At 40.7% G+C, this 123,595-nt stretch overlaps 4 protein-coding genes and 1 long non-coding RNA gene across 14 annotated transcripts; 3 read left to right on the forward strand and 2 right to left on the reverse strand.

The window, feature by feature from the left end:
- The first annotated feature begins 56,887 nt into the window (after window positions 1-56,887).
- On the forward strand, window positions 56,888-67,331 carry LOC120901130 (cyclin-dependent kinase inhibitor 1B-like). Its single transcript, XM_040308838.1, has 3 exons — window positions 56,888-58,152; window positions 58,246-58,589; window positions 67,168-67,331. The coding sequence occupies exons 1-3, from the start codon at window positions 57,998-58,000 to the stop codon at window positions 67,329-67,331; spliced, it is 663 nt and encodes a 220-aa protein (XP_040164772.1). The 5' UTR covers window positions 56,888-57,997.
- Window positions 67,332-70,281: 2,950 nt separating this feature from the next.
- LOC120900272 (transient-receptor-potential-like protein) lies at window positions 70,282-79,275 on the reverse strand. Of its 6 annotated transcripts, none has more exons than XM_040307047.1 (9): window positions 78,993-79,275; window positions 75,156-75,239; window positions 74,549-75,044; window positions 74,333-74,475; window positions 73,649-74,256; window positions 72,906-73,572; window positions 72,451-72,814; window positions 72,157-72,379; window positions 70,282-72,092 (listed from the first exon to the last, which is right to left on the reverse strand). In XM_040307047.1, exons 3-9 carry the CDS (start codon window positions 74,975-74,977, stop codon window positions 70,570-70,572), a joined length of 3,957 nt encoding a protein of 1,318 aa, XP_040162981.1. In that variant the 5' UTR covers window positions 74,978-75,044; window positions 75,156-75,239; window positions 78,993-79,275; the 3' UTR covers window positions 70,282-70,569. The 6 variants fall into 6 exon arrangements, with proteins under 6 accessions (XP_040162981.1, XP_040162980.1, XP_040162982.1 ...); XM_040307046.1 differs by having other exon boundaries at window positions 70,570-72,092; window positions 79,005-79,275; XM_040307048.1 differs by having other exon boundaries at window positions 70,570-72,092; window positions 74,549-75,077; window positions 79,005-79,275.
- A 780-nt stretch (window positions 79,276-80,055) lies between these two features.
- LOC120900909 (caM kinase-like vesicle-associated protein) lies at window positions 80,056-99,267 on the forward strand. Of its 5 annotated transcripts, XM_040308506.1 has the most exons (10): window positions 80,056-80,912; window positions 84,098-84,287; window positions 91,972-92,062; window positions 93,642-93,845; window positions 93,952-94,293; window positions 94,356-94,508; window positions 94,569-94,713; window positions 94,808-95,018; window positions 96,889-97,691; window positions 97,752-99,267. In XM_040308506.1, the coding sequence occupies exons 2-10, from the start codon at window positions 84,254-84,256 to the stop codon at window positions 98,808-98,810; spliced, it is 3,042 nt and encodes a 1,013-aa protein (XP_040164440.1). In that variant the 5' UTR covers window positions 80,056-80,912; window positions 84,098-84,253; the 3' UTR covers window positions 98,811-99,267. The 5 variants fall into 5 exon arrangements, with proteins under 5 accessions (XP_040164440.1, XP_040164438.1, XP_040164443.1 ...); XM_040308504.1 differs by having other exon boundaries at window positions 96,889-99,267; XM_040308509.1 differs by having other exon boundaries at window positions 97,510-99,267.
- Window positions 89,685-90,465, reverse strand: LOC120900910. The gene is made up of 3 exons (XR_005739260.1): window positions 90,173-90,465; window positions 89,863-90,109; window positions 89,685-89,797 (listed from the first exon to the last, which is right to left on the reverse strand). It is a non-coding gene; the product is annotated as an uncharacterized LOC120900910 (long non-coding RNA).
- A 3,789-nt stretch (window positions 99,268-103,056) lies between the features above and the next one.
- Window positions 103,057-109,863, forward strand: LOC120904187 (protein toll-like). Its single transcript, XM_040314007.1, has 4 exons — window positions 103,057-103,284; window positions 103,724-104,126; window positions 104,577-105,104; window positions 105,161-109,863. The coding sequence occupies exons 3-4, from the start codon at window positions 104,949-104,951 to the stop codon at window positions 105,560-105,562; spliced, it is 558 nt and encodes a 185-aa protein (XP_040169941.1). The 5' UTR covers window positions 103,057-103,284; window positions 103,724-104,126; window positions 104,577-104,948; the 3' UTR covers window positions 105,563-109,863.
- Window positions 109,864-123,595: the final 13,732 nt, after the last annotated feature.

Raw genomic sequence — 123,595 nt, forward strand, 5'->3', positions numbered from 1 at the left:
CAGTCAGAATTGAATAATTGAACTTTTTTCCGTGGTCTTTTTCTATGCATGGGCTTAATTTTTGGTTTAAGCAAAGCTAAAGAATGTCTTCTACTACATGTAAGTAAAATGTTCTAATCAGTGGTCCAAAGAACTGGATCCGGATGTATGAAAACGTTGCGAAAACATTTATACGAAAAAGTAACTGAAACAAATAACCTTCTAAAGTAACAGGACATGCCGGTCTATACAGGCTTTCGATACTTAGTACCACTTAGCCGGATAGTTAATCCTTGATTAGGGCGACGGTCCATGGGACGGTCCATGGGACGGGCATGTTATTAAAATGTCCGAGTTGACGATAGTACCGCGGGACCCCTCGATGCAACAAGAGATAAAAATAGGAAAATTGGACTGGGTGGTTCGATTAGTGAATCAGATTCAGGTACTATTCAGGTCCCGAAATATATAAGGAAGCAGTATCTGGGCTAGGAATCAGGATCTGTTCCATGACAGACATGGAATCTTAATCATTTCAAGGATCAGTAGGGGGTTCTGTTCCAGTACCGAAATGTATATGTTGCAAGATCTGCATGGAGTCAGGATCAGTTCCAGGACCGTTATGGGTTCAGTGTAGGTTCTGGTGTGGGTTTGGGATCAATTCCAAGGCCGGTACGGTTTTTGGAGCTGTTATACCGATATATATACAATTTAAGTACCGGTAGGGTAAAAATATCAATGTAAGGGTACAAATGTACTTTAATAGATTTAAAGTGTCAGGAAGGTAAATTTATGAATATTTTAACAGAAAACAATAGGAATATGTTTTATCTTCGCAATCACAAGCATTTTAACCATCAAACACAACAAATTTACGAAAAAAAGTATATTTTTGTGACTGCTTCGTTGTACCTATAATGGTGGTATGGTTCCTATAGTCGTCGTATTGTGTTACTATCGTGTTGGTAAACAAAGATACCTAAAAACTGTGTATAATACACACGGAACTTAGTTTGAAGCTGTTTTCAAATGAATAGTAAGAATCACATCCATAATATTGTTTTCTTACATAATTTGATCGTAAAAAGCTATTAAGTGTGATTAGTGATTGAAATATTAACTAAAAAACTTTATAACTGTAGTCTTTAAAAACCAGTAAGTGTAAGAATTTTTGACTTTTTTGGTAAATTACTTACAGGAAACTCATTTCCGTTGCTTACTTTAGTGTAAACAATACGAAATGTTAACAATATCGCGGAAAAAAATCTAAAATGTTCGGTTTTTACTAATTTTATAATTATGACCACTATAGCAACATGGCTGTTTTTTGTACCTATAATGGCACTATGGTAAAAAAAAAACAAATAAAAATGCGAAAATATGGTCAAAAGGCAATAAATATTAGTAAATAATAACATTTCACGAAAGTTGTGTTAAAAAATAATAATTGCATTGTTATGTGGTCATATAAAATGTTAGCAAAAATATGAGTTTTGAAATCCTAAGGATTTTGGAAGAATGTTGACACATTTCACAAAATATGTTGTGTTTCTATCACTGCAATGGAATGGCCAAATTTAACTTTTATAGCCTTTTTTAAAAGAACAGAGAACATTAAACAATGAAATAAATAAGTTAATTGTTCTTAATAATCTTATTATCACATTTTGGAGCCATACTACCACTATTATTACTACACCACTATAGGTACGTTTACCCTATAGGGTCAAGATATTTTTCAGATCCGGTATGGGAATGGGATCAACTTCCCGACCGGAATGGATCAGGATCAGTAAAAAGGATCAGTAAGGGGTTAGGATCAGTAAGGGGTTAGGATCAGTTCCACGATCAGGTTCATGACTAATTATAATACCTATACGGGAATGGAATCAGTTCCAGCACCAGAATAAGTTCTATAAAATTTCAGGATTACATGGGTTCGGGATTAATGCATCACTGGGAATTAAAAACCACATGGAATTTGCGTTGTATTTTAAGAAATCCGTTGCTGCAGGTTATTATATACCCCAGAAATTATCTTGCATAACCCTGTAACCGGGCCAAATTAACTAGTCCTATAACAAATTGTACAAAAAGGTTCTCATTTTCAATCTCTCACTATAGAGCGTTACTTTTTCACTCCTATAGTGAGACGATGTTGGTTAGTGAGTTGATGTTAGGTGCGGATAGCTTGGATGATTTTTGTACCGTGTTGGTTTTCTTGCACACTTTGCACCGACATAGCGATTCATCGATGTAGGCGTTGGACGAAAGACGACAAGGATGTTTTCGTCAAACGAACAGACGAATATCGCCCTCACGTATGTGAAATTGTGTAATATTTATGAAGTGATCTAAACAGCATAACGATTCAAAAAGTACAGTTAAGCTTAAAATTAATTGCAGCAGCTTCCGTGGTATGTTGGTACGGATAACCAGTGGATCGCGGGCCACCGCCAGACTTATTGGCTGATCGTTATTGGCCGCATAGTGTACTGTTAAAGTCTGGATTGCTGCAGGACGACACCAAAATATTCAGGACTCTACAGGCATCAATCTCATTTCAAATGTTCAATTATCTGCGTCACCTGTTTGCCCTCATATTGGTGGAGGAAATGTCGCATTATCCTCTCTTATTGTGAACGTGAAACGTGAACCACTTTTGTGAAGATTTACACTTGCAAAATCAAGATCAGTACACCGTCGAAGACTCCGAACAGAATCAGATACTGCGAGCTTTCGAGAACCTCAAAGCGCTGGGAATCATTGATAAGTATCTGTGAGAAATGAAGCCGCGGTAGGCGCTACGATATTTCCGACCATGCTGCATTTAGACGACTTTGTGCAGATATTGCCAGACTTTCTACAATGCGCCTTATCCGCAGCCGAAATATTTTCCCTAGTGGATGCGGAACACTCTTTTGCTATCGATGAGCTGGACAACATATTAGTAAACGTGAACCGATTGAACAACGAACAATGAACGGGGTGCGATGAAATTACCGCAGCAGTGGACAGCTACGATTTGACAGAACAATCCAGAGGAGACACACAATGGACAGGTTTTTTCCTTGATTGACCTGGTGGCATCGGAAATCCGTTTATGCTCGAAACTATTCTTTCATTTAATCGAAAATTACAATCGCAGTGGCTTCGAGTGGAATTGCTACTCTGCTGCTGACCATGGAAAGCACGCTACACTCTACATTCAAGCTATCGCTCATCCTGGACGCTCACAGTTCCTATAATATCCGTGTACAGTAAAGGTCTGAAGCAGTGTATTCGGCGGAGCATGATTTGGGGCAAATTTAGGGTATTGCATTTGCGGGAAAACATGCTTGTGCAGAAAGCTAGACTATTCGAGATGCTGAAGAGCGGAAAGAGTTCGTAGAATTTCTGCTTTGCATCGGCGAGAGTCATACGACATACGGCATGAGACATTCCCGGGGTACGGTAAGGCATATGCCAAGATACCACGGAACTTTATATTACCTGGAACATCTGATCCGAAAGGTTACGTAAATTTATCGCAAACAATGTGAATTTTGATACATAAATTATCTATTTCAAGGGGTACACGCAGTGGCGTATTTAACGGTAAGCAAAGTAAGCAATTGCGGGGGGCCCCGGAATCTTTAGTCCATTATCCATAACAGTTGATAGAATATGGCACTGTATTAGCAAGGAGGGCCCCGTGGGTGATGGACGTTGGGGCCCCACGCTAGACGAACCCTAAGCACCCCCCCCCCCCCCCCCCGGTAGCAACCAAATTTAAGTTGAAATGTTACATAATCAAAGACAGATGCCGAGTACCCCCCAGTAATCATGTAAGGGGCCTCAACACTTCTTACTGCCCCCAACACTGTAAACCTGCTGCTGGGTACACGATCCACAATTTATTAGTTAAGTTTAATTTTCTTTTACTTAATAAAATATTAAGTAAAAGAAAATTAAAAATCATGCATCCATATACTGCAATATATGTTATAAATAATATAAGCACACAGAAAAAAATCTTTCACAAAGGATCCAAAAACAAAATGGTTAATTGAAGTGCAATTTTTATATGCCTTCCGATAAACGTTGCATAGCCCTGTAACTGGGCCATTTTAACTAGTTTAATGAAAATAAATAAATTTTTCAATGAACTCGTTAGCGATTGTTGAATTTATTAATCTGATATGATTCTTTCAGGTGCTTTGTGCCAATCTGTTAAAGTTTTGATTAAAAAAAAACCATGAACACATACATTTTCTAAACAAATCAATTTTGGAACAATATTCGTCTAGTTGGTAGTTTTTACCAAACTTACGTTTTTACTTATAACCCAGGTTGGACGCAATTCTTAAAATGCATGCAAAATGACTGAAATATCGCCTCGGTTGGGTCTAAAGTACGATGAAAACAAAATTAGTTTAAAGTTTAAACGGTTAAACAAAATGTTTAACGTTATTCGTGGTCAAATCCTGTGACTACGAGATTGGGGCGAGATTTTCATCCATTTTTCATACAAGTTTGGCAATTGTGTGTTACCTGTACTGTTGTAATGAGTTTTTCACTATTGTAATTGTAATTGTAATGAAGCTTGAGTTGAGGAAAGGAAAGTAGGATTCTTCGGTCCCTGATTTTACCTACCAAAAACCTCATTTGATCCAACGATTTTAACATTTGCGATGCTTATATTATCATCCATCCACAAACCGCCAGGTACAACAGTTCTTTGTATGCTAAAATAAAAGTGACAAAATGGGCATTTGAATTTGAAACAGTTAATACAAAATTATACTCTTACTTGACATTTGCTGCAAGCATCAATAATCCAACATCATAATATTTTGTACGTGCATTGTAAAAACTGTGAATAATTCGTATAAAGTCATCAATTTTTTCTCCATGGACTGCTAAACAAATGCTGTAAAAATATTTCAAGTGTATTTCAAACGATATTTTAATTAAAATAGTGTTTTTTTCTTCAATAAATTATTATTATAATCAATCGCAGATTAACACAAGTGGAGGCCCTAAGCGATCACACAAATGCAGGACTGTTTGAAGTATAGAGTGAGAAGTTGTAGGATGTTTTTTAATCCAGAAAAGGATTGAAAGGCCAATATACTTGTGAGCGGGGGATAGGTTTCTTTTCTCGGAGTCCCTCTAGACCTTGGGCCCCTCGCAGCTGATTAATTTGCTTACTGCTTTTTCTGTCTCCGATGATAATTGACTTGGATATTTTTTTACATAAATTATTCTATTAAATTACCTGGAGCGTAGACAGTGAGCTGATCTGCCGACAAAGTTTTCAGTAAGCAATACCCCTAGGCAACCACGTCCTTCAGGAGTAGTTGTTACTGCAACTATATGTGAAAACTCTTGTAGAAATCCATCTTTGTCGCCCTCAGCTGCATGAGAATCTCCTTGCCTCTTGTGTCGTTTTACAGTGTTTTTTTCTTAAATTCTGTAAAGCAATATAAATAATGATTGAAAATAAGTTGTAATTACGCAATATTCCAGCAACTGTAACGAGTGCCAGGGTTACTTTTTTCGAGTACGGCGTTATAATGTGCTAACAATAATACTTACGCCCGGGCTAACCTACTAATACTAAGCTTACACGAAGCGAAAAGTAAGAAAGGAAAACAATCAACTTATCGACTCACAATCGAATGAACCGTTCTGCTTACACATTCGTTTCTTTTATATGCTGATGATGTGAACATTTATTCCGTGATAAAAAGCGTTAGAGAATGTGTATCGTTGCAAAATTCGCTAAATATCTTCTGTAATTGGTGCAAGGTCAATTGTTATGAGTGTAATAGTGTTGTGAGCTTCCATCGTAAAAAAGACCCAGTGCAACATTCGTATAGTCTACATAACCACATGCTAGTACGTTTAACCACCATTCCTGACCTTGGCACCCTACTTAATAGTAAATTAATTTTCAATGACCACTACTTAGCAGTTATAGACAAGGCCAATGGAATGTTAGGTTTTATTACGCGAAATATGTCAGACTTTAAGGGGCCAGTGTGCATGAAAGTTATCTATTGTTCGCTGGTTCGTTCTATATTAGAATTCAACTCTGTATCTTGGGCAATTCTAGAGTTGTTTGGATCAATAAACTAGAGTCTATCCAGCGTAGATTTGCTAGATTAGTTCTCCGTAACCTACCATGGTTGTGCCTTAATTATTCGCCTAGTAACCACGAGCGTTGTTTCCTATTGGGTTTACAACCACTGGCTTTTAAAGGACAAGTTTCACAGGAAACATTTGTATTGTAAAATCCTTGCCAATGAGATTGATGCCCATATCTCCTGGAAAATTTAAATGTATATGCTGAAAGACCGGAGAGAGACCTTCGTGCTCGTGACACATTACGTCTTTCCAACTTGAACAATGTTTATGCGAGCAATGCCCCGCAAACAGTCATGGGCAAAATGTTTAATAAGTTCAGCTCCTTTCACGATTATCACTTCAGCACTTTGGCATTTAGAGACAAAATTGTATTGGCATGGACTAATCTGGCGAACTAACACTAAGTTTTAAGTTTAGATATAAGAATTTATTGTTAAATTAGCTATGCAGGGTGTTCGAGATAAATTTGACAGTTTCTGAGGGAATAGGAAAGGATTTCTTATCAAATTTATGTTAAATATTAAAAAAAACATTCTACAAAGTTTAGCTTACCATGTTTGCCGCATTTTTTATTCGAAGAACCCCCCCCCCTCCACGTCAATGGCCGCCTGCACCCGCTTCCGGAACCGCGCGCAAGCCCGGACAACCATGTCTCTGGGGATGGCCGCAAACACGGCCAGCTCCGCTTTGGTATTGCAGGACGCCCTGTTGGTGTCCTGCTCAACTGTGCCTCACACAAAGTAATCCATAGGATTAAGGTCAGGGGAGCTGAGTGGCCAAACGTCGGTGCTGGTGTATCGGTCGAAATTGGCAGTGAGCCATTGGCGTGTTTTTACGGTCGTATGGCATGGTGCAGAATCCTGCTGCCAAACGTACGGCCGCCCATTGGCCACCGTATTGTTTTTACGGTGTTCAGCGAACACATCGCCGCCTTCCGAATTTCGGCATTCGTATTACCGGCACGAACCATCATAACACACGTTATGCGCTTGCACAATTCGGACGGGTTCCACATATTTACAGAGCTAGACATTTTTTACACTTGTTCGCACAACTTTTAGCAATCGAATGACATATCAATCATTTCGATACGTCAACTCAACCCTGAGATATAAACCCAAAGGCCAGGTGTCAAATTTAGCGCGCACACCCTGTAAGTCCGTTGAATAAATACCAATACCAATTACAATCGAATGAACCGATAGATAGCTCTCATTTTAATCTTTATTTAGACTAAACCATCGCTTTTATCATTGCGTAGAAACGAACCGAAAGAAAGTACTAAATAAGTTGTAAGCTTACCTTTAATAGTTTCATTTTTAAAATCACTAAGCAAGGAAGTGTCAGAGCCTAACAAAAAAGCAATATGTACGAGTTGTAAGAATCGCCATTTGTAATATTCATAAACCTGAAACTCACAGTGAATTGTTGTCACTAAAACCAGAACACTTAGAAGGACAGAAATTAACGCTGTCATTTTCAAGACGAGGCACAACCAAGACTGATTGATAATCCAATGCGTTCGTTAAGTTATAAGTGTTTTATTTAGTTAAGCGTACCAAGAATCTGATAGTGAAACTGATTTTAAACGCGCTCATATGAACTGTGATTACTTTTAAATAAGAGATGGTATCATTGTGTAAGATCTATTCCACACAACAGCTGGGTGTTCCGCACGAGTATGGATCTAGCTAGAGTGAATTCCGAGAAAGATTCACTAAACACCGTTGCCTGAACTGAGCGAAAAACAACACATCTGTTTCTAGCGTGGACAGCAACATTGTTTTCCAACATCCGCATTAACAGAACTAGCGTGAATAGCATTTTTTTAACTTATAACTCATTTCAAGTACATAATTTCAATTAAACATTCAGCATTATATGTTTCAAAAAGTCAATTCGCCGATGCCAATCCTCCGTTGACGACCGCCAATGCAGCCACTGACATTTTATGCCGAATGCGCACGCGTTCAGTCCACTTTACTGTACGAACAATACCACGAGTGATCACTGGAATGAAGCAAACCACTTTGAAGTATTCCGGGTTTGTTGCTGTTGTGTGATCTGATTTGATGAGTGTGTTATAATGGTGTAATATGGTTTTCCTAGAATTGATTGAGTCGAATGTACCAACTTTTTACAATCATTGGCATTCCATAGAAAATCTTTCTAAACATCGATATATCGAAAAACCCACAATTCGAAGTCAAACGGTCGTTGGTATACGTATGATTAAATTATCAAAAAATATCACATTTGAGGTGGTTATTTATTCTTTAAAATTTTTATGTCAGCCTAGATTATTATTTCAGCATGAAAAATATGAAAACAAACGCTGATTCATCACAAGCTCGATCATGTTATCTTATGATTGACTGGTTTTTTGTAAAAACATTTTTTTTTTAATTTTGAAAACCTGTTTCGATTGATTAATGAAAAGTTTCTAAAAGTACTACAATGAATTTCAAATAGAAAAAAGACAACAAAACGATTTTCAAAAGTATCTATATTCGTACACAAATGTTGAAATCCAATATGGCGGAATGGATTGTCAAATGGATTAAATCCAATATATGATTGTGATCAATCTTACGATTTCGGATAATGTTCTTTCGCGTTTCGGTGTAACTTTTTCTAGCGTTTTATAATTACCGGGTGTTGTTCCTTGTATTGCACAATTAGAAGAGAGTTTATTTCACGCAATTCACCTATACTTATTAACTAATCGATCGTGCCCGAACGCTCCGAACTCAACGAATGATCTTCGTGTTTCGTTAAACACGAATCAACTGGCAGGGCTTCCGTGCCTAAGCCTGAACAGATTGAAATATGATATTTCAACGTGTTGGCTGGAAACAGAAAATCAAATGGGTCATTTGGAGCATTTCAAGCTGCTTTCATTTGTTTAGCATTGTTTCCTTAAAATATGACAAAATTCATACTCAAACACCTCGTTTATATTTAGTGAATCTTTAACAAATTAATAAGGCAACAGAAAAATAAAATGGTCACATATAGGACAAGGTAAGTCAAACCTATTAAATTTGACAGACATAACAAGAAAATTTTATGCCGAAGGTACTGACCTTCGATTAAGTGAGCCACGGTATATTTGATATTGTGTGTTCTGATAATTTCTGTACAATATGAATAGCAGATCTTTTTTTCTTATTCGTGAAACGACCTACGCGGTAATGTCGGCCTTTACAGGCTTTCTAGACTTATTGCCTGCGTCCACACGTGAGGCCCAAAACAGCCGAGTTCATACAAAATCATGAAAAATTCTGCTCCTTAAGCTCCTTAAATTAATGTATGCCTTTTCCGATCAGTTCGGCTCCTATTGGTTCGGGTTTTTGGCTTATCTTCGGATACCTTCTGTTTATTACAAGTCGTTGGACACTTTCATGGGTTCGAGCCTAGAATGGACCGTCCCCCCGTAGCAAGGATTGACTATCCGACTACGTGGTAATGAATTAAGTCTCGAAAGCCTGTATAGGCCGGTATGTCCGCGTAAGACGTTACGCCAAATAGAAGGACACCTTACTACCAAAAGATCTCAACAACTTGTTAATTTGCCAATAATTTAGCTGTCCATTTTACCTCACAGAACCATTTTGCCCCACATTCCCCTATATTTTTGGTTGGTTCAAGGTTGGCAACGCACAACAAATCGTGGTATAAATCGTGATAAAAACATATAGAAGCATTTTTTTTTAGAAACAACCCATACCCATGGGATACCTTGTCAGCAGTATTTCGATTTTATTTTAAGTTTTGTCATATTCAATTGTACGAGTTTGACTACGCCCGATAGAAAGCAAAAGAAATATCGTCCTGAAAGAAAGAAAAGAACAACATTAGTATGGCATGTTTAGTGTTAAAACGGTATACTTAGCGATTGAAATACATTTTCAACTCCCAGTTGCATTTCGGTATCAGGTGGACAACAAACGAATTCTCTGGTCTGGCAATAAAATATTGGTAAATTGGTTTCTATACGATGTCGCAATTTGGAACAACTCGTTGGGCTAATGCATGTACCATTCGTACCATCTGGATACCAGCAATTGTCGGATGGTTTTAAGAACGGAGCGACGAACGTAATTGACTCTTTTGCTTTTTCTATAACCGATCGTATCCAGGTATAGTGTGAATTTACATAAAGTACTATTATTGGTTCTCCGAAGCCACAGTTTTCTCCATTCATATATAACCCTAATAAGTATTTTGATGCATTCCAATATTCCACAGGTGATCCTAGAACTAACGCGCAGCTCCCTGGAACGATGGAATTCTCGTTTCGAAGACATAAATGCTCTAGTTGCAATCCTTTTGAAAGTCGGGCACGTTGCTCCTCAGTCGGATTAAACTGAATATTTAAAAGTACTGTCAGTCCTCTGATAAGTAAGTACTCAACATCTGCGAAAACATAAAATTAATTTGATGGCTTTTTGTGTTATAATTGAGAAAAAAAAATTGTTGACCTTTAGTTTCATTATCGGTGATATTTGTACCAGCGTACAATATGACCTCTCCGTCATTTTTGAAAACATTCAAAATGTTTGCCGGAATAAAAGATGCTTCGGACACAAGCTTTAAGACTGCGATATTATTGTACAGGGAATTCTCCGTGTAGTTAGGATGTATAATGATATCCCGAATGGTAATGGAAGATCGATCGACAAAAACCACTCTGGAATAATAAGACCTGTACAAACATGATCGAAATGGCATTATTACTTGAAGGTATTGTAGATGAAAATCCAACTTTATTGTTACTCACATTAAATTGCTTGCACACTGTGCCAATGTGACCACAATATCCTTTTCTAGCAAAATTCCAGCGCATTTCTTTGGTTGATGTCCATCCGGACTGGGTTGAATAGATACTGCATAACGAATTGATTTGTTAGGCACATTTAGTTCCGTGCTATTAATTTGACGACGATTTTGTAAATGACGTTTGGCACACATCAATGGATCAAACGATATGTCTTCGCCTTCATCGCGCATGGTTTTGGTTATCCAGTCACCAAATTTAGATATTTGTAAGAATACATCAGGTTTATGGCTTTTATTTACTTTAATTGAATCAATTCCAATAATGTATGGAACAAAACGGTTAGAGTATATTAAATCCACGTGCAATAGTCCACCGTTCCATAACTAAAACGAAAATAGCAAAATCATGGTAGAATGCAGAAACATCATGTGACATGTTTTGAATCAAATCACAGACAGTGTTGACAGGCGACACACATGCTGGTTTTGACGTAAAGTGTATAGAAAAGGGCCACTAAAAAGGTGGTAAATTTAGTCATGCTTACCCATGGCTGATTGGGTTCGTGAAAGATGCACAAATGATGGTCAGCAATGTTTGATACATTCAGGTTTGTTAGAAAAGGTTTGCAATTTGAAATATTCATCGCTGTCGCCGGGGTGCTCTTTGATAAATATGGAGTTGCTGGCATGAAAAAAATAAATAAATCCGTTTTGTTGTTAAAAGCAGACAATTCATTTTTTTTAATTAAAAGATTACATACTTTGCCGAAGCTCGTATCCAGTCACAATTTCCTTAGAGAAACTAAATTTATCTTCCATCCATAGACACGCCGGTAAAACATTGATTAGTATTCTAAAATAAAATAAACATTCACTAATCGTATCAGTTTTGTTCTCATTTGGTTAGAGCCTCATTTAGACTGTACTCAATAAATATCGAAATCGGCCGGCATGGCCACTTAAGTCGTTGAGCCTAAAAATAAAAACTCTTTGTTGTTTGAACTATTGGTATAACGCTCTTTATCTCTCTGTCTCTCTATTTATCTCTTTCTCTCTCACATTGGCCTGCTCACAATATCGCATGTTGTCGTGAAATGGTCTCGCTCGTACGGTGGCTTAAGTCTCACCAAATGAATTGCCCATACGTCGTCAAAATTAATCTAAATTAGTCTAAAGAAATAGTCAGCAGCTCGGGTGTGCCACCAGGATGCAATATTATCCCGCTCTTCATCTTATTCGTCAACGATGTTACCCTCGCTTTACCTCCCGACAGTGTCAGTCTGTTTGCCGACGATGCCACAATTTTCGCGCCTATACACTACACAGGTGACTTCATGTTTCTGTAAGACTGAGTCGATACCTTCTCCTCGAGAAATGCTTCTGTGTGTCCTTTTGTGGAAGCAGGAGCCCAATTACTGGTACCTACTTCATAGACGGCACTGCAGTTAATAGACAAAATGCCAAGGACCTGGGTATTCTTCTAGACTCGAGTCTGAATTTAGTTAATTAATCAGCATTATGATGACGTTGTAGCCAGTGGTTATCCGGATAACTAATGAATTCCGCAACCCCATGTGCATCAAAGTTGTGTACAACTGTATCGTTCGTTCGGTTCTGGAATATTCATGCGTAGTATGGAACCCGACTACTGCTTCTTCGATTGCTCGACTTGAAGCGATTCAACGTAAGCTCACGCGATACGCCCTACGCCTACTTCCCTGGCAGGATCGCAATAATCTTCCTCCGTATGCTGCGCGGTGCCATCTTCTAGGCCTTGAGCCTCTCATGGTTAGAAGACGCAATGTACAGTGCATGGTTATCTCTGGTCTGCTAAATGGCTATATCGACTCATCGCCTTTGATGCATCGCATCGATATCTATGCACCATCCCGACCACTTAGGTTTGGAGAGACTCTATGAGCCGTTCATCCTCGCTCTAGTGCTGGTCGGTCTTACTCTATGTTCCGCATGTCGGCTGTATTCAACACTGTTTCGAATTAATGTGATTTTAACCCATTGCTTCAAAGAATGTCTCCGGCTTCTGCTGTGGCTGCACTGAACTGTGATAAAAAGATTCTTAATGGCGGAAAGAACGTCCGAATCGGAAGTGTCCGATTTTGAATACCCACCACTGTAGTTCTTTCATTTTATAAAACCGAACGTGAACGGCAGTTGCCATCTCTATATTGCACACCTTCTTGGAGGGGTTTGAGTCCGGCAATTTCATTAAATGCCTCAGCCTTTGACTTTGGGTCGCTGTACAACTCGCCGAATAAGTTCGTGGTGCGTCCTTTGCCTCCATAGTTCATGCTCGTTCAAACTGTCAAGCATGGTCCGGTAGATGGTTGCTCAAAAACGCTGAGAGTGTGTTCATCCTCTCCGCGGATGTTCTAAGACTCGTGTTTATCGAGGACCACCGTGCGAATCAATGTGCGATATATCTCACATTTCGGACGGTCTCATTATGGATCTCAGCAGATATGTGAAATCTGCACTATTTCCCTGCACAATGTATCTCAGAATTTCGCTGCTGATGTCGTTGTCCGAAGTAAAGATCGTCCCAGGATAGCAGGACTGTTCTACCAACACGAGGTAATCGCCAACTACTAACCTGTTGCTTTCACAACTCGTGTTCGGCCCTCTCAGGCAAGCAGACATTTGGTTCTTTTCACATTGATTATGAGTACGATTTTCCGCGTTTCTTATGACACCTTCCAAGGCGATGTTAAAGAGCAGACAGGAAAGTTCGTCACATTGCCTCACACCGATGTGAGTTTCAAAAGATTCTTAGATCAAGTTCGATTCTCTCGCCTTTATTCAGAATATTTTTTTTTCGGAATCGATTCCGGGTAGGTCCGAAGTTAGATAGTAGGTCCGGAATTAGCTTTCAACTATTTCATTTATTTTTTATCCGTTTTGGTTTGCAAAAAAGTCCAAAAATGTTTATGCAACAAATAAACACGAAACAAATCGATTTGTTTCTCTTGCAACAAAAATTTTCCCGCAACATGACTTTGAAAGTTCGTCCATACGATTTGGCAACAAATGTTCCCGTCACATTTTCATAGATCCGGGCCTAGGCATTTGGGTCCATGATGATCCGTATGATCCGTGATGGTCCGTATTGATAGCCGCAAAGAATCAAAATTTACTTGTGAACGATCCATTCTCATGGATATTCCGGGACTGATTTTGCTTCTGAATTTTCACATTTCAATTCAAGAACTGATTCTCATTCTGGAGCTAATTCTATTTCTGGAGTCAATCCTGATTCCGTTACCAGGGCAGATTGCAATTCCCAGCTCTATTCCCGAGCCGATTCTGATACGAAAGCCGATTCCGATCGCGGATTACCACTAGTCCAGACATCACTAACCGCTCAGAGCGCTGCGTCGATCGATTTCAATCAATGGATTTTGTTTCTTTTTCTTCTCTGTACTTCGAAACAGTAAACAACAAACAGAACAAATAGCAGCAGGAGGAGAAAGAGCTAAACTAATGCTGAAACTGTATTGTCTCAGAGGATCAGCAGAGAAAGGACGATCGTAAGCAAATGTAACAATCTCTGTTATCTTGTATTTTGTATTCCGCAGAAAGTAAGCTTAGAATGTCAGCATATCAGTGTAAAATAGGATACGGCTACTTCCATCTGATGCCATCACAGTTTTACGTTTCGAGCCTCCGATTAAATTTCAACAAATACATTAGACCCCTTATAGAAAGAACTTACATTAACGAGTTCTCAGCATTCCAGCGTTTATGTTATTTTGTGCAAAATTTATAAAAAAATCTAAGTATGCCGTTTGTTTACTACATGTCATAGCTAACTGTATGACCGTATCAATCAAAGTCCATATAATACAGAGGTCGATGCATAGCTCGATTTTGGTCCACCATTTTGAAAGCTTATTTTTGACAGTTAGATGAAAAAGCGTTCACAAACGATTCCAAACAACCATACACTTTTTAGGGCTAATTGTGCATTTTGTGCTCAAAACTTAGTTTAACTATACATTTCTTTCTCATGAACGTGGCATGGGGTAGTTTTTTCAGTAATTCATCACTTAAAAATGACCACAATCAGAAATCTGGCCTCTTAGCTTTGACCCTCTTGAGCTGCACAAGATTTCGTCGTAATTTCGGGCACTGATCTTGTTGTAATTGATAATTTCACTATAATTCTATCTTTTCTTGATATTCGTCAACTTTTTAAAGTACAATATTACAAACAAACGATGTAAAAATGGCCGAAAATGCTTTCAGACCACTGCATGCACAACAACTAAAACCTCAATGTATGCTACGATGAAACTATTGAAGCTTTTTCATCCAGCTGTCAAAACTTTCCCACGCAGAGAGGACGACTCGACCTCTGTATTATATAGACTTTCGTATCAATAAACGATGCGCAATCTCAAATTGCGCATAAATTCGTTTTGTCAAAAAATATATCGTTTCGCGTAGCCAACCCTGAGCTATAATCGTCATTTCCATACAATTTCAGATTGCGCCAAGATTGCGCATAAATTTTCAAGATTATATGTCCGATATGTATTAATTTTTTTTGACAGATAAATATATCAAACCGATCCATTTGACAGATCTGAGATTGCGCATCGTTTATTGATACGATGACGTTTCGAATTGGCCAACTAGCTTTACAAAAAACCTGTTCTTAACAACAGTGAATACTTAGCTACGTACCGAATTGATCAACTACAGATTAAATGATATTCTTTAGCTTGGTACAGTGAAATCTCTGTAAGATGTAGTCTGTTCCAGATGAATTGTTTCTTAAGGATTGACAATTTAAGAATTGCTGTCATGGATACTCTATGGATTTCAAAAGACCTTTTGTCAGATAAGAAATCCACCAAATTAATAAAAGTAAGAGTGAAATGTATTTAACACTTTAAGCGCCGCTTCATATGAAAGCGTATGACGGCTTTGCTCACCGCCTAGCTTTGTATCTGACGCTCAGTAATTCTCTTTAGAATTAATGAGGTAGGAAAGAGAGAACGAGAATGACATGTACTACGCCGCTTATCGCAATGAAACAAAAGAGTGATTACAATCAGTGCTGCAAAATGTCACTATCAATGTCATAAAAAAATCTGACTGAAACAAAATCCATATCAGCGTCACATACTCAATTGCGACAATCAAAGGTGATACTCAGAACGATTGGTGGTACTAATACATGCTCATGACATGTTTGCGACCATCGCTTGGTCAGTCACTATATCACGACTATTTTTTGCTGTGATCAATTTTGCAAAATGTCACTGACATAGCCATGACAAATTCTGACTGAAACAAAATCATCTCAGCGTCACGAGCTCTACTGCGAAGATCAGAGGCGAGCCTCAAACAGTTGGTGCGACCATTGCATGCTTGGTGACATTGTGTGCAACCAACTCGTGTTCAATCACTTGGTCGCGACATTTGCAGTCGGTGATCATCGCGATGGTCACGGGAGATATGCATTGCGTGCGAGTGGTTCCAAGAAACAAAATGAGCATGTTTTCTCGCTATGTTTGACCCGACAGATAATCAAAACAGATAGAGGGAGAAAGCGTGCTCATTTTGTTGCTAGAACCCACGTGCCAAGTATATTCCAAGAATGTCGCGATTATCGCTGACAACAATGTCGTGACCAAGTGAGTGACCAAAAGTTGGGTGCTAAACTAAAAGTCACCAAGCATGCGATTGATGCTCCAACTGTTTGAGTATAGTCACTGATCATCTCAGTTGTGCACGTAATCTGATTTGAGCTTCGTTTCAGTCATGAGTGTTGATGATTGAAACAGTGGCATTTGGCAGCACTGTTCACAGCCAGAAAAAAAATCATGATAATGCTTGCGCCGGCATTAAGCTAAACTTGTCAGTCAGAGTATCGCGTTGGACTCAAGAATTCACATGTCGTGTTCAGCATGTCATGACGCACTTTTATTGACTATCAGCAATGAGCATAAAGCTACCACGAATATGTTCATCGTTTTCGTTGGTGAAAATCTCGTGATACTCATGACATTTTGCAGCACTGATTACAATTACAATTATATTATCTCAATAAAGGACACCATTGTTAGGCAAAATAATTTTTACGTACAATGGAAATTTTCTTATAATCTTACGCAGCTGTGTCCTCAATGTAGAGGGCCACTGTAAATTTATAATATTTCGCCATATTCAACAATAGTTGATCCTCCAAACGTATTAAAACAACTATAATCCATAAAATAATTATTAATAGAAGGTGTTGTAATAAGTACCAATAAAAATACATTTAATATCATGTAAAATTAATTGAATATTTGGTTTATTGGAATATGTTACTTACTTGACGTTTTTTTGCAGCTTCAATAATGCAATATTATAATTTTGAACATCCTCATTATTTGCCGGCGATCTGTACTCAGGGTGAATGATCTCATTAACGACTTTAAACTTCTCTCCACGGACCATTACGTACACAATGCCACTGTAATTGTAATTTTGTGCAGAAATCGCATTTAAAATAATAATACAACGATAAAATAAAAGCCACAATATTACCCAAATGGTTTGTAGTTGGCAGTTGTAATAACATAATTAAGCGAAATTAGAGCACCAAGACTGACTGCTTTTTCTTCTTCCCAAACATACACTACGTGTGGATTCTCTATTAATAAGTCACGGTCTGGAGCAAACAGATCTATCCATGACACTTCCTGTCTCTTGTGTCGTTTGATTACATTTTCTTGCAAACCTAACAAAAATATTATTTATAAAATAGACATATCTTTCACAACAAACACGTGTATTATAATGTTCAGTTTACCATAAATTGATTCACTTTCCAAACTAGTACACCATGCAGTATCGGTACCTATCACAGAAAATGTGTATGAATTTTTTTATCATTTAATCAAGATAACAGCTTACAGTAACTCACAGTATACAGTTAAAACTAAAATAAAAGCACTAATAACCACAGAAAAGTACGCAGACATCTTCAAGGAAAGGTAAAACCAAGACTGACTGAATTGTCTAACGTTTTGTTGAATAGGAGTGTTATTTTGTGCGATATTTAAACCGGTTTTGTGCATGATGATATAAGCTTGATAACATTTGAATATTTGAAATTTTGGCAGACGATGGTTTTACGGAGATGAGTTTCATAATGCTCTATCATCACTTTCTTTTTTCGTATCTTCACTTTCAGCGTAGCTCTCGCCGCTACGAACGAAGCGTTAATTAAGATTTGCTTCGATTATAGAAACAGATTGTCATAAGTTAAATTAAGAAACGTTCGTAGCATTCCTGCTTAGTGGAATCCGTGAGTGTGTGTAAATTCGCCAGCTTTATTTAGTATGAATAATGCTCCCAAAACAGTAGCTTACATTAATTCATTTAAGTCCCTTCAATTCATTTAGTGATAACGCTTCACCAAACATCTCTCACGCAATCAGCTCGGTTGACAGCCGGGGCACCACCGCATCGTTCACATTTCGAGGTCAATTTACGACCCACTTACACTTTACTCATAAAACGGCATACATTTAGGCGGAAAGTTCAAAAGGGTAAAGGCGCCATAGTAGCAGATATGTTACAAATGGTTTCGTGGATATTCCTGTAAATATTTTTATTTCAGTAGGAATGGTCAAATACATTGAAAGTTGCGTGTGGACTACGGAGCCGGCAACGGAGTTGCTGGAGCTGAGTTAGCTTCGCATCCGTGGATGCGGAGCCGGCTCCGTTGGGTTGGAGTGGAGCTGGCTTCGAAATTGTCTGGAGCCGGTTGGAGCCGATTTATAATAAAACATGATAAGCATATTTTATAGATCATCAACATATATTTTTATACAACAAGCAAAACAATTGAGATATTTATATAACTTTTGAAAGAAACGTAAGTAAAACTTAGAAAAAGACTTAATCATCCTCTCAAAACATGCGGCAAGGCCGGTTGGGGTGTTGAAGTTACAGCACATTAAAAAAAAAAAATATTAACAGGATTTTTAAAATTCTTATTTTAATACGATATGTTATAAAACAATATTATGAACCTATAAGACTGCTTTCATTCAAATCTAACAAGTAATTCAAAATACATACGCTTTAAACCACGAAAAATATCATTCTTCCATACAAAATGTATGGCCTAGATGTGCAAAATGTAGGCGGTTGTACATGTGAAGGGTTTATAAACTTAAATAATTTAAAAATATAATTAAACATTTTTGATATTTTTCTTTCTTTGCACACGGTTAGAAAACATCTTTTCTGAGGCATTTTAATCCAAAGTTATTTTGGAATAAAGATTCGAAACTTACCCGGGTAGGCGGTCGTACACATGACGGTTAATAGGGAGTTTTTGCCGTTCAAATATGAGTTTCAACAAACTTCTACAAGTTTTTTTCGATTCTTACTTTCGAAAACATAAATAATCAGATATAATCAATGGCATTTTGTGAAATTTTGATCGAAAATTCACCCCCAACAAAGTAAAATATACCCCCTTGAGGAGAATTCCCCTCGGTTGAAAGCCACTGCTCTAGAACTTGCCCTACAGGGGATGCCCTCGCAAATATAAATGTAGGGGATATTTGTATTTAATACAAATAAAGACCCGCATAAAAAACAAAAATCATATTGGTCATCAACAACGGGACACAATTTACCAGCGAAGCCTTCAGGAGCTGTGAGGTGCTAATGGCATCACGACTGCACCGTTTCATCTCCAATCGAAAGGCCAGGCCGAGCTTGAGGTAGATTCGAGTCCAGAAGGCATCGCATGATGAGGCTCAGAATCTGCTCCAACAAACGTACAGATCCACCTCGAATCCAGAGCTGGGCCCCCGCACGCCTGTCCAAGTAATGTTCAATCGGGCGACAAAGACGCTTCGTTATCTGATGCGGCCTTCATCACCGTTGGAGTCTTCAGCGAAGAACGACTACCCCAAATGACGTTCTGGAGGTTTGTTTTACCCCAAAATATTTCGCGGCAATTAATGGAGTTGAATTGCAGGGGAGATCTTCCACAGCATCCGCACCGTTATGTACGGAGTCATCCCAGCGGGATAACGAATGCTTTGGCGCCATGTGCATCTGCTGCGACGTTGTGTTACAGCTTCTGGGGAGCAAGGAGAACGGGACCATAATCAGCTACCGCTACAGATTATGTTAGATCAGCACCTGTGATGTGGACACATCGCAATCGGATGTCTTAGCATCTTAGTTAAAATGTTTAAAATTTAACAATGGTAATAGAATCTATGGTAATAGAATATCGTTGTTTTCAATTTTTATTTGTCCATTGAACTTAAATTATAAAAATTGGAAAAAAACATATATTTTCCCGAAAATGTAAAAAATACGATTGAGCATATGTTATGTTATTCAAAGGACAAAAAACGACGTTTCTCTGTTGTTGTTCAAAATCGGCCAGTCGCTTTTCATTCGTCTGCGCATCACCTCGTTTGTCTAACGCATGTACCCATCGTACCGTCTGCACACAAACATTCTATCTGGAGTTAATAACCGAGTCGATCCAATTCATGTGAGCATATACATAAATAATGATGGCTTGTTCTCCGATGGCACAATTTTCGCCATTCATATACAACCCCAGCAAATTATTTGTATCGCCATTAACCCAATATATCGGTGAACCAGGCTTTGTCACGCAGCTATTCGTATCAATTGTTTGTTCGTTGCGCATGCACATATGTTCCGGCAATAACCCTTTTGAAAGTCGAATACGTTGCTCCACAGATGGGTTACATTCGTAACTGAACAGCACGGAAAGTTCATTTACGGAAAAGTAATAAAAGGCTGTAAAAAAGGTATGATTATAAATTGTTTGTAAATTTACTGACTAATAGCATTTCCTTACAGCTGAAATCATTGTATTCGACGTTTTTACGGCAGTTCAAAAATACGTTATGATCCTTAAAATAATACGGTTCTAATTGTGCATGAATAAACGGTGCCTCAGATTCGAGCTTTAAAATTGCGATATTATTGTAGAGGGAATTTTCCATGTAGTCGGGATGTATAATGATATCTCGGATAGCAATGGTCTTCCTTGAGAAGAACATGACCCTAGAAGAATGTAAGCTGGAAAGAGACAACCACATTGGAATTATTACGTGAAAACCGTTGTAGATGAATGATTGTAATCCATTACTTACTTCAAATTGCTTGCACACTGTGCCAACGTGATTACGATATCTTTTGCTATCAATGCTCCTGCACATTCCTTGGATTTATCCGGACTTTCGTAAATCATTACCATGAAATCGCGAGTATTGCCTGGTATGAATTTCGTCATACCATTAATTTTACGACGCTCATTTGAATGCCGTTTGATGCATTCCGTTAGCTCAAATGAAACTTCTTCACCTTCTCCACGCATTGTTTCCGTAATCCATTCGCCGAATTTGGACAGTTTGACGAAAACATCAAATTTTTGTGAATCGCCTATTACAAAAAACGATGGAATTCCAATCACAAAAGGAACAATGAAGTTATCGGAAATTAAATCCATGTAGATTATCTTTATTCTCCACTTCTGAAATAAATGAGGAACGAGTAGTACTATTTGATAAGAAATGTCTATTGTAGCATTACTATTGCAACGTATGCATTAAAAAGCGAATTAGTTGAATGAATGATAAACAAAACGGTAAAGATAAAAAGCCAAAATTTAAAGCATAAATCTAACCATGATCAATATATCATATCACTATACAAATTCTACTAAATTGCCTACGCTAATTCCTACGCTAATTCCTGTGCTAATTCCTACAATAAATCCTACGCTGAATTCATACATTAAATTCTTATGCTACACATTTACTACCGGGTATGGGTTTTCGACTGGATCTTAAATTGTATCGGTTCCAGACCTGAACCTAGTCCAAATATCGTTTCGAATCCGAATCCAAAACAGTTCTTGGTACTATTCCTGAAAACAACTGCAATCGGAAGCTATTTCTGGATCAACATGGGTTCATGATCGGTTCCAGGACCGGTATGTGTCCAGTGTTAGTTACAGGTGTTCGAATCGTCTCTATAGTGTGAGTGTTAATCGCGGTAGTTAATTCTGCTCAATTTTATTTCCGATGTTCTCTTCTTGAAGTTCTCCTACGTTGTGTGTTTATTCTAATAACTATAGAACCGGTATGAACAAACCGGTTCTAACGCTAACGGTTTACCGCTAACGTTCACCATTCCCCGATCAACAAATTCAATATGATCTAAAACCGAACAACAGGTATTTTATGGGTTTACTTTCAGTTCCAGAAATGATTTGAATTCATGAGTAGCTTCTGAACCAGTATGGGTTCATGATAGGTTCCCAGACCAGTATAGATTCATGATCGTTTCCAGGACCAGTATGGATTCATGATCGTTTCCAGGACCAGTTTGCGTTCATGATAGGTACCAATACTAGTATGTGTTCATCATCGTATCAAGAACCAGTATGAGTTCTTTGTCGGTTCTATAGCTGGTATAGGTTCATGATTGGTTTCAAGACTGTATTAGGTTCATGGTAGGTTCCAGGGCTATCATGGGTTCATGATAGGTTATAAAGCCGGTATAGGTTCAGTTACAGTTCCAGTACCGATATGGGTTCGTGATTGGTTCCAGGCCAGGTATGGGTTCATAATCATTAGCTTCTGGACCTGTATAAGCAGTATTATTTGCTTAACAGGTTTGGGTTCAGTAGCGGTTCCTGAACCTGCATAGTTCCAGTAAGCAAGTTCAGGACCGGTATTAAGTCATGGCCAGCTTTAGAACTGGAAAACGTAATGTATTTATGTCAGGACCAGTATGGGTTTGATTTTGGTTTTACTTCTCTTAAGGGGTCGTCATAAATACCTAATTTCAATTGAGTTTGGGACTAACGTTTTCAGTGTACTATTTGCAGTAAAGGGGTTATTTTAAATTTAGTTGCGTAGCCCTGTAACTTTGCAAAATTAACTAGTTTCTATTAAAACCACTTACCCGGTTTAAACCCAGTACTTGAAAAAATAAATGTATCTTTTTTTCATTTTTCATTTTTTATGCTAACAATGGGGTCCTTTCCGCGAAGGTTGTGAAGTCACCAAGAAGAATCTTCGTTACGTTCAAACTCATTTGTTATTCAAAAAAATATCAAAACTTTTATTTTGCGTTACGTAACAAAAGTTCAATTCCCTCTTCCCCTTATCAGCGTTTCATTATTTATGGATGACGCCTTGTGTGTAATTTTGTGGAAAAAATACATAGTTTTCCATGCATTTTTAAATTTCAATATGATCTTATTGTTCAATAAAACTGTATTCTGAATATTAATGAGCAAAACATTGTCGGGTGAGTGGTTAGCTGAATTATGATAACGAAATTAATTACATATTAATTAGTATATTGCACTAGTTTAGCCGTTGTTTCTGCAGTGATGTTGATTGTACGACGTATTTTCACAGGGGGATATCCATTCTGATAATAGATAATACCAACGTCTCAACGAAACGCAAGGAATGAAGTATTTACCGGATAGAACCAAGCTTTCAGGCTCAATTTTCTTCTGCTCTTATTCAGAGTTAGCAGAATCGTAAAAAGTATTTTATTTGGCCGTCACGATGTGTGCCACAATGGCGTACATTTTCGTGAATACGAAGAACTACATAATTAGGATCATTCACTATTCTACCCATAGCTTTCGTAAATAAACTGAAAACTATCATTGTACTTTTTATGATACAACTGTGGTAATAGCCCTAAATTTTCGAACATTGAGTTGTTTTTTAAATGCACACGTTATGTAAAATTTGAATGAAATGTTATGCTTTTGAGCATAGTGTTACTTACCCAGTGTTCTTCGAAGTCATAGAAAACACACATCTGATGATCTACAAGAGACTGTCCTTGAGAAGAGAAAGCATAATCGTAGTATGGTTTACAAGTTTCGGCATTCTGTACATTAATACTCGCTGTCTGCTTTAAAGGCCCTGATGCTAGTATCAACGAAAGAACAAAATTGTTAAAAAAAAATGTGAATGTAGTTTAAAGGATATTTACATTGACATACCACGTGCTCCAACTAAAGTTATCTTAGAGAAGCTTAATTTATCTTCCAGCCATAGACATGCCGGTTGAATGTTACTTTTTATGCTGAAAAATTAAAGTGAAATTTATTATCACTATCAGTAGTTTCTACAACAACGGAAAGATTTAACAGTTCTTACTCATCATTTATGTCGATCTTCAACAAACCAATATCATACAACGTGCTGCGAGAACTGTACATATGGTGCACAATTTTCTTCGAGATGTTCAATCGTTCTCCGTTGATTATTACAAACAATTGGTTGCTGTATCAATACGAATGGAAAATATAAAACATTTAACACATATAGGCTTACACTAAGTGATAACTTACTTTTGTGAATAAAGACAATTTGCAGGAGCAAATACAAAACTTACTGAAATCAACACGCCTAGACATAAAGTTCGCCCCATTTCAGGAACAATCGAAACAATGTGCGGAAACTCGGGCAATAATCCATCTTTGCCGTTTTCAAACGGTGGTGTGTTCTGTGCTGTCGCTTCTTTCTTGTATCGTAATCCCTTTGTGTCTTGTATTTCTTGTAAAAGTTTAAACATATTTATTAATTTATCTTTTTTCTTTTCTTTTTTCAAACACAATCGAATATTATGATAATCAAATTACCATGAATGTCTCCAATGTGTTCTCTTGTAAACCATGAATTGTTGTTGCCTGTCAAATAATGTATGCATATTTAGTAAGACATCTCCGAGACACATTCTACACAACTTACAGTGCACTGTTGCCAAAAACAACACACTAACCAGCACAAAAATATACGCAAACATCTTCCAGAAGAAGCAAAACGATCACTGACTGTAACGTTCGTTTAACACTTTAATCGTCTGATATCACAGTATTTCAGCTGAGCAGGTAGTGCGGTGGCACGAGAGTGATGAGAATGATATCTTTTCATGAAATTGTTATTTCTTTTTTGTTTCAGTTCAATTTTTGCTGTAGCCCATGCCGTTCTCATTTTTTTCTCATTCATTCCTTCTACATTAAAAATCTCTGAGTAACAGATGCAAAGCGGGAGAGTGAAAAAAAAAACCGTCAAACCGGATCGCCACAACGTGGTGATAAAAATGTTAACGTGCACCGTTTTGTAAAAACTAGACTTATAAACCATCTGAAAGATAAACTAGTTTTCGGCTAACATGCTGATGCCCTTGCTTAGACGTAACATGTTTTCGCAGGGTTTCAACAATTTGATGTCAAATGAGCTATTTAGGTTTTTGAGTATTTTAGCTTTCAGAAACATACTTATTTTAAGCCTTGTACTGTAATTCGCAAATATATTAAACCACTTCCATGGAATGTTGCTATGGAAACTGTAAATTTATTGTTAAAAGAGTGTTATTATGGTAACGGTATCTATAAATATTAAATTAAAACGCTGAGAAACCCTGTGAAGTGCGTGTTGCCTAGAACCTCATTTTTATTTGCTATAATGACTATTGACGGCAGACCTCAGGTCTGGCCACGCGAAGGAAAGGCCTGCAGATTCATTAAACTCAACCTAAAACAAGTTTTAGAAAAAAGGTGTTTTTTCTATACAAAAGGAGCTCAATCCAACGCATTTCTAAATCGATCCTCAACATTCTTGAGATTCTACGATATTCGCACCTTAGGTTAGTAAATGAAAGGATGTGCCCTGTCTTCCAGCGTGCACTGGTCAGGACGACCTTCGATCACAGTTAGAGAAATTCATTGTCGACTTAGGCTGACCTTACAAAACATTTTACGAACAGGACTGTATTAACGATTGCCTACGTTTAGGCGATGATTAAAAGCTGTAATAGACGTTCCTTACTGTAAACGTTGGATAAAATATCCTTACCTTGGGTAGAAGAACTCTCCATAGTCATGAATTAAGACGAACAGATTTGTACAAAGGGTATAATCCTATCCTAACAGTCCCAACGAATCTTCCTTGGAGATGATTCAATTTATACTAAGCTGATGTTGTGGGCTTCGTACACTTTTTTTAATTTATTTTTGTTCCAATTAAAGTTTAATGATATGGGATGCTATGTATATATAAACTGATCTGCTGTGACATGTTTGTGGATCTTTGCTTATGCTGCCCTTCAATTTTTTTGTGTGAAAGAAGGTTTCAGTTGTTCTGGTAAAGGAATGAATGTATTCGACGAGCGTTCGCGGTTTACCTACTTTGTCCTGCTGTGATTATGTTTTTTCTTGACGTTTTTTTCAATAAGTAGTGGAATTTGGAGCAAGAGTACCATAGGGGCAAGAGTGCCACCAAGCATTTTTTCCAGAAAAAACTTTAGTTAAATGACCAATAGAGTATACTGATGGTTTCGTTTCAATGATTAGATATATTGTGCCAAATTTCATATAGATAAATCGATGTTTCTCATTGTTTTTAACTGTTTATGTAGGGTTTTCAAATTGGGCAGAAAATTATAATTTTTAAACCACACCAAATAAGCTTTGAAAAAAGGAACAATGAACCGAGGCAATATTTATACCACCGTAAAGCTTAGAAAAAAATATATTTTTTGGTTGGAATTTGGATTTTTTTTTAAAAAGATTTTTTTTATCACTGAAAAATCCGATTTCAAAAAAATTACAACTTTTGGGGCAAGAGAGCCTCCTCTATTCGGGACAATTGTGTCACTATACATCATAGGCGCGTACTGTCAAAAATGTAAACATTGTTGTATTGCGGGGGTCTCCAAACTTTTCAGTTCGCGGACCGCATTGCCTCACATATAATGGTGTTGAGGGCCATTTTTCCGTTGATTGTATTTGATGTGGACGTTTAAATTTCGTCTTTATAAGAAAATGTTAACATAACATACAAAACTTCTATAGCTTTCTATTATTTAAGCTTGGTATACGTCTCTCAAAAGCAACAATTACATTTTCTTTTCCAAATAGTCAATAATTAACTATTAATTTAAACATTTACAAAGTCGCCTCGGGCAGCATAAAAGGCTCTCGAGGGACGTATGCGGTCCGCGGGCCGTTGTTTGGAGACCCCTGTTGTAGCGTGCAGCGCTATGGTTTGTTTGTTTGAATAGTTTATAGAGGCTTTGGCTCCAACGGAGTTCTTTCGCCTTAAACAGCGCTATGGTGCTCAATTATGTGCGGATTCCCGGAAAAACTGGTCAGTAGCTAAGATAGTGCAGTACACTTTGTGGCCAAAAAGGGTACATTGGTGACACAAGATATGCAGGAACTAGTGCACGTAAAAAAATCAACTATCCAAGAAATTCAATTATTTTGCACATGTCAATTCAATTATTGAGATTCAATTATCTTGCCCGATACGGGAGGCACTGTTGCCCCATAGCCCAAAAAGCACTTCTTTTTCGACCTTTTTTAAAATGCGCCAAAAACAGTTTTGTTTGCTCTTATATCCACGGAAACTCAGCTATAAGGGAAAAAATTGATGTAAAACGGTTATGAGATGTAAATCGATTTTTGATAAACGGATTATAATGAATTATAACACAAAATGCTTAAGGTGACACACTTGTCCCAAATTCTGTTAAGTTTCAATTGTATTCATATGTTTTGTTGCATGAACTCTTGAACCACGTGTATTGATCTAATTCTTTTATTTTTTGACTTATACCAAAGTATGGCATATACCAACAAATTAGAGACAGAAGACCTTCCTTCCAATTAGAGTTGTACCTCAAGTAATAGAACTGTATGATTCATTCAATTCATCCTAAAGGACGAACGAGCTACGTTCATCTAATAAACGTTCATCGATTTTTATAAATCATAATGTATTGAGTTGGTCATCAAAATAACGTCCTATCCGCCGAAATAACGAACGTCTTAGTACGCTAGGTCGTTCATTCCTCCCATACAAATATGAACGTGAACCGTAATACCAGGACGTTTATGAAAAGAAGGTTCTACCAATTGTAATAAGGATATTCCTGGTCTGCCTAATAATTTTCAAGGTCCAATACACTAATTATGTTATTTTTGCAAAATAATACAATTTTCCGTATTTTCTTCAACTGAAATGAACGAATGAATCGTGTTTCACGTTCAGTTCATATGAATGAAAGAACTAGTACGTTCACGTTCATGGAAACGAACTGAATTGCCCAAGCCTACTTCAAACGACGTTCTTGGGAAGAAGGATTCAGACAGTCGGACGGACATTGACTGCATAAGGAAACAGCTATAGCAAAACCAGAACGATGAACGGTCATACTCTACGAGCGTAGGAAGCTCTGACAACTCACAACACTGCGAAACTGCAAGAACAGCTAATAACCGAGTAAGCCTGGGATAAGTTTATACCGATCGAGGAAACTCCTTCGGTGATACACTTCTACATAAGTTAACTATACGACCGGGTTGTAATCATTAATTAATTTTAAATTTAAACGTTGACGATAAATACGAAAATTACCTTTTATTCAATCTAGATTTTTACATAGTGTAAACTTAGCAGTACATAATATGAGCTTGTAGCATAAGTATTATTTTATTAAGTTTAATATATTTTCAGATACATACGTGGTATACATCCGTGGTCTTTACGGAACTCGACAAGATGGGTGGGTTGATTACATTTCATTAATTTAGTTTAGTTGAAACATTTTTTTCTACACAAGTATTTGAAGGAGTGAAAAAAACAATAAACTACACATTAGCTTAAAAAAATGTTGATGACTGTAATAGCTAAAGATGTCTCTAACAAAATTGCGTATCAACTGATTCCTAGTGTTTTCGAAACTAACGCCATCGGTCGGACATCGGACATCGGTCAAAATGTGGCCTCGAAAAGATGTTTAGCAAGATTAATTAGCATTGTGCTAATATATTTCTATGGAAACCAAAACTTGTTAAACCATTCATAATTGTCTTTAAATTGATTTTTCATGTTTTTAACCACTTTAAATACTTTTTTATCTACCCGTCAAATTGATGGATGTTCCTAGAGATAGGTGTATTGGAGACACCCGTAAACCTAATGTTAAATAATGAAACAAAAAATTAAAATGTATGCTATGGTTTATTACAGCGTCTAACACAACTATATAGACAGTCGTTTTTCGCGATTTACGGAAAATCCATAAGAGATAGATAAAAACAGTGAATGTATGAGTTGTGCAAAATACTATTTCACATCTTCGTATATTTTTTCAATTTTTTTAAAACGTTTTTATACGACTTATTATGAAGAAACAAATTTATGGTCGTATCATAATTATAAAGACATTTCGAAAAACAGGTTTTTGTGCTAACTATTGCAATTAAAAGTCGTTCAAAAATATAAATAACATACTCAAGAAATGCATTAAAAAAATATTTTCTTATCATGTTTAAAAAGTGTTTTTATATCTTGTTTGCTTAAGGTCAAGGTAATCGCGAAAAACGACTGTCCTTATAGTTGTAATAGGCGCTGTATTAAAAAAGGATATTCTTTAAATAAAACAAAGTTTTAAATAATTTCACCTTCTAATGGTGCGAGAAATACCACCAAAATGTACAAAAAAAAGTAAAACAATTGGTAAAGCCGTAATTCTTCGTAATTATATTAAAATTATTGTCTTTGATTTGGAAACATTACTTCAAATTCAATTCAGCAATGATAATACTTTACACACCACAGATTGATTCAGCAACCCTGCAACCGGGTTTCATTGTAGCTGTACGTTATATTTTTTGCTGATTTGTAAATTGCATAGCTTTAGGCGCAAACTCCTTCTAGTTTCAATTGCATTTAAAGGGACACATTCGAACGCACACAGTGTAGCTAGCAGCGGTGGGTCATACGATTCATTTCACGACCAGACCCGGAGTTGAGTGCCAGCCATCCGGAATCGATTCCAACCCGTGGGTGCAACGAGTTCGGGTCGACCCGAATGATCATTAGGAGCGGGAAAGCTTAAGCGACTCCGACCCGTTGGTGCAGCGTGCAGGACCGACCCCACCCGAACTCGCAACACCAATGGGTCGGAGTTGCTTTTGCTTACCTGCACCTACCGGAATCGTTGCACCTAATGAACCTACGTTTACATTTCGATTCGACCCGCATCACTACGAGCTGGTAGGTAAACATGAGAAAAACATAAACTTAAAAAAAACATTATAAATAGCCATTTGTCTTGAAACAACTGTAGATGTTTATTTAAAATTATATAATGTCTCGTTGCATAACTTTAGGCGCCTTCAGGCTAGCTGCGGAAAAATGTTTGCTGCTTGCTTTTCGGTGGTGCTGTTTGCATTATTAATCACTTGTGTAGTGTAAATGCAGCTCTTCGCTTGTAACGGCCATTTTTAAACTGTTTAGTATGAAAATAATCATGATTAATTTGTATTTGTAGTTGAATCTCGTTCAGGTAACTCCGAATACTAATGAACCAAAGCAACTCATCCGTCAAACTGTTGCAGGACATTTCTGCGTCCAGCACGCACTTATATCATTAATCAATAGTTATGTTCAATTTTAACGTAGAGAAAACCAAATTTTAGTATGGACAAATGGACCACAATTTGTCACGATTAAACCTTCCCAGCCTTCCCGAAAATTAACCTGCACTACGGCTACAGAAGATGACGTGACAAATCTCGATTTAATCCCGATTGCAAATACAGTAAGCTATCAAGGAACGAAAATCATTAGGTCATTGCATCAATGCAGCAAGCTTGAATAGAATCATTAATTAGCGTTACCTATGCTGCTTAGCTTACCTGTGATGCTGAGTGCGCATACCATCCCATTGGCCCATTTTCGTTGAAAGTTCACCAACGGTCACCGTTCGGTCGTGGTCCGTGTTGCTGTTTGGTTTGTCTTACAAAACCCTTTCCCTTGCTGTACAATCAGCTCAAAACAAAAGCGGTCCAAAGCGAAAAGTCATTTTCAAGAAGCGAGCGGAGAATGATTAATTGTTTGGAAAATGTTTCAATCGTTGCTACCCAACCGTTCTCGCCGGAACCGGTGGTCACTGTGCGCAATCTATGGGAAATGTAGCTTTGGTCATACGATTTATGTGCTGCTTTATAGGGAGCAACAACAAAAAATGGTAGCTTGCATATAGGTCAAAAGGCGAATATCCAAATCCTGCACGGGTAAAGTGAAAACCGGTTCTAAATAAAGGTCCTCTTGAGAGTTCGGGAAAAAGGGGTAGCCGATCAGATTACATAATGTTGCACGCATACGGGATGTACCGAGCTGTCCTGTAGAATGACCAGGGCGAGTACCTTCGGTGCGGTCCGCTCACAAAGTGAACCTAGTGTACCGCAACTGCTAGCAATGCAGCAGCAGCAGCCGTCATACTGGTCCAAGGTGGCGTTAATTTATTTGTTTTAAATTCGGTGCATCCGTTTTCTACACTGGGCTATCCTTCCAGGATCCTCAATCCACCCTGTCCAAAAGGATTGCTGCTCTACCCGCCTTTATGCCCTCATGAGCGACTCCCTAGCAACTGATTTCATCGTAGATTTTTTTTAGTATTCTAACATTTCAAAACGCAATGCCTCCTATGACGGTCTCAAACGGATCTTACAAACATTGAGGGACAGGCAGTGGTTCCGAGTTTGAATTGACGAAAGTCATGAAATAAAACAAACATAAACATTGGCACCCGGAGCTTTTGTAGGAATGGTGCCAAATGTTATGCTGGCGGCGAAAAGGGGAAATTTTTTTCTATTCCTACTTGTGCATCCACAGGGTTGACTGTATGAGCCGAATGCCTTTGCCCCTTCGAAGTTGTAGAGATTTTTTGGTGAATTCATATCAATGTTAAACGTTTGCATTGCTGCGTTGTTTGATTGATACATTTTCCCTTTCATCCATTCCTCTGTCTAACACACTGTTTGCTCTTTCCTCAAGAGCGCTATACGCGCCGGTTCCTGGTGGTATACGACAAATAGAATTCGTCGACGAACGTAACAATATTTGGCCCGATAAAACCTCGATACATTCATGCCCTAGTGTCCTCATGTCATCGCCGACGTCATAAAAAGTCAAAATTATAGCATTCACAGCTCTCACTTTCCAGCAATCCTTGAGCGCAGTATCCTTCTCTCCCTGCTGATTGGCTTTCTTTTGCTTTTGATTATTTATTTTGATTGCCTACCAGAAGAAACACATCCACAGCCCTCCTCTTCCAACCGATTTCCGAATGCATTTATGTCGGTTTCGGATGTTGTGCATCGTTTCCGCTTTCCCTTTTTCCCCATTTCTAACGCGCATCCTTGTCCACAGGGTCAACAACTCGTTCGCCGGCAGGCAAAGGGAAAGAAAGGCCCCCTAAGGCTGCAGTCCTTTCGCATCGCACCCAAAATGCTTTGCGTCACTTTCCGAACACCAAACGGCTCCGAATGGACGGGGAAAAGATTACATTAACACTTATGACAATTGTGTCATAAATTTTATGACTTTCACGATCGAAACAAAATCCTTGCTCAAGTAGTTGCTTTTTTTTTTGTTTGGTTTTGTCGACGCAACTCGCGGTACTTGAAAATTGTTTATATTTTATTCCACCCCGTTCGGTCGGAACACTAAGATGTTTCTTTTTTTCTGTTCGTAAAGCTTTGATGGCTGATGTGGATGTTTTTTTTCTTCTCTTGTTGTTTGCTTTTTTTACTGATTGTCTGTTTATGTTTACGATCGTGCACACTTTGTTTGCTGCATGTGCTCTCCGAGGTTTAATCCGTTAGAAGTGCGGGGTTACACCAGGTCCTGGGAATTGTAGCGATGAGGACGATATCATTTCTTCTTTTTTCGCGATTGATTTTTATGTCACTGTTGTGCAACTGCAACGGGGCTCGTAAATTATATAATTTTATGACTTGACGATTGATTTTCGATAAAAAAAAATTGAAGATAGAAATATAACTATCATTTTGGTAATTTTTATGTTACACAGAATCATCTAAGATTTTCTTTTATGATTATAGCTATTTTCCCCCGTAAGCGGAGAATGACACAAAAAAATGAGATAAATAAGGAATTTCTTATTGTAGGAAATTAAATTACCAAAGTGCTTGAGATTTTTTCAAAAGACACAACATCTAGTGGTTATGTTGATATGAGTCAATCCTATGCATGGGAGTCACGGTACATACAGTGCTTGATTCCATACTGGACATGTTGTTAAGTACCGGCTCCAAGTACCCAACGGTACTCAAGATTCTATAGATCCTTATTATTCTATTTTTTCATGTCTAATGGCGTTCATATTCATGTGAACCCTGATTAAAAAATAAGTTGATTTTATTGCTCGACAATATCCAGTAATATTATTTTAACATAGCCGGTCTCGTAGTACAGTCGTCAACTCGTACGACTTAACAACATGCCCGTCATGGGTTCAATCCCCAAATAGACCGCGCCGCCATACGTAGGACTGACTATCCTGCTATGGGGGGGATTCAATTAGTCACTGAAAGCCAAGGCCACTAGTGGGTACATGCAGGCCTTGACCGACATCGGTTGTTGAGCCAAAGAAGAAGATTATTTTAACAATCTTTCCTTTCAATATTGTTTCATCAAACCATACATAGAACTATTTGTGTAAAACTATATGAACTCAGATCTAAAAATAAAAAGAAAACATTTTCTGTGGATTTTACTTATTGAGTATTTGCAGATATGTTGCTCAATATTAGTGATAATACAGATAAACTCAAATAATATTGTTGGGTCTTTAAAGCATGTATAGGCCGGCAGGATGTTACGCCAAGCGATCCCCAATCGGATTACCCAAAGCATTTATATTCGATAAGGTCCTCTCAAATCGTTTGAATTAATGATTCCAAAGAATAACACACAGTATTAAAAACGTATTTTAACGTTAGTTTACATGTACATTTACATTTGTCATGTTAATTTTGGAGTGATGTTTCTATCTCCTTGTTTATATTTCAGTTGTTTTAAACCTTTTTGCATCTTTTACCTTCCCCATGGAGGGTTCATGTAGGATTTTATTGCACACTAATTAGTTCATGAGCAGGAGGAGAGCGTGGCAATCCATGGTATTAATTATCCATGGTTATTTTTTATAAAAAGTTCGCCCTCAAAAAAGTCAAAATTCAAAAATTGAATCAAAAATTGTTTGGTTTTCACCTGTTGAAAACCGCTGCTCTATTTATTATGCCTTATTTTTAATATATACTAATATTCTAGACATATTTTTGAAGGCATTCGAGATTTAATTCATTACCACGTAGCCAGATAGTTAATCCTTGCTACGAGAGGACGGTTGTAAGCTTGAACCTATGACGGGCATGCTTTTGAGTCGTTCGAATTGACGACTTTACCACGGGACTGCCTCCGACATTTTTTTGTTATTTTGCAATTTGGTTAAAATAATGTTGATGATTTGATAATTTTATTTATTTTATACTCGTCATATCAATTTAATCAAATTACATTCCCACATCATCAATGAGCTTTTTGCTATGTTTCCCCCCAAAAACTACACAGAATAAAATGTAATCATCTGTCCAGGGTGTAACGAATTGAGTATGTAAGCCATTTAAGAGGATTGATTCAATCAAGCAGGTTTTCTATGATTAAATAGATTTTTATTATTTTATGTTGGCTTGATCTGATGTAGCAAACATTTACGATATAAAGTACATAGCGTAGTGTTATTTATATCTCACAATTGTTGGAAGCGTTTAAATATTTTTTGAGCTCCGCTCTATGGATGATTTGCCCTTGACTGCGAATTTGACGCCGATCATGATAATTGAATGGATGACACACACAATCAGCCACTTTCCCAAACTCGATCGAAGAAGAACGATAGTGGCGATTGCCTAGATACAACGGTTGTTTTAATTTATTTCATGAGTATACTGTTCAGTTATACGTACAATATGGCAAAATGTTCAAAAAGCCTCCAAGGAAACCACCATGTTATGTCATTTGGATAATCGCTACGATCGTTCCCAAATACGAGTTTGGGAAAGTGGCTGAATATATTACATGTATTACATGTTTAACAAGGTTTTCATTTGCCATTTTCAATGTCTTAACAAACGGCCAAAAGGCATTTCCAAGCTCCAAAAACCAAGACGCATGAAAATCATAATAATTCATGCACAACTATAAAATGCCTTACTCATACGAAACAAATCACCTGTTGAACACATGCTATTGATGTGCAATTGATTTGTTAATGCTATTGAACGGTTTCATAAAAAGGATCTACCTTTCTCCCTGTTTCTTAGGAAAAGTATCCCGACACGTGTTTTCTCCGTAAGTGCGCCCGTTTCCTGTCGACTCAATTATCCTTCTTGTACTTGTAACACATTTCAAATGATCGGGGGTTTTGTTTTTTTGGTTTGCTTATCCTCTTTTTGATTTTCTTTTCTCGCACGGAAGAAGATCCGTAGGAGGTGGTCAGCTGTCACCGCTTACAATGGAGTAAACCGATCCGCAACCTAATGGCACGTGCTCGGAACCCAATCCAACAGACGGTCAGTAGCCAGTTCCCAAAAGGAAAGCATTGAATTGTGTTACTTTTTCGACCGTAAATATGTGTAACAAATATCCCTGCGCAAATGGATTCACTCGAGCCTTTTGCGTCGGTGTCGGTTGGGAGAGAAAAGGAAAGTGATATAAGTTTGCTATTTCTGTTCGGCCCGTTTTAAAGTGTTTCTTGCTGTTTGTTTTCAACCTTTCTTTCGTTTTCCATTCGTTAGCCCAAACACGGAAGGTCCTTGTTCGGTTTGTCTGCGGAATCTGGATGTAGTCATATTTTCGTTCATGTTTGCTTAAATCACTCTGTTTGGTTGGTCCGCCACCTCGCTGCACGCTTTTATCTGCGCCACAAGCTCTACTGCTCATCTGCTACTCGTCCTAACATGCAGCACGCACTACAAACACTGATAGACGACCATAGGGGATAGACACAGCCGGAACAGCGGCCGGCTGCAGCCAGCATAAATGTACACAGTTGAAACTCCCCCAAAATATTGCACGGAGCGCAACAACGTTTCGTGTGCTCCTGTTGTTGCGTTATGTTTTTGATGATGCTTACAGTGCCCAGCAAAATTATAGAACACGTCACTGATGGAGGTTTCTATTAGAGTAGTGATTTTATTATAAATCAGAAAATAAAATTAAACGAAATTTGGTAAATATGTATTGCCTAATGTAATATTTTTAACGTTGTTATTATTATTTTACCCTCCCCGTTGCTATTCTATTGCGAAGCACTGTTGCATGATCATATTGCTCCGTTCATCCCGACCCATCGGTGTTTGCGAGGGACGACGATAGCTTACCACACACAGAGAAAACACTGTGAAAGGGTCCAACGCGGTAGAAAAGGGCAACGGCTGACGCATCGGCAAGGGTCGCTGCCATATGGAAAAGGCAGATCATCAGCACAGATCAACAGCGGTAGCAGCGCAGGAGTAGCATCAGCAGGAGCAACAGTAACAGTAACAGCAAACAGTTGTCGCCCTTTGGGTGCGATCGTTCCAGCAGGGGTTACAGGCTATTTTTATCATCGAAAAATCTACGCCAACGCACAGCAAACCCTCCCGCAAAAGGCTACAGAATGCGACACCGTGCGGCATGGCATGATGGGTAAATTCAATTACTTGCCTCGGTACTTTGTCTTCTTTCCTCTGCGCACAGCTCGTATGCAGCTCGTGCGTTGGCTCGTGCTGCGATATCGCTCGAAGATCAAGCAAACATTTACGCTCGATGCGTCATCTGTCGCCATTACGATACGTTTGCTTGTGTGCCCCGTCTGTCTGATAACGAGGGTGAAAGAGGGCATATCGATGTTTGGCGGTGAGTCAAACCGCTCGCCTCAAGGATAAAAGATAGGGAAAAAGCCGTAAAACTGACCATTGTTTCAATAGGTGAGTTTTAAACAACGCGGACCTATGCCTTCTTGATCCATCCAGCGATTTAGGCTTTTACGCACGGGGTCGTAAAAAACTGTCCCGGCAGTGTAGATTCTATTAATTAGCCATAAAAATAAAACTCTCCCCACCCATCCACAGTTCACGATCGGTTGGCTACCTATTGTAATAGCATGTCTTTTGCTGATCTACACCATGTTCGGTGAGATAGTGGTCAAACAAGGGCATGTGTGTTCTCCGGTTTTGCGTGATTTATGGTTGATGGAGTTTCGATGGTTCGATCGCGCGGGTGCCTATCAAGATGTGCAACCAGTGGAACTGATGAAGAACAGGAGGGATTAAATTAAGATCGTTCTTTAAATGCAAAAGACATCACGGGAGTTGGTTGCGATGAGTTGGTTTTAATGAATGCCAATTTTTGTCAACTCATTCCGTGTTGTGGTAATGGAATTTTGATTGCCCAATGATGAAGCGTACGATTCGGCAAACTTTTCAACAAAAAGCATCGAGATTTTATTTTTTGATAAATTTTTTATTTTTGATTTTGCTCTTGATTGAATGATCTTGAAAATTTATGATGAGGCAGTGGAATTCTGTGAGCTAAAGTGATGTAAAAGTTGTGTTGGTTTATTCAGTATAAAAAGGCATAAAAATTGGGTGTGTTTTCTCTTCAAATACAATACGATTTCACAAATTATGTCCAGAAGAGATGTGAAAGATGTTATTATACAATGTTATCTATTTCTGAAAATGAGTTACAATTTAATGCGATAGGTGCTTTATAGACGCTGATCATTCGAAGGAAGCTAGGTCTACCTAGTATTTCTTCACGGGATGATTACCTGTGGCCAATGTTTGCCCAGAGCAAGATAGTCTGCATGGTATAAGACATGTACAAACTTGTAGACAGGCGTGTCTATTCGATGTTTCATTGCTAATGAGTTCAGAAGAATTTTTTGGACCGTTACTCCTGAATAAAAAAAAAAAGTTCAGAAGATCGTTTATTTTTATATAGTTTAAGCTTATTGAACTCTTTTGATCCCAACTTAAATCAAAGCTAAATAATTAAGCTCCTTATTTCATGATCTGTTACCTATTCCGTATATACTCGTTAATCTAAAAACTAAGCTTAAACATAAGGTTTGATGTTTATCCAAAATAGTAGCGTTTGTTTGACGAATGAATGGAGAAGCAATTTATTTAAAGAGATGATATGCAGCGATATGGAAACATTTAAACAGTTATGGTTGACAATTAGAGTCTTCTAAAAGCGTAATGTTAATACTGATGGACTATGAACGATAAAAAAAATCATTTTAAGTATAGTACATATCAGTTATTCAACTTTACTGCTTCAATTTTCATATCTGGATGCATGCCATTTGGTAAATGAGTCGTCGTACAATGTTTCCAGCTCCCGATTGCAGCCTTTCGCAACCTTTTTGCCTTCTCTAATCCCACTCCATCTGCCGTTCGATCAACGGTCCATCTACGGTTGCGTAGTTGGTTTTGACTTTTCACTCCACCTCAGTGAGATTTTCCCCGCAAATCCATACCAGAAACATATGTCCTTCGCATTGTAAACCACACAAAACAGCTAAACTCAAACAAAAAAGTGCTGCAACTCTCTAGCACACTGGATCATATCCCACAAGCTCGGTCTTTTCAAACGGGAGCCATTTCTATGCAGCTTCCAGCACGGGCCCGCCGAACTAAAGTAGCGCATTTGTCGTTTTTAAAAGCTGTAAATTTATTTATCACACGGCCTAAATCCTATTTTATTCGCGATGCAACGCACAAATGCAATATCCGCTTGCACGCGTTCCTTTATTTTTCGATCCGTTTTTTCCCTTTTCTTCCATTGCTCTCGTGGTGCTCTGAAATTTGATCGTTTTATTACATCGTTAAATCGTCCTCCCGTTGTTGTGTCGCACTGTGCCGTGTGCGATTGATCCACCAAAACCGCACCGGTGTACTGCTCACACTGCAATCGACTGAAATCTCCGAGGGACGGCTGTTTGATGCTTCCACCAGCTGACCCGTCGAGCCTGGCAGATTTGACGTGTTGGGATCGTATCGATCAAACAAGCGCTCGCTACGTTCGCCATCGATCCGTGGTGATCCGGGTTGATCCTGTGTTATTCCGCTTCAGCTTCCGTCCCGTTTATCGTCTCGCATAGATTCCCTTTTGCGTGAAGCATTTTTTTCTTCTGTTTCATCTTTGCCATTCGCATCATACAGCGGAGGCATTTGATTGATATCGGCATCTTTTAACGCCAGCAAAGAACCGACGGGTGGAAGCAAACTTCAAGAGGGATGGATCGCAATTTATTATGATTTTTATTAGATTCACAACTGTTTGGTGACTTTTTGTTGAGGGAATGTCGTGTAGATACGGCCTAGCAAACAGGGGGTTGCGCAATCGGAATTGGACAGACAATGCACTTTAGACACGGTGGTGCCTCTGCTTGTTTCCTTTTGGCGACATCTTCGCTAAGATTTCTTGTTAACTCCCAGCTTGGCGCGATGCACACAGCTTCTGCTTGTTCGATTTTTCCACATCAAGATTCAGCCGGTTCATCATTATTAGAGTTTATTTATGATTAGATATGGAGATTTGTTTTCCTTTGCGCCGCGTTTGGACAGACGGTAGTTAATAAAATACACCGCCAGGTAGGGATTGATATCGGCTTCGGCTGAAAATTGATGCTTTTCAAAAACGGATGGTGAAATCATCGAGGGAGAGCAGAAGTATTTTCCTGCGAGCGCTTGTATACTTCAAATTTGCCCATTAATCGTCCACAAACGGTCACTCATCGGTTTGCGCTCGGCACGGTGTATTGTGAACGTTATTAATATGTGCTCTTTTTGTGCGTTCAATGTATAGTAATTTGTGTGTTCCATGTCCTCTTATTTCGTGTAAGAGTTATGATGCTACCGGTCATCTAATCGCTTCCGTTGGGTCGAACGTTTTGTGGAACATTATTGGTTCTTGGCATAATGATGCACAAAACGATCTTCTCTAATGCACTGCTTTGAGTATCCTTCTTGCCATGCGGGATTTTTTTATGTTTGTTCCTTGCTTGCTACCATCTTTAGTTCATTTGCAATAACAAATTGCATGCGGAGTGATTGAAAAACGTAAAAAATAATGTACTTAACTTTCCGGCCGATCACGGCAGAAGCGACGACGGTGTCGAGAAGATGCAAAAGGTGCTACAAAGTCAGGGCTCTGGCTTTAATGTGCGATGCATTGTATGCACCAAGGGAAAAACATTTTTCAGTTATGCGATAAAGCCGATTGACTGCACTGTTTTTAGAGAAGACATAAAAATTGCAGCCATCCCTTTTTGCAACCCGAGCTGGCGTTTAATGACTTCTAATCCAATCAGCGTTTGCATCAACCGTGATAACATGTGATGCGGCAGGGAAGAGACGGACGATGGAACTGTTGACAAAATGATTTAAGTACTGCGTGTTTAATTTTTATCCTCTCTTTGGAACTTCGTTGCATAATGTTCCCTTAGTAAGCTGGATTTTTATGGCCGTATCCGAGCTAAAAATTAGAATTTAACGTATTATATAATAATATAACGTATTTTACGTGACATTTGACAGTAAAACTTGACATGACTTTTGCACCGTATAAATATTACTTACAATACTGGTTTTTACATAGTACATCTATGTCTGGGTCGTCGGAGTGTGTAATATTCCACCCAGCCGAGGACGGCTGGGACATCAACGACGACGTCAGCGCAGAGTGCCGTGGGGAGGTGATAAAAAGAGATACAGCAAAAGGTAAACGAACCTGCTGGGCTGGGTATCCTAATCCCGCTCTTGTTCTCTCTCTCTCTCTCTCTCTCTCTCTCTCTCTCTCTCTCTCTCTTTGATTTTGACTCTCTCTTTTCACACCTTCGTTTGGTCTAATGGTCGTGGCACTAGCGTGCATGCTAACTTTAAACTATCATTTTAAAGTTATCTGCTTTCTCGTTTAGTTTAAATATTTACGTTTTTTGTAGCTTTACATTTATCACAAAACAATGTCTTTAGAGTAACAATAAATATTAATGCTCATTTTACATTTTCTGTAATTTTTCTATGATTTGTCTTTCCTTGAGTTACGCTTTTTTTTTTTAATTTTGACAGTTTATATGTCAAATCAGTAAAATTTTCTCCAACAATTGTTAAATGCAAATTATATTAATTTATAGTTGAATGTTTTATGTTGCCAAAAAGACAGAAATAATATAATCGTTCATACGATTTATATTAATTATGTAATTTAGTGCGGGGCGGTCTCATGGTGCTGTCGTCAACTCGTACGGCTCAATAACATGCCCATCATGGGTTCAAACCTAATCATTGCTTGCTACGAGGAGAAGGTCTATTTATCCAGCTATGTGGTTATGAATTAAGTCTCGAATGACTGTATAGGCCGGTGTGTTCGCGTAGAACGTTACGCCAAATAGAAGAAGAAGAAGATGTAACTTAGTGCACAAAAGCACTAAATTTAATCAAAAATAATCATTTAACTACAATATTTTGGTTGAAAAACGTGATATTCGACTTACGTGAAAATACGAGTTACGCGGATGTCTCCGGGACGCAGTATTCGCGTAACTCGGGAAAGACTGTACATTAATTTCGTTTATTTCGTTTATTTCGTTTACTTAAAAAAATTAAAAAATAAAAGAAAAGGTCATTTGTTTAAAAACGACTTTAAAAGTACACTAGAATATTTTTACATACATTTGCTTCGGATACCCATGTCTTTGTGTAATTAAAGCTATATGTATATACGGATTGCTGTTAACTGCCAAGACCATAACCAAGTTAGGGGCTATGTCATGCGTTAACACCAAGTAGAAACAAACAGTTTAAAAATTCGATATGACCTAAAACATTAAGATATGTACCACAAAGGTTCATTGGAACTATATTGTCATCTATTTATATACTTAAGTTTGTTAATAAAATTATGCAAAAATATGTTTTTTCGGAAATAGTGCTTCAACACGATTTAGGATAAATTTGAAGCCCCAATTACTGCAAAAATTATTTCCACCGAAAAAACGATTCATTTCTCAGTACTTTAATTATATTGCAATTAATTGATCATTCTTTGCTGACTCGCCGATTTGATACAACTACCGCCCAACTAACTTACTGTTTTACAGAAAAGGGTGCAAAAGTGTCGCACGCTCGCTATTTGCATAGCTGATGCTAGCCCTACGCAAAACAGATTCGTGATAAATGAAACCAAGTTGGCAAACATGCCACCACCTAAGCGCTGACGACAATCAGCAATCGGTGCGAACATAAGTGTTTGTAAATTTCTCACACCGTTCTTCCGGGCTACGAAGTTAAAGTCGTGCATTTGCATACACGGTGTCATTTTCCCCCGTTGGTGTCGTATTAGAAATTCGTTAATCTTTAAAAAAAAAACTCCACCTTGGCGCTTACAGGATGGGTTAACGGATCTGAACGATGAAAGATAATATTTCAATATTTTCGAGCGACACTTTCACCCCTTTTTGTCGCGATAGCATAGAAGATCATAATTTTGTTTTCGACTTTTTTTAACACGACCAGCATACACTTCCGCATAGATCATATCGCGCGTTGTGCGATAATTTAGCATAAGTAAGATACAAACATGCTAACCCCTCGCGTTTTGTTTGTGTCGTTTTGCGATTATCGATATTGAATTACTGTTTTGCTATCAAGCGAAAGCATCTTCCAGGGGGAAAGGTCTTCGGTTTTGCATACAGAAAACATAAAAAAATCTGCCTAAACATGAAGAGGGAAATGATACATTGCTTCTGAAGTTTCAAAGAGTGTTATTCGTAGCGAGGTTCGGGATGCATATGCTTTAAGATGGGAGTAGCACATACTGATGTCTGTGTTTTTATTTTTAGAAGAAATCGTTTTAAATAATATGTTTTTTCCTATCTTTTTACTTTCCAGAAGCGTTGCTTGAATCATTTATGACTTTATTTATCTATGACTTACCATTTCATAATTAAAATATTCTAATGTCCACACCTTTTAATTCTTAGCGAAACTCATCCAGTCTGATCTCCCTACGGGATTACCTTTCTACAAATGTAATTGAAGTGTAATCCGTTCGAGTGCAACTGACATTCTACAAAACAAGACAGAAAAAAACCCCTAAACACAAGACAAAAACAGCAAAATAGGATCAAACGAGTTGAGCGTGTTGTAATGCGAGAAACCCCCGCTGAGACAGTTTTGTTATTCAGCGAGGGAAAACCGTTTTGTTTTGACTCTTTTGTTTGGCCACCGGGTTGACATACTTTTCGAGCCCCTTTTTTGCCTTCCTAAACCCTTTCACCGAAACGTATCGCATGCACTCGGATGCAGTACGGCATTAGAAGTGCAACCGGGACCGCACCGGAAAGGGAAATAATTTCTCCCAAACGATGAGCGCGGCCGCGTTCAGCAACGGTACGATCGCGTGGAATGCTTTCGATTTTCATAATATTGCCATAAATCTTTCCGATCTTGGTATGTTTGTGTGTGGATGCTCTTTTGCTGGTGCGCCCGATCGAACTCTCACTAGAAAGGTAGTGGAAATAATTTGTCTACGGCAACGTATTGTGTTCGGTGGATGTGTTTATGTTTGGCGGAAGAGGCAAGCCACTTGAAGGATCTTAATAAAATCTATTATCTATTCGGAGGGCTTAGATTTGAAGTGCCGTTTCCTAAGATGTCTTTGTTCGCAAGATTGTACAAGTTTTTTTAGCTTGTTAGAAGAACACGTAATGATTCGTGGGAATTAATAATTATTTTTTACCGTTGTAGTTTACGCTAAAAACATAAGTATACCTTTTTAAGGATAAGAAACGAAAGTCTGAGAAACGATTGTGATTCTTATAACAAGAATAAATCTCAAATAACATATAAATAATGCAAACATAATTTACGAAAATATATTATTAATATAAAATTAACCGTGTTTTTGAAATACAGCAAAAATAACAGAGAACAAAGCGAGGTGCAAAATGAAACATCGTATGATATCAAATGAAAATTAAGCAAATAGATAGAAAAAGAGTAGATAAAAACAAATAATAGCCTTCATAAGACAGGTTAATTTTTCTCTTACTAGAAGCAGGAAAGAGAAAAAATTTATAGCAATATAACTACAAATAAAGAATAGCAACTAGACATATTATAGATATAAACAATATAAAGCGTTTATAATATTGTATAAACTGATTAATCTTATTACCTATAATCAACTCAACAAAATTGGATTATACCATAATCTCTCAGGATCCCACCAAAAAAAGGAAACGATCGAGATGATTATCATTGACGTAAATAGAGTCAAACCTTATAGGTAAGAAGCACTTCCCTTCCATTATCCCTTTGAAAAGTTCATTATTCCATAAAGCGCCTTCTTTCTCCTCGACGTTTGCACCAAATTGTCACACTTTATTATTGTCCTGCTTATTTTTTCTCAATACAGTTTACACCATCCCATCCATCAAAACGTGCCATCTAAATTATCCAAAATCGGGACAACAAACCAAAATCCCTCCTCACACTAGCGTCTACGCTGAAGCTGCATCCTTTGTTGCTAGCAAGAGTTTGGGATAGTGAAATCCTTTTCGCCTTTACAGTTGGGTCGCTAGTTTTTCGAATGTACCAATCTCGCTACCTTGCGGACAGTGCTGTTTTCCCCGCTTTTTGTAGCTAGGGGTTGGACTTGATCGATTGCGATTTAATGATTGATTGTGCAAACGCGCGTCATTTAACACACTGTGCTCGGAGCATATCCTCCAAGCGCCACCTTTATGTAATAGAAATAAGGAATGAAATGAAGAGAGAAAAAACTGGATTTGTTACAATGGTTGCATTTTGTCCGTTTAGTCCAGTTTTTACGCTGGGCAATGCGAAGATAGTAAGGACAATGCGACTTACAAAGGGGAAACAACTACTGACGACCGTTGACGGGTGAAAATGTGCTATCAGAGAACACGATCTTCAATCATATTTTTGAGCATGCATCTTCTTGCTGTACAGAGAGGTTTGGAAGGATTCAACTCCCTCCTTCCGAATAAAAAATATAGAAAAAAAAACTCAGGAAACTTAAAATACACATTTCCCAACACATTCATCTAGCAAAGATCAATTTGTATTTGTTCTGCTCTTTTTTTAAACATAAAATGTATATATTATCACATTAAACAGTTGCCGATGTTACCTTCTAAAAATGATGCATTCATCTCACATTTAACCTAAAAAAAACGACACAGCGATATGCAGCTTCCACTACTGTAAACCGCTTTTCCAGCCATACCGTTGGCATTTTAGCTCGTTTTATCAGAATAACATCATGCAAGCTGGCATTGAGCCTATGTTTACGAGGGATAAATGTCAAACTGGAACGCTTGTAGGGTCTCTTCCCCGCTGCGTGCACATGTCCTCTATTTTATGCACAGATCTACTTTCCAAGGATGCATTTGAATTGTTGAACTGGCCGCTTCACGTTGCAAGAGCGGCAACACTTTCACTTTTCCATTTTATGTGTTATTAATGATACGATTATGCAACTGCATCGCACCAGCATCGTCACGGCTGTCCATCAAGTGTAACGGACGCTTCCATTCTCTATCGCATCGAATTGTCACAGAAGTGAAAGGCTTACACTCCCGATCATGATCGTCGTCAGGGCTGAGAAGCGTATCGAATTTGGTGCATGTTTCGAACATCGGATTCTAATTCGAGCCCTCGACGGATACCTCAAAATTGGAATAAAAGGGTTACTAGATAGCAACAAACCCCCTGCTCCGGAGTGGTGAATGTGTTTGCAATGCATTTTCCATTCGGGTGAATGGAAAAATCGATCCTGGGAAAACGAGTTACGAGAACCGCAGGCAAGCAGGGCGCTAGATGCGCTCTTGGGTTGGGATTTGTAGCGACTTACATGTAAACGAACAACTCGGATTGCGGACGGTAAGATGTATGCACACACTCGGGGGAGATTCTGTACCTTTGGAAGGTAAATCGATTACAGTGTGACGAACCATTTATCATTTCACTCGAGTGGACACTTTTGCTTCGGTTGGTCACTTCCAACTGCTGTTTAATTTATGTTCCGTCGTACCTTTCTGCGGTGGTTGGACATTTATCATTTAATGTAGTGTTTTCACGTTCATTCTTTTCAATTTGTTAACGGCCGGCGCTGCGACGAATAATTTGTGTCTTGGTAGAAGAATAAAGTTAATTTAATTTTATTTATAGATCAACCCAAACTTTATATTTATAACGATTTCCAGCACACAAAAGCAATGCTATTTTAAGGCTTTAAAATGGCATACATTTCTTTTACGTACCCTATCAGAGGAGATGCAGCATTAATCAACTGTGTGCTACCATTATGCTTTATGTTCATTATTTTAAGTACCACTTTGTAGGGTTTTATCACCCAGCAGCACTTCCCACTACTCTCAAGTGGAAAAGTGCACTTTAATTGAACTGCGCTACATACTGAACGGAACGGTTCCCACGCATAAAAATAATCTAAATGGTTCCAACCAGCGGCTATGCTGAGTGCGCACAGTAAGGGGATGATGCTAGCGTCTGTCTCCAATCTGTCAATATTAATCAACACAAGTTGGAGATGGATTAAATGTAGCTCAAAGGATCATTCATGTATAAGTGCATGTACGTTTGTCGAACGAATCAGAAATTTGTAAAACAATCTATTTTCGATAGAAAGCACGATGAACGATTATATATTATAATGTTTGTAAAACATTTAGTTAGTACGAAGAGCTTAATGCCATTTAACCCATTTAACCCATTGGATGAAATTGATGCACTGAGGTTCCACTGTATGGCAGATAACTTATCCATTGAGTTAAATAACGTACCCATAGCAATCTGAACCCTCCAAAAACTGTTTTTTTTTAATTTATTTTTTTGAGTGTGTATAATTTAAAAGAACATTAACATTTAAAATACAAACACAAACTCTCGATGCAACCGACTTTCAATTTAAAAAAAAAACAATTACAAACAATTGGACTAAAGTCAGTGTTTGCAATGTCGTTAATTAATGCTTGGCCTTTACAGTACTAGTGAACACGTTTTATTGATATTATGTTTTGGTTTATTTTTGTACAAATCTGATACAAATAATTGTTTTCTTCAATCTTGCTAAGATTATAATATGTTATAAATAAAATAGCACTATTGTTAATTCAATAAAATTACATAGAGTATTTAAAACTTAAAATTTGGAGCTTCGAATAACCACCCAATTTGCTTGAATTTGGATTTTTAGATTCTTACTAATGCATTTTTTATAATTTGTGTAATTTTCTTAATGAGACCTTCCAAAAAAGTTTTGAACATTTTAAACCTTTTTAACCTTTTAGTTTTGATAATACATAATGGATAATACAATGTAGCAGTTTAAAAAAAACAACGTTTAATTTAATGAGTATCTGATATCGAAGACATTTTTAGCTTCTCAAACAACCTCTCAAGATATTCCCTACTGAATAAAAAAAAAAACTCTCAAGATATCACATCTTCGTCTGCCAATGCGTTATTCATTTACACAAGTAGCCACAAATATAATTTAAAATCTAAAGCATAGTAAGTATAGCAGTTTTAATGAGGAATGATCGTTATAATACTGATTTGCGAGCTCAACGGAACTTGTGTTATGCTTGGTTTAGGCTGAACGCCTGATATGTTTTGATTTCAAAATTTGACACATACAAATACGGTGCACGGTTTATGGTTCGAAAAGAAGAAGGCAAACAGGCGCGAAATTTACAGAGTTTTCTGAAGGACAACATTGAAAACAGAAAATTAGGTCATAAGTAACAAATAGGTATAAACAATATGTTAATTTAAAGCCATGGTATGTTTTGAACTTTTTCAATTAAATTTAATTAAATTTAGTAAAATCATGGACATTTCTTTACTCTTAACACAACTTTAATCATTCTGATGAAAATAAGATAATAGTTGTTGTGTGTTTAAACCATGTTGATTTGGAATTAAATTAAAATGTCTTCATTAAATTGAATTCAATCGCCTTTTAAATTTCATACTAATTTGATCAAACTTTGCACATTGAACATTGGGTCATAAATCACCTCAGTTCCCTTAATATGTAATCTTTCTGCAACACTCATCACCATGCACGTTTTGACCACATTCACACCTTCTGCTCATTTTTAGTTCCCTTTTCACTGTTAGGCGTATTGGTGTCATTCACCGTAATGATAGCAATTGTCAGTCTAACTTGGCACCTCTCGTGCAACGCCTACCTTCACTTTCTTAATTTCGTCCATTCGTTCCCGCCCAGCAGAATCACGAACTCACCAAAGCCCACCGGATCCGGGTGAAGACTTACCCTTCGGAGCACCTTCCCCTTACCTACACCAAAACCCACACCGCAATTCACGAAGACAACAGAGACAACAAAAAGGGGATGCTCATTAACATTGTCCTTCACGCCGAACACCTCCTTCGCTTACTCGGTGACCGGATACGGCCGTTGGTGGGAAAAAAGTGTTCCCTTGAAGGAATTAAAAGGTGAAACAACTACACAAGCGCGCGTGTTGGTGTGTGAATATATACAAAGCTTTTTAACGGAAAGAATGTATGATAATAATTTGAGCGCACCCTTTAAAGACAATCTACACTTTCTTTCCCCGTTGGCGTGCTGTCCTTCATTGGACACCTTTTAGAGGTTCATTTGTTGAGGCTGCTTACCCATCGTGCGGTTGACGGGAAGCGAAAGAAGTTATCGTAAGGAGAGGCTCCAAATGGGTAATTTCCGGTTCACTCCCCCCCCCCCCCCTTCCATGCAAAGGAAGCAGTTCGATTGGTTGATCGTTTGGGCGATCCCTTTTTCTTGCCCATTGCTTGCGTGTGTACTTGGACGTGTAAAACGATATTGCCAAGCTGAAGTGGGTACGGACGGTTTAGAAAACCCCTCCGTTTGAAGATTTTACCAAACAATCCCCGGTCTGTTCTGGTCATGTTCTGGTCTGGATCGTTTCTTTTCCACAAAGAAAATTGCAACACCGAAAGGAGAATTGCAAATTTGTACCGTATAGGAAAGAGGAGGCTGATGAAGCCATGCATGTAGGGGTAGGGTAGAAAGGAAAGCGAAGATTATTTACACACCTTCCTCCGGCTTCTACGTCTGTCATTGTGCGCTTAGGCAATGACCCAAGAACTGTAAGTCATCCAGTCAGAGACAAGAGAAGGTTCAAGAACGGAGAACAGGGATGACTTTAATCACTTGTACGTTTCTTCATCCACCTACCGGCCTTTACGGTGCACATTAAACTGTAATCAAATCCCTCCGGAAAACCAAAAATCTCCATCTCAGCGCACCTGCGGTAAATCTTGAGCCGACAATCAAACCAACACACTCAGATACAAACGGGCAGCAACGTTTAGCATGCATCCAAAAAGAGGGAAAAGGGGATTCCATTCACACAACGCTCAGCTGAGCGTGACCACTTCCGCCTGGTAGAAGCCTTGTCTGCCTCATTTTCCCAGCCCCCCAGAAACAGGTGAAGCCCGGCTTTGCTGGTGGCGTTGATGATGGCACTTTGCAAAGCCCGGGAATGGGAATTCCCACCAGTATCTCGGCGTTGCATAAATGGCATGGATTTTTCTGCACCTTCCGACAGTCAAGGTTAGGACAGGCAGCGAACCAAAACAGAAAGCCCGGGGTTTCGGCACTGATCGTCACGACAAGCTCCCACAAAGACCGGTCTGGTGGAGCGCACCAGTTTTCTCATTCCACTTGCACCGGAGACAATGAGCGATCGTAGATAAGATCTTGATTTCCGCGGCTTCGCATCGCTGCTCCGCTGCGAATGAAGATGACGAGCATGATGAGCAGTTTGCCCACATTTTGTCCGTTAGGGATCACCTGGGGAAGATCACCGCTGTTTGGCGGGGTGCTTTTAGTTAAAGGTAGCTGAAATACACTTCCGGAGGTTGTTGTTGAAGATGTCAACGGTCAAGATTGTCAACAGAAGGGTATTTTTCTAACGAAGAAAGTTCGTTACACAAGTTCTACTTGGTTGGGTGGGAAGCAGCGCGAACTTGGTTCACGGGAACCTAGCACGTAACCTTGAACGAATGACTTCCGCCCGCTCGTTGTCATTTTTGACCGTTGGCAACGGTAATGGTTGGTGGGAATCCTGATGCATTTCGACATCCAACCCGCGTAAAAGTAGATCAAAGGGCAGTGGGAAATTCTGCTTCACGCTTCACAGAAAGGATGATGGTGTTCTCACCGTTACACCGTACAGTGTCTCGGAGACGTTATGCAAAACAGAACAGGTATTACAAGGGTAGTAAAGATAATGGTTGTTGCTATCAATAGCAAAGAGCTCGTTCAAGGTGTACACCATCCGGGACGCGAAGGACTTCCCCACCGATCCTCAGCACATAAAGCTGGAATAATAACAGTGAAGATACAGGAACACCTTCATTGACGGTGGACCCGCAGGCTATTCAGTAGCCTCGATTTCTTGGCATAATTTCACATGAACCTTTTCGATTCAACATGCCGCAGTGGCCAGTAATGATTATTTTAAGATGTCGGGCTTGTGTTAACTTCTCTTTATCTTTGCTTGTACTAGGTTCGCATGCAAATGTAGCTGCCATGCCTCGAATGATCGATTGATCAAGCATACGATCAAGCAAAACATTTCATAACATGATTGCTTCAACCCGTTTCAAGGACTACTTGTTCGTCAATAAATGTAGAAAAATGTCATAACACATTTAGAAAAAAAAACAGCTAAAAATACTTTAATCTTTTACAAATTACACGGAAATTTACTGTAACAACTGACATCTGTGGGAGTAAATTCCAAAAAACCGTTAAAGACACTCCTTCGGCCGAAGAAACTTTACTGTATGTGGTGCCCCACAACCGTCAAAGGGTTTTCCGCCTTTAAATTTCTGATCGCTTTCCAATAGTTCACACGCAACCAACATCAACCGGAAGCACGGTGCGGTGCGCAGTGGTGCTTGAAAATATTGTTTGATTTGTTTTCAATGTTCCCACAATACACACGGACATTTCACCCCATATTGTTCTTCCCCAGTTACTTGTCGTTCAGGGAGTGTCATATCCCCGGAGGTCACAGTTTTTGACCGTTGATTTAGACTGCAAAGCTAGTGGAACTGCAACAGCGTTAAAAAAGTCGTCTGGCCTGGTGGAAGCTCTCAACCGGTCAATTTCTTGCGGTGCTTTTTGAACCATGAATAAGTGCTGTCCCTTTTTTGCGCGCGCATACTGTCCCTTTTTACTTTCACGGTAAACAATTTGGACACAGTTCTAACGTTTTTTTTTCTTTCTTCGTCTTAGCGCTGCTTGCACAGGTTTTACAGGAGGAACAATGGTTAAAGGAACGATTTTTGCGTGCTGCAGCGGCGCTGCCTAGTAGTGCTTTAAGACTTTATTTAACTCTTTCACTCGGTGACTAATTTAGGGCCAGCACTAAAAGGATTGAAACGTATCGTCGCTATCATTTGCGGCACCGCATTAGATGATTGCGTCGTTTCCACCCATTATAATGCCAGCAAATCGCTTTAACTGCATCCAATTGCATTACGCGCGGCGGATTAAGCTGGCCCAGAAGATGTACCCTGGCATCCACGAACCGTGCGAATGCACTGGATGCTAATGGCAGTACCGAACGGAAAAGCATAAAATATGATTACGTATGTTTCGCATCTGCATATGGCCGTTTTGTGTGTGTTCTCTCCAGACACTCTTCCCTGTGCTTTTGGGGAACTCTCTCTTGAGCTGGCGTGATGAGATACGGCGGGTAATAAACGGGATAGTTTATTGATTTCTAGGTGGTTTAAATTCGGTAGAGGACTTAGGCCGCTTATGGTGGCAGTTGAATATTATCAGCTGCAGTTCTAGTGCTGCGCGAACAGATTGACTCCTAACAGAGCAATCGCAAAAGCACACACGCACTCGCACTCAGAGGATCGGAGCGTTTCTCGTTCGTCACTTTCGCCATGGTACATAAAATGTGTTATGCTACTCGATGGTACGAATGTTCCCTTCGGCGAGGGGAAATGCCTACCATCCTTGTCCCGTTTAAGCTGCCCTAGCTTCTATCACTCCACAAACCGTACCGTCCGCATGCGAGACTGCTGATTGATCCTTCGGTGGTCCTTTTTTCCACCGCTGCTCTATTCTTCCCCTGCCCGGGGCCCGCCGCCGCCGTCATGAGAACACAGTTTACGAACTGTGACAAACGTCCATTATCATCATCCACACGGCGCCGATGCATCCTTTTTTTCCATCCCGTGTAGCAACATTCCTTCCGGCAGCGATCCTTTCCGCGCCCAAATCTCTATCTCTGTACGCTGTGCGGGGATTTGGAAGGCTGAAGGGACAGCCAAAAATTCATCGCACGAAAGGCGCGACACGAATTTATGATAGCCACGGTGTGCAGCAGCTACAAGCCCTGGGTGGAACTGGCATCCAAGCACCGCAGAAACTGTCAACCGATCGATTGTGCTCGGGTGAAATTTATTCGCTGTTGATAGTGACGCTGGTAGGCGCTATTATCGAAACCAATCCAACTCCAATAACTTATGACGGTTTCGGGTTAGAGCCCCGATTGGCGATTGGAAGGTAATTTTCCTGTTCTCGATGCTTAATTGGTTTCGGCAGTGAAAGTTTGGTTCATAAATTTGACTATCACAATGAGCTCCATTGCAACGCTTTTAACGTTTGTGGTTAAATTTGCGGGACCAACACAGTGCATTAATTTTCAACGATAACAATGGGGAAATTATATAAACATGTTTTATTTTGTAAGCGCGAAGGTTTTTTTCCCACAGTTACAAATAAGTTAAATGAAGTATAAAGTCTCTTGACATAAATAGTTGCTAACATATCCAATGATACACATCACAACTTGTGAAACGTTTCTAACAAATACAAACGATCAGAGTCAGAATGTTACAAATGATACTTCGTTAAGGTGACCAAAACAGTTGCTTTAAATTGACATTAATCATCAGTTTAAAAACGATAGCTATTCAATAGGCGTGTGTCCGATAGGCTAGCAATCGAACGAACAACGACAACCCCAAAACAAACAGACAAACAAACAAGTTCGAGGATAATATTCGCAAATTATCACATCATCTTGTACTTTCCCCTTATATCCTTCAAAAAAAAGCAGTTCGAGTGTTTGCGCTCCGGAACGGTCGGAACTCCTTCCAGGCCCTGCAAGGTCCATCCAGCAAGATTAATTATCTTCCTATCGCCCATTCATCTTGCACCGGGAAACCATCGTCAATCGTCAATCGTCTTGGGATCATCGAACGAACGAACGAACGAGTGTTTTCCGTTCGTCCCAACCATCCCGAACCAATTACCCCGGAAGCTCCGGTTGGCTTTTCGGCCCAGAAACTCTACCCAAAACTATTTCGCCCGTTTTGTCGGGCCAGTAGTAGTTTGTTAATTGTACCAAATGACAGCATATTTGTCTTGAGCAAAAGTGCTACTTTCGAATCGACGCACAGTTTGTCCGTGTTGTCGGCGGCTTGATCCGAATGCATCGAATCCTTCGATATCTTCCGTGTTTTCGGTGGAATGCTCACGCAGTTCAATATCGTTGAGTCACAGCGAAGGAAGCAAAAAAAAAACTGGGGGGTACGGACCGACAGATCAATGGCTCTGCCTGCCCAGTCAATTTGCGAAACCCTTCCGCAAAAGTGCGCTCCCGTTTGCCTTCGCCCGAGGAATACCATTTTACCATTAATTACATCAATTGTCGCGAAACGATTAGCAAAAGTTCATTTCGTACTGTGATCGCGTTGTTTTTGTTGCGATCGTGTTGTAATATTTTCAGTTGACTGACCTGCTTCCGTTATATGGGTTTCAATGGCTTTGGCGAGGGTCTTTTCGCTGCCGCTCAGTTAACAATGATGGGAGTGCGCTGTGTAGTTAAGTTCTGCTGGTACAACGGAACTCCGAACGGGTGACAATTCTTCTTTCCCTTGGACCGGGCTACATTTATCTTGCTGCATAGTTGTGACAGCATCGCTCTCTCTCTCTCCGGTTTATGATATATTTCATTATTATTTGTACTCTGTGTACTAAGCGACGATAGACACGATGATGTACAGGGCATCATTTATCACAATCTAAACGAACGAAACTAAACGAATGGCACAGCTGGCTAATGGTACGATTTTCAAAGGGCGTTTATTTATTTTTTCAAGCAAACCTTTTTCTCTCGGCACAATTTGTAAAAATCGGTAAAGAGAGCGTCGAAAAAAGACACACAAACCGTCTTGTACAGCGTTCATCGAACCTTATGGCTAAAGGCTCAAGTATCAGTTTTCCAGTGTCCCCAAGGAAGTATGATCCAGAACGCACCCTTCGGATCCGCTCAGAGTCGTCTTCCCAGAAAAGGATGACGCGTTGGTGTCATCGCCGAAATGAAACGAGACGTACTCGATTCACCTTGTGGTAGTTGGATACATCAGTTTAACGTTTCGTACGAGGCAGTTGGCAAATAGGCCACCAAATGTTTGCATTTTGAGGGCTTCCGAAACCTCGGGATGGGTTTGTGGGACATCTTCGAGGGTTCACTCGATTCCCGGTGGTCCTATACGAACGAAACAGTTGTTTGATGGCAAGTGACGATTATCTTGATGCTAATAGCTCTTGAATGTGTTGGATCTGAGTTTCATGTATAAAATAAAACTAATAAGTTCAAATTGGGCTCAAACAAAGGGAACCACCAAATCACACTGATATCCCCAAAACCCAAAACCGATTTCAAATCGAATATCCCAAAACCGATTTCAAATCGAAAAACGTGCTCAAACGTGCTCCAACCATGTGCTGCATGGTTTGCTACATTCAAACCTGTCGCGTCCGTTCCAAACGGTCCATAAAAGCATCCGATATGCGTATGCGTCACCGGTAAACCATTCCTTTTCCACCACGTGATGCGCTCACACCGAGGCAAAGTAGGCGTTTGCGCAGGGCGTAAAGCGTGGAAACACAACCGTTTGAAATTCGTCCGTTTCATCGCATCCGTAGCGAAGGATTTAAAATACCCAGCCCCTGACGGAACCCAGCCCCCACTCCCTACGTCGTTCCCACGTCCGGATGGAAGGAGTTTTGGAATCAAGAAACAAAACAAGAATTAAAACCAAGCAACCGGGCAAAGCGATGATGAACGAGGAACAGGTATCTACGGATGAACCACGGGGACGGGCAGCACCAAAAAAGGGGAAAGAAACTCCGAAAACGACGGTTGTTTTGAAAATTTAAAAACGTTGAAAAGAAAAAGCAGAAAAAAGTCCCATCTTCTGCCCCGTGAACGCATGATAAGCACATGCGGGAGCAGAAACCACGAGACACAAAACTCCGGAGACAACGCACCACGCAGCATCGCTCAACAGCACGCAACTCCAGAACGGTTCACGCACACACGGCGAGGAAGAGACGGGCATCATTTTTAAATCTCCACCGACGACTACGACGCTACGACAACGATATGTGCGTGGTCTCGTGGTTGTGGCTTTGAATCCCAAGCCTGAATATAAAAAAAAACCCTGGAAGGAAACGAAAAGAACAGCACCCCGAGAGCAAGAAACCCCCCGCGACTACCGACCAAGCCTTTTATTCGATTGGAGGCGATTTAAAAGCCAGCCACGCAACGTGGTCGAACGACGCAATCAAAGCAAAAAGGGATGAGAAATAGACAGATAGAGCAGTGTGGAGCGAGATGCAGTGTGGCATACAAGCAAGAGATAGAGCAAAGCGTAAACTCCCTACACATCAAGGTTAGTTGGGGAGAAAAGAAGGACCGTGTAAGAAGGAACAAACTTTTTTGGTTAATGCTGTGTGGTGTGGAAAAAGAAAACATAATTCTTCTTTCAGCTATGCGCTAGCTTCGCTTTTTCTCCGTGCGCATGGCATCATGCGTTGCGCAAGCATAAAACCCCTAGAGGGTATGTCAACATAGCATAAACATGGTTGATTTTTAGTTTATATTATTTTATTTTTAAATGTTGAGTATGATGTATTTTTACTAAAACATTGTAACCACTTGTGCTAAAAATTTATATAATTTTCGAGGTGTTTCCACCCTGTTTTTGTGCCTTTAATTAAAAGAAATTCAAGGCATTACGAAAATAAACACCTTTTTTCTATGTTTTAAACTACTTTTTATGATTTATTCAATTTAATATATAATTGTATTGTATATAATGTTTGTTTGCCATCTCCATATAATTTTGTAATCTCGTACGACTTACCAACATGCCCGTCACGGGTTCAAGCCTCGAATGGACCGAGCCCCTATACGTAGGACTGACTATCCTGTTTTGGGTAAATCAAAAAGTCACTGAAAGCCAAGCTCATTGTGGTTCAGGCAGCCCTTGACCGACAACCAAATGTTGTGCCAAATGAAGAAGATATAGTTGTATTTGTTAAACTGATAAGGTAATAAAAGTAATTTACGATATTTATGCATCACAAATCCTGCAAAACTGCATTTAAAAATATATGTTTTATACATTTTTGTTTTGTCTGATTATCAACTTTATTTTATATGATGAATTTGTGAAAACAGTATCTGAACAGCTTACTAAACTATTAAATATCTCAGATTTCGGCTTTCGAAGAAAAAAATCATTTTATACACATCACTAAACGTTATGCCAAAATGTACTTTATATTCGTTCTACGAGTTATGTGTATGAAAGAAAAAACAATTAAAATAAACATCACGGAAAATATGATCAATATTCCAAACTATGGAAAAATTTCCCATAAATTCTAGATAAAAAAATATTTTTTTAGTAACGATATTTACCTGTGTGTGATACGCTCAATTTCAATACTTTTCTTCCCCATGGCTCTAATGTTTAAAACTCCCCTCTACCGTCACGCACACATACACACATGCGAGCATGTTCTTTCAATTGATACTGTGTGTGCGTGTGGACTGTGTACGAAAGCAAGCGAACCTCCGCTAGCATCGCATGTAACGCTTATAACGCACCGCATTACTGTTGAAAACTTCGGCGAGTACAGTTCGGTCTCGATCGAGCTCTCGCTGTTGTGCGTATTTCCCCCATCGCAATATCCGACCTGGTTGGTGTAAAATATCAGTGACTTGGTGGTAGTTCACTAGCAGCAAGCGAACATCGTTTTTGGTGAAGTGAAATTTACCGTGGTTTTAAAACGGCAAGGCAAAGGCCTTCCCGCTGGTGAAACCGACGCGTGTGTAAAATCTACCAAACAGGGTACGCTTCTTTGTGTGTGTTCGAAAGAGTTAATATACTGGCTCCGTTCTTGTTGTAAGTTGCTCGGCTATTTTGTGACGAAAATTGTTGCAAAAGGGCAAGATTTTCAACAAACAGCTTACACCACAAGTGAGTGAAAATACAACAACGCAAGCCATAAACGTCAGTGTCTACGCAAACTATAAACAGGTTACGCCCGTTACGAGGCTACCCATCATAACCTCAAAATTGAAGCTTGCTTGAAAAATAAAGAGACGACAAAACCCCGCACACACAAACACATGCCTGTGCGCTTGCGTGAGTAGCGTGGAAAGGGCCATCGAAAATCGCTGGTGTACGGTTGTGTGGTAGTAGTGGTGGCAACAAAGAACAGTGCGCACCCGTGTGTATGCGTGTATGAGTGCGATCGCCGCAGTGCGTGTGTCGAAAGCGAACGATAAAGGGAGCGATGCAATCGCGTGCTATTTTATACAAAAAGTATGAAAAGGGCGTGTTGAAAATTTGACGACCGTCTCGGAAGGGTGTTAGAAAGTACGGAAACTCTGCCGATTAAATTGTGCCGATCGAAAAGGGTGCAATCACGGGTGAATGACTGTGAACGACGCAGTGAAGGTTTTATTTGTGCCCCGAACGCACGACGCCATCTTAGCAAAAAACAAGGGATTCGCGACCCGTCTCGAATCGCTGTGCGGGGCTTGTCAGGTTGACAAGTGAAAGAAGCAGAAGCAGTGCGCGTGTGTATACAAACAGACCAGCAGCAGCAAGCCGAAAACATTTGCAAAACAAGCGTGAGTGCATTTTCATTGTGCCTCCCGTGGTGGTGTGTGCGCGAAGCAATATTCAAAAGCAATTAGTAAAATGGGTGCACAGGTGTACAACCAGACGATCGAGCGGCTGCACTATTCCCCGGTGCCGCCGATCAAAAACTACAAACGACTGTCGCCGGCCAAAAGCCTGCTGAACCGCACCAAGCGCAATTTGTTCGGTTCGGTCGAACCGAAAGCATTCATGGAGTAAGTGTACTTTACAACGGAATATGTTTGTTTAATCCCTTTCTACCATTGCTCATGTTGCTAAATACCCTTTTTGTTCCATCTTATCCGCAGTTACTACAAAAGTCAAATGCAAAAGGCGAGCGAGGAAAAGCGGAAGAAATGGAACTTCAACTTCAACCTCGAAAAGCCCCTGGACGGTCCGCTGCAGTGGGAACCGGTGGGAACGAACCGTGTTCCGGTGGTCACGTTGACGCAGGCCGCACACGTGATACCGGGCACTAGGCGACCGGCGGGACTGGAGCGTAGCAGTAGCAGCACCAGCAGCAGCTCGGCCGACATCCTTTCGTCGGACGAACTGATGGACCAGCGGGCGGAACGTGCAAATCGGGGCAGCAGTGTGGAGTCCCTCGATGGATCGCTCTCGTCACTGTCGTCACCTCGCCCAAGAAGAAGAGGTCAGGAGTCCCGTTTTCTTCCTTTGTATACTTGCCCATTTTCCGCTCTTATGTATGGGTGCATTGGTAACAATAATTAAAACAAAGCTAATTATTGGAACTTTCGCCCTGAAAAAAAAAATATACAAAATCAAAATCGTACCATCGGGAATGCATTCTGTTAACGTTACTTCACGCCTTATTGATTATTTTTAATGACCGCCAATTAACACTTGGTGTGCACGGTTGATGCTGACTGGTCGGGAATTGCTTTTTCCCCTTTTTATGATGGGAAGGTGAAAGAATTTGTATCTCTTTCTGTGTCAATAATTAGCAATAAGAGTATCAATTTGCTAAAGAGGTGAAATGGAACCTTCACTAAGCAATGGTTTTTTTACTTGTGGTAAGAATCGATCTGCTTTCTGTTGCCTGGTTTCACCGGAGTGAAGACAATTTGACCAAGTGTTTAATTTACTGCTTGAACGAACTAAAAAGCCCATATAAACGTTCTCAATTACACGCACACAGTATGGCACATTTACCCTAAATCGTGTGGGAATCTTCATCAATTCGCCCGGAATAAACAAAAAATACGTTTGTTCCAGAAAATCGATTATTCCTTCCCTAAAGCCTTAAGGTTACTGACACCCAGGTGTTTAAGATCTTCCCCTAAAAGAAACGAAGCAAAGTATACTTTCTCAGAGAAAGGATGAAAAAAATGAATCGTAACCGTTGAACTTATTAAAAACCAGAAAAATACATAATACGTTCCGCGGGGGTGCACAAAAATATATCCTTCGTGGCAAGGCAGCAATCTTAAGATTGTGTATCGCTACCCTTTTTATCCTTCTATCCTTCTCTCTTCCTGCGACGTAAAAGGTGCAGCGTGAAATAATGAATTCGTTTTACTGACCTCATCGAACATATGATCACTGTATGGAACCTCCAGAAGGGGTCAATACGCATGATATGTGTGTATGATCTCGTTCCGTGTTGTTTTGCTTTCCTGTTATCAAACCAACAAGCAGCGGCAACCTCCAATAAAAGCGCATGTGCGGAGCCTCGAGTGTGTTTTATGGTTCGTCGCTTTTTCCAACGGTTTTTTGGTTTGGCCACTCACACTGTTGTCTTTTGACCGGCCAGCCAGCCGTTCCAAAACACAAACCACCGACGAGACATGTATGTTCCGTTTTCATTTCCCTTACGATATTCTCGACATCTGCTCGGCAACGCAGCGCGTGTACGCCCGTGTCATGCTCCTCTGCGCGAACGGAAAGCAGAGAGAAAGAAAGGGGACACGGAAATGCATGGAACGATCGCGCACAGATCCCCATTGTTTCGGATCTATTTTCCATATTACACACCCTCGTTTAGCCTCAGCAGAGGGGTTCCTTCTCGAGTTTTTTTTTGTTAGCTCTTACTAAGACAGATAGAAGAAGCGGGGGGAGAAGAAAAGGTCGTTATTACTGTCTGCCTTTGTTCTGTTGGGCTTCTTCAAGAACCTCGCCTCACGCGTAGGATGTTTCTGCTCGCCTGCATGACAGTTATGCTGCTCTTTTGGATGATCTATGCTTCTTGATTTTTGAACAGAAACAGAAGAAATTGCTGCACCTTTCACGGTTAGCAGAAACATTCTTCGAATGCACTTAATTGAGCTCGTCTTACAGCTACAGCCGTCCTAAGAGTAATTCTTTTCTGTTTTTCGCGCTTCGTGCACTTGCGTTGAGGTGTAATTATACAATTGTAGCTTGTTCCAGTCGCGATTTTAATGCTTCATATGTTTCCCTCGTCGGAGAATGGGGGGCCGCCACCCTTTTGCCCCAGTGTTCTTGGTGTAATTAGTTTGCAGTTGCGATGGGAGATATTTCACGGGTTCTTCAACCAAAATAAAACGTACAATTGTGTGTTTGTTATGGTTGCATGAAGCTGAAGCGATCATTTTCAGCATGGCTTAATCGGTGGAACATTTTTTGTACCGATAATAACTTCAATTACTATTCACCAAGTTGATGGAAAGATTTTAATAAGCTAGGTTTCTGATGTAGCCCAAATGTCTAAGCATAATTCTTAGCATTTTTTCGTTGTTTTAAACTATTGCTGACCTTTTCAACCTGTGTTTCAACCAATGGTTGGAATTTATGTTTTTAAAACTCTCCTATCGCGACCGGATACGGGACATTCCGTTAGCTAATTGATGATGCACCAAACCCTAGCCTCTTATGGTAAACATGTTAAAAAAGATAGGATAAGCTATCCTTACCTTTTCTTCTCCTTATCGAGGTCATCCATGGTCAATGTTTCCGGTGGTTGTTTGGTATTTTTTTGCAAATTTGTTTTTACCTTCCCAACCGGAAGAAAGAAAGTGCTCGCACACGTGTTGCCCATTCCTCGTAATAGATGGCATGTGGTGTCCCTTCCGGGGTTTTCTCTTTTTTGCTTGTTTTCTACACCGAAACATGTTTGGTTAAATCGGGAGTAAAGTTTCCGGGGTTTTCTCCTGTTTCCCTACGGTTGCTGCAATTACGTCTAAATTGGAGAAATAATGCAAACCCATCATCCCTCTCTTGAAATCGATACTCGTTCTAGGATGTGTAAAGAATCATCGGTCGGAAAGGTCATTTTGCTGCCAGCAGGGGTCCCTGGCAGCTAAAGGTATATATTGAGTAAGAAAGGCACTGTACGGGGGCTGCGCCCGTTGTGTAGTACGGTATTCCAACCTCAAAATCCCGCAGCGTTGGGTGCTGCTGCATGGTGTGCGCTATTGTGGGACTAACGTTTCAAACACAGGCAAAATCAAAGAACGGTTTTTTTTTTATTGGGCGATCCCAGCCCCATTGTGCTTTGAACCGTGTGCAGTTCCGGATGTTATGTGCCTTCTATTTGAGGATATGCAACTCCAAAAAGGGTATTCATGTTCAACATTCCGTCTGTGCGTATTTTCATCAACAAAAAGAAAACGTTTTTAATCACACTGTTTAGGGTGATTTGCTCCACGTAATTGCAATGTGGAATAAAGGGCTTTTTGTATTGTTGGTCGGTATTTAATTGCTAGTAGTATGGTTTACCTATGGCGGATAATAATAGTTTTAAGGTATAATAGCTTAAAAGAAACCGCAAAACAACACAATTCATGTTCGTTGAATTCTCAAATTAAATTACTTTCGGCCTTTTGCTATGCAAAATAATCGAACAAAAAAAAAAAAATACCTGTAATAAAATAACGTTTCTTTGCTAATTTAAACGTAAAGCTTGATAAGCTTGGATAATTCCGTTCCATAATATGGAGGTCAACCGATCGTATGCATTTTATCACATCCCGTTTTATTCCCCCATTTGTTTTCGAATGATCGAACAAAACAAAGCGTCCGTTGCATTAATTCGTCAAGCAAAACCGCTACCGGATTGCCGCTGCCTTCCGCTGCTGGGCCGTGGTGGACACCTGGACAAAGGTTGTAGACCTGCCGTACGCTGAACGAAAGCACATCCTTTCGTCCGTCCTTATTTTGTCTTGTTTTTTTTTTTGGGTTTGCCATTCGATGTACAATTTATTTATCTTCTCTCGCGGGCTCACCCGTAAAGCGAGATTGTACGTGGTAGCAGCAATATGAAATTATTATTATTTTTCTGGCGTGTGTTTTTCCGCTTTTACTGCGTCCGTGCTGTGTGTGTGCCTGCTGCTGCTGCTCCACAGCGAACGATAGTGGGTCCATCCCGAGGGCACAATTTAACGATCGCGAGTGATCGTGGCGTCCGGGATGTAACGCTCTTGTACACGAACTACCGAATTTCGCCATCAGGCAGCAGCAGCCATGGAAAGATCTTTCCTCTTACCTTTGTAGCATCGTTTTTTAATGTCTTCCAACCAAAGATAAATCCTTCGCCCGGGATTGTCACGGTGGAAACCAGAAACACGGCGAGGAAGCGACGTTTGTTTTGTACTGCATTGAAACGAGTTCTTTCTTTTTTACAATTTTCGATCACTTGCGGCAGGAAGGGAAATAGGGGATTTTCTTCCTTCTCGATCGAGGTTCGTAGTACTGGTGCTGCTGTTTTTATGCTTTCATCATCATCCCTTCCCCATCGATCACCGCGGCAGTTGGCAGCAGAACATAAACCGACGAACGGGTTTTCTGCGGCCGCGACGCACTGCAGCGATGCACTTTTCGATGAAAGTTCAACTGAAGAAAATTGGTCTTATGCTGGTGCTGCTGCGCACAGTGCAATCAGGCTGTGTGATGATGGTGGTAGTTGTTGTTTTACCATTCGCTCTTGCGTGTTGCTAGTGTGTTTTGTTTTTGTGGAGTGATGTACAGTTTTTTTTTCTTATATTCTGTTTCTCGCTTGTGTTGCACGATTTGTTCTTTCACCTTTTTCGTTCCATTTTTGGTTGTTTTGGGAAGCTTATTTTTGTTTATTTTTCTGTTCTGATTTTGAAGAAAAAGATACATCACTCTTAACAGTAACTATTTTTAAACTATTTTTTATGATAAACTATTATTTTTGTGATGCTAAAAATCGATCAAAGTTGTTTGATCGATTAAAAAACATAAATGTTTTTTTTTAATTCTTAAATAATGGCACTGTGTACTGCTTACATTGAAGGATGGATTAAGAGATTTATAAATCAATGGATCGACTAATTTAGAACAATTTTTTTGCTTACCATTCACTTTGTTAATATTATTCTGGAACATTAAGTGTTTCATTTGCCCGATACTAGTCTTCATTCTCTTCCGCTGCTGCCGTGACCTGCTTTTTTGTGTGTATTCTTTATCTTTTGCACCCTTTTGGCAAGCTTTCTCTTCCTCACGCGGATCTGTTGTGTTGTTTACGTCGCGAGATGTTTGTACGAAATTTAAAAGTGCTTCGCAAAAGGTGTGCTGAGTAACGCGCCCGTAATGAAGAAGGAACACATACAATGGGCCAAAGACTGGGTCTTGAAGGGTCTCAACGGCGAGGGCTGTACCCGGAGTGTGGGTAAATAATCGAAGCAAAGGGTTTGCCTGTCGTCTGCCAGGTGGATTTTGGTCGATTTCATCATCATCTTTGTTGGTCGGGGCACTGGTTGGTTTGTTTGTTGCGACCTGTGTTTCGCTGCAAAACAACCCCTACGGGAGACGCCTACCCTGTGGTTGATTTCCTTTTTACCCGCCTACCGCTGCCTGATTCAAGAAAGACAGACTCCTATCGTTTCACTTGTTTTTACCCCTACTCACCCGGGCAGCATGGCTACCATCCTCTTTTGCTGCCCTTTGGGGTTGCTATTTTGGCTGAGTCAACGCGCGAACACAGTTACTTTACGCGACGCAAGCATAAACACGTTTCATCCTGTCTAACGGGAGGTTGCAAACATACACGTTTTGGCGTGTGCTCCACGGCGTGTCCGTACCGGCATCGTTGTGTCGTGCCTTGTGCGAGATAAGTGACGCCCGATGCACGACAATGGACCTGCCGGGAGAGTGGCGTTGCCAAAGGAATAAAAAATCATGTCCAAACGTGATCCTGGAACTGTGGAGCTTGGTTTTTGCTGCTCTTTTTGCAATCGCTTCCGACGGACGATCAAAAATCAGGATCAGTTCAACAAGCTCGTGTGATTATGCATAAAATAACTTTTATCTTAAACATTTATGAACATTGTAGTAATCCAATAACAAACTCTCTACCGGTTGGATCATTTTCATTAATAATATCCCTTCTAATGCCAATCAAAATAAACCACTTAGTGTCAACCAGACTGAGCATGTCAGGAATGACCTACTGTTGAGCTTCCAGCCGTTCGACGACGACGACGACGACGTACTCCTATGTTGTGCTGCGTCGCGGAAGAAATGCCTCTTGTTTGATGTGTGGCAATTAAATTCCTCCACACACAAACCACAAATGTGTTTGCGGGCGGAACATCTGCTTCATGCTGCTCGTGCTCATTGACGGTGAGACACCCCGACACACGCCACTCTGCCTCGTCGCGTTCTGTCGATTAGACCACGGCAGGCCTAGCGGGTGGCTATTTACCATTTTGAATACGATATGTATGCGCTGTGCTGCTTATCAGACAGTGTAAGGAAAAGAACGTGCTGTGATAAGAACAAGCTATCCCACAAAGCGTCTGCTAGAAGAAGAATCAAATTCATTGGACCGTACACGGCAGCATAAGATAGCAAAGGTTATGCTGTGATAGAAGGATCCAATCCTCTAAACACGTTGTTGATCGAGAGTTGGGAGGAACTGTTGCTGTCCTTGAAATTCCAGCTCTTGATTTCCCGCGCAAACTTCGCTACAATCATCGCCGCGCAACGCGCTTGTCTAGATGGTTTGTTTTGATTTCACAATGTTACCAATACTATTTCGCAGCCAGAGTTCGCATATAGCATAGGCAAAGTTAGGCGCCAACTATTAATGGAATTAGGATTTTGGTTCCAGTTTCTTTTCGACTGACTTTTTAATGACTAAACCCCACCTGACGGAGGTTACACAGGTTTGACACAAACGCACAGGTAGCACTGGCTCTGAGGATCAACAAGTCCGACCCAACACACACTTTCTCCTCTCGCTCTGTCTATGCTTGGACCGTGTCGTGTGAAAAGAAGAAACGGAAGCCTCTTACGAAGCATTTTTTAAAGGGAACAGATGTTTTTTTCTTCTTTCATTCCTCCAATCGTTCTGCTGTGCCATTTCAAAGCATGCGTACGAGAGTCACTCTGTTTCACTCGGCGATCAACAAAACCACCTCGTTTCGGCAATTACCTGGCTGGCCGTGTTTTGGTTGTGTTTTTCGTAACAGATGTGGTGCCGCTGAAGAGTTTTTTTTCTTGCGGCTTACAAGTCGAAAAATGGCACGCGCTTTCGGTGATCTTTGATATGTGTGTGGTTCAAGAGATAGAAGGACGTTTGCCCTTTCGAGCAAAAAAGGTTTGGCGTGTCTAACAGATGTGAGGTGAAATTGAATTTTTAGGGTGCTGGCGTTGCCGAGTTCCGGTAATGTTTTAAAAGTTTTTAAAAAAGAAATGTAGTGCATATATTTGAATAAATTACTCACACTACGCGCTGCTGGAAATGGCATGTGCCCATTATGCCGGGTTTAAAATTCCTTTTTTTGTGTGTGTCACGTCTAGAACCGGAACCGGTAGCGAATATTCCGCCTACAATCGTTTTACACACGGGCGCCATATGATCCGCAACGTACCATACCGTAGGCCACGTGCGTTGGGTGAGGTATCTTTTGTATCTTTCCTGTCGATCATGTGGTTTATCTGTTCTTGTTCATTCGTACACGGGCTAAAAATGAGCAATACATGAATAAAAGATGAGAGAAGTGCATCGAAGCTTTACCGTAACAGCGGTTTTTGGCCTTTACGCGCTGACGTTGTTGTGGTGATGTTGTCGTTGAAATTAGCTCGGCCAGCGCCTACATACGGTGCATAAATTATGTTTCGGTTCGGGTGGTTCCTGTCAAAAATGGTTCCGAAATGCACGCCAGATAAATGCTGCCCAGCCAGAGAGTGTTTTGTGGTGTGTTTCGACGGGGACGACGACAGGATAAGATGGTTAATCGAGCGTGCAGAGCCGACTTTACCATCTGTTTGCGCTCGGGAGCGGTGAATATGGGTTTTGTGCGGAACAGAAATTTTTCGAAACATTAGTAACGGTCACTTTGAAGCTCGTTAAGCTTTTGAGCGCGCGCGTTTTGATAGCGCTTTTGTGGTCCTGAAGGATGCATCTGCATTGTATTTTGCTTGCTTTCTATGCCGGACACAAACGATTCGTTGCGGTCAGTTATGGTCGAAACGCTGGTTGTCAAGTCCCTTTTCACTTTAATTGGGTTCTAAAAAGGCTCTTATATCTTCAAAAATAGCAAACATCGCTTTTGTCTCTAGTAGGGATTGAATTTGTTTGTTAGAGCGACGCTAATGCTTAGATAAATGTAGTCCGCACAGTATGAGACGCGAAGGTACGCTACATCAGAGAGGGAGAGATGAGAGAAGCTTTGTCTGCCACAGCGTGTGTAGTCAGTATGTCTGTCGTATGATTCATTTCAAGTTCGCCATGTACTCTAGTAAAGGCACAAAACGGCACAACCGAATCGCATTGAAAGGCCGTAGCAAATTGTTTATGGTCTTGATTGTCTCTATCGCTTTCTACAGCAACTTAGAATTAGAGTCCGCTCCCCTTACGCGAGCGATTGCCGACTACCGTGTCTTATCTGTTCAAACTGGCTTGTTTTCAAACGCTTCGCTCTCCCGGGATCGTTTCAATTTGATAAGCGTTCTTCGTGTGGTTGCTTGTCTTTTTGCTATTTTCGTCTACCTATTGACCGGTGGTGGTTTGACCGGCCCTCTGCAATCCGGCCAACACGATCCGACACGTAGCTAGATCGTCGTCGTTGGTGATCTTTTCGATGACCTTTTATTCTGCCCGTATTTGTTCTGCGGTCGTCAATCGTGTTCAGTTTTCATCCTAAGGATAGATCAAGGGGGAAATTGTTTATCATTCCATACCGAACCACTGCTTTATTCAAAAAATAATTTCTGTGTTCAAAAAAATGTGTTCTTTAATGTGTAGCCCGCATATCTAATGTATCATTGTGTTTGTCTCTTTTCAGAATTTTTGAAAGAACGCAAGCGTCGCCTGTCGTCTACTGTTGCGGTGGAGAAAATTTCCGCCAAAAAGGTACGCATGATGATGGGTGCTTCTTCCTCGTCGTCAGAGAATGGTGATGGTGCTGCCGGTGGTCCGCAGGAGGCTTCTGCATCGACAACAAACTAAAACACTTCAGTGTGCCATCTGACATGAGAGAAACCTCTGGACCATCGAAACACGTTACTTTCCTCCACAACAGCACCCAGCGGACACTATTGCACGACTGTACGGCGGCGACGTCAGTGTAATGCGACAGTGTCGGAATATAGGGTATATTTGCTTCACATTACTTTCTGGTTAAAGTGCGCCAGCGCTCGCGGAAACCGTACTGTCTGTCAATAGTCGTAACAGTTATCTTTTTTTACTCTTAGTAACTCTTCAAATGTGAGCTAGGAAACACTTTGTGTTCCGTGTTTGCAGCAACCAAGGACAGCAGCGGTACCTTTTATTTGGTATAGTTGTTTTTGGCTTTTCTTATATTTTTCGAACCATATTTACACCAGAATTTTGATATTTACGTTAGTTTGGGGTTAATTGCAATGTTCATATTGCATTCTTTCGAAATCCATAACTATAGTAATTCTTGTAAGTTAACCAGTTTGATCGTATAAACACACAACCCCCGCAATACTTCTCTTTTCGTTGGTCTGTGGTTACTTTTTATTGCAAGAAGTATCTCTCAGATTTTTTTATTTTTGTAATTGTATATTTATGTGTATGTACATATTATTAGTTTTATTTTTTGAATAAGTACTATATTTGAGTTCACAAACTATAAATAAATTAAACATTCATAAGAAATTTGAAAAAGCTGTAGGGAGGCAACAAGCATCGTACGCTGTTTTATTGAATTATTCAAGCTTTCAATGACCGATGGATCAATCCGTAGACACAGGAGATGGAAAACAACTTACAAAATAAATTGTTTTGCGTCTTCCGGTGTCTGATCTATCGCTTTAAGGAAGGTTGACAATGAAACAGTATACAAGGTTGTGCAATTGAATTGGAACACGAATGAATGACCTCAGAAGGGTGTTGTATTACATTGTTCTTTTACGTTGTAAAAAAATAAGCACGATTTATAATGCTATCTTAAGAGAAATCGTTTCCAGAGCTTAAACCATCATATTAACCATAAATGTGTTGATTGTTCGGTTTAGGCGGAAACGATTTTTTTTAAATATTAGTCTACAATACAGCACGGAACGTTCGAAAATATACTCTTAACATTAAAGTTAGACCAGATCTGCAACATTCGCATGTTGGAAAAGTGATCTCATACTAACGCATATGCAAGAAGTAACGTTGTTTTCACGGATACAGACAGACACACACACAAACACTTGTGATAATGCGTTAGTTAATGATAAATGTTTTTAGCACAGGCGTTTCTCTGCTTTCTTTACTTTCCTAGTCTTTTTCATTATTCTTTTATTTTCTCAACGAATGTGCTTCAAACTATGAAAAGAATCCCACATCGTCGAGCGGGTATTTTGTATGATATAATAATTCTTCGTCTAAACGCCTAAGTATGATTTAAGGAGGAGCAAGCTAACAGAACACTAGTATGTAACTTCTCGTGCCAAATCGAGAGTGGAAAATGGTGTAAAATTCGGAAAACATTTACGTTTATGATGCGAGGGTGCGCACAACAAAAGGCACGATTTGATTGATCTGAGTTACAGGATAAATCAAATCGTTCCTTTTTCTATCGAAGCCCAATGCATTGGAAAAGAGTATTCTGTCGGGAACCAACATAGGGTGAAACAACATTTATCGTTACCATAGTCGAATAGCAAGAGTGGGCAGTAATGGTAAGCGTTGAAAAGATCGTCTTGGAGAGCAAACTACAAAAAGAAGAAAACAATACAAAAAGTAACAACATATATCCGCAAACGACACAACAAAATAGCGAAAAATGCAATAGCAATATAAAGATAAACAGTAAACTCTCCTTTCCCTTCACTCTATCACACCTTGTGATTTCTTACCCAAAATTAATAATTTATACCGTAGAAGATATATTTTCTCAAAGAAAGTTCATAAAATTAGGAAACCTCCGATTTGCTTTAGGGAACACTAAACGATGTGTTTATACAAAGGAAGCAAACGATGTAAGGAACCCACGAATGTATAGAAGCGTAGCTAGTACGCCTTCTGAGCGAAACAAATTTGCGCGCTAAACTCAATGCTACAATGCCGAGCCTGATTTGTAAACAGTACCCACCCTTTCCTTATCCTTAATTTTGTTTTAGTGTATTGTTCTGTTGCGAGTATTGGTCCTTAGATGCGCGCGCGCGCGCGAGAGTCTAGGATTGCAAGCAAATCGGAACCGTTTGATCTCCTGTTAGATATGTGCTAAGAAACGTGTAAAGACAAGCGATAGAAAATATCTAACCCATTTGCCACGAGATAGAGGCGGTGCGATGTGCGATGAGAGAAAGCGAAAACAGCGAAATCAACATACAACAATCACAATTACAAAACCTACATATCCTGCATACATTATCCCCGCCCAACTTGAAACATTAAAATGATTTATAATATGAGCTAAACATAAAAGCTATCAATAGACAGGGTGACAGTTACAACTCGTACACAAACAATATACTTGCTCTTTATAAAAGAGACCTGCTTCATGTTAAAGATATAAAATCAGATACATTAATACTATTCCGCAAGCAACAGAGAGACGTCAGGATAGGAAGCTTAACCGTGGTGAATATTAGCGAGAATGGGGATAAACGTTGGCGAAGGAACCACGATCCGCAACCAGGCAATGTGCAATATGATAGGGCAACAGTGAAAGAGGTTTCAATTTTTCGCCGAGCCGTATACTCATTGTACCCTTGGTTCAGTTGGTGGTCCTTCCAAAGGCAAAGCGGCGGCAGTGCGGGAAATCACTAATCTAAATCTATTTGTATCTAGTGGAACAAATCGGCACCGATGCACGATGTCCAACCGAAAACAGAAATAAAAATATATACATCCCATATTGGAAACAAAAGAACATAAATACGGTGCTTTCGGTGTGTTGGAAGCTCATGATGACGTTTGCTAGAGAAAAGTTCGATTGTTTGGTTGGCGGCCCTCTCTCATTGCAAAAGGATGCCTTTAGTCAGTTTTTTGTTTTATTCATTTGGTAAATTTCAAATACAACAAACATAGGTTTCACGTGGAAAAGCTTTTTCTTGTCTGCAGATGCTAAGCCTTTTTCGTTTAGTTAGTTGGAATTGTTAAGTGCATCTGCTGATTCAAATTCTATTTGTATTTTTTTTTTAGGTTATCATTATCACCACCACCTCATGCGAGTATCACACAACGAAGCTGCCTTCCACGCCCCCAGGTCATCGGCCTGATTCGTTTACAGCCAACCACTCTTCGGCTGACGCTTGATGGTGGTCACATCGTCCACCTTGCGGTACGGACGAAGACAGACCGGCGAGGAGGCGGCCCGGGCCGCATCGGCCGACGCGTCGCCACCGCCAACGATCAGGCTCTCCTTGCTGCCGGTCGAGCAACTCTTGCCCGCTTCCGATGGTTCACCGTCGGCCATTAGTTCGGTTTTGATGAGCGGCACCAGCGGTGGGCTCGCGACGGTTGGTGGCGGCGAAGCTACCTTTGGAGGCGCTGACGGTGACGGTGGTCTGGGAGCAGCAACGGCCTTGTGGGAGGGAAGCGGCGTTGCCGGTGTGGTGCTTAAGGTTGGAATGATGGTGCCGGCAGGGGCGGCACCACCGTCCTCCTTCGACGGTGGCGGTGGGAGCATACCCTGCCCGGGCTGCGGTTTCACAGCAACCGGGCGTGCCACAGCAATGTCCTCCCCGGTGGACGCGGCCGGAACCGGTGCCGGCGCCTTGCGCTTGATAACCTTCGGCGGCGAGTTAACGCCCGACACGAGTGGATCCGGATCGTCACTGTGCACGACGGTTGGCACTTCCGCCGCTGGGGGAGGTGAGGACGGAGCACCCGTTTCCTCCTCGCACTCGTTGCTGTCCTTCGAGCCGGATTGCTTCTTCACCAGCTGCGACTCGGTACGCGTGATGTGGATGGTCGGCGGCGGCGACTGCAGGATCGGCGGCGGAGGTGACTGCACCGCGGACGGCGGAGGGGACTTGCAGGGCGGTGGCGACATGATGGGCGGAGGGGGCGGTGACTTCACCTGAAGGTTGTTCTTCTTCTCCGGCGCCGGTGTGCCGTCCGGAGAAGGTGATTTGCTGCCGGCGATGGACGCGAGCGGCGATTTGCTGGCCACCGATGGGCCCTCGAGCCGCGATAGGCCGCCGGGCGAGCGTGAGCGACCATCGCCGGTCGCTACGCTGAGCCCACCGCCGGCCGGCTTCGGCGATTTGCCCATGCGCGGCGACGGTGTCTTGCTGAGGGCGGCCTGCAGCTGCGCGGTGAGCATGTTCAGCGGCGTGGCCGCACCGCTCTTCGCGTCGTGCAGGTTGAGGGTGTTACCGGGCGACGCGTCACCCTCCTCGGCCAGCTGGCTCAGCAGGTTCAGCAGCGTGGTCGTCGTCTCGTCGGCGTAGGCTTCGATGCCGGGCGAAGCGCTGCGCGAGCGGGGCAACGGACTGCGCTCCACCAGACGGCGCGCCTCGGCCATGGCCTTCTGGAGCTGCTGCTGCTGACGGAAGCTGTCCCGATTGCGACAGCGACCGATTTGCGTGTTTATCTCCACGCCGACACCGGTCATTACCTGGCCCCACTTGGCGGAGGTCGTATTGTTGGCCACCTTCTTGGCGACCCGCCGGAACCGGGCGAGAGGATTCGCGTCCTCTTCCTCCTCCTCTTCGGCCTCCTGCTCGGTCATCTCTACCGGCGCAACCTGGAAGTCCTTCATGAGCCGGCGCTCCCAGATCTTCATACGCTTCGCCAACACGGCTGCAAGACGAGCAAAGCACATCAGGTGTCCTGCTATCGGAATGCAATCGGGACAACAACTTACCCTTCTCCTTGCGATCAACGGCGGACACATCCATGCCGTTCTTCTCGAAAATGTCCAACAGCTCGTAGCGCATGGCGGAGATCTCCGTCTTGACCTCGTTGATGTCGTCCTCGGTGACTGCATCCTGTTCCATGCGGCGATGCATTGCCGAGACGTAGCGCCAAACAAGGGCCCGCATCACGTTGGTGTACCGTTCGGCCCGCTCCTTATCTTCCTTACGACGCTGGGTTTGTGTGGGGAGTACAACAAAACAATTAATCATTCGGATGGAATGGGGTGGATAGGACTTCTTACAATGGTCGATTCACGCTTGAGATCACGCTTCTTCTTCTTGCCGAAGAGGCGCATCACGTGCTTCATGTTCGGGAAGATGTTGAACGGTGGCGGCAGCGTGGAACTCTCCTCGAAGTAGCTCATCCAGAGGCGCGTCCGGGCAAACTTCCACTCCGTGTCGGAGTGCTCGTCGATCATCGCGTACGAGTTGGACATCATGGCGATGAGCAGGTTCAGCAGTACGATCACATTGATCACACTGTACGAGCCGAACATGAGCAGGCCCCAGAAGCGCGTGTATGACTTGATGCCCTGCAGCTCAAAGTTTTCCAGCCCCACCATACCGAAGCTGGCCCAAAACAGTGACTGCGAGGACTCGAACAAGCTGTAACGAAGGGGGGAAGAAATGAAAGAAAATAACGTGTGAAAGCATGCCAACGATCGTTTGAGATCTTCCTCACGAATCACGCCCTCACTTTCCAAATCGTCTCCATTTCATGCAGGCATCGCCCTGGTTGTCCCAATCCGGCAGGCCACCCTTCAAGCTGTAGCACTTGGATTTCTCCAGATCAGCGAAATACCACAGCAGCTGGTTCAAACCGCACGCGAACGCAAACAGCACGAGCGAGTAGATGAAGAAAAACTTGACAATATCGATGACCATGCGGCCGAGCGAAATCTGCAACGGTCCCAGGTGCGGATTGATCGAGAACAGGTGCACCAGCTTCAGGGCGGAGAAGATGTTGGCCGCCGCGAACAGACCCTCCGCGATCAGCTGTGGATCGAAGTCGTCCCAGTGTTCGCGCGCGATGTAGGCCGTGCTCGGGTCGGCCGATATCTGCGACGTCTGCTGGATGTAGGCGACGACGCGCAGCAGCGCCACGCAGCAGTAGAGGAAGTTGCGCGAGAAGTCGATAAAGTTCCACATGTTGCGGAGGTAGCTGCGGATGCCTTCCTTGAAAATTTCCTGCGTCTCCTCCCAGATGAAGCCCATCACGTAGATGACGACCAGGCACTCGAGGTACGTTGGCCCGTTGCCTCGCTGGCGGGCCAACTCTTCCTGCAGCGCTCGCTTCATGCTCTCCGTGCCGAAGAGGAGCACCACCTGCACCTCCGCCCGTTGCGAAACGAGAATGAGCAAAACTATGCATTTGCAGAGGAGGGAAAACGGAATGAGTGGAGGAACAGAGCAAGGTGTTAGTTGGCGCATATGACTTACACAGGAAGAACAGATACGACGACGCATGGATCAGGAACTTCATGAACGGTTTGCGCATAAACTTGGACGTTTCGCAGGACGGCGCAATCATGTAGAGCATGCAGTAGATCGGGAACAGTACCGCGGTACGGACGATGATGGCAATCTTCTCCACGGCCGATTTGCGCCGAAAACCGGGCACACCCTCGTACCACATGGCCGCCAGCAGCTGCTGAATGTTCGGATGGGCCACAAACTTCTTCTGCTTGTAGTCGATCGCAAGCTCCAGCCGGGTCAGCTTCATGTGATCGCCATCCATGTAGGGCGGCGATTCCGGATCGTAGTTCAGAATGATGGCCAGCTCCTGCGAGCTGCGGGACTGGTCCAGCAGCTCCACCGCGAAATTCTGACACTGGTGGCGCAGCTCCAGATACTGCGATTTGCACTCCTGCTCGGCAAAGGCCAGATTGCGCAGCTCCCAGGACAGCTGGAACGCCGTCAGCAGCGGATCCTGCGAGCTGAGCGCAATCAGTGACGGGCTTGCCAGCGCACGGTACTCGTTCACACGGGCCAGCGAGTGGCGCAGTGAATCTTCCGACGAGCGACGGATACACTCATCGCAACCACATCTGTGTGGGGGGCAGAAAAGGAAGGAAGTTGAAAGCTTCAAAACGACCCGAAAGCTTGAACCCCGTCCCCACTCACTTGACATCGTGAGGCATCGGTAAGGTTGCGCCACGATCGAGCAGAATCTTCAGGATCTCGTAGTTGTTTTTGTGGGCAGCCAGCATCAGCGGTGTAACGTCCGGCGTGAACATGGCTGTGTTAATATCCACCCGTTGCCAACTCTGCGCAAAGTAAAAAAACGATCCGAGGTAAGTGTGACCATTGATTAAATCCGCGATCCAACAAGTAACGTACGTAAGGTTCACCATCCTTATGAATGAGCTCCTCGTGCTCCAGCAGCAACTCCACGGCCTCGACGAACTCCGCGTTGATCGCGAGCAGCAGGGCGTCCTTCGTCTCCACATTCATGATCACCAGCAGTTCAACCATCTCGAGATTTTCGTTCTCGATGGCCAGCGTCAGCGCCCCTCGCCCCAACGAATCTACACAGTTGACGTTCACGTTGCGTCGCCGGTGGGCCCGTTGGAGGATCCGCTTGACGCTCGCCAGATCGCCACGTTCCACCGCGAGGAGGAACTTTTTCTCCTCGAGCGACAGTGGCACGGGCAGATTGATGTTGGTGATCATGTTAAAGGCGGCCGAACCACCGCAACCGGACGGCACCGGGGACGGTGACTCGATCTGGACGCCAACCCCGCCGGGGTCCTTCTTTTCGTTTCCCATCGCGTGGAGCGGTTTTTAAGCTGACGTTGTTGACTAGTTAGTTCAGAGCACACATCGGTGTAGAGCACTGTGAGGGGCGGTGGGAAGAAAGAGCAATACACTGGGTAGATCAAAGATTCTGTGAGCACTACACACACTCAGAACTAGAAAAACGACTGATCGAGTAGTGATTTTTTACCTGCACTCCGCTACACGCTGGATGTCGAATCTTTGGAGACTAGCTTATGGAATGGAATTGTATGGTCAACTACGCTTTTAAGTACTGAATTATAGAGAGAGAGAGAAAATGAGAGAAACAATTGTTTATGAATGAATAAGAATAAGATGAATAAGATCAACACACGAAAAAGTAAATTACTCATATTTGCGCAGGCCACATGTTGCCTTCATTGAAGCGTAACTACGTATGTATTTTTGTATTGGAAACGTATTCAGTTGCCGATTGTAGTTTATTGCAATGTAAATTCGGTGTGTGTGTAGTTAAAAGTATGGAGTTTAATAAATACAATGAAATTGAACAGGCGAGAACCTGATCGAGCGCTATTTTCTATTTTCAATGTTTTATGAATACATACGATATTGAACGATGTTTTAAATAATTCTTATTCTGTTTGAAACTAATATTTCACTTCAAATGATTTATAACTATGCAATGTATTGTTTACAATTTATGATATTTTTTTCAGATGAGTAACATCATAAATTTAAATGTATTTAAATGATTAGAATGTATGTATTAGAAAAAAGTCTAATTAATATAATTTTTTCTTGCAATGATCTTAGAATCAATCAGTAAATACTCCTAGCCATCTAACAAAGTACAGTGAATCCGCCTGTAACGAGTATCGCTTATTACGAATTTTTCGCATAACGAGCAAACCTAACTGCTCAACAAATACCTTTCAAAATGAGCAAGTTCTTGCCTTACGAGTAAAATCATGTATGTTTCTGGTGCGTTTTTCGGTGTCGATTTGAAATCAACATCACAATTGGTAAATATTGAGCAATTCTAGGATGTTAGTTATCGCTCAGGCAAATAAGAGCTTTGATAATAAGCAATCATTCAATATAAAACTATTGGCAGAAGGAGAAGTGTCGTAGTATTTGTTTGAGGCATATTTGTTTGGTACATGTCAAAGAGTGTTTTTCTTCTCGATCCATATGCTCATGAAAGCGTGTTTTTAAACCTTATAAGTGTTAAAGAATATTTACCACGTAAATTTTAGAATTATGATGGAACTGGGTTATTTTTGAAAAAAAAAGTCAAACATAAAACGTCTATCTGCAGAACTGCAACACTTTCTTAAATACGAACCTAAAAATATCGTCTTAAAAACGTTTGTTTTAGAAAACGTTGCAAAAATGATGCTTTATGTTTTCGACCACTTTTTCAATAACGAGAAGCATAGTGAACTACCCATATCTGACACCGTTGGTGCTGAGAATCGGGATACTAAGTGCACAATACAACGTGGTCTCAGGATATGCTTCATCCTGGATCAACCCTTACCAGAACCAATCTTGTTTGCAAGATGACTCCAATTCTACAATTATTGCATGCTTCCACATCTAGAGTATGACCAGAACGCTTTATCATGAACTGGAAGATGTTGTTCTGACCACTACGCTCCGTTTCTTCATTCTAAATCCTTAACAAAAATGTGGAACAGAATATTAACTATTACTGTGCAACCAAACATTCACGGCGAATATTTTCACGCCATGTGTCTGCGCGTGATTTTGGCATTTCATCAAATACAGGTCCAATTGGCTCGGATTGAACATTACTGTATTCATAGTACAAAAGATGGTGAAGTTTACCCAATAATTTGAAAAGGACATTATTCAAACTCAAGAACTCCTCCCTCTCCACGCCACTAACTCTGGAGTTAAGCCGGATTGGGATCCGAAAGCAATTGGATTCGGATCAATCCACATCTGGCTGCAGGCCTATTGTGCCCATCACTAGTCAACGAACCATACAGGATGACAGCTGAGTACATACATTTAGGCGTAAAATGTTTCAGCCATAGTTGCTTCGGCTCTTTTTCACGGTTAACGGTTTCTGGCTATCGTCTAAGCTATAAATAATGTATTTTTCTTCTTTATATAGACTTTATATTTATATTATACGTCACATGTCGTTAAGTCGTGCAAGTAGACGATTGTATTTTGGGGCCGGCCATAAAGGCATAAATAATGGATTCTGTTATCCAACTGGTAAATTTAGCTCTAAACGAGTATGTAGTTCTGATTATAACAAACCCATAATGTTGTGTTTAAAGTTAACGTTGAGATCTTGTTGGCATCGACTACCAAAAGACCGTGTACATAAAGTATCGGGTACTGCTCTTATAATAACCGAGCTCCAATTAACCTCGAAGACAATAACTTCAAACTCTCTGTCAAAGACAATCTGAAAACTTAAACTATTTTTGGTCCTTAGTTTGCATTAAAAAATAATGGACGAAATGGTCGATTTTTCATTGGTTATCGTAACTCGCACTAACAAAACGTAAATTTTACTTTCAATAATAACATCCCATAAGTCTGCCTACAAAATTTGACACCTATATCAGCCGAACGCTAACCGTGAAGGCCAACAAAGTGAAGCATCTTCGTTCAGAAGCATCACAGCGGCAAGCAATGACGCCAAACCTCATGGCGACCATTTTAGGTAAATTTCGATATGACATCCTAGTACGTGAACCGGCCCAACATCCCCCAGTTGACCAACATGGCCCTAGCTCTACTCCAACAAATTTGTCTCAAAAACCGAAGAGGAACTGATAAACAACGAAGTAGATCTTAAAAACAAGCCTGCATGTCCTCGTCCACCATGGCGAAAATTCCGTATAAATGACGAAAGGCAGCTCGCCAAAATAAATCTATCAAAGATCGAAGGTTTATTTTTGCAAGTAAGCTTAAATAATTACCTTTCACAAGATGATCTTGGAAGAAAATTGTGTCTCTTAGTTTTACTTTCTACAGTTTGCAAATAAAATCCAGTTTTTTATGCAAACATTATCAAAAAATGGTCTGTTTATTTTTATTTTTACATCTTTTTGTATGCAATACGGCTTTTTTGAACCATTGCTCCTGAATAAAAAAACAGTTTTTTATGGCTAACGAATATATTAGTCATCTCAAGAGTTTCATGTTGAAATGAAGCTTTATTTTTATAAAAAGTGAATAAAATCATCTTGCAGATGACAGCAACTATTAGCAAATTAAAAAAAAAAATCCGATAATAAGGTGTCTCATACAGATAACGCTGACTTCTACAGAGTCTGTGGGTAACGATTCACAATAGGATGATAAAAAATTAAATCATCGAATTGATGATATACTGCAACGGACAGATCAAAAGAGATTTTTTTCCACGCTTTCAAGATCACTGAAAAAGGATCCAGGATTCACTGTACTGTATTGCAGCATACAAAATGAAGCGTAAAGCAAATACTCAAACAATTATTCCAGAACGTCATTAAACCAATTAAGGAACAATATCAGCATACTTCTCGCTTATTAGATCGAGAGAAACGATCAATCTGGAAAGAAAGGCACGTGTTATGGCAATGATATGTTCGGAATCCTATTTGACCAAGTGCGGTAATTCGTTGCGAATGGGGGAATTGCGTCTTTATCGGAGTGTCAATACAGAAGTGGTGTTAATTTAATTTTGCAACGCTTCTTGGACACGAAAGTTATATTTTTAGCTTCACAATGGAAGATGTAACGGCGTACACACGAATTCGCAAAGAAAACATCACAAGAGCACGTAGTCCAGCGCGATGCAAACAAGACGGTTAAGTTTTTAGCAAATTTGAGTACAAAATTTGGCAAAATTAGTATTACAGTTCTTTGCATCAAATAATTTGCATCTCCTTTGCAGTTGTCACAGGTCACCGCACATGATTTACACTTCACCAAACGCGTCACTGACTGAGGATAAAATCATCTTTTTACTGTAAACTTAACACTACAAATCCAAGCAATATGATACTCAACGAACCGGCTAAACTACCAGCAACTGATGATTCCACAATATGTTTCGCAAAATTTTCCTGCCCGACACTGCCGATCTGCACCAGAAGTTTGATCACCAAGCACTTGCACACCTCAACACGCTAATGAACACAAACAGACTCCAGGTAGACAAATAGAGAATGAGGAAATATGAGGAGGGAAAAACAGAACGGGATGTCCACTGGTCGAGGCCGAGCGAGCGTTGGGCGCAAACTACCAAACTACTCTGTGCTCACGGTGTGACAGACAGAAGCCATCAAAAAGGTCGGTCAACGTTGTCCGGTGTTTTATAGATTTGGCCCTAGCGCAAAGAAAGCATGCAACCACCAGCGTCCACAGAACCGCGCAAGCAGGTGGTTTCGCAAAACAAAAAACAAAAAAAAAAACAAAAAACCGGTCACCGACAGTTTGTAACAGCTAGGCGACGGTCGAGCCTATTCGGTGCCGATATTCAGTTTGCAATGGGGAAACCAAGCTTGTGCCAGAAATAAAAGCAAGGTTCAAGATCGATCGAGGCGCGTTGTGCCGGCGCACATGGGTGGCTTGCGACATTCCTGAGACCGTTCATTTCCGTTCCGTGCCTGCGGCTGTCCGCTCAACAGTGTGCCTAATGTCCGTGTTGTCCTTCGGGTTGATTCATCGCGTCAGCGGTTGTGGTCGCGTCAGCGGCCACTCACTGAACCGATCGTGAGCGAAATGCGCAGAGCGACAAATTCAAACTCTCTTGCGATCTTCTTCGATCGATCAGCAAGCGTCTCTGATCATACAGCACTCAGAAAATGTCTCAAAATTGCTGGGAAAATGATGCTGCCGGAATACACTGCGACACTGGCTCCGTGAGTGTCTTGCTCTTTTGCTCTCTTCCGCCCCACAGACAGTGGCACTCATGCTCCTGGGTAAACGCTCGCTGCAGGAAGCAGCCGATGCAGCTGCGGGGTGAAAATCGCGCACTGCGCAACTCGTCCGCATGCCAGATCACGATCGCGCTGACCGAGGTTGGTAAGGGGTGCCCGATTCGCACCAAACGGAAAGCCATTTTTCGGGACCGGGCGCAGATTAGTGAGCGATTCTCAGTGCTGCTCTCGGTGCGATACGACGTGCGAACGGTTGGTGCGCGCGCTTGTTTCGAGAAACGGAGCAGAAAAAAGGAAGAAATTAAGTTCTACAGCAACGGTTCGCTTGCCTCTGAGTCTGCCAGTTCCGTGTACCGATTGTCCGGTGGAAAAGTCGATACCGAAGGAAGTTAAGCAAAACAATCCACTCCAGGAGCTCTTTCCCAACTCGTTCGGGAGCGGGAAACAAAACAGCGCAAAGGAGAACGGAATACAGCAGAGCAAGAGAATCCAGCGCTGTAGATCGATCGATCACAGGTTCGTGTGGTTTGCCCTTTGCCAAAGTGTGCCGCGTGTGTGCGTACTGCGAAGGAAGAAACCGTAAACGTATGTGTGTGTGAGAGAGTCTAACGTTACATAGTTCGCCAATCCGTACGTTTGCGTACCTCGGGGTCTCATCTTCCTCTTGAAGTAAGGAAAAAGAACGAAAAAGTCAAGTGCGTTTTAGTACTGCGCTTAGGAAGCAAGTGAAGAACGAGCAAGTAAAAGGAAGAAATAAAACCCGAAGAAAACACCAGGAACACAATAATCTGGATCGAAGAAGTTGCGCTATATTCACGTCGCCCTTGTGTGTGTTTTTGTGTGTGAAGCAAAGAGAAAAACAACAAAAAACGCGAATCGATTGTGTGTTTTCAGCCGCGAACTAATGTCATACTGATACGTGCGAAAGTGTGTACGTGTGTGTGTAATTATATTTGCCACTCGGAAGACTCTGATCGACGACAACTACCTGTTGTGGTGGAATAGAACAGCGCCACTTGGTAGCAGCAGCAGTATCAGCAGCAAACTTAAAGGTGAATAATTTGTAATGACGTGTTTTAGTTACGAAACTCCCGAAAAGTAAAGTCGAATTTTTGTTGTCATTTTAAGCATCATTATGATACTTTTATGAATGGTTTTTGCAGATCAGGTTAATTGGGAAATTTTTGAAGGTCAGAATCCGCTAAATCAGTAATCTATTGCTTTGTGATCTTCTCGTTATGCATCCTTTGAAAGATAATAAGAGCCTTATTTACTAGGTACATGCATTAGAACAATAGCAAATACGCAATTCAGTAGCTTGTGCTCGTTTCGCTAGACATCCCTTCTTTAAAGCAAGATCGATCACCAACGAAGCCGGATAGACACGCTGGTTGCAAAAGATAGACAAAGCAATTTCGGTAAAACATTTCCACTGTGAAACCAAGCCTCCATTTCTGTGTCACGTTTGAACGAACGGCTCAAGAAATGAGGACATTGAAGGGTAAACATCAGCTTGCTTGGTTGCTTTCTGTCCCCAAAATGTGACAGATAAAGCGGATCCTGCTGCACTACAGTCATACTATCTCGAAAACCACGTAATCCACGGAGCAAAGCCTGAAGACACTAAAACGAAACCCGCCACACACACACACTACCGGCCTGCTCTATAATGCTCTATAACGTCTTTAGCGCCGCGTAATGCACGGGACAATATGTGCACACATACACAGCTACAAAGGTACACATTTAAACACGCAACGGCAAAAAGGGAGATCTGTCTGGGATGAACCTACAAAAAAAAAAAAAAAGAAAAGAACCCGCAGAAAGCAAGAGCGAATCGATGAAAAAGGGACCAAGGTACGTACCGAACGCCGCCAGCGTTTGAAAGACAGCTGAGGAGATGGTGAAAAAGAAAGAGAAAGAAAGAACGAGGGCTGAGTTCGCTCGACGTAAGTGGGCAGCTTGGAATGTGCAAACAAAAGCATACAGAAAAAGATACAGACACTTCCCCGCGGATGCTCTCCGGATGCTATTTCTTGTATGGGGGGATCGTCAGCAACTCCCCGCCAGATGGCGCGAACGGATATCGATCGTTTTTAGAACGCAATCGACTACCACCGACCATACCATCGTGTCAGGGGAAGGAAGTAAAGCAGTTCTAACCTTGAGAAGGGCTTGTGGAAAGATGTTTATTTCTGTCATTTGGGCTGGTATCGTGAACGATCGGATAGCAGGGCCGGTTGTGTTTGTGTGTGCGTTCCATCGAACACGGAGATGATCGGTGCCGTCGCTGTTGCCGTCATCTATTTAGTGATCAATTTCTTTGCAGTTAAACACACAAACACGGTTGAACGACGACAATTTGGTCTTGCGCTTTTGTCGAGCGCGTTACGTCACCAGCATAAGCGATAGGAGAAGGTAGACATGGCCTGTGGCAAAGAAAAGGGAAGTTGTGTTGTGGCCGTGTACGTCGAACTCATCGCCTCTCGCTCGCCGTCTTCATCGTTGTCGGCAATTTCCAAAAATAAGCATCCCCATTCCATTCTACTTTTGGTGCCTTTTAAGCGAAAAGAGCGAGCGAAAGCGAGAGAGAGAGAGAGAGAGAGAGAGAGAGAGAGAGAGAGAAAGACAGGGATGGATTACTACCAGCAAAAAAAAAACATCCCACCCGGTGGCGGTTGAGGTTCGGACCCAGATTCAGGCCGGAATGCCGAAAAGAAAAACGCGTGACGGCGGTATGTGTTTTTTTGCCCGCTCCAGGGTGCAAATTGGCAAGGGTGGTGGTGGCGGCTGTGGTGTCCCGCTGCATCCATTTTGTGATTTTGTGGCAAAGGGTGGGCAGAAACATCGCAAAAAAACTGACACACGCACACAGAGCGAGCATCTGTGGGTCCACAAACTATGAATAGCGGCGTGTGCGTGTGCCGCCCGTGACGACACGCATATGGCTGTACAGTGGTGTGCGTGTGTCAGTTTCGGATAATCGGAACACCTACTTTTTCCGATTAGTTTCGACGCAGTTTGTTTACATTGTGGGATCGCTTCCTTCCGGGCGATGATCGTGAACGGTGGTCGCGGTTCGCCATATAAGGGAAAACAGTAGAACGCCACACACGCACACACGACGCGTAATAAAAACAGCACCAGATTAGCCCGGTTTGCATCGTAAATCCAACGTAATCCTCCAGGCAGACGTCCCCCGTCTGCGAGAAATAAAATCAACGAGCGTCGATAGAGCGAGCTTAATCCGGCAGTGTAGGTGAAAATAGTACAGCAAAAAAAAACCCTATACCAAAACCACACTTCCGCCACGGGTGAAAGGTGAATGAATGATAAATAAAACGTGCCCCACGCCACATTGCCCGCACGCGAAGCGACCGGAAGCGGGAAGCAGCACGGCACAGCGTGTGGCCCTAACCTCCCGAAGCACCCGGCGCGCAAGAGTCAGGGTTGGTAAAAGTTGGCATTCTGTTCGACTGTCGGGTGGAGGGGAAGGCGAGGAAAAACGAAATCATGTATGTGTGTTGATGATCGTTTCCCTTCGAATGCCGGTTCGGATCGGATTCGGTCGTCCGTGTCGCGATGGAGGTGAAAGTGAAATGGCGATTGTTTGCGGCGGTAGGAGAAGTAAAGCGACAAACAATAGTAATCGTAGTACTGGTAGTAGTAGTAGGAGCAATGGCAACGGGAGGGGCTAGCCCTAGGCTAATTAAACCATGTGAAGAATTTGAACTCATTGAAGCATTATCGATCGATCGGTGCAGTTCACATCGGCGACTCGGCGACTCGGAGACCGTGCCCCGGCAGCTGTTGTGTGCATTAGTTGTGGTCCACGCTTACGATAGGTATGAACGCGGGATTTGGGAGGACTGTTGGGAGGGGCGCGAGATGATGGGGCTTTCTACGCCGGCTAGGCCGGGTTTGTAATTCAAGTGCAGTAATTACACACCAATTACGTCTGACAATGAATTAACGACTTTTCATTGCACTGTTTACGGTAGCTGCCAACAGGGCAGAGCTGCTATGAGAAATGATCTATAGGGAAGGTGTACTTCGCGATCGTATTTCATTAACAGATATTTGTGGGGACATTGCTTTGCATTGGTTGATAGTTTGGGGATGAAAATATTAAATTAATTACTAATACCTATCAATCAAATAGAGTTATGAGGCATTTATGTTAGTTATTGAATTTTTTTTTGAACTTTGTTTTAAATATTAATTTCCTTTTTTTCAGATTAAATATTCAACCAGGGCACGATTGCAGCTAGGAGAAATTAATCAACTAAAAACAAATACAGTACATTGAAGAGGACTTTTAAAAACGTGTTGAAACGTTGAATTAAAACACACAACAGTTGAATTATAGCAGCGGAAAAATTCAGCATCGAAAATGATTCACGTGGATGAAACAGATCCCCTCGGAGGTAAGTTAGCACATTTAGTGTTTTGGTAGAGCTTTGAACACACATTTGAACATTTTATTGCTGCTTTAAGGTAATGACTACCTGTAAACTAGCTTGTTAACACTTTGACCGACAGCCTGACATCGGCATGTTTCGTGTGAGCACGTAGTGCATGGCAAGATGAGAGCGGCAATTTTTCGCGAGGCTGTTATCACTCTTTTGTTTCAATGCGATAAGCGGCGTAACGCATGTCGTTCTCGTTCTTTCTTTCCTCCTTCGTTCGTTCTAAAGAGAATCACAGAGAGAAAGATGAGCGGTAAGCAAAGCCGTCATACGCTTTCATATGACGCGACGCTTAAAGTGTTAAGTAGAATTGGAAAAAAAATCACAACCACAATCATTGTCATAACTGCTATCAGCGACTTCGCACGATGGAGACGCCTAGTACTTTGCCTTTTTTTATCACATTACGACACACGTGGTTACGCCAGCGTTTCATATACTTACGAGACTTATTTTCAGCACATAATTAAATCCTAATTAAATAAAAATTAAAATCACCACATAGACTTCGAGCAGATGATACTACTCGCAACCCTCGCAATATTTAACGGGTGTCTTAGAGGATCAGAAGAATGTACAATAGTAAGCAAACGTATTACTAGCACTATTCTCTTGTCGTATATGTTGTACGTCGCAGAAAGAGTGACGCATCCGACTGGCGCGTTAAGTGTAAAATACAATATTTCCTTGGAAGCACCGAGGAAGCAATAATACTTTAAGAATAAAGAACTAAAAAATAAGTAAAATAACTAGTCGTGAGCTGCCATATTTGTCACTTGTAGTTCTTTTTAATGTTCGCGACATGTTGACCATTCTTTATTTTTGATTTAAAATCTGCTTTAAAATCTGAGCTTAAGTGTTTAAGCAAATCTATTATTGGCTTCCTTCAAACTAGAACAAACACGTTTATTGAGCAAAATATGAAGGCTAAACGAAAATTCGAGCTTACCTTACCTTTGAAATAAACATTTTCCCAAATTTTGTTAGATTTGATTTTTAGAGATTTACGTTTTATTTTGTGATCTTATTGGCACGATGTTCTAGCAAAATTTAAAGAAATGAAAATGATGCATAATTTAAATGTAAGAGTGGATACAATTAGTGCTTTCATATAAATAACCGTGCGTCTCCATTGCATAACAGTTTTGTTAATTTTTTTTCATATTATATACTTTGATTTGATTTATTTGTAGCTTATTCATAACAAAATTCATCTTTATTAAATCAAGAGTTTATGACAATCGAAATTGTAGAAACAATCAATATTAAAATTAAACAATAACTGCACAGATAGTAATCTGAAGCAAAGCGGTTTTTCATACGGCACTTGACATTTTCCAGTATATTCACAACTTGCCTGACGAGGTGTAACATTCTTGAGAATATAAACTATCATCTTGAACTTGAAGCATCTAGCAAGCTACCGTGTGTTAACACCTTTAATTGTTACCGGTGTTGCCGTCGGCTTTGTTTGCTCGTTACTCGCTTTGCACTTTGAGCTGGGTGCGAAAGAATTTACCTATGACAACCTCTACGACCACAAAACAAACAAACGCGCGCACGACAGCTTTCAACCGCCATTTCCATCTGGCCGGATACAACGCACAGGCTGTTTGTTTGCGCGGAAAGGCGTTTCTGTTTTTCTGTCTCCTACGCTTGTCCAACGCGCAAATGAACCTGGCAGCAAATTTCATGACAATCGGCCACGTTCCCGCGTTTGATGATTAATGTCGAAGAAAAAAGGTACTAGAAACTGTGAACGCTATATAGATTGTGATCTTTCAACTAGTGCCCCGGTTTGGTCGACAATTAATAGCGAAAGCATGTTTCGAACGTAAGCAGAAGTTACTCTACTTGAATCTATTCCAACAGGATAAAAAGTGAATTGTTTAACAAAATCTTTTGTACACTCTGTTTCACACATTCTTATAGAAACCGCCTTTCTACTACAAAACCGTGTGGGAGAGGCATGAACACACATTTCACTCATAGAATGTCACGCGCACATATACTGTTCCGTCAAGTTGGACTTTCGAGTGTGACTGAAATAGGATGAAACATTAATGTTATTTTATGTTCCTGGTCAGCAAAAGAAAGTTTTGCGAAAGATTAATGATTGTCACGCTGGAGGTCACTTTTACGCTCGTAGCCCATTTCTTTGGTAGATTTTTAGTTTTGCTTTCAAAACCAAAAATAGCATGTGGGGGGACGCAGTGTAGACAAGGGGGACGAGATGTTAAATTGTGTATCGCTAAAGTGCAAGGTCAGTTAGAGATTTATTTGTATTCTTGAAAAGGAAAAAAGAGAGGGCAGACACTGTTTAATTATTGTATTCTACTAACATCCTGTAACTTCAGGTTTTTTTTAATTCATTTTTAGTTATATGCTTGATCTTGTTTGTTAAGTAAAGCGTAAATTGAATTAATATAAATGAAATTTCAAATAATAAGTATACTAAAAGTCATGTTTTGAAAACCCTATGGATGGAAATTATTTTTAAGTACTACTGTCATGCATTTTAGTACATGAATAACCAAACGTTATTGCATTGGAATAACGAGTGGGCTAAAAATAAAACACATCAAACAAGCAGTCATACAAACAGCTTTGTCTTTTTTTGTATTTGCAAAAAATATGGTAGTGCTCTTCTGGGACGTGTATTTGGACTATTTGTATTTTTGTGATCGAAATAAACCGCTTTTGCGTTGCGTTTCGCAGCATATCATCCTCATGCGAAAAACACTCGCTTTTCTGCTTCTCGCTTGTCTTTGTGTGCTATTGCTTCTAGCTTGTTTTTGTAACCGGAGTGGTAGAAAAGAAAACAACAATTTTGCGCCCACCGATCAATTTTCACTACAAACCGATAATGTCGATTGTGCGCCGATCGGTGGTTAACGATCGTTTGATTATATTTGATATTTGAATATCGTCTACGCTCTGTGCTCTATCTCATTTCTGCTCCACCACTGGGCATCTCTTTTGTGCAGTTGTGTATTAGCAACGGCGCGGAACGACAAGTGGATGAGTGATGAACGAAAATTAGAACCAACCAAGCGTTAGTGAAAAAACCAAGTTGTTTAGAAGCCAAAACACAGCGCCAAGATTAATATCAAGAGAACGCGGGCAAAACCTAGTGTTTAAAAAAATGAATGGATTCGATTGAGATGAACCAACGGTATCATCTGTTTTTTTTTTTCGTTTTTACTGTTGTAGTTACCTCTCCCATAGCTCCCTACAGCCAAGGTTACGTGTAGATTGATTTTTTTGCGAGTTTGTTTGATTAGGTTAAGGTTAGAGCGCACAGAGGAATGGCCGCTTGGTACAGCCAACAAAACACACGTTCATTGAGCGTTCGCGAGCCGGTACATTGAAATCGGACGATGATAGCAATTTCCCGAAATAAAGTCATCGCCATGCTGGGACTCCACCCCAAATTCCACCCCGGAAGAAGATGGATTACTGAGCGGGAGATAGAAGAGGACGGAGTTATCTAACCTATGAGAGTCATGGGCAAACGGGTATAAGCAAAAAGAGAGACACACACACACACAGGAAATGATGCAGTTTTCGTCAGAAGCTTGCGTGTCCTTACGAACCCATTCCCCATATCACCGAGGGTGGGATGTTGTGAGCCACGATCTAGCCGCCAATGACATGAGCTGTGCTCAAGGTCATGCCGGGGTGCATTTGCGTTGGATTGGCCGCCAGTTTGACCGTGGCTAATAATAATTAGCCGGCCGATGTAGATATGTCTTCCCGCTTCCCACGCGAACATTATTTGGTCAATTGAAGCAGTAATCGATTTGATGAGGAACTGAGTGTGGTGGGGCGACGGAGCACCGAGAGACAGTGCGAATAATGTTGGTAATTAAGATAAAAATACCATGGATGTTAGTATTTTGCAAATGGTTTAGTGCGGAAACTATGCGGCAATATAAATGGTTGGGTACTTTTGAATATTGTTTGTTGCTGAACCATGAAGCTTTTTAAGTATCCTTGACGCAAATGAATTAATGTGTGGCTTGTTGCAGCAAATACATTATTGGCAATGCAACTGTTTGTTCAAGTTATTTTCTAGTTTTCTTTTTTAAAGATTATTCTGCTGCTTGTTTTGGGCATACTAAGATCTATTGTACCACAGATCCGTATCGTGCCAAGAGCCTGTTTTTTCCTATCTATTCATCTGAGTCAAACTATCGAACTATCGAACTATCGAACTATCGAGAGGAAAATATTAAGGCTTTGTAGTAGTTGTCTTCAAATTTTGTCTTCAATTTTCAATCACAAGAACAACTGACTTTAAATAATATTGCGTTAAAAAATTCAATCATTCACGATCCGCTGTTCGAATCTTAATTCAAACTCCTTTTGCTTGTTATTTTACTCCCCACTCATATCTGGTCTAGTTTGGCCAAAGGATAACGAAATGAAGAGTTTGTATGCCTCTTCATTGTTAAAATTCTCAAATAATAGAAGTGTTTCGTTCTTTATATAGCCATTAAACATAGTAAAGGATCGATTAGAGGCGAATAAGGCGATTAGGTTCAAAGTCTCTACACAACAAAATCTTATCGATCCTGTTTGAAATGGTTTAACCTCTTTTACTGTATTTGTGATTTTCATATTTGCTGTATACTTTTTGCTCTGATCTTTTATATTTTAGTACCATTTTTTCGATTCTGAGTTCACTATATTTGTTTTTAGTTTTTAGCATGAGAACATTACTTACTTTCTAATTTGACAATACAATTGCTTTGCGGTCTTGGCCTGCCTCAGTAGTGTCCGAAACCACTCATGGTGCCTTCGTCTGCCAGTCCGTTATACTGGCCTTAATGGCGGATGCCTCCACGCCATCTTGCCACCTCAGTTTGGGCCTACCACGCCTCCTCTGTCCTTGTGGACGACCTAAAAAGACTTTACTAGGGTTAGCAGGGGAAAATTACATTTTAATAATTTACTTAAACAAATGGTGGTTGAATTTAAGGCTCTAATTTATGTATTCAAGACACTGAGTTATATAACAACTATATCAAATTGATAATATCATGGCACTCGCTTTTGCTCCAATGGTCCACTTCTCTAAATGTGTTGTGAGATGAAAAAAGCTGCAACTGGACATAAAGCTCAAGAAATAATTAAGCACATACGAAATTGGCAAAGAAAAATCAGCTTTCCCAATAGAAATCATGTACCGGGGAGAAGAAAACTTAAATTACTGGCCAAATGTTGTGTCTTAAAGCTGTTACAAATTAGTTCTAAAATGCTTTAAAATGTCATGCCATCGTTTGGCAAAGTAACGAAGATGAAATCTCTTACAAATGATTTAACAGCTTCAACAGTTTCTTACCTTTTTTTCACAATTTTGCATGCCAAACAACCACGCCATATTGCCATGTAAGGTCTCCTCGAGCTTCTGTTTTCAATTTTTCGGCTGATTCCTTTCCACCTCGGAAGCTGTATCTTGGTGACTAAAAGTATTCAAAACTACATGACAGTACATCGTCGGTTGGCCCAACGTGACCCTTGTGCTTACATTTTTCCTCCTCCTTTTGAATGATGATGCAGCTCGCTTGCCAACATCATTTCCTCAATCGAGGCAGTAATCAGTCCGTTGCCAAGACGAGCAGGGAAATAAACAACGTTTTGCATTTGGATTCGGGGAGTGTCTCTTATGCCTTCTTTTTTTATTTATTTTTCACTTGACTCTCCGCGAATTTTCAACGCCAGTTACAGCCGTGTCGACGTTCTCAAGTGATATATTCGTCATCTACTTGGCGTCACTAGATTAAGGGGTGGGAAGGGGTTGTTGTAAAGCCGTTTGACACGCGGACGTGTATACATACAGTTGGATTAATTAATTCTATTCGGTCGCTACTGAACGCTGACGACGGTCTAATCCAATTGACACTCGTACGATCGTACGGCTAAACGAAACTGATCGTTTAACGCTCGGTTGTTGCAGCGCGAAAGTTTTGAGCGAACAAGTAAACATTCCGGAACTCTAAGTCCATATCCATACTTCAATGAACGAGGCCCTCCGCCGTGATGTGTTTGCCTGGGTACTTTTCCAACAAGGATCTGATCGCTATGGCAGACAAAACAGTGCACCCTCAACGCGTGACGCCCCTAACGCCCGCCACTTCGTACCACGAGTGGAATTCCTTCGATCGGTGCCAAGAGTATGGGGATGTTCAACATCACGTCTTGCCTCGGGTTCGAAGATGGGGTGCATCGATTCATCGGGTGACATTCGTTGCAATCGCATGGTAGCAATTTTGGCGGTCAACAAACGGTCACTGTCGGGTTTTGTTGATACTTTGGACTTTCGCATGTGGGTGACTGTGTGTGTGTCTGTGTACTCCCCCAAAAAATACTCACGGTCAATTTAAGCAGATGGAGTGCTTCTGTATCAGTGCGGTGAAAGTGCGCAGTTGTTTGGTTTACTTCTGTTGACATCTAGTAGGGAGAGATCGTGAGTACTAAAAAGTACATCAGAAAATCATTTACAGGGTACAGTTTTATATTTTTTTCATTTGCATTGAACAGCTAATTTGAAACAGTTTAAAAGGTTTGACAAGTGCATTTATATCACTTCCTGTTGTACGTGTTGAAACCAACGTTTTTAAATAAAGAAATATAAATATTATGAATTAAAAAATCCAAATAGGTGCTGTAAAAATTCTATTTTTAATATTCAATGGTTTTTCTTTCACGGCTATCGGAGTCCTATAACATAATTAAAAAACAAAAAGAAGCAAGAATTTATTATTTCATTAGTTTTTATTCTACCAAAATTGGGAAAAATCAATATGAAAATAATAAGTTTTTTCTTAAAATTTTCCTAAATTTTGCAAACTAAACAAACCCAAAAAAAGTTCTAAAATGTTGTTATTTTTAAAATTTGTTTTCGGATTTGTCATTTTTAAAATATTGATTGAAAAACTGTTTACAGATTTCCGATAAAAGATTTTCAATGTTTTATAACAGGGGTCTCCAAACTATGTCCTTTTTTGTACGTCCCTGGAGAGCCTTTAATACGGCCCGTGATGACTTTGTAAAAAAACCGTTTATTATTTTTATTAGTTTAATCAAAATTTCAATGTTTACTTTTTCAATTTAAACTAGATTTTCAATAATTGAAAGTTGTAAAATTTTGTGAATGTTGATATTTTCTCATTACAAAGAGATTTAAACGATCATGTATCAGCTAAAGGTAACGTCAAAATGGTCCTCAACAACGATATTCGTGAAACAATGTGGCCCGCCAAGGGAAAAGATCCCTGTTTTATAACAAAAGACTATGCATAAAAAAATACGTTTTTGCTGAGATTGTTTAGAGTACATTGCTCTCAAGTAGTGACTTTAAATTCATCGTCGGTTTAGAGCAGAACGTAACTGATAAGAGTCGAATATCAGTCATTAAACGAAACCCCTCATCCCAACAAGAACTACACGATGCGTTTGATCCTACTAGAATAACATTCGATATGTATAATTCGCTATGTACTCAAATTTAGTACAGATTATTGTACAATTTTATTGCTCATTATGTGATATTTTGCCTTTACTTTAACTTTCTTTTTCGAAGAGTATTTCACTTTCCTTTGAGTAATAGTTTTCCCCCCTTTTCTTTCCTTTACAGACATTCCACCAGCGTTCCCGTACCGAGAGGTGGAAATTAAGCGCGGCATCGATCCAAAACAGATATACGAGCTCAGCTCCGAGCTTGGCAGGTCAGTAACAAACCCAAGCTAGGATGGAGGTTGTGTGTGTTTTACGTGGTGGTGGTTGTTGGCAGGTGGGCTAAAATTAGAACGCACCAGCAAAGCAAGCAAGCAAGCGCCCGTTGTCGTGTTGTGGTTGCCACCGTCGCCATAGTCGCCGTCGTCGTCACTAGCGCGTCGTCTGCCGTTAGCGTCGACACGGGATGGCGATTGTCCATCTTTCATCATCCGTTGACATGCTCTCGTGGCATCTACACCGCGCCTAAGCAGTCTGGCCGTGTGCGGGGTCATGTAGATTCCTTTCCCGGGTGAAGCCCCGGGTGGCAAGGGAAAAATACATCTGTGTGTGTGTGAGTGTGAGTGTGTGTGTGTATGTGTAGAGGTAGAATGTTTTTCCATCCGCAATTGGTCGCGTCCACGAGTGTGACGCGACAGCGAAGAACGATGTCAGAGTGGCTGTTGAAGCACCTGTTAGTCTAGTAATATAGGCAAAAAGAAGAAGAGAGAGAGAGAGAGAGAGAGAGAGAGAGAGAGAGAGAGAGAGAGAGGAGCTGTGGCTGCTTAATCCCCGCTCGAATGGTTTCACCATGAGTCGCCATTGCCTGGGTGCTCGTCCTCGTGCCGACGGGGTCAAATTAGTTGTCGGAGGGTTGGACTCACGTGGTACGGTGATGTCTTTAAAGTCTGAGGTGCTAAACGTGCCAGGACTGGTCCATCGATTGATAGTTTTAGTGGGAAAGATTCTGGCAGCCAAAAGAATACACCACGAATAGTGTTTTGCGATGTCAATGTTTGTGGCCACTCCCGCTGCAACAACCTTCGGTATGTTGCACGTGTAGCGATGGTAATAGCAAAAGGCTTCCCGGTCTGTGCACGATGAATAATACTTGCCAGCTTGCCAACTTTACCAGCAAACCATGTTAGGTGTTGGGAGCAGAAAATGGGGAAGAAAAACACAAACAACGTCGAAATCAATCGGAAGCTTGTGAGTAATTAGTGGACATTCCTGATTGAATGCGTCATCGCTTATTAATGGTGCGTCCATTGATCATACGGTTATTAATAGAGAGGTGAACATGTTAAACAACCGGCAGCTTGCTTCGGCTTTTGAGCCAAATAGAGATTGTTTTTCCCCACGGGTAAGTGTCTCTTTCCGAGGTAGGCATCCTCTTGAGACCGATTAATATATCATATTCGAGCAGTTCGAGCTTGAACGCAAATCAATTTTTAGATGGTCTGGTCGTCTGGTCCGGTCGGCGTAATTTATCATTAGCACGCCGCAGCAAAGCGGAATGCGGTCCGTAGCCAAGCGAATCGGTAAATGACAGCTCGAAATATGTACTGTGAAAATGTCAAAATAAATTGATGTCGAGCAAATGGTACAAAGCGAGGAGCAAACTGATACTCCCTAAGAACAGTTGTTGCGTGTGGCAGCTGTAACACAAGAAACACAGGTTGTTACTATTTACATGCAATTGGCCAAGTTGTTAAAAGTTTTTTACGATCTTAGGATTTAGTAGCTTGTTAAGTGCAACACTTACCCGACCATCATTAACCGCTATTGCTTTCTTGGTTCGGTGTCCGGCAGGGGAAAGTTCGGCGTAGTCTACAAATGCAAGGAAAAGTCGACCGGCGTCCGTCTGGCGGCCAAATTCATCCAGATCGTAAAGAAGGGCGACCGGCGCAACATCGAGCGCGAGGTGCACATGATGAACGTGCTACACCACTCGAAGATCGCTCAGCTGTACGCGGCGTACGAGTTCGATCGTACCTTCTGCGTCATGATGGAGCTGTAAGTAGCAACGACCGTCCAAACGGGGACGGGGCGATCGTTTCAATCGATCTAAATACACCTACACTAACCTTCGTTCTTCTTTCCTTTTCTCTATTTCAACCAGCGTGGAGGGCGGCGAACTGTTCGATCGAGTGCTGGACGAAAAGTTCGTGCTGACCGAGAAGGCGTGCTCGATCTTTATGCGCCAGATCTGCGATGCGGTCGCGTACATCCACGGCAATAACATCATCCATCTCGACATGAAGCCGGAGAACATACTCTGCCTGACGGAGAGCGGCAACCGGATCAAGATCATCGATTTCGGGCTGGCGCGCGAGTACGACCCAGACAACAAGCTGCAGGTGCTGTTCGGGACGCCCGAGTTTGTCGCCCCGGAGGTGGTCAACTTTGAGGCGATCTCGTTCGCCACGGACATGTGGAGCGTTGGTGTGATCGCTTACGTGCTGTGAGTGTTGCTGGTTGAAGATGCACATGAAATTGGTTGATTAATAACGTACCCTTTTGCAGAGTTTCCGGACTTTCACCTTTTGCCGGTGAGGATGACATTCAGACGATGGGCAACATAACGATTGGGAGATACGATTTCTTGGATGAAGCGTTCGACAACGTTTCGGAGGAAGCGATCGACTTCATCAACCGGTGTTTGGTTAAGGAACAAAAGTATTCAGAAGCGATGTTATAGCAATGTCAATTCATTAACACTGTGTACTATCCTTCCAGGGAGCGTCTGACAGCGGAAGATGCGCTCAAGCACAAGTGGATCAAGCGGAAACCCCAGTACCATCCAACGAATCGGCGACCATCGCTCACCAACAGCTTCAAGCCGATTCTGCTGGAAAGCAACAACAACAGTAGTAATGTGACGGTAGGCGACAAACACGACTCAAGCCGGATTCGAAACCCGCTAGTCCCACTCCACACTCACAAATAGAATGAATCTCTCTCTCTGCTCTTTACAGAACACCGAAATTGCTAAGGACAATCTGAAGGAACTGGTAGGCAAGTGGGACGAAACGCCCAACAATCGGTACGCGTTCGAGCAGGACACGGAGAACATTATTGCGCCGTCCGGCGAAACCGTACAGCTGCGACGGCCCACGCTACCGGAGCTGGCCGGGCTAGCGAACGGCAGCAACACGTCCGGCAGCCGGAGGGGCAGCATAGCGCGAGGTTAGTCGGCAAACCGCACGTGACCCGTTTGCGTAGCGCATAGTTTTGTGGCTCCATTTTTTTTTATTGTTCGTTCCGTTCAGCTAAATGGCACTCTTGAGGGTATAGAAATGTGCTGAGGGTTTAAGCATTGTTTGACGCCTAGCTTGCAAAGAAGGGGAAAGGTATCGTTTTCTAAATTTGCTACCAAGCGGTGCCGATTAGCTGTTTGAAATGGATATTTTGTTCATTGTTTACATTTTATTTGGCAACAAAAGAACTCTAAACGAGTGTCCTCATTCAAGTACATTCACATCGTCATTATCAATGTCATTATCACTATCATCATTCACCATCAAAGGCAGGATATGCGCAGTTCGAATGAAGCGAGATTATTTTCTAAAGCAAACGGCCCAATCAACTAACACCAAAAAGCACGTGCATTGGCGATAAAGCACTAAACTAAATACACATTTCCACTTCCATAAGCTCACCACTGCCGTTTTGTCACATTTAAACAACAGCAGATCCCTTCATACGACCGTCACCCTCCGATTAGTACAGCTCTACCACTCCCAATCCATTTTTAACTAGTCTTTATCTTTTTCCATCTTTCTATTCCCCGTTTCCTTCGTTTCGATCCCATATCCAATTTGGTTTCCGTCCAACGGTGTCGGTTCGGGTCGGTCGGTACAATGATAATGATGTTTTGCATTCCCGCACAGACCGGGACAGTAAATTGAGTATACTGTTCCCGCTCTAGAGCTAGAGATACTTTACGCCCTACCTGCCCTATAGTTTCATTAGTTTTCCCCGAAGCTCACACGAAGCTGTCGCTTAAAGTTAGTTAGCATCTAGGGTACGATTTGGCTCGATGTAAATATAAACGTACTAAAATAAAACAAAAACACTCCACGTGCCGACACCAGCCGAGACGCAAGCTTACGATCGCAACGCGGAACGACGTAGTACCTTCGCTCCACAAACTGACGACGACGACCACTGAACGACTGGGCAGGAAATGGAAATGTAAATGATAGTTGATAGTATTTTAGATTCTACACCCTGTGACAAACTTCCTCATGCAATGTGTTCTCCCTTTTATTGCGTTCACCATCCACTCCGATTTGCCGGTAACAATTGTGTTTTGCCGTGGTTTTCTTTTGACCGTATGGCTAACTAACATGACCATCCAGTTTGAGTTTGACCGAGCGGCAGTTTACCCGTAGAGAGTAGAGTGCATTATCTTAATTTTTTTAATGGTTTCGCATTGCCACTTATCTTTAAACCATTCCTTTGCGAACTTATTAACTTCGGTTGCAACAACATAGTCTTTTGGAATATTTAAAGCCATTTGGAAATTCAATCTAATCATTCCACCCTTATTCGTCGCCCATTCTCGATGTGTTCAACTTAAAAAGCACATTCGCCTATATTTTTGCTTATATTCGGTGCTTATGAATTCTTCGCTTTCTTTTCCCTTCCTTTACGTGTCTCTAACCTACCGCTTCGTGGATGATTTCTTCGAAAATGCTTTTAATGCGTTCGCTGTGTCGATCACACTAACGCTGATGATGCTGATGATAATGATGATGATGATGATGATGGTGATAATGCTGCAATAGCTTGCCGTAAGCGAATGGATCTGCAAGCGGCGTCACCGGAGCTGCTAAACGAGAGTTAGAAACCCGTATACTTAAGAAAACGCATATTCCGCGCGTAAAAAACAATGGTGCGCAACGTTCCCAAGAGTTAAATATGTTTGTGTGTGTGTGTATTAGTAATTCACGCTTTGCATGCATCCCAGTAGATCGCTGCTGCTGTACAAAGCAACTAATATGTCGCTCTTTGCTACGTTTTGCTATTTCTTCTATACGTGTCGCATATGTAGTAGCCCTCGACGTGAATGAAGACGCAGAGAGTAACGCCGAAAATGAAGCACCGAACCAGGGTAGCGATTCGAACTACAATGTCCATCGCCGTTACGACGAGCAGCAAACGAAGCACCAACAACACCACTACGATCCGGACAAACCACCAATATTACTGGAGTTGACGCAACAAACAAAAGCTGAAGCAGAAGAGTCGATCGCATCCGACAGCTTGCCGCTCTCAACTAACACTTTGCCGGCTACTAATAGTGAGCGATTTGATAGCTGTCAGCGCAGTGTGACGTCTAACAGCGCCCGCTACGATGAGGCACCTGCGGTACAGGGTGGTAACGCAGCTGGTGGTGGTAGTAGTAGAAGTATTTGCAGTAGTGATAGTAATGGCAGTATTAGTAGCTATAGTAGCTTAGAGGAAAGAGCGCCTGCTGCTAACCAGCAAATGCCAGCTTGCGCAAATACCGACGGTGGTCTTGAGCCGGCATCAAAGACCATCGTCATCGTCGTCCAGCAGCCGCATCCCGTCCCAAACTCATCCCCACACACCAACAACACGCACACTGATACAATCGCATCCAACGGACGGCCAAACCGTACGTCCGTGTCGTCCGATTTCCTTTCCGCAGATAGTGACTCTGTTGCGTCCTCTAGTGACACCACGGCAAGCGTGTGCACGGATCCGGCCCCATCCCCAACAACAACACCACTACACCTTCTACACCCAGCGTCACCTGCCCAACCGAACCCACCACGGACCGTCGGTTCCGCGGGTGATGGTGACGCGGTGACCGATACACACCGGGACAAGGTACGTGACGATTTGCGTAAACTTTCCGATTTACTAAAGCTTTCCCTCACGAACGTGAAGGCATTGGATGGAGTGGAGCAGTCGGCACCGAACGCACCGACCGCCACCACACCGACAACCCCCGCACCTGCCCTCGAGCTGGACAGTGAGCTGGAGAGTCTCAAGTCGAAGGTGAACACGATCCGCACCTCCCGGGCGCAGAACAAGCTGAATGAGCTGGCCCAGCGGCCCGACTTCCTCGCGAACGATCCGTTCAAGCTGCCTACGTTCCGGTTCCTGCCCAAGTCGATCAGCCTCTGCAACGAAGATTCGGTGTTCAAGGAGAACTATACGAAGTTTTGCGATCGTAACGCGTCTGGCAGGTTATCGCGCGAACAGTCGCAGGAAACGACGGTAAGTGAGAAGATAGACGCCGTCGGTACAATTGTACGCAAGAAGTCGACCACGTCGTCAACGACGAAGAAGAAAAAAGATCCAGAAGGAGCGGCCACGGCGACGACGACGACCACAACCACTACGACCTTCTCGAGTACACCCTCGGGAAAGATCGCTTCCACTACTACGGTGCGCAAAACGATCGTTAAACAGCAAAAGATTGTAGTGGAAGATGCGAGTTCGAGTGTGACGACTGTCGGGACCTCCGAGAGCAGCAGATCGAGATCGATCGCACCAGTCAAGAGTCTCGATGTGTCATCATCGTCAACGGCATCGGACAGCAGCAAGTTAACGCATTCGGCTTCGATCAAGCGTACCAAATTTCGCGTCAATCAGCTCAGCAGTCGAGATGTGCCGGTGGCGATTAACTCCGTTGCACGGCGCTATCTCGAGCGGAGTGGTGTACAGGATGATCTTTCCACGTCGGTCGCCAGACTGCCTCGTACGCTCAGCCCCACCGGCCCGGGTCAGACCACGCTCGACGACACGGTGATGGCAAACAATCTGCGCAACAGTGCGCTACGACTGCGCAGCTCGGTTTCGGTGGACTGGGATGCGATGGAGGCGGTCGAAAATCGATCGATGAAGACGATCAATACCTTCCTGAAGCGGCACGCCGTAGCCAGTTCGGCCGTGAAACAGATCCAAGCACAGCTAGAGGCAACCATTACGACGCACAAGTAGGATGGACAGATTCCTCTGCTCACAATCAGGGTGTTTGAGGGTGTTCGATAGCAATGAGATGATTGTACATACAATACGCACCCTCTTTTCTATACGCCATGTGTATTTATACGTAGCTTTACTTATCGGTGATGTAAGCAGTAGCGAAGCGATGCAGTTTTAGTGTTAGCATATTTTTGTATAGATCACACATGATCGTAGGAGGTAATGGTTATAGAGAAAAGAAGAGGAAAGGCACAATACGCTGTAGTGCCTTATCGCACCAAGTGTGATTAGGTAGAGAGTATGTAGCTTACAAATCAAAGTGAATCACAAAAGATGGGAATAAAATGCAGAGAGAATTCTGATACTCTACGCTATCTTCGTAAGGGGTACGTCAATGTTGCTCTGTAAATGTAAGCAAAAATCAATTTAAAATATGGATATTGAAATAAAGAATATACGTAAAATAAAACTCTCTACAAGTAATTAATGCAATTAATATACCAAGTATCTAAGAAACCAACGCACAAATCATTCTTCAAAGCAATTAACTCTCTTATTTTTCAAAAAAGTATGCGGTCAAACACATTTCATCATTGTCCGCTGTTGTGCTCACTCCTAAGGTAAGACATATTGAGTAAAGGTGTTGAATATACCGTATTTAGGCGTGCACAAAACATTCTCTTTAAGGTCAAAACCAAAGACCAAAATCAGGTAAAGGGGGTCGTCATATACTCGTAGTAGCTTTTTGATTACAGCTTCGACATGTAGCGGAGTTTGGGGCAAGTGTGCCACCTTAAGTGTTGTGTTCGGATTTTGGATATGTGACGCGAACACAATTAATATAATTAAAACTTATATATTAACAAATAAAATTATCAATCACGACACACGTCTGCTCGCAACCAAGCCCGAATCAAGAGAGAGTCCGATCTGTCCATCTCCCAAGCCCTGCACGGCTCTCCGAATTACAATCCTAATCAATACGCTCGGTTCTTTGTTCCTATGTGTTTTGATAGCTTATTTGGTATGGTTGAAAAATTGAAAATTTTCCACTTAATTTTCAACAGTTGAAAACAATGATACAGTTTCAATTCTTAAACAGTTGAAAACAATGATAGAAGTCAGTTAATCTATATTAAATTCCACTCTTGCTCCTATGGCGCTCTTCCCCCAAATTTCCCAAATTCATAAGTATGAAGTTAAAGTGTTGGTCTTCCATTCGCTTACATTAGAAGCACGAACAAAAAAACAAATTTAATCTCTATCAAATTGGTAACATTAACAAAGTTGATTTGGCTGTTTTTGAAGTTTGCTAAACACTTTGCAAAAATTAAAGTGCAATAGCGAGGTTTTGCAATAATCACTACATTCAAAGCATTAAATTCAATATTTCCAACAGATTTTGAATACTAAAAGCAAAACTCAGTTTCTAATTCAATTCAAACGATAATACAAAATGAGTCTCAGAATGAGGCCGATGGGCTAAGAGTCTCTATAATAACAATAAATCATTTTCGCCAAGGTATAACACTGTCTTTAAAGATGGATGTATTTTTTATGTAGGTAGTTTTAAATACATTGCGATAGCAACTTACAACTTCCAACAATTGTTCGAGATGCTCCTGCATGTCACTGATAACCCTATGAACTTTTGACACGTTTGCTACACAGACCATTTTGACTTTAGCCAAATTCGTGCAACTAAAACAGCTTATCTTGACGAACAAACCAGCAATTCCCAAGCAACAAAATCGAGCGAATGCTTTCTCGCTCAGGTCAGGTTGGATGATCTGCTGGGTAGAATGAGAAAATATACGGCCTCAACACGATTTTTCGATCCAAAACAATTCGATCGGCACTCACGCTTATTTGACAATAAAACTATCTCTTTTGTACTCTCACTTTTCTGTTCTTATATATTAACACATTAAAATATAAATTATAAAAAATAAATATGGCACGTCCACGACACATTAAAAGCTGGTCTGAGAGGACACATTAAAACCGTCTGTCCGGATAGTTAATGATCTCTCTTCCTAAAACAATCTGTCGATCGTGTCCTGCATCGCACACATACCTCTACAAGATCCTCTACAAATCTGGTACAAACTGTCAATGCGAGCTGTCGAGCTCAGTTTTTAGTCTAGAACTTTTTGTGTAATAATTCATACATAATTTTCTTTATCATCCAAAGCATTCAACAGTTAAACAATACGGCAAAGCCGTCCCTCCTGAATAAAAAAAGCATTTAACAACAACGATAGCTATTTCCAATTTGCCAATTTTATTTAAATACTACGAGAGCATTGTTTTTTTTTTTTGCATTTTTCGGATATTCGAATGTTTCCGCAACACAATGCGGCGTGAATTGTTTTTCCATACACAGCGGAACGATCGAATTTTTGTAGCATAGTAGCAAAGTAGCTCGTGTTTGTATTGGTATACTAGTTTTCGAAAAAAGTAAAATGAATACATATGGCGCGAAAAAATGAGTGTCAAATGACACCAACATGACAAACGGTTCAATCGAAAAATCGTATTGAGTTCGATGATAGCTCAGAATCTGAGCCTCAGATGATAATGATGACTACAAATCGCTCGCACGAATCAATTAACAAATCAACACCATGCATGTTTGGAGCTTTTTCGCTCTTCAGAGGCTTTTCCAGACTTTTCTTTGGCACACTTCACTTACTTCGTCTTTAGCACTCTCAGACACACTTGCATACATTACCTACTGCATTTTGGTTTATTTGGTTTAGTTTATTTCAAAATTTGAAAATAGAGACTTTGAGCCAATTTGCCTCATTCGCCTCTTTCAATTTGTGGATTAATTCTAAGCTTAACATTAACATTCTTCTTGTCTCGCATGTTTCTCCCAATGACATGTGTTCGGTTTTTGTTTGTGAAATTATTTACTTCTCCACAAGTGATATTCACTAAGTTATACTAAGTTATACTAAGCACAGTTGCTTCCACACACAATGTCCACCTTTTAACGGCAGGGGTAAACTCGGTGGGTGATTAGTATGTAACCCAAGCACGCAAAAACCACCAGCAGCATGTGTAATCTCAGCTCGTGGTAGCATACTCTATAAACCAACTAACAAAATGAACAAATTTTCTCGTTGTACCCAACAGCCCAGCATACCATCTAGAGCGAGAAAACATGTTTATTTTATGGCTTGGGATGCTTTTGTATTGTACTCAACAGAGCAGTAAACCTGAAAGAATGAGAAAACATCTTGATTTTTGTAGCTTGGGGCATTGCACTCCTTCCCATTACTAAAATCAACATGCTTTCTCGTTCCACCGAGCAGAGCAGTAAATCTGAAAGAGCGAAAAAACATGTTGATATTTGTAGCTTGGGTTAATGCGAGCTTTATCGTTGTCCCAGTGGCCAATTCTCGGAAATTAGTTTTATTTTTTTTATTGATGAAATCAGTTTTTTTAGCCTAATTTATTTTTTTCAGTTTGACAACTCTTTTTAAATGGATTTTTTCGGCTGTTCTGTGTAAAATACATTCTTATACTACAAAAACATACATGTTTGGTAATTACTTACTTACTTATCCGGCGCGGAACCGCTTTGCGGTCTTGGCCTGCCTCAGGAGTGTCTGAAACCGGTATGTTTGTAAACATATATTTATGATCCATTTCTGCGTTTCCATTCATATTCAATCAAAATAATCAGAATCTTCCATGAATTACATAATTACTAATGTATTAAAGGCTGCCCATGAAAAAATTGGTCGTCATATATATTGCAAAATATGTAAAAAAAACAAGAAGCTCTAGAAACCCCATTTTTTCAAAAAAGTAAATAAGTCTAGTGCCGTTATTTTTAATCCAAATTGAAAAATACATAAAAAGTTATTGAGGCTTTAAAATTAAAAGCTATCACTTTCTTTTCAAAATGTATGGGATACCCGGGTATGCCAGTCGTAGCGATAAGGGGTATCAACAGAATTTTTTTTAGAAAAATTCGGAAATTAAAAAAAAAATATCATATGCCTTTAATCAAAATAAATTTCCAAAAGATACGTGAAAATAATAAATATCTACCATTTTTAAATAAAAAGTTACATCACTTTGAAAACGAAAATCATACCCTGGTGTCTGGTCGTAGAGTTTAAGATTAATGTGCACTGAGTTTACATAGGCAACCGGAATGGCTTGCGTGTTTGAGTAATTTCGCTGAGATTTCCAATTGTTGTAGCCTTGTGGTAGGGGAGTCAAGAACGCAATGTAATGGGCGTGAGGGATGGTAGAGTTTTGAGCTGCGGCGATTGAAACGAATTGAATCAAGCCTTGATTGTTGCATGGGAATGCAGGAAGGAAAGTGCAAAGCGAATATCAAAATAAACTTTAATGCCTTCGTACACCAGACAGATGATTCCTCAAAACCAGTCAGTCAGATGATTGCTTACCCTGCAGAGAGGCTAAGATCAGTGATACAATTGTGTATACTTGTGTGTATGTGTGTGTGGTACGTTTTATAAGGAGCATTCTGATTCTGCAGCTACTTCTGCGTGAACGTGAAGCCGTCTTATAGAGCTAATTAGACCTGCAATATTCGGCATGAATTACACTATGGCTTTAGCTCTCTTAGATGCTTTTCTATGCGTATTGCGTATTTGTTTATGCAATTCCGTACGTTTGCTTCCTATAGCACGCCGAGCAAAGCTAGCGAGGTGAAAAGACAGTTCACTAATGACACACGTCACTATAGGCTTATCTCGAACACCTCACAACAAACGAAGACTGTGCAACAGTGGTTCCCTTTTTCATCAATAGTGAATAACTCTTTCCGATTCGAGTAGCCATTAGTTTTGTCTATCTGTTAATCACACTTTTGTTTACATTTAGAGATGATGTTTTACGGAATATATAAAATAATAAATTTGGTTTATTTACGGACCATCTAGTGAAGAATCCACACCAGAAGTTGCCTTAGACAGTACTGACTGTAGGCCTATTCAAACAGTTGCCTGAATAAGTTTGGATGAATCAAAATCGTATAAACTGGAGGACGAGGTTTAAATCCTTTCTGAACTTGCTGCCTTCGCTGATCTTTGGTCCTAAAGTACCATGTGCGCCCATCAACTCTAGCTACCGCGAATGTTGGATCCGCCATCGTCCAATTGTTCCGTACAATAAGCAGTGTCCGAATTCGCTCACGGCCTCTCTCCATTGCCAGTTCATTATCCTGGTCTTAATGACTGACGCCTCCATGTCATCTGGCCACCTCAATTTAAATCTACTACGCCCCTCTACAATGGCGGATTTAACGGTACGCGGACTGAGTGGCCGCTGGAGGCGCCGCGAATGGTAAGTCTAGCAAATATTGTTACAGTATACAGTAGTACAGTAGTCTTATCGCGGACCTCTGAGGACTATAAATGCTCCATAGACGAAGGGACTCATTGGGGGTCTATAAACGTGAGATCCTGTGATGTGAGTTGCTAACCGTAAACGTTTTCCGTTATAACAAACTGGTAGCACGTGGTGTTACAGCGTTATTATTTAACGGTAACGGTTTACCGGTTAACACTCACTGGCACCCAACTAGCAAATCTCATATCGGTTAAACTAAACTAATCCAAACAATGGTAAAACGGTAAAAGTTAACGTTTAGTAGTTTAACATTCATTTTTTGCAATACCAAAACAATCGATAGCTAAATATGTTTTTTTATGATTTTTACGTACAAGCAACCGTGTTTCTTATTTAACCCGCTGAATTGTTTGCATATACTGAATAAGTCTGTTGATATTGCAGGTGAAGGATGGAATTCCGAGGGTGAAGGATGGAATTCCGTTCGTTGGCTTACCGTATCAAACAACAGGCTTATCGCTTAGTCTGCCGAAAACCTCGAGCTATTCAATGTATCTGGCAACCAATTAACTGAGATTGATGCGGTCTTCATACAGAAGCTCAAGTCATCCACCCTGCTTAACATCACCTTGTCGTCAAATCCTTGTTATTGTGTAAATCCACAGCTTACGTTTGCCGTCGAAAACGCAGCACGCATTACCGATTACGTTGCCCTTCAGTGCATTGACGGACAACCGATAAACTCAAAGTGTGATCAAAGTGTGGCTCTTCAAGCATAACTTGCTACAGTGGTTTGCCACGGAGGAACAAATTGATATGAATAAGAGGTACGACGCATTCATCTCATATGCACATAAGGATGAGGAGTTCGTCACAAAGGAACTGTTGCCGAGGTTTGAGAGCGAAGAGCTCAACTTCAAAATCTGCTGGCACGTGCGTGACTTTATGCCGGGGGAGATGATCGCCAACGAGGTTAGTAACGGTCGGCGTTTTCTATTTACTTGTGACTGTCATGTGAATTCTTTCAGACTACGAAAGCTGTTGAAGAATCGCGACGCACCATTATCATCCTCTCACTCAATTATCTGGAGTCCGTTTGGGGTCAAATAGAGTTGAGCACCGCGTTCTTACAGTCGATGGCGGACAAGTGCAACCGCGTCATTCCCATCATTTATCAAGATATTGGCGATATCGAACAACTCGATCCACAGCTCCAGGCGTACCTCAAGACCAACACGTACGTCCGCTGGGACGATCCGTGGTTCTGGGAGAAGTTGCACTACGCCATGCCTCATAAGCGTCGATTGAAGGATGTGCAGGGACCCGACAACATGCGCATGGAATCCGTGGACAAACGAAATCCACTAAAACACAAACCACCACGACACTGCCCACCAACGTGGTTAAGAAAAACAATGCCAACGGTGTAGAGACGGGCATTTCGGATCTTTAAAATGATCGAGAATGAACTGGGCAGATCATCACTGTTCTTTCGTTCTTTTACAAATAGCAATACTTACTACCACCTCTCTGCGGATTATCAGGGACCTAGGCGGTTGGAAGAGTTGAGGCCCCCTGTGTTGAGGTGTGGCGGGGAGGGGTGCTCAGGATTCGTCGAGCCCTTCTCGATAATTTGCCAATAGTTACATACTCGACAAACGATCCCTAGAACCTGCCTAGTCCGTCCACCGTTAGATCCACCACTGCATATAGTGTTTGTTAGTGATACTACAGATCAGGTTACCTTACGCCTGAACAACAAACCAATATAGACAATCTATTATTTGACGTTAGAACGCATCGAGCTTAAAATCGCCCATTCCTTGTTTTACATATTTTTACGTCCATAAGGTGATATTGCGAGAGGTGGACAATACGCACACGAACATAAATACTCTTGTATTAATTATAAACTTAACGGATGCTTTATTTCTAACATGTATACGCCGCGCTGCCCCGATGCGAAGTGTCTTGTGCTCTTCGCGCAGCAGCCGAACGATCCACCCCGACCGATCGCTCTATGCGCTCACGGCTCGTCAACTGCAGTAAGAGCGGCTTACTGCAGAGAGAGAGAGCACGCGAGCAACTGGCTGCATTCTTTCATCTAACACATATAAATTTTCGAAAGTTTTTATTTCTATTTTTCTCATAACATAGACGAGCACGAATAAGATACACAACGGCAGTGGCGTCTAGCTTGTGGTCTACGGACCACGTCTAATCCGTGACGTTAATAGACGAGGTCAGTTCTTTTATCTTAAATGATATCTTACAGGGTTTTCTGATAGAACTCAAGACCGCAGGACACTTTAATGAATCTGCGGGAGTCAATCACAAGACTGCGGAACGGTACTTGAAAACGTTGACGATACCGGGATCTGCGGATTTGTATCATAAGACTGCGGCACACTATAGCACACCAGGGACATATATCTTGACAGCCTAAATTTCGCAACCAACATAAAAACATAAACCAACATAATCGACATAATCAATAACTGACGAAATACTAAAGCAAATTTCGTGCTACATGTACGTAGAGAATGGTCATGGATAACACATAAAGCACCAAGTGGTTTCAAACGTCTGATCATCAGCATTCAATTTATCGTGATCAAGCTAACAAGCAAATATGTAAGTGAATATCGTGAACAAAATGTTTAAAAGTTTGCAGAAAGTTAAGTCCAGAACTAAACCAAAAATGTATGCAAAGAGTTGTACGCTGTACACATAACCCAAGTGCAACAAGAAGGACCCAATGCAGAACGTTCACACCTGGAAAGTGTGATAAAGTTTTTTTTATATACACAGCCTGTAAAATATTAAGTCGACAAGTTATGCTGACCTCACTGTCCAATAAGGATTGACAGGCGAGAATGGTTGAAGTCCCAAACGAATCTCTCGATCGAAAGCGGCCGATCAAGCAGTGCAGATCTACGTATATTCAAAAGCGAAAATTGTGATCTTAACTTCTAGCTTTTCAGTACTTTAAAGTTGAAGTTCTCATTAGCTCATGCTGTGAATTAGCAGCATTTGAGTCGTTTTCAATCAACTGTTGTTGTACCACTCTTCTGAGGTTCTTTTGAAGACCCTTTCAATGCCATTTTCATTATTCTGGTATCCTAACCAAAACTATTACCAAAACGGGAGAGTGAACGATGTCAATACCGACTACTTGGTATATAGCAACTAAAGTTTTGTTGGTATCTTGGTATCTAGCAACTAAACTTTGCTTTAAAGCAATATTTGTTCAATTTTCAACAACCACTTACATTTTTGATCAGATTATCTTGTAACCGCTCTTCTGTAGTTTAGCTTTAGCTAGTTTTGCTGAAGTGCGCTCTGTTTCATTTTTAACTGATCGGATAAAACGACGCACTTGTGTAACTTTTTGATCTTTCAAATCGTCAAGGACTTCTTCATCCGTCATGTTTTTATGATCAAAAGAGAATATCACGCATCGGACAGTGTTAAAAGTAGCGTGGGGTGTGATGATGATAGGTGTTTCACTGAAATGTTTTGTAAGAATTTGTAATTTTTTTTGTAAAGAGTCATAGATCTGGTTTCTAAAAGGTATTTGGAACCGTTATTTATAAGGTTACCTTCTACCGATCGTCCAACAAACTGTTGTAGACGTTTTCCGACGATGAACGGGTCTGACAGCGGCTTTCCTTATTCAGGTGTCAACACCAGATATATCAACTCTCCTTTATAGACATTGATTCAGTCCGGGTAAGGCCTAGCTCAGGAATTCACACCGGGAGGGGGATTATCTAGCACTTGAAAAACAGTCGACAATTTAAAACGACTTGACTTTGATTCCTTGATGGTTGAATATTGGAAGATTCTTTTGGTAAATATATTGCCTACTTTATACGGCTTTGGCTAAATTGCCTCACCTGTACGCTTTTCCTGCGTTCCATGCGTCCAAACTAATTGTAGCGTTTTTCACCCTGTAGTAACAGTGAGTCTGCCACATCTGAATATAACAGAGTAAGGGTTGAACCCGGATCTTAAAATACATGCCTTGTGACGGATTGCTGATAAACAATCAGCGTCTTTCATAAACTCGATCTAATTCCGGAACAATCGTAGCGATTGTCAAAATTACATAAAATGGTGGTTTCATTTGGTGTTTTTTGATCATTTTGCCATATTGTACGGAACACTGAGGAGGATACTCATGAAATAAATTAGAGCAGCCGTTGTATCTCATCGTTCCTCTACGATCGAGTTTGGGAAAGTGGCTGAATGAGTGTTATCAGTAACATATAAATAATCAGTGAAACCGAAACTACTTAATATGACGTGAATGATACCGGCTCTGCGCCATGATGTATGTTTAAAACTTCTTGTCTTACACCTTCGCTTGGAGGCGTGTTATCGGATAGATTGGTGTCAACGTGTTGCATTCTATGATTCTTCCTTACGCAACCTTTATTTCCGCATACTCGTGCTGTTCGGCTCTCAGTTGTCTTGGGGGTATTTGAACTCCAAATTTCCTCCTTTGAGTATGCCAAACCCAGTAACGATGAATTGTATCTGTACCAAACCATATTTACTTCATTCACACTGTTTTTATAAAGTCCATTAAGATTTGAATCGTGACATCCTTTCAATCGCCATGCTCTCTTGCACATGGCACAAATTTGGCTTGACAAAATATCATTGTTCCGATCCTTGGTCGAAAACTTCCTACCCGCTTGGTAAAACAAACTACTAGGCAACGTTTATCGTTAGCCCTGTTTGGCCGTTCCTTACGTCCACTCGTATGTGGTACGAGTTTAGGTGATCCCTTTCGATGAAGGATTTTGCTGGTTCTAGGAGATAATGTTTTTTTGTATGTTCCCCGGATTATGCACTTGAAGACTCCCTCTATCGGAATGCTCTTGTGCGTGAGTTGTGTTCATCATACCACCGGAGGTGTTCCCTTGTAATGATGTTTTGACAGGAGCTTCTTACTCGAGGCGGAATTTGCAGTGATGACAAGTCCACTATTTATTTCGGATGAATCTGGGATGATCTCCGATGTTTGATGAATCAGCGATCTCGGTTGGCCGAGATGGGCGGATTGCACTATTTGTAGGACTGTCCATTCTTCCGCTATCTCTTAATGCGGGTGTCGATGCTCGATTTGTATCGTAGATCGGGTTAAATCAGCTTATATCTGGATGTAGCTATTTCTTCGAAGTCGGTTTTATTTATCCTCGAGGACATGGTTGTTCCTCGAGGACAACAGTCCGTAGTAACGTCGAGTCTGACTCTGATGTGTACCGGAAAAAATAGTATTTACCCATCACTACTTCCATCATTTATCATTTGTCATTTGACAAACCCTAAGCCGATTAGACTAAGAATCGCCTCTAAATTAGCAAACGTATTATCGAGGCAAGTGCTAGCCGTAGTCTACACTCCCTGAAACCTTTTATGTAGCACATTAATTTTGATGTAACCGATGCAAACCCAATACCCTCTGTGTTCATAATTCAGCAATTTAGCACGGCACTTTGAATTAAAAAAAAGTTTCATAGCATTAAAATTCAACAATCGAGTTTAACGGATAACTAAAAAGCCGAAACCATAGACTGGACACCAGTTTGAGTTTAAAAAAAATCAAATGATAGCATCCTAATGTTTACCTAACTTGTGTAACCGCAGTACCTAAGCACTAACAGAACGGCAATACAAGCATAAATACCCAATAAATCCGACTATCCATTTAGTACGGAAATTAAATGTAAACATAAGCGCAATAAAACACAAAAACCAATTTCCCCGATAAGTCACAATGATCATGCTTAATCGCGACACATAAACATAAGCGCATCTCTCAATAGGAGTAAAAGAAATTAAACACAAACAATTTAAACTTGATTGTTCCCCATATTTCTAGCGTCTTTCGCACTATCTTCACTCGCGGTCATGGATGATCCTTGAGTATAGTCGCATCTTTAGATAAGAGATAATAAACATGAACAGTTGAATATAAATATCACAGTTAGAAATCAAAGCATAAACGCATCAGCAACCGAGTGCGACCTTAACCATACAGGAAAACAATATTAACGATACAGAATTTAACGAAGACCGATTAAATTACGTTCATTTAAATGTTACAACGTAAGAATGAAGATTACAAACATTAAATCACTTTTAGTTCAGACCTTAAACATTAATCATCGTGTGTCGGTTCAATCCCTCTTTCGTGCAATTTCGTGGTGTCCGCCTTCACGTAAGTAATCGGTGTCAGGCTATTTCTGTTTGATCCAAAAAAAAGGTAACTTGTGCTCGTCAAAGTTACATGGTGACATTATATATTTCATTATGGATGCTGAATAGTGAAGTAGCAAGCAAGCGATTTCCTAACTCGGTTCACTCAGCACCACAAATCCATTGGCGACAACGTTACTCATGGTTCTGATCGGCTTACTCAGGACATGGATCCTTCTGCTAGCAGGCATTTCAATTTAATCGGAAGATGATACAAAATACCTAATACAGATAACTACTTTGATAAATTTTACATTGAAGATAATTACTAAAGCTTACTTGCAAAAACATATATGCCCTTGCAGGCTATCTATAAAAAAGATTTATTTTGCCCTTCGAACAACTTACACTTACATATTTTGATTTTAATCAAACAAATAAGGTTAAATTGTACGATTCGGTTGCAATATTTTCGACTTTTTCAAAAAATACTAAATTTAATCCAATTTTTAATAACTGGAACAAAGAGAATGCTTCAATTCTATTTCTTGCACAGCCCAAAGCCTCCTTTTGATACTGTGATTTCATTTTGACAATGTTTTTCTGCGTAAAATACACATTATATTTTGAAATAATAAAGATATATGCTAGACACGAAAAAACGAGAATATTGTGCTTTTATCCGTCTCAAACATGAAATACGCTCCCTCCCTTAAGTGTGCAACAATTGGAAAATTACCCTACTTGTAAAGAGTGGCAGATTGTCAGGGCTCGAGGTGGTTAGAAGAGTTGAGGCTCTCTGTTTTGAAGTGGAGGACGGGAGTGCTCAGGATTCGTCAAGCCCTTCTCGCTAAAAGGCAGGGCCATAATCTGCCAAAAGCTACATACTGGACAACGATCCCTGGAGCCTGCCTAGTCCGTCCACCGTTAGATCCACCACTGCATATAGATTTTGTGAATCGGTTTACTATTCGAAAATCGGTAGAACTACAGATCAGGTTACCTTACGCCTGAACAACAAGCCATTATTGACAATCTATTATTTGACTAGAACTCATCGAGCTTAAAATCGCCCATTCCTTGTTTTACATATAAATTTGAGAATATTAGAATTTTTTTTTTTTCATGACATAACAACATGAATAAGATACACTAAAGCAGTGGCGTCTAGCTTGTGGTCCGCGGGCCACTTAAAATCCGTGACGTTAATAGACGAGGCCCGGGATTTTTTTATTTTAAATATTATCTTATAACAATCCATACCATGAACATTTGTTCACCAAAATAAAGATCATTTTTTCACGATATGTATTGTTATAAGATAATCAACAGGCATATCTAGCAGAGGATTTGAACTTATTTGATCAAAATATTTTGAACCATGTCTACATAATATTTTTACGAAGCTACGTTTCTCGTGATCCTACAAAGTTATGAGAGCTCTGCACTGAAGAAGCAAGAAATCAACATGTCCGAAGTTAAAAACCGAAGTGAACTAAAAACAAATGTTTAAGAGTACAACAGGTAGAACTGCACTAACACTTAACGGGTAGAAGTATGCCTATTTAGCTACCGATAAAACAGCCAAGCATCGCCTGGTAGCCATAATTTAAATCCAGGCGAAAGACTCACTTGCACAAGTACACAGGTAATACTAAAAGGTAACGATGCTTTGGTATAAATTAGCTCGTAACAAGCTTGTCAAGTCAGATTCTTTTGAACCGCTAGGACAGGACCATGTTCATTCTCAGTTGGTCGTCTCATTTTACGAGCTTCGGAGGTTCTATCATCCAAAGTAAAATGTTGATAGTTTCAACTTGAAAAATGTCTTGCGAAGATATTTAAGATAAACTAAATGTTCCTATCCTGGCTTGCGTGCGTCTGAATTGACGGAATAGCCTAACATAAAGTGAAGTGCTAATGAAAATAGTGCAAGAGTACAGAAATAGAACACCTGTAATAATGTGCCAACTCAATATTCAAAGCCGTGCAAGTGTATTTCGCAATCAAAATAATCAAAAACTGGCGAAAGACCTGATGGAAATTTCGTGCTACATCTTCATAGAGAATACATTTAAGTCGCTAAGGGCAAGATCATTTATATCGAGAAGTGATGAATTAAACCTAATCCACCAAGTGGTTTCCAACGTCTGATGATCAGCATTCAACTAATCGTGATCAAGCTATCAGGCAACAATGCAAGTGAATCTCGTTAACAAAATGCAGTTGTTGCAAATGCAAAGTTGCAGAAAATTAAGTCCAGAACTAAACAAATAAACACAAAGAGTTCACGCTGCACATATCATTTAAGTACAAGAACAAGTACCCAATGCAAAACGTTCACACCTGTGGAAACTGTGATAAAAAGAAATCAGCCAATAGCGAAGCTAAACAATGTGATAGAGCAAGCGAAGAAACAACGAGAAACCAGATCGACAAGTTATGCTGAGCTCACTGTCCAATATGGATTGACAGGCGAGAATGAACTGGAGTCATAACCGAATTTCTCGATCGACAGCGGCTGATCAAGCAGTGCGAAAATTGTGATCAAAACTTTCTTCTTCTATTCAGTACTGTAAAGTTGAAGTTCTCATTAGCTCCTGCTGTGAAGTAGCATATGCTCAATTTACAACAACCACTTAAGTCAACACAAACTTTGAGTCGTTTTCAATCAGCTGTTGTTGTACCACTCTTCTGAGGTTCTTTTGAAGTCCCTTTGAATACAATTTTCATTATTCTGGTATCATTACCAAAATGATTACCAAAACAGGAGAGTGAACGATGTCAATACTGACTACTCGGTATCTAGCAATTAAAGTTTTGAACAACTTTGCTTTAAAGCAATATTTGTTCCATTCTCAACAACCACTTACATTTTTGATATTTTAAATTGTCAATGACTTCTTCATCCGTCATGTTACTAAGATCAGAAGAGAAAATCACGCATTGGCCAGTGTTAAGAGTAGTGTGGGGTGCGATCGTGATAAGTGTTCCATTAATGAGTTTTGTTAGTGTTTGTAATTTTTTGTAGTGAGACAATGATCGCGTTTTCAAAAGGCACTTAGAATTATTATTAATTAGGCTACCTTCTACCAGTCGTCCAACATGTTGTTGTAGACTTTTGCCTACGTTGAACGGGTCTGGTAGCGGTTTTCCTTCTTCAGTAGTCAGAACCAGATACGTCAACTCTCCTTAATCGACGTTGAACCATTCCGGGTATGATCTTGCCCAGGAACTCGTACCAGGAGGTGGATTATCTAGCATTGGGACTTGAACAGTCTGACAATTTCAAACGACTTGACTTTGATTCCTTGATGGTTTTAAATTGGAAGATTCTTTTGGTGGAGATTTTGACCTACTTTTTTGAGACCTACTCAATGCAGCGTAGTTTAGCGTTTGAATTGGCTACATCAAAATATTTATTGTTCTGACTCCTTACAAGATATATCCTATCTTAGTCGCACGCTTGATTCTCACCTGTACGCTTTGGCTGTCCTCATGGTCGGGCTGGCCTCTGAGTTCAAACTTTGCTTGATTTAAATACATTATGATATTCAGGTATTTTTTCAAATATTTTTGTTGTTGTTTACAATTATACATAATGTATGCAGCGCATGCATCAATGCATTAATATTCCATTTTATTTTTGATTTTTTTGTAATTGTTTTCGATTTTTTGTGGTTATACACCACGAGCTCAATATAGCTGAATCTTGATAATGCAGCAGCTGTCCTTTTTGCCTTTCCCGCTAAGTATTCGATATCGAAGTCGGTTTCTTCGAGATCTTACCTCATTGGTGTGAATTTTGACGTGAGATTTTTCAATTTCAACATGTACACTATGGTCTATTCTAATCAAAAATTTTCTTCCATATACGTATGGTTTGAACCAATTGATAGCCCAGTGTATATCAGTTAATTGTTTTTCTATTATAGAATTGTTTTTATCTCCCGGTGTAAAGCTTTTACTGGCAAAACTGTTGTATAGTCATTTCCATCCTTCTGTTGTGATAGGAAAGCTCCACATGCTACATCTGAAGCTTCTGCAGTTATAATAAATTGTTTTGTGAAATCTGGATGTTTTAATATAGTAGGAGATACTATTTTTTCCTGAAGTGTATTCAACGCTTGTTGACATTCATTTATCCAATCAAATTTTAAAAGTTTTATATTATATTTTAATAAGGTAATTTAATAATCTTGCTATTTTTACAAAATTTGGGATGTAATAGTGGCAGAGTGCGACGAATCGTGTCGGCTGGAATTGGAATTTTGTTTGATTCATGCTTAGAATCATCTGGATGGTTTCCTTCGTCTGTTATGTTATGCCCTAAAAACGTAAATTATGACGTAAGAAATGACATTTTTTTGGATTAAGATTAAGATTATATTTCACCTTTCATCAAATGCCTAAATTAAGTTACTGATATGATGCTGTGCATCCAGTAACTATGATACCATCTATATACACAAACTCTCCCTCAGGTGTTAATCCCGCTATAGACATAGTCATCATTCTTTGAAAGCTTTTACGACTAATATTTAATACAAAGGGCAAAAGTTTTAATTTATAATGCCTCTAAGCTGTGTACTTCGTAGAATTGTGATTAAGTGGTATTTGATGGGAACCGAACATCAAATCTATAGTACTAAAATATTTAGCTCTACATAATTGGTAGAAAATTGTATCTTTTCTTGGTAATCGAAATTTATCAGGATTTGTTGTCTTTGTTCTTATGTTTCTTCATTTCTTCCGCTTTTGAGCTTGGGAGTTAATTCTCGCATGACAATCCAGATTCGGCAGTGAGCTCGCCTCGACCATTTCCATTCATGGTTTAGTCTTCTGCGTTGGATACAGGAGGCCCATTAAGAAATTTTCCTCTTTTTTCTTTTATTTCTATTGATGTTTAATTAACTTTATTATTGAGCACTTTGAACTTGGTAACTTTACACGAGGATCACTGTTTGGTATCTGCAGCTGAACTTTTTTTATTGGTTTTTATAGAGACTTTGAGCCTTTTGGCTTAGTTCGCCTCTGCTTAAACTACTTAAAACATGATAATCTTCTTACGCAAAGCATTTTTTTCTCGTAAGGACAGCCTAAAAATACGTTGGCCGTATCATTTAGGCAAAGCATTTCTTTCCTGCGTAAACCTTAATCCGAGTTTGCTCGATTACCTTAAAACTAAGCTTAAAACTAAAAGAAAAATCGATTTATTTTACACTATGTTCGGTAGTGTATCAGTGAGCAATCAGTAAGAATGTGACGAACCGTAATGTTTACGTCAAAAAAGTTGCATAACGGTGGGTTGAACTTTTCTTGGAGGCTGCTGAAGTGTGTGTCTTTCCAGGCTAATGTTGATGGTTTGATGGCTCGAAGAATAGAAGGAAAAGAAAAGGGAAGACATTTTACATTTAATATCAAAAGGATAGAGTTGATATTGGAATTAAAAACTAATCTACAGATTTCGTTTTGGACTCGTGTGTGTGTGTGTGTGTGTGTGTGTGTGTGTGTGTGTGTGTGTGTGTGTGTGTGTGTGTGTGTGTGTGTGTGTGTGTGTGTGTGTGTGTGTGTGTGTGTGTGTGTGTGTGTGTGTGTGTGTGTGTGTGTGTGTGTGTGTGTGTGTGTGTGTGTGTGTGTGTGTGTGTGTGTGTGTGTGTGTGTGTGTGTGTGTGTGTGTGTGTGTGTGTGTGTGTGTGTGTGTGTGTGTGTGTGTGTGTGTGTGTGTGTGTGTGTGTGTGTGTGTGTGTGTGTGTGTGTGTGTGTGTGTGTGTGATGCGGTTTTGAATGTAACTAGAATTTGTGGATTAGGTATCATAAGTAACTTAGATTTATTTGATTTCGACATACCACAGAATGTTTTTTGAGATAGACTCAGGACACAACTTACGTAATAATTTTATTTTCAATATACATTTCCTATTCTTGTGCACCTGTTCTCCCCTATCGATTTATGTACCTTACATAGCCTTTTAGCACTAATTAAAGTACATTCATGTTGGATCTTCAAGATCCCGATGGATTAATCAATAAACATATTAAACATATTAAGCAGAGCTTCAGGTGCCTCATCGTAAGAACAGTTGTTGTCAGCGGGGACAGGTACGAGACGTGGTGCTGTGGTTGTCCTTGCAGTTGATGCACACGGGGTCTACGGTGCACTCTCCATGCGCAGGGGTGCCACAGCTAGTGCAGGTAGGTAGTTTACAGTGAATCTGTGTATGTCCAAACTGTCCAAACACTGCATTGGTTTCGGGTAATAGGCTCTAGTTCTTACTTGTAAAGCGCCAAGGCGAATAAATTCTGTACTAGCGGTAGCATTAATTCGCAGCAGAAAAATGTTTGTTAGCACAATTTTACCATTCACTTTACGCGTAAAGCGCAGAACATTAATCACTTTTTCATCACTCAAGTTCTCAAGAATTTCTTGGTCACTTGGTCCTGGGCAAAAATAGCACACTGAACACTATTGAGGGTCACATGAGGAGCAATTTTCACAAGGGTTTCTTCGATTAACTTTGTAACTTTTTGTAGCTTCTCGAAGTAGACTTGGTTCCTGGTTTTCAGCAAAGGCTTCTTTCCACTGTCGATTTTACGGCCAAACTCACTAAGATCACTTCTAACGGCGTCCTTGATGGTTTTACCGACGATGAACGGGTTTACGGCCAAGGCAGAATTGTTTGCCATTTGAAGCACCAAATACTTTAGATGACCATTCTCGTTGTTTTTGTCCTTCCACGGGGACATAGGTCACACCATACGACAGGTCGCAGGATGGAGAAAATTTCCCCCTAAAGGAGGAGGGCCTGACATGGTGTCGGCCCAATGCAATGTCCAGTGGAAATCCAACACTGGTAATCCAACAAATCATCTGATTGATTCAACTTTATAAAACAGTGTCCCGCGACCCTTTCGATCATATGGTGCGCCTATCCAATTGTTTCAGACTAGATCACCTGTAGAAAGTTGGATTTTGGATACGGTTCCGATGTAATAACTTTGATCTCACGCTTGCCAGGGTGGCCTTCAAACTTCGTTAAGGACTTCGTTTTGCTGAAATAGACAAAACTGAGGTGGATTCTGCATTGAAGCGGACTTATCGACTACTCGTTCAGGCAATCGTAGAAATCCTGAAAAGATTTTCGTTTCTGGAAAAGTTGGAGTTTAGAGTCCTTACCTTGGGTAGGGGGACATAACTGAACTCTTTAAATGAGAAGTCGATAGATGCACGAGGGGCATAGTCCTATCCTGACAGACCGAAAAATGTGAATTGCCATGATTGGTGGTGATTTTATTTATATTCATCGAAAGGTTGTGGTTGTCTTACATTTGGTTCCGGAGTTGAACGTTATTGAATCCACCAAGTAAGTTCTGTTTATCTTTTGATGACAAGAACGATGGTTTTTGTCATTTAGTTCCTGTTTTTGTTTTTTTTTTAGTATTAGTATTTATTTATACATAAACTTAATTTTCTTCACAATTCATTACATTGGTTCTGGTCGCTTAATTCCATTATTCGCACCTTAACTCAATACTAGCTATTTCCTTTCTTGTGCTATGCCATTTTGAAATTAATTATAATGGGATGATTATGGAGGATGATCCAACCTTTAAGAAAATCGACAGAAAACCCTGGTACCTGTTTATTTTTCTATTATTTTTAAATTTCCTTCTTACGTAACTAACGAATTATTAAATTATTAAATTAAATTAAATAAAATTAAAATTAAATTATTCTACGTTCTTAGGTATTTCACTATTCTCTAATTAATACTTATCCTAACTTATTTTATTTACGTCTAAAGTAGTTCATTGTGTTTCCCTTAGTCTTAGTTGTTTGTCATTATATTTAGCCATAGTATTTTTTATGTATTCAAACAAACTTGGTAAAATTTGCTAGTCTGTGTACATCTGTTGTTCTATGCCAAGGTGGTAAATTAAGGATCCGTTTTAGACATTTGTTCTGAAATATTTGCAGCTTCGTTATATGAGAATTTGCACAGTTTCCCCACACTGGGGATGCGTACACAATAATTGGTCTAATGATTGTTTTGTAGAATAAAAACTGGTTCTTTCTGCTAAGTTTTGATTTTCTGTTTATAAAACAGTACAATACTTTCATTGCTTTTTCACCACTTATTTTTTTTTGCTCAGTGTGGTATTTGAAGGTTAGCCTTTTATAAAGATTTATACCTATGTACTTTACATTGTTGCTCCATGCAATTTCAAAGTTGTTTATTTTTAGGTTTGTATTAGGTTTTTAAACCTAATAAAAGTATATAGCCGGGTAAAGTATATAGCCTCTGTCTTATTTTCATTTAGTTTTAGTTTCCATTTAGTGCAATAACCAACGTATTTTTTAATGCCATGATTTAAGTTTTGTAATATAGTCCTAGGGTAACAGGCTGAGGACGATATATCAAAATCGTCAGCAAAAGCAAAACGTTTTGCTGATTTCATTGGGGGAATATCCGATATGAAAATGTTGAACAAGCAAGGTGACAAAACGCTGCCCTGTAGTACATCGGCAGGGGAGGTGTATGGCTCTGAGTATTTGGATTTCACTTGAATTATACACTTTCGGTTTAAGAGAAAGGATTCAATCAAGAGAATATCTTTGGGAGGAAATTTTAATTGAATAAGCTTATAAATTAGACCCTGGTGCCACACGGTGTCGTAGGCTTTTTCTAGATCGAGAAGTACTAATCCTGTTGATTTCTTTAGGCATCGTTGCACTTTACCTGTTTTTGTTAATCGGTTCAATTGATCTGTGGTTGAAAGACCTTTTTGGAATCCAAATTGATATGGTGGAATGATGTCATTGTTTTGAACATGTGTTAAGATGCGTTTACCTATAAGTTTTTCATAAATTTTTGATAAGCCACTTAGTAAGCTTATTGGCCTATAGTTTGCTGGATTACTAGGATCTTTGTTGGGTTTTTCAATTGGGACTATTTTTGCAGTTTTCCAGGCATTAGGAAAATAGTTTTATTTGTAGCAGCAATTAAATATAAATAATAGGTAGATAATTGCCTTCTTAGAAAATTGTTTTAAACAGCGGTTGTTGATTTTATCACAACCGGTACATTTTTTTTTTGTTTTTAGTTTTTTTATTATGGTTTGAATTTGTTTGGGGTTGCAAAATAGAGTATAGAGGGTCTGTATTTGGTACCAAGAGTTGCCGAGCTTTAAAAGCATGCACTGTTTGGTTCACTTGGTTTTCTATTGAACTTTTTTGTGAATGGGTGATATTATGCCCTTTTTCAAAATTTGTTTTGATAGCTTCACATTTTTCTTTGTCAATTAAATATGCTTTATCATTGGATCTTAAGGGAGGGATAATTTTACAATCGGATTTCATTATTTTTACGAATTTCCAGAGTCTATCATTGTTTTTGCCTTTGTTCATTTTGGATAAATTACTCTGCCATGCAGTGTTGCGAGTTTTTTTTTTTATGTCGTTCTTGATTTCATTAGCTAAGGCGTTGTACCAAGATTTAAGATATAAACACCATCTATTTCTCTGCCATTGTTTTCTGATCAAGTTTCTTTGTTTAATTTTATTTAAAATTATGTCGGGAAGGATTATTTTATAGTGGTCAGGTGTTTTTAATGCGACCGATAAGTCATGTGCATTACTTATTAAGTTGGTAAAGTATTCAATTAATAAATCAATTTGTGAATGATCTGTTATTATGTGCAAATTTGTATTAGTAACATTTAACTTACTATCAAATAATTTTCTAAACTCTTTCCAATTTGCGTGTTGGTAATCCGGAATGCTTTGATGATTACGGACATATATTTTTGATGCACTAACTTAAAAACCAACTGGAAGATGATCGGAGTCAAAATTCGTGATAGTTTGAAATGCAGAAAAATCATGGTGAATGTTTGTAATAGCAAGATCAAGGGTAGATGGTGAGCGCTTAGCATCACACGGATAATAAGTTGGGCTCTGCGGATGATAAATTGAAAAATTGCCTTTTTGTACTTCTTCAAAAAGGGTTTTTCCCATCCTATTTGACTTTACACAATTCCACAGCTGGTGACGCGCGTTAAAGTCTCCACAAATAATAAATTTTCCTGGAATATTGCATAGAGCTATAATGTCTCGTCTAAAACTATTGCAGTCTGAATTGGATCCAGGATTATAGACAGATACAACATTAAATTTACCAGCTTGCGTTGATACACTAATACCAACAGCCTCTATCTTCTTTAGTTTAGGCAGTTGTAAAACTTCGTGATTTAATTGCTTAGAAATTATGATTGCAACACCTCCTTTCTCACCTACTGTTCTATCAACTCTGTATATCGAGTAATTGGGATGTGAGAATCTAATATTTGGTTTGAGGAAGGTTTCACAGATAGCTGATATCATAATATTTTCCTTCAATAGATAGTTGAAAAACTCGGTTTGCTTGTTAGTAATGCTATTGGCATTCCAATATAATATTCGAAGTTTATCTACATTATACATTTTTGAAACAGTATTTAGCTCTGATTAGGACTATCACAGAAATTAGGTATCTCTTAGATTTGCACTTTGATAGATGTACAAACACATCCTCCACAATCTGTCCTATTTCATGTAGGTTAATGTCACTAAGGTTAGACTTAATGTTTTCATTATTATTGAGCTGGTTTGCGTAACTCGTAGAGTTACGATAGTTCGTGTTTGTGCGACTAACCTGTGGTAGCGATGGGAAACTTTCACTAGTTAATGGAAAACTTGGTTTGGGTGCTGATCTTGTCGTGGGTTTGCTAACCTTACGGGCAGGGCCTCCGTGGAAGCTAACGGTATGATGTTCTCCGCAATTTGCACATCGAAGTTTAGCCGGTGCTATTTTGCCGTCTGGATTGGTAGTTGTTTTGCTCAGAGGGCACATGTTAGACGCGTGTGGCTCAGCACACTTCACACATACCGGTACACGGAAACAGTTTGCTTCTCCATGCCCATATTGCTGACAATTTCTACACTGTTTCGGGCCTGCTTTGTGTGAGTAGTATTCAAAATACACTCTATGGTGATTTACGTAGCGCACCTGTTTTAGTTCGCCTAACGTAATTGCGCCCTTGGCAAAATGTAACAAATACATCGCCTGATCATCGTATCGTTTTTTACGTATTGGTAGCTTCTTCACTGTAGTGGGGTTGATTTTACATTCTCCTAGAGCTGGGAGTAAATCGTCTATCGGCGTTTCAGGCAGGCCAAAAATGACCACTTTTGTTGTGCGTTCTTCTGGTAGTTGGTGCGTGAAGAAGTTGATTTTGTTGTTCTTGAACGATTCTACCACTAATTTGAAATCGTTCGTATCTAATACGCTAACGTTTATACCTTTTGTAGAGGTGTTTGTGTAGTAGTGCACTACACCTGTAGCGACGATCAGTCGATGGACGTTTCCTACTGTCGTACCTGTCACTATGATCGGAGGTACGCGATGTTTTTTCGTGCTTGGTTGTAGTGGTTGTACATGCGATGACGGGGCTTCTTCGTCTTCACTTAGGATGTCGTATGCGTTATTGAGCGACACCTGAGGTGCGTACTCTGGTTTTGCACGCTGACCCATACTATGAAAACGGGACAGCGAGTACGTTGAGCCTCCACGACGAGCGACGTTTCTCTTTCGCGGGGCCATCTCCGGAGGCCGAGCCTAGGCGTTTGCGTAATTTAACTGGAATGTTTCTCTTTTGGTGTTTCTCTCTCTCAGAAGATAAACTGTATCGCACTATTACCGAACACGTCCGAACAGGTCGGAGGCTGAGAGTGATCTGCCTGTTTTGGGTTTTAATGTATACATTGTTCCTGCTTTGGGTTAAAATGCATAAGCTGTTCCTGCTTATGGTTATGATGTATAAACGATTTCAATTGTTAAGTGTTCTTCTATGTTTACCTACGCTGCGCTTTTGGCGTAAATTGCATGCGTTCCCGATTCACCTATTTCTTAATTGCTTTGTATGAAGCAATTGCTTTGTGTGGCCGGTTGTGTTGCTATAGTGTGATATGATTTGCTGAGTGTGTTATAATGAATGTGTTGCAATGGTGTGATTTTGCTTTCCAAAATGTATTTTGCATGTAAATGTAAATGAATTATGCTCGTGTTGACCTTCCAAAATTAGAGCGATTGATTTTATCTTTTGACAATTATTTTAGCTGTTCGGACTATTCAACCATTGACGATGCCACAAAAGCTTTTTGTGAGTTCATGAGATCTGCTATATGTGAATGCACTCCTGTTAAAATTCCTCGTCGTGGGCCACCATGGGCTGATCGCACACTAAATGCATTAAAAAAAGAAAAAAGAAAAACCTATTCTGATCAACGAACAGAACGAAACAGCACGTCACGTCTTTACTACAACAGAGTTCATTCTCTCTATCGCCGATATAATAGATGCTGTCACCGAAGTGATTTGAAAAAAACTGCACGTTCGCTCTGCAAGTACCCTAGGCGCTTTTGGAGTTATATGGACAAAAAACGAAAATCTGCTGGGCTACCAAGCATTATACGTTATGATGGTGACAGTGCCTGTTCCCTGCCAGAAATGTGTAACTTGTTTGCCTTGCGCTTCAAGGACAACTTCGCTTCTCAAACTACTGGTCCAGAAGATGTGGCCGATGCTCTCTCTAACACACCTGTTGGTGCACTGCTCCCTATGCTACCAGTCATCACCGTCGATGCGATCACCTCTGTCATCAAAGGTCCAAAATCAATAACCTCACTCAGCGTGTGTGCAAAGGTGTTCGAAATGCTAATCTACGAGCCATTGTTGGCCTCGGCCTGCAACTATATTAGTGTGAATCAACATGGTTTTGTACCCAGGCGATCTACAACGACTAATCTACTAGAATTTGTTAGCAAATGCCATAAATCTATCGATACTGGTTTACAACTAGATGCTATTTATACGGATATCAAGGCAGCATTCGACAGTGTATCGCACTCCATCTTACTAGCGAAACTCGACTTACTTGGTCTCCCAAACCCTATGATAGTGTGGCTTAGATCGTACCTTACAGATCGTCAATATTCCGTGAAGTTAGGCCCGTACATGTCAAGTCCAGTGCATGCATCTTCCGGAGTCCCCCAGGGCAGCAACCTGGGTCCTTTGCTGTTCCTTATTTTCATCAACGACGCGACGTTGATCCTTCCGGCTGATAATCATCTACTGTACGCAGATGACGCGAAAATTTTTTTCGTGAACCAGAAGACCACGCCCGACTGCAAACTTCCTTGCATGAGTTCCAAT

This window comes from Anopheles arabiensis, chromosome 3, assembly GCF_016920715.1.
Source record: "Anopheles arabiensis isolate DONGOLA chromosome 3, AaraD3, whole genome shotgun sequence".
In the NCBI taxonomy this organism is placed as follows: Eukaryota; Metazoa; Arthropoda; class Insecta; order Diptera; family Culicidae; genus Anopheles; species Anopheles arabiensis.

Bases quoted from the DNA above. Each gene is read 5' to 3' on its own strand.
- LOC120901130 (XM_040308838.1), top strand. From the start codon at position 57,998: ATGGGTGCACAGGTGTACAACCAGACGATCGAGCGGCTGCACTATTCC. The intron at 58,153-58,245 runs GTAAGTGTACTT...TCTTATCCGCAG, and splicing joins GAACCGAAAGCATTCATGGA to TTACTACAAAAGTCAAATGC. The intron at 58,590-67,167 runs GTCAGGAGTCCC...GTCTCTTTTCAG, and splicing joins ACCTCGCCCAAGAAGAAGAG to AATTTTTGAAAGAACGCAAG.
- LOC120900272 (XM_040307047.1), bottom strand. From the start codon at position 74,977: ATGGGAAACGAAAAGAAGGACCCCGGCGGGGTTGGCGTCCAGATCGAG. The intron at 74,476-74,548 runs GTACGTTACTTG...TACTTTGCGCAG, and splicing joins ATAAGGATGGTGAACCTTAC to AGTTGGCAACGGGTGGATAT. The intron at 72,815-72,905 runs GTGAGGGCGTGA...CCTTCGTTACAG, and splicing joins AAATGGAGACGATTTGGAAA to CTTGTTCGAGTCCTCGCAGT.
- LOC120900909 (XM_040308504.1), top strand. From the start codon at position 84,254: ATGATTCACGTGGATGAAACAGATCCCCTCGGAG. The intron at 92,063-93,641 runs GTCAGTAACAAA...GGTGTCCGGCAG, and splicing joins CTCAGCTCCGAGCTTGGCAG to GGGAAAGTTCGGCGTAGTCT. The intron at 94,714-94,807 runs GTAGGCGACAAA...TGCTCTTTACAG, and splicing joins ACAACAGTAGTAATGTGACG to AACACCGAAATTGCTAAGGA.
- LOC120904187 (XM_040314007.1), top strand. From the start codon at position 104,949: ATGAATAAGAGGTACGACGCATTCATCTCATATGCACATAAGGATGAG. The intron at 105,105-105,160 runs GTTAGTAACGGT...GAATTCTTTCAG, and splicing joins GGGAGATGATCGCCAACGAG to ACTACGAAAGCTGTTGAAGA.